Genomic DNA, 144,179 nt, shown 5'->3' with positions numbered 1-144,179 from the left:
CCAAGTGACAACAAACAGCAAATTCTGGTAAGGATGTGGCAAAAGGGGAGTTGGTGGGAGTGCAAACAAGTGAAGCCACCTTGGAAAAAAGTCTTTAGGTCCCCCTACCCTCCCCCCAAAAAACAAAACAAAACAATGGAAGTAAGACGGCTGTGTGACCCAGATATTCCATTCCTGAGCATTCACCAGAAGGACTTCATATCCTACTTCAGAGGTATTTGTATACCCATGTTCATTGTGCACTGTCTTCTGGGCGAAGACGCGGTCATCAAACTCATAAACTCACAGCAGCTCTAGTTACCTACACAAGACTTGCAGAAGATTAATCCAGCCAAAATTCCGACATAGGTCGGGAGTCGCTGTCAAGCCCCAGTCCTATAGAAGAGTGAGTGCCAGCTGACAGCTGCTGTGGGAGAGAGTATTATTCTGTTTTAAGGGTGTGGCCACTGGTAAGTTTTCCACGCTCCAGTGGTGGCCACACATCCATGCACATATGGGCAGCACTCATGGAACTTAGTGGATTATCAAAAGGGAAAAGAAGAGGGAGAGGGGACAGAAAGTTGGGAAGGGGGCATACGGGGAGAGAAGTGCATGGTGGGTATGATCACACTTCATTGTATACATGGATGAAATTCTCAAAGAATAAAGGCAGAGAGAGAGAAGAAAAGCAGACCTGAGACAGTGGTAACAGGGCTGTGCTGTCATTGTGGACCCCTGGGGTGCTCCAAGGCCTGTAAGCAGCATGGCCACGTGCTCAAAGACTTCAAATGAAACATGGGTAATGTAGTGTTCATATTCATGTACGCTTTCACTTTGGCCTAATTTTTAGGCTGTGGATGCTTTCATTTACAGCACTTCAAACACATTTGCACCAAGGTGTTAATGGTTCTCAAGTGTCCTCTTGGTGCTAAGTAAGTTTGCAATCCCTAACATCACATCTTGGTGGGGAAGGAGGAAAAGGAAGAGCAGAGACAGAGGGAGAGAGAGAGAGAGGGAGGGAGGGAGACAGAGACAGAGACAGAGGCAGAGATTGTATACTCATGCTCGTAGTAATATCATTCTCAATTACTGAAATGCCAACGCAAACCAGTATAAGCAGTGGATGGAAAGCCATTCACACAATACGGGTTCTATATACACAATGGATTTTTGATCAGTTCATTCATAAATTTAGACTATACACAACCTGAAACCATCAACGGAAGGATACATTTCAAATCATTTGTGAGGCCATCTCTATAAAAGTTATATTCCCAGAATGGCATATCAGATGCCATCCAATGATATCCTCTTTAGCCTGACAGAGATTCAACAGGCTGGAGAGCAGTCAAATATTACTCAGCCTTAAAAAGCTGGGCATTCTGATCCATGCTACAACATTGGTGACTCCTGTGGCCACTAAATGAAGGAAACAAACCAGCCTCAGAAAGACAAATATGTCATTGACTGCACTTACAGAGGAACCCAGACAGAGATGGAAAGAGTGATGCTTGCCAGTGGGGGTGGGTGGTGAGGGAGGAACCTGCGGTTCCCAGTGCCACTGTCTGAATTGGAAACATTCCCCCAAGGCTCATGAATTTGAGCACTTGGTCCCTAAAAATTGGTGGCATTGTTTTTGAAGTTTGTGGAAGTTCAGGAACACGCAGCCTGGTGGGCAGACGCGGCCTCTGCTTCAGCTCCTGTTTTCGGGTTCCCAGCTTGAGCTCCTGTCCTGCTTTTCCTAAACAAGCCCTTTCCTCCTTCAGGATGCTTTCAGTCGTGGTGTTTCTCACAACAACAGAGAAGTCAACTACAATGAGGTGCCAAGGATTCTGCCCAAAGAGCACACTGACCCAAGTTCTCTCTGGGCATGGTGGTCGGTGAGAACACTTCTGGAAGCTACATTGTTCTTCTCTGCACGAGAGTCCCTCTTAACAGATTACCATCTCAGAGCAGTTACCTGACACAGCCAGTTGAATTCTAGTAGCCCTGTGTCTACACAGGGACACGAAGGAGAGCACCACACACAGAGGCCTGACAGGCTGTGTGTGCAATCAGACGCACTTCTGTTTGGTGAAAATGTTCAGACAGGAATGTTTGTTCGATTTTATGAACTTTTCCAACCGTCCACCTCCTAATAAATCATTAATAGGCCACACATGAGATGCAGTATCTTAGCTACATTCACATCACTGTGGCTACAATACCAGCAGGAATGATATAGACAAAGAAGGACGGATTTGGGCTCTGTTCTTTGGGGGTTCATGGAGGCAGGAGGGTGTGGCAGAGGCTGTTCACATCACAGCTGACCAGGAGGCAGAGCAACCAGCAGGAATGGGCTAGAACCTCCAAAGGCTTGCTTTCTAATGACCCACTGCTACCAGCGAGACCCCCTCTTAAAGGGTCCACAGCCCCCCTCTAAATAGTGGCAGCAGTTGGGGTGCAGCAGTTCAAAGCATGAGCCTGCTGAGGACAATTTAGATTCTAATCCTAATAGTAACCCTTCCTTTAATCTCTCAGATGCCTTAAACCCTCAGTGTGGAGACAAGATTTGGAAGACAAGATGGCTTTGGACTTGACCTGGCTGGGGCCATGAGGAAGAGATATGAAGAGATAACAGACACACATACAGAAAAGCTGGGGCACGGTTGGCTGTGCACTTGGATGGAGCCATAGAATGTGACTGGAAACAAATTAATATGAACAGCATGGATGCGGAGGTGGGCAAGCTGATCTTGGTTCAGGTCTCTGTGGAGGAGCAGTCCCAGGCTGCAGTCATCAAGAAGGAGGGAGCTTTTGTGGTTGATGCTTTCTGCACATGCTCTCAACATCCGTACTTGGACCAGGGGAATACACATTCACTCTGGACTTCATCAGCTTCCCACAGCGAAAACAGCAGTCAGGGAAAAGTGAGTCATCATTATCAGCAGATGTTCGCTTCATGTGGATATGTAATCTAGCTTGCCTTGTGATCATCCAGCCTCAGTGCCCTGCCCCAGTGCTGGATTACAGGTGGACATTACCGTGCCTGGTTGAGACTTTTCTTAACACCCCTTCTGCCTTAGGGTCTCTATTGTGATAAAACATCATGATGGAAAGCAACTTGGGAAGGAAGGAGTTTATTTCATCTTACAACTCCGAGGTCATACTCTGTCACTGAGGGAAGTCAGGGCAGGAACCCAAGGTAGGAACTGGAACAGAGGCCATGGAGGAACACTGCTCACTGGCTTGCTCCTTGTGGCCCACTTAGCCTGTGTTTTAAATAATTTAGGTATGCTGGGCAGCAGTGGTGCACACGCCTTTAATCCCAGCACTTAGGAGGCAGAGCCAGGTGGATCTCTACAGAGCCTAGTCTACAGAGCGAGCTCCAGGAGAGGCACCAACACTACACGGAGAAACCCTGTCTCGACGAAACAAACTAACTAAAAACCTTAGGTCCACCTGCCCAGGTGTGGCACCACCCACAGTGGGATGGGCCCTTCCACATCCCAATCATTAATCAGTAAAATGTCAGAGAGACTTGACTACAGGCCAGTCTTGTGGAGGCTTTTCTCAGTTGAGGTTACCTCTTCCCAAATGACTCTAGCTCATGTCAAGTTGACAACAAACTAACCAGGACACACACTCTCTCTCCTCTACTTTTTCTCCCTCCCTTCCTCTCTTCTTTCTTCTCTTCCCTCTCCTTTGAATAACCCACAAATTGCTCGTGTAGACCCAAATCTTTCCCTCTATTTTCCTCCTACTGTAAAATCCTGTTTTTCTTGTCTGAAACACCCTCTCCGACATCCTCAGGGGGATATTCAAGCAAATGTCTGGACTTCCTGTGGTGCATCAAGAGACACAGACATCAGCCATCATGGGAGCTGGGAGCCCTTCCACCTTACTCTGGCTGAGTGATGCATTTTTCAGATCCTCGATGCTGTCCATGGTGTTTGTTCATTCTGCATGAGCTAGTTGCTGCCCTGACTTGGCCAGTCCCGTGCATCTGCCTTGAGTTCTGGGCACTTGCCACCTCCTTCTAGTGGTTTCTGCTGCAGCCTCCTGGGAAGATGCTGCCCTGTCTAGGGGGCTGCTTCCAGTATCTCCCAAATTACAAACACTCTGGGATCCCAAATAGACCTGGGTTAACCCTCCAGCTCTGTGAGGTTTCCACCCATGGATTAAGAATGTTTATATCTTCCTATATTTTATCTCAGTCCTTGGAGGTGCATTAGTTCCAGACTCTGTGTTGGCTTAGGAATTCAACTCTTACACCGTGTGCCCCAGTGATCAATCCTTCCAACTTCTGGAAGGTTTCTCTTTGGAAAGTGCTCAGGCTCAACCTTCAGAAGGAAGAAATGCAGATGATCTCTGGTCTCTTAGGCAAATAGTTCCAGCTTCAAATATGTGGGTGTGTGTAAATATATCTAACTGTATTTGAAAGAGCTCCTTCCATATATGTGAACTTAACACACACACACACACACACACACGTTCCCAAATAACCATAAGGGCACCTAGATAATAATTTTTACCATTTGTTCCTTTTAGAATTTTAGTTTCGCTATGGTCCAATATACATGTACGAGCATATATATAAACTATAGTTTATAATGAATTCTGGGTGTGATATAGTCTTTTAATGTATTTAATGGGCAAAATTTCCTTATATCTTTAACATGACCATTTTGAAGAAACTGTTCAGTGATCATGTTGGAGTGAAAAGATGTCCAAATCCCATGTGATTTTGTGAGGTACATAGTAGGGTTACATTGAGAACGATAAGGAAGGATGCTTCAGAATTAAAAAAACTAGCAATCGTTGACAGAAAGATGTAGGAGGGGGTGCTCAGCTTAAATATTTTCACATGTCCTGCACCAATTACATATTTTTAAAACTGATACTAGGGCCAGAGAGGTGGCTCAGCGGAGCAAGCCACTTGATGTCAAATGACTACCTGCGTTTGACCCCCAGAACTCAGATGGCAGAAGGAGAGGACCCACTCCCTTGAGTTTTCCTCTGACCTCCATGTGCGTGTGGTGGTGTGTACATTACATTCAACAAATGCATGAACGTTTCAAATAATACAGATGAAAATGAAACTCTTGCTTATGTTACCATTTACACAGTAATTTCTTTGCCCTTTGATGTGATATGTGGAGTTATGCCTTCTTGTGAGCAAGTGGAAGGCGAGATGAAATTGCTGCAAACAAAGGGATTCGTGTGGCTTCATAGAAAGCTCACTAGATTAATCTCGGTTCTTGGGGTGATGACCTTTGGAAAGTCAACCGCAATAACCTGTCACGTAGAAGAATCTGAAATTCAAGGCTGAAGAATAAAAGCATCGCACACATTACTCATTTGGATAAAATGTGAGGAGTTTTTCAGGTGTGTGGTGGTGGAGACGTTTGAGTGAATGTACCCACACCTTCAGTTAGCACTGACTTGGTTTGTTTAATAATCCTCACTCTTGGCAGTGAGAGAGAGGATGCTTAATTACTTTAAAGACCTGGGGAATAGCAGTAAGATCTTTATTAACACAGGCATTTCTGGCTTCCTGTGCTCCTTCCTTTGATAAGCTCATTATTGCCTTATTGGTCGAGCATCCTTTTCAGAACCGTGGACAGCTCCGCCTCGTCCTCACTCTTCCACTGGCAGAATTTTAGAGGAAAACAGACCTGAAAGGTTAACTCTTTCCACCCCCGCTTGCCAGAACCGTTGGCGCGCACAAGCCACATGCTGACAGGGGAAACACACAGCCTCTGTGGTGATGTAGTGTAGTCTCAGGAAAGGATTATTTAAAACAATCGGGTTTAAATTTGCTCTATCTTAATATCTGTGTGGATTAGCTTTACCTTCTTTGTTCTGTAAAATGGGTATAAAGGCATCTTCTAGGCACAATTTTGAGGTCATATATAAGACAGGTGAAGTGTGTAGTTCAACTTGAAGATAAACAATTCATAAGGGCTGGAGAGATGGCTATGAGGTTAAGAGCACTGGCTGCTCTTGCAGAGGACCTGGGTTCAGTTCCCGGACCCATATGGTGGCTCACAGTCATTCATAGCTGTAGTTCCATGGGATCTGATGTCCTCTTTTGGCTCCATAGACACTGGGCACACACACGGTACACACACATACATGCAGACAAAACACTCAAACACATAAAACAAAAATAAATAAATCTTTTTATAAGTTAACAAAATAAGAGTTCCATAGATGATAGTGTCTGGGCTAATGTTTGATCTGCATGCACCTTGCAGAGAGGCAGCCACGTACAAACTGAGGGTGATCTGTGGGAGACCAGCTCCAACCTTTTTACCCCCAGGGTACTCTTGAGGAAAGAGGAATAAGAAATTTAGATAGAAGGAAAGAGGGGAGAGAAAAAGACAGAAACACAGGACAGCTCAGAATGACCTGGACCCCTATCCACCAGCCCCTTCTGTCTCTTCTAAAGGGCTTTTTATAGGAATGCCAATGGGTGGAGAAAAAGAACCTCCCCCTAACTCAGCCAAGTGCAGACCCTTCCAAACACCTGGTGACCATGCACGTGGTCAAACCATCCTCTAATGTAGCCCTGCTGAGTGAAGCAAGCTCAGATCTCACTAGGAACCTTTGCTGCTTCACAATGATCCCAACGCAAGTGAGTGGTGAATTCCATGAGGTCAAGTCCTAACAACAAAGATATGTCACACGATTACCCTTTGAACAAGAGTAACAAAAACAGTGGTTCCCCCCCCCCGCCCCCAGATCATACTATTTAAATATTAACAAAACTGTTTTTACATAGCTGGGCTATTTGAACCAAGACCAGGCCACCTTGGCAAGCTAAAGGCTGTATTCCATCTTTTCTAGACTATACCAGTTTCTCCCTTTCTATGTCCATCTCCCACCCACAGACAGTATTAACATCACAGGTGTCCATTTTCCTCCACTTTGTGTAGGATGCTGTGTGCCCAGCTCTGCATGAGAAGGCAGGCACATACCTGGCTTTCTGAAAGAGACGATAGGCATGAAATAAACAATTGCCATGAAGTGGGTGTGTTAGTTATAACAACTCTTCTGTTTAGAGAAGTGAAAATTGACACTCACAAGACCATAAGGACTTATACAAAGTGGAAAGAAGTGACATCAGAGATCTTGAGCCAGGCATGGTGGCACACATTCTTAACCATAGGTGGGTGAATCTCTGTGAGTTCAAGGCAAGCTTGGTCTGTATAGCAAGTTCCAAGCCAGTTATGGCTACATAATGAGACCCTGTCTAAAAACAAAACAAAACAAAAACAAAAAACTATTGCCATCATAATAGCCAGTGGTTACCCCTACACTGTATGCAGAATGGTGTGGCAGCATCCCTGCTGAGCTCCTGGCTTGGCTCCAGAGAGCAGCACCTAGCCCTAATCCTTCCTTTGGTTAACCACACCTTTTGTTTCTCTTACCTTTTGTTTCTCTTATCACCCTATGTGAATCTTGTTTGAGAGTCTAGGATCAGAGAGTCCCCCAAGGATCAAAGGCCTATGCAAAACTTGGTCCAGGAAACCTGGAAAACCATGGTACCTGATGAATCAAGTAATTTGCACCTGGCATTTGGTCTCTGGGATCTCCTTTTGATTTGCTTTGTAGGTACAGAAAATAACCATGTAAACTGTAAAAAAGAGGAAATAAAACTGCCCTAGGCGAAGGGTTAGGGCTTCAGTCCTTCGAGGCTGGACCCCCCTGCAGCCATGATAGGCTAAATTCATTCTTAAGATGCCTCCGTGTCTTCATTCCACGGACCCGCGTGAACCCACACACTCATGTAAGCGACCACACAGCTACACAATGGCCAAACCATCCCTTCATAAAATGAATTGCTAGAATTTTCTTAGTGCTTAGTTATTCATGTTTGGTCTGTGTATTAGTGTTCTCTAGAATAACAGAAGTTATAGAATGAATCTCTCTCTCTCTTTCTCTCTCTCTCCATATATATGTATACACATATAGACAGACAGACAGACACACATGCATGCACACATACACACATGGGGGGTGTATTAGAATGACTTGCAGGCTATGGTCCAGTTAGTCCAATGATGGCTGTTTATGAATGGAAGTCCAAGAATCCAGACGTTGTTCCATTCATGAGGCTGGATGTCTCAGTGGGTCTTCAGTACACACTGGAATCCTGAAGAGGTAGACTCTAATGCAAGTAAAGGAATGGACTTGCTAGTGAGGCAAGAGCAAGCAGGCAAAGAGCAAAAGCTTCCTTCTTCCATGCCCTTGTATAGGCTTCCAGCAGAAGGCATGGCCCAGATTAAAAGTGAGACTTCACACCTCAAAAGATCTGGATTAAAGGTGTGTCATCCCTCCTCAAAGATCCAGATTAGAAGTGGATTTTCCCACTTCAAAATTAAGCAAATAAATAAATAAATAAATAAAAATCTATCACAGGTGTGTGTTGTGGGATATTTTTACACTGTGTGAAGATATATTGCTGTGATTAGTTTAATAAAGAGTTGAACGTCCAGCCAGGCAGTGGTGGCACACACCTTTAATCCCAGCACTCAGGAGGCAGAGGCAGGCAGATCTCTGTGAGTTCCAGGACAGCCTGGGCTACAGAATAAGTTCCAGGACAGCCAGGACTGTTTCACAGAGAAACCCTGTCACGAAAACCAAAAAAAAAAAAAAAAAAAGAATTGAACGTCCAACAGCTAGGCAGGAGGTATAGGCAGGACTTCCGGACAGAGAGAGGAAGAAGAGGAGGGAGGAATCTAGGCACTCAGAGGAAGTGAAACACATGGAGGAAGCAGGATGGGCAGTACGGAGGTAAGGTAAAAAGCCATGAGGCAAAACGTATGTTAATATAAATGGGTTAAGTTATGAGAGCTAGTAGGACAAGCCTAAGCTAAGACTGAGCTTTCATAATTAATATAAGTCTCCATGTCATTATTTGGGAGCTGGCTGGTGGGACAGAAAGACTCGTTACAGTTGTGCCCCCACATTTTGAAGTTTTAATTAATTCCAGAAGTAGTCAAGTTGGCAACCAAGAATAGTTACCACACTCCACCAGAGATGGACATATCAGAATTTTCCTTAACTAACATATGTTATTTCTATGTTATTAACTAACATAGAAAGAGGAAATCTTCTAGGAGAAGATAAAATAGACATCATAAAACCCTACTCAGTCATGCTGGAATGCACAAAATGTTCAAAATGCATAGTATTTTGGTTTGGTTTTGATATTTGAACTGTAAAGGGTGAACAAAGCTTGTTGAGTAGCAGGTTGGCAAATAAAAATGCATGTGCTTGTCCCCCTGATGTGGACTGTGGCTGTGATGCTTTCATGCCCCAGGATAATGAACTGTCACCTAAAACTTCAAGCCAAGAAAACCTTTCTTTTTGTCAAGATATTTTATCAAATCAACAAAAATTATACTAGAACACAAAGCTACCATATATTAACAGAGGGAAGAATTCATCAAGAAGATATAATGATTGTACATTGGGGCTTCAAGTTTCATAAAAGCAAACACTAACGGACACAGTTGGTTAGATAGGTCCATGCACAATAATGATGGGTGATTTCCATACCCAAACCTCATCTCCAGATAGGTCTTTCAAACAAAACATTAACAAAGAAAACACAGAGGTGAACAGAGTGTCCAACAAATACAGGAATACACCTTCTCAGCAAACCAAGGAACCTTCTCTAAAATAGATTACACTATAGGCCACAAATGAAGTCTTACCCAATGCAAAATAATCAAAGCAATTCCATATAGCCTATCAGACCTTAGTGAAATGAAACTAGAAATGACAGAATAAACTACAAAAAAATATATATAGAGAGAGAGAAGTTTACTTGGAGACTGAACAATACACTCATGACTGACCAGTAGATGGCCATTGAGAAAATGAGGAAGGACATTTAAATGTTCCTAGAATCAAATAAAAATAAACTACAACTTAACAGAACCTCTAGGATAGAATTAAATCAGTTCTAAGCAAACCAGCTTATAAATTTGAGTGCTTGCTTTAAAAAATACTGGAACTAACAGATAAACAGCCTCATGATGTACCTCAAGTCTGAGAAAAATAAGAACAATCCAAGCCCTCGACAACTGATGCAAGAAATTTTAACAATCATGACAGAAATTAATAAAATTGAGACTACAGCAAAAATACATAGAATAAATCAAATAATTGGACATGAAAAATATAACCAAGCTTGACAAACATGTCTCTAATTAGCTAACAGAAAAAGAAAGAAGACCTAAATTAATAAAATTAAAGATGAAAATGAAGATTTATTACAGGTTCCACTGAAACCCAGTCACTGGGGGGAGTACTTTGAAAACATACTTTAAAAACCTAGAAGACTCTGGGAAAACTTTCTGAATTCATGGACGTACATGATCTACTAAAAGTAAACAAAGAGAATGTAAACAGCATAAACAAATCCGCAGTCATCAATGTGCTTGAAGCTGTAATAAAAAGTCTCTCAAAGAAAAGCCCAGGAACAGAGAGATTCCCCAGTGATTTCGGCCAAACTTTTAAAGAAGGGTTTAACAATGTTCCTCAAAATGTCCCATAAAATTGAAAGACTCTCTAAGCTCACTTTATGAATGTAGCATTATTCTGATATGGATAGAGACACGGCTAAAAAGGAAAACTATAGATTACATTTCCTGGTGAAGGCAGAAACAAAAATCCCCAGCAAAACTCAGATAAATAACACATTAAGAAAATCATAGAGGCTGGGTGGTGCTGGCGCACACCTTTAGTCCCAACACTCAGGAGGCAAAGCCAGGCAGATCTCTGTGAGTTTGAGGCCAGTCTGGTCTACAAAGCGAGTTCCAGGACATCTAGGGCTGTACAGAGAAACCCTGTCTTGAAAAACTAAAAAAACAAAACAACAACAACAAAAAGTCATACAGCATGACCAATTTTATTTTCATTTCAAGGATGCAGATTTGGTTCAATCTATGCAAATCAAGAAGGGTACCACAGCCCATGAGTAGAAGTCACATCGTCACATCGATCGACGTAAAAACAAGACTTTGACATAATTCTGCATCCCTTCATGATAAAAGGATCCAAGGGAATTAGGAAAGAACATAGTTCAACATAATAAAAGCTGCACAGGACAACGCTGTAGTCAACACCATGCTGCACAGGGAAAACTAAACACATGGCCTCTGAAAGAGAGAAGGATGAGCCTCTTCTCCATTCTTCCTCAAGATAGTACTTGAAGTCAGCTAGGGGAACAAGACAAGAGAAAGGAAGTAGAGGAATGCGAACAGAACAAGGAAGAAGTCAAACTTGCCCTTTTCGCTGACAACATGACCCTGTACTTACAAGACCACAAATACTCTCAAGACGCCATCAGAACACCCACAGATCTGATAAAAACATTCAGCAAATGATCAATTCCAAGTATTCAAAAACAAACAACAAATTTTCTGAAAAAGAAATCAGGGGAAACTACACTCACAGTAGCTCAAGAACAAAACACACCACACACACACACACCCCCACACACACATAAAACAAAACCCACCTAGGAATAAATAACCAATGTTAAAGATCTTTAAAATGAAATTCTTTAACACACTCAAAGAAATTACCAAAACAAAAAACAAAAAAAAAAGAAAGAAATTTTAAAAAGATGCTAGGCAATGAAAATATTCCCCATGTTCCTGGATTGACAGGATTAATATTGTGAGAACGGCATAGTACCCAAAGCAACCTACAGATTCAATGCAATCATTGTCAAAATTCCGATAAAAAGATAACCATGAAAATGTCACTGTGAGGAAGCCCACCTGTACACTACCTCCTTCAGTGCCTGGGGTGTTCGCCTAAGAACCGCAAGACAAACTGCCATTCATCGCCCCAAAAGAATTTCAGGACCAGCAGGTAAAGTGAAGGTTGGAAATTATGCCTCAGCAAGGCATTATGATAAAGAGAGGAACATACCCAAGTGGAGGTATGTGCTCACCAAAAGAAACAAGAAAGTAAGAGGTCCCCAAATGTGAATACAGGCTCCTCATGTGACAGCAAGAAATGAATTGTCTTAGCATTAGCCACAGACACCCAGCTGGTGACTGTCAGATTACATCTCAAAATGTTGCTAAGACCTTTCTTTCTTCTTCTCTCTTTTGACAAGAGAGGTCTGTGAGATGGCTCCAGAGATGCCTTTGGTGGAATTATAATCTGATGGGATAAAAACCAGAAGCCACTAGGGTTGTGCATGGACTTTCCCTGGAAATGGGGTTTGATGAGATTCCTAGAAAACTGCAGGTTTATGGATGGAACAGGAGAAAGACTCCAACAGTTGTTAATTATACTGAAATTCTTGCTCTACTGTTGACAAGGGCTTCAGGTAGATTCACGAGTGGAGGGCTTCTCTCTGAGTCTCTTCCCTTGCCCCCCAACTTGGCCTGCCTTTCTGTGCTTCCCCAGGAGCACAAAGGACCCTGGATCTCCAAGGCTGTCATTATGAGAACGAGCAACGCGGAAGCTATCATAACACCCGATCTCAAATTATACTGCAGAGCTATCGAGACAAAAGCAGCATGGCACTGCGCAGAGACAGATACATAGACCAATGCAGCAGGAAGGACAACTCAGCAATAAACTCACACAGTGATGTCTTTCGACAAAGGTGCCCAAAGACGTATGTTGGAGAAAGAAACCAGCCTCTCCAACAAATGGTTCTGAGAAAGTTGGGTTTCTGTGTGGGGAAGAATGAAACTCGACCCATATCTTTTACTCTGTATGAAAGTCAATTTAAAATAAAAACAAATCAACAAAAGAACCTTTAATCTGAGATACGTAATTGGACAGGACCGTGAATCAATTCCAAGGACTGAGACTAATATGAGGTAATTTGCTCTGACTCTGTAGTCTTCCAACTCCCCACAGCCATGAAGTTTTAACCCACCAGTCAATCCTGTAGAGTCTTTGACACTGGTGGGCTTTGTTGGTTTCTGGAAAGTTCAGTTCACACGTCTTTAATTGGCATATTGGGAATTAGTAGTCCTAGCCTACAGGGCTGCCCAATAGCCACCTTTTGCTCTAAAAGCTTGGGTGTCACCTCTCTAAGGTTCATACATTCCTGACACAGGAACATGTCATTATGTCATAACAGAAAAAAAAATTACATGTTTTCTTCTGAAATGGCATTTCATGGTGAGATAGCAGGACTTTGATCACTGGTCAAGGGTCACTCAACTCTAGCACATCATCCCTCTGCCCTAAGCCCCTGACTCAATGAAGAGACAATTTTTTTTCCTCCAAGGAAAAACCTGGACCAGTTTGGGGCGACCCTGGATGGCAATGAGCATAGTCTTTCCTACCAGATTTCAAGTAAATACAACAGAAATCCTGTCTGTTGATGTTGACCTTGGTGTTGACCTTTGGCAGCCTCGGGCCCAGCATTTTAATGGATCTACTAGTCCCTCTTTTCTTTGTTCTCATTTCCTGTTTGGGTCTTCCAAAGACAAGGTGTCATGCTGGAGCCCAGGCCAGTCTCGACTTCACCATGACATCCAGGTAATCCTCCTGCCGCAGCCTCACCAGTGCTGGGATTACAGGTTTGAGCCACCATGCCCACTTTCTCTTTCCTTGAAAAAACCCTTTTCTGCCAATAGTGAGATTTGATTGAACAGCTCTGGGATTTGCAGAAAGAAGTGATCAGCTGAGGTATATCCAGTCACTTTAATATGCATCTGCTCTACACTGGTGCTGCCCAAGAATAGAGAAGGAAGGAGTCCTGAGAACAGTCACAGGGGTGATAATTGCTCCTTTGCTGTGTTCACAGGGGCCTGAGGCTGCTGAAGGCAGCTCTGGATGGTGATCAGGACTCAACACCAAGGTCAACATCAACAGACAGGATTTCTGTTGTATTTACTTGAAATCTGGTAGGAACGACTATGCTCATTACCATCCAGTGTCGCCCCAAACTGGTCCAGATTTTTCCTGGGAGGGAAAAAATTTGTCTCTTCATTGAGTCAGGGGCTTAGGGCAGAGGGGATGATGTGCTAGAGTGAGTGACCCTTGGCCAGGGACTAAGGATCTGAAAAACAGAAAGGTCAAGTCAACCGCATTCTAATTCTACTGCATGAAAGTAACTAATTCTACTGCAGAAAACAGATTGCAGAGTTTGTGCCTCAAGAACTGGTTAAAGCTGCATGCTTACTGACCCTGGCAGACAGTCCAGATGGAACTAGAGGCAAGTGTCCAGATTCCCAGCATCAGAGACTCCAAGGGCCATGTCTCCTCCGGGGCCTTATCACGGCGTTTACAGTGATGACAATTAGTATCATTACTATTGTTCCGTCAACTCATTGGCCTCCTGGTACCCATCGCCTCACTCCCAGGTAGGTGGCCATGCCTATTTTGGAGAGGAAAAAAAAAAGCCAAAGCATTTCTGATGCTCTCAAAACAGTAAAGCTGGGGTTCAAATCATTTGAAATATAAAATTCCATATCCTGCGTTCTTTCCTAGCCTAAGTTTTCATACTAAAGCAAACTAAGAAAAATCAATATGAGGAAAAGGAAGTGGCCTTTAACAACTGTCTAGGCATAATGTGGAACCGTGTACTTAGTCTGTCAAGAGCAGAATTTTCAAAGTAAGCCCGGGCATTTCACAATCTTTGTTTATACTTGATTATTTGACAAGCTCAAGGTTGCCTGGAAACAACTAGCAGGGAAAAAATGAAAAACGAATATCACATCTTTTTAAAAATACAGAACCTTAGTTGAATTTATTACTTGGATAGGAATTCTAGTGTCAAAATTCTAGTTTTATGTGACCCTCGGAAAGTTAGCTTATTTTTGTACTGACCTCTTGTATTTGAAATGACTTTGTAGGAAGCTAGAGAGATGGCTCAGCAGTTAAGGGCACTGGCTGTTCTTCTTCCTGAATATCTGGGTTCAATTCCCAACACCCACACGGTGGTTCACAACCATCTGTAACTCCAGTTCCAGGAAGTTCAATGCTGTCTTCCAGCCTCCGTGGATATTAAGGACGCAAGTGGTACACAGACACACGTGTAGGCAAAAACACACACATACATACAAAACAAAATAAAGTTTTTGAAATGGCACTGCAATGCACAAAGTATTGAGACCCCACGGGTCTCAATAATGCTTACTAATCTTCCTACTAGGTAGCACAGGCATGGTGCAGGACATCAACTCTTACCTTAATGTGCTTGCTACCTGGTTGGCTAATGGTGCACACACTGCTTGATTTAGGGTTGTCATCCCAACAGACCCATCACGAATTAGAAGTACTTTAAATCAAAAATGGAGCTAAGGCCCCTAGTATATGGAAAGTTTGAATACAGCAACACTGTAGGCTTGTTTGTGTGACTTGCTTCTCCTCTGATCATATGGCTAACTGGGATCCTCATAGCATCAAGGGAGAGGGCCAGCACGCACCCTTCTAGCCAATCGCTTGGCCCTGTTGTTTGGGCCTGTGGTAGCATGGCTGAAGCTCAAAATGAAGTTGTGTGCTGCATAAGGTCAGAAAGAGAAAGGGGAGGAGTGGTGTCCCAGGATTCCCCCAATGACCTATCTTACCTCCACTAGGTCTCACCTCCTAAAGGTTCCAGCCACTCCCAGTTGCACCAAAAGCTGATGACCAAGCCTTTCATACAGGTCCTTTGAAGGAATGCTTAAAATCCAAACCATGCTGGGCCGTGATGGTGCATGCCTTTAATCCCAGCACTCGGGAAGCAGAGGCAGGTGGATTTCTGTGAGTTCGAGGCTAGCCTAGGCTACAGAGTGAGTTCCAGGACAGGCTCCAAAACTACACAGAGAAACCCTTGTCTCGAAAAACTAAAATCCAGACCACAGCAATAGCCAATATGTACTGCTCTTACAGATTTATACATTATACATTTATACATTATTATAAAATAAAATCCAAAAGTCACACCACAAAAAGCAGAGGCCAGCTGTATAATAGTCTAAAGAGAAGGTTAGTGGATTAATTGAATCCACAGAGGAAATGAGTATGTAAGGAGAAAGCTTAAAGCATTTCAAGGCTAGTAGGAAACTTAAGGTGGAAGAATAGACCAGGAACATGGCCCACAAAGGAAGTGCTCAGCCCCGGGTGAGCTGGGGACGTTTGAGGGTTTAGGACAGGGCATGACAATGGGCTGAAGTGTTTCTGGAGGAGAAGAGAGGACATGCCTGGAAGGTTATGCTAGGGCAAATCATGGGATACCAGACAGGGCATCTGAGATCCTGACTCCTACCCAAGACAACCCTGGAGAGATTTGGCAACAGGGGTGCTGGTGAGCCTTGTGATGCTATGGGACGACACGCAGGAAGACTCATGAGGAAGCTGTTGTGTCATGGGGCTGAGAACGCAGCTTGATTAAGGCAGAGGCAACACAAACACCAAAAGAAAGAGAGGTTGGACGAGACACAATGACCACTGGAATCATGTGTAAGGGCTCCTGTGTGGGGCCAGTGAAGACATGGCTGGGCCTTACTTGCATTTGGAGATTCCTGAGGCAGACAGTCAAGGAGGTGAGGAATTAAAAGTTAACCAGTGGGGGGCTGGGAAGATGACTCAAGGGATGTCACAGTGAGCTTCAGTTGTAGACTTGACATACCTGGGAACCTTCACTGGGGATTTGCCTCTATCTGATTGGACTGTAGGCACATCTGTGGGGTATTTTCTTGAGGGCCAGTTGTTGTAGGAGGGCTCAGCCCACTGAGCAATGAAACAAACTATAAGCAGTGTTTCTCTACAGTCTCTGCTTCAGTTCCTGCCTCCAGGTTCCTGCCTTGAGTTCCTGCCAAGGCTTCCCTGGATGATGGACTGTAACCTGTGAGCCATATAAACCCCATTCTTTTCCAAGTTGATTTCAGTCAGTGTTGCAGCAGAGCAACAGAAAGCAGACTAGAACAGTGGGGCAAACATTTGTCATGCCCTCATGAGCACCTGAGTTTGGATCCCTGAACCTGCATAAAGATGAAGTAGCAGCATACATGTGAATCCCAGCACTCCCACAGTGAGCTGGTGGTGGAGACAGACACACTCACCTGAGCTCTCCCAATACCCAAAGGTAAATTGTCCCAGGAAGAAAGCATTTTACTTTTGAAAGAAACATTACATCTGTGTGTCCTCTGAAAAAATATTGAAATTGGTGTTGTCACGTGCTGGCCTGGGGAGAACCGAAGGTGCCATTCTTGCCACAACCTGGGGGATAATGTAACACAGAAAGTAATTTGGAGATAATCAATTTTCAAGTAGCACTCTGGTGTCTTTCTTTCACACTCCAAAGCTAACACCTCCCACTTGATTGTGGTAGTGAAGGAAGTAATTTCCTGAGAGCAGACAGCTGCCACCAAACAGTACAGGCTGATTCAGATGAGCGTGGGTCCACAGAAACTCATGTTCATGACATATCAGTCTAGCATAGAGGTAAGCGGGACAGGGACACCCCCAGCCTGTCCCTATGGACAAGCGCTCAGCATCTCACTCGTCTCAACTTCCTTGCCTCTAAAATGAAGTGAATACAGTACTGGCCCAATAGTTTCAGTAAGAGTACCAAATAAATCAATCCAGGTCAATTATGTTAACTCCTCCTGGACCACTAGAGTAGAAGCATCCAGAAGGCAAAGATGTTGTTTTGCATGCTAACCTGGTGGAGCAGATTCTCTGTCACCGGGCTGGATAGAAAACTGTTCTACCCCATGCGTGCTGACAACAGATGGTGACTGAGAAGTCACGTTTTCCTTAGTGCTTCCTAGTATGCAGGTGCTGTTAGAGTGAGTTCATAGACTGATCCTGAGTCACTCATGAATAGCTACACTAAGCCCATGAACCCGCCCTGTCAGGAGGCTTCCTCCCATCGACCTTATTGCATCTGTGGAATTATTTTACAGTTGTGTGTGTATTTTCCACTATAAAAACATAACGAGGCTTCTGGGTAGGAGGGTAGATAGGTGTGTCTTCTCTGAGATCCTTGAACATATCTATAACAGATATCTTGAGTTCATTTTCTTGGATGTCATCTCACTTGTCTTCCTAGGGAATGGTATTACTCAAGGAATACTAATGTTTGGAGGAGACACACTGTCTTGGGTTGTGTGTGTGTGTGTGTGTGTGTGTGTGTGTGTGTGTGTGTGTGTGTGTGACTTGTGTTTTTTGCTATGGGACTTGGGTGTCTAGAGCTGGGGTGTTGCTTGGTGTTAGGTCCAAAGGAAACTCCAATCCCTCCAACTCTAAAAGGCAGTCCATGCATCCAGAAATGAGCTCAACCTGGATTGTAGGAGAATTTCTGGGGGTTAGGTAAAAGCCAGTATCCCTCAGGAACTTGTGACACCAGTTCCTGTCTGCTAAAAGGCGTAATTTCCCTCACCTCTGGCCGGAGGGACAAGTGGCCCCATTGACATACACCTGTAGCTGCATACCAAAGCCCATGGGGCCTCCAGGCTCCCTCAGTCCCTACTCAGAAGTACTTGTTACATGTTTGAAAGCCTAGTAACCTGGCCCTCCTCACTTCCCCGACTTCCCTTCTCTGAGGTACCCATTTGTAGCTAGAGTTTTCCTGCCTGGCCCACAGTCAGGACAAATCTCTCTCACCCGCCAGTCCCACAGCCCTTCAGACCCAACCAAGTAAACACACAGAGACTTATATTGCTTACAAACTGTATGGACATGGCAGGCTTCTTGCTAACTGTTCTTACATCTTAAATTAACCCATTTCTATTAATCTATAAGTTGCCACGTGGCTCGTGGCTTACTGGTATCTTAACATGTTGTTTCTCATCACAGTGGCTGGCAGCATCTCTCTGCCTCAGCCTTCCACTTCCCAGAATTCTCTTCTCTGCTTGTCCCGCCTATACTTCCTGCCTGGCTACTGGCCAATCAGCATTTTATTTATACAGAGCGATATCCACAGCACCCATTTGTTCTCTCTACAGCAGCTAGGCTTTCCCCTAACCCAGCTATTCTCGTTATTGACTCTTTTACCTTAACTTACTTATTCTCTCTCTTATTCTCTTACTCCATCCTGATGAGCCAGGGCCCTCTAGAGAAAAAGAACTTATAGGGGATTTATCAGAATGACTTACAGGCTGTGGTCCAGCTAATCCCATGACAGCTGCCTATAAATGGGAGGTCCAAGAACCCAGTAGTTTTTCAGTTCATGAGACTGGATGTCTCATCTGATCTTCAGTGTACACTGAAATCTGGAAGAAGTAGATTCTAATGCCAGTGAAGGATAGGACTTGCTAGCAAGAGTGAAAGCAAGCAGGCAAAGAGCAAAAGCTTCCTTCTTCCATGTCCTTACATAGTCTTCCAGCAGAACATGTGGTAAAGATTAAAGGTGGATCTTTCCACCTCGAAGATTGAGATTAGAAACGGGTTTTCCCACTCCAAATGATTTAATTAAGAAAAAAAATCCCACACAGGTATGTCCAATCATTTGGGGCTTAGTTAATTCCAGATGTAGTCAAGGTGACAACCAAGAACAGCCATCACAAGTTGATTCCTTGTCAACTTGACATACAATCAAATCTCCTTATGTCATGATTAATTTCCAAATGAAGCCAGGTGGTGGTGGTGCACACCTTTAATCCCAGCACTCAGGAGACCAAGGCAGAAGGATCTCTGTGAGTTCGAGGCCAGCCTGGCCTATAGAACAAGTTCCAAGACCCTGTATCAAAAAACAAACAAACAAAAATCTAAATGAAAACAATAGCCATGTCATAATTTCACCTCACATGATATAACTATTCCATGTACAATCATACCTGCTATGCTCTATTCTCTGTCTCTTGCTATCTCCACTATCCTCTCCCACTTTCCTGGTTCCCTAGCCCTGGCCATGTCCAGTCTATTTCTGCTTCTTTCTGCTCTGGACCCTTCCAGATGCCTCTGGCTGCTTTCTTGCTCATATCTACAATAAAAACTTTAACCATATCATGGAGTGGTCATGTTGGTAGTTTTTTTAGTTTTTTTTTTTTTTTTTTTTTTTACTGTGCCCCCTCACATACAGTTGGATGTAGCTAGAGTTTTTCTGCCTGGCCCACAGTCAGGGCAAATCTCTCTCACCCGCCAGTCCCAAGCCGCTCAAACCCGATCAAGTAAACACAGAGACTTATTTTGGTTACAAACTGTATGGCCGTGGCAGGCTTCTTGCTAACTGTTCTTACAGCTTAAATTAATCCATTTCTATTAATCTATACCTTGCCACGTGGCTTGTGGCTTACCGGTACTTTACATCTTCCTTGTCCTGATGGCGGCTGGCAGTGTCTCCCCTCCAGCTTCCTGTTCTCTCAATTTTCCTCTGTTAGTCCCGCCTATACTTCCTGCCTGGCCACGGGCCAATCAGTGATTTATTCATTGACCAATCAGCAACACATTTGACATACAGACCATCCCACAGCACCTCCCCTTTTCTTTTCTTAAAAAGGAAGGTTTTAACCTTTATACATCTCCAAAGTCAGCTTGGTATATTTGGGAATTTGGGCGTAGTTTCTCTTACTACTTCCTGCTGGAGGGGGGCGCTGTATCTTCTGGGGAAACAAAGAAAATTTTAGGATCATGGAGTAGTCCGTGAGGCTGTATCATCTGAGCCAGTTGTCTTGAAACGGTTCTGGATGTTGGATCATCTGGGCCATGGTGTCATCGGAGACCTTTCAGGGGGTCTTGGCTGGTCAAACCTGATGTATCTTACTCTGGAACAAATCCATAGCCTCTGGCTTTCTGTGGAAACAAAAGCAGAATCTCCTTTCCAAAGCAACATATCCTTATATCCAAATTTTGAAGTCAAGGTACCTTTAAAATACGCATATTGGTTTAACTCAGCTTCCTTTACAATCAAATATCTCTCTGTAGTTAAGAATCCCAAAGACAACACAATCCAGATTCTCTGTGTAATATTCATCTTTCCGTGGCTTATTTTTTATATTAATTTTACTGTCTCTTTAAAGACTTTATTTTTTAAAACTATGTATTTGTTTTTATACTGTATATATCACCTTTTTTTGTCTCTTTTAAGCCTACATATATTTTACACACATTTTAAACTATTACATCTGAATCTGTCTTATTGTGAATCTGTTGCTTTAAGCTGCAGCAGCTGTGGCTGCTGGCTCCACCCACCTCAGCTTCCCAACATGGCGGCGGTATGCTTACCGCCAGCTCTGGGAGCCATTGTGTGTCTATGCTTTTATCCAAGCAGCGTGTAGCCCAGAAACCTTTTTTTTTTTTGTTTTGTACTAGTAAAGGCTAAATCCACAATGCAGCTTAATGTGCCACTTGCAGAGGCCTCATTCCCGCCATATGGTGGGTCGAGCATGCACGCACGCTAGGAACCCGCCAGTAGCTCAAACCGGCAGCTGCCGCTCATTTGAGAGAGACAATTAGGAACTGTTTTTAGCTCCATTTTAGAATCTTTTTTTGTCAGGTTTTAGGTGGAAACTCTTGCCACCACGTTGGATGCCATTTGTAGCTAGAGTTTTTCTGCCTGGCCCACAGTCAGGGCAAATCTCTCTCACCCGCCAGTCCCAAGCCGCTCAAACCCGATCAAGTAAACACAGAGACTTATTTTGGTTACAAACTGTATGGCCGTGGCAGGCTTCTTGCTAACTGTTCTTACAGCTTAAATTAATCCATTTCTATTAATCTATACCTTGCCACGTGGCTTGTGGCTTACCGGTACTTTACATCTTCCTTGTCCTGATGGCGGCTGGCAGTGTCTCCCCTCCAGCTTCCTGTTCTCTCAATTTTCCTCTGTTAGTCCCGCCTATACTTCCTGCCTGGCCACGGGCCAATCAGTGATTTATTCATTGACCAATCAGCAACACATTTGACATACAGACCATCCCACAGCAGTTGGATCTCTCCAACTCAACAGTTTAGGATCAATGGGATGGTGCTCAAGGCAGTCCTGGAGTGATTATGTGTTGATGTGTGATTTGGGTACCAAAAATGGTTCCACCTGAGCTAGAACTAGATGCAGCTTCTGAATACAGGAAGGAACCCTCCACAGAACTAGCAGGGTCTTGCTGTAGGACACTCACATGGCTCCAAGCTCAGACCTTTAGATAGTTGTGACATGGGTTTTGGGGACTGAGGGGTATGGAGTGTGGGGATCTAGGGGTGCTAGTTATGGAAGGTACACATAGTCCTGTACACATTCTTCAGATGGTAGTAGCTCAGGGTCACAACAACCACCTGATTTCTGACAGAGATGCTAAAAATCCATTGGAGAAAAGACAGAATCTTCAGCAAGTGCTGGGGAAAACGGACATCAGCACATGAGAGGATGAAACTGGATCCTTGTCTCTCATCGGCACAAAACTCAACTCCAAGTGGATCAAGTAGCCCAACACAGGCCCTGAATCTGTGGGAGGAAAAAGTAGAGCGTACACTTCAATTTACAAGCTCTGGAAAGGACTCCAGTAGGACAGGAAACAAGACCAGCAATCAACAAAAATGAGTCAGTATGAAACTAAAACGCTTCTATACAGCAAAGAGAACCATCACTCAGGTAAAGAGGCAGCCTACAGAATGGGGAAAAAAACTTTGCCATCTACTCATGTGTCTTAGTTAGGGTTTCTATTGCTGTGAAGAGACACCATGACCACGGCAACTCTTATAAAGGAAAACATTTCACGGAGGTGGTGGTTTACAGTTTCTGAGGTTTAGTCCGTTATCATCATGGCAGGGAGCATGGCAGCTGGGAGTATTGAGCAAAGAGACGTGTTGCTGCCGAAGGAGCTGAGGGTTCTACATCTACAAAGGCAACAGGAAGTAAACGGAGGTACTGGGCGTGACTTGAGCATATATGAGACTGCAAAGCCCACTTCCACAGTGACACACTTCCTCCCACAAGGCCACACCTCCTAATAGTGCTACTCCCTTTGGGGGCCATTTTCTTTCAAATCACCACAACATGTGACAAAAGGTTAGTGTCTGTAATATACAAAGAACAACACCAAAAAAAAAAAAAAAAGAAAGAAAGGCTGAAAAACTAAACACCAATTAAACATCCCAATTAAAGATTGGGGCATGCCAGGCGGTGGTGGTACACGTCTTTAATCCCAGCACTCGGGAGGCAGAGGCAGGCAGATCTCTGTGAGTTCGAGGCCAGCCTGGTCTACAAAGTGAGATCCAGGAAAGGCGCAAAGCTACACAGAGAAACCCTGTCTTCAAAAAACCAAACAAACAAATTGTTTGGGGTTGGGGATTTAACTCAGTGGTAGAGCACTTGCCTAGCAAGCACAAGGCCCTGGGTTCAGTCCTCAGCTCCAAAAAAAGAAAAAGATTGGGGCAGAGGACTGAATAGAGGTCTCAAAAGAAGATATATAAAAGGCTGATGATCATTTTTAAAGTGTTTGATATCCTTAGCTATCAGAGAAACACAAATTAAAACTACTTTGAGATTTCATCTTACCCCAGTCAGAATGACTAAGATGAAGGAAGCAAATGCTGGCGAGGCTGTGGGGAAAGAGGAGCCCGTAGTCACTGTGGGTGCCATGCAAACTGGTACAACTACTGTGCACATCAGTACGGGGTCCCCCAAAAGCTAGAAATAGATCTATCACGTGACTCAGCGATACCACTCTTGGGTGTATATCAAAGGATGTATTTCCTACTGTAAAGCTCCTCCATGTTTATTGCTGCTCACTTCAAACTAGCCAGAAATGGAAACAGCCTAGACATCCAGTCAACTGTTGAATGTGAAGAACCAAAGCACCTCCATTTTAAGCAAGCCCCTAACCCCAGTTTGAAACAGACCTGAGTTTTGAATTCTCAGAACTGCTGATAGCAAGTTAACCAACTGGTAGTGACATGTTAACCATGGAATGTCCCAACCCGCGGGTAGCCAATGAGAAATGCTGACAACCAACCACCCACCTAGCAGTAAGATGAAGATAAGGTTTCTGGAAAGTCCCTAGAAGCGAGCCAATCAGAATTGTACCCTTCTAGCACCCCTAACTGATGTAACCTTGTGGTCTTTGCCTTGAAAAACTGAGCTTGCAGAGGGTTGGGCACCTCCTCCAGCCTCCACTGTGTTGGATGGCTTGACAGGGGTCCCTGCCTAGGCTTGTATTAAAGTCTTGCTTTTGCATTCCAGTAAGCTCATCTTTGGTGGATCTGGGCACAACAGAATGCATAAGAAAAATATAGCGTATATACACAACAGAATTTTATTCAACTGAAAAAAATGATTCTGTGAAATTTGCAGGTAAGTGGATAGAACTGGTAAAAATAAACAAACAAAACAACAACAACAACAACAAACTCCACAATCATTCAGCGGGAGATAACACAGAAAGACAAATACTATGTGTTCTTTCTCATACTTGTATCTTAGCTTCGAACCTTTAGATTTCTGTGTTTATATTGAAGTACCTATAGAAACTAGAAAGAGGCTGAATTGGGGGAGGGTTTAAGGGAGGGAGAATAGTAAAACACAGGTATTATGAAGGGGGAATGTAATAATAGGGGAAGAGGGTAAGTGGGGGTGGGAACGGGAGACTAGGTCAGTCTTCTGGGGTGCAGGAGGCATAAACAAAACTAAAGATGTTCAAAATCATCCGTGGAAACCTACTGGAAGCTTCCGTTGTGGGGAGAGAGGTGGCACAGACACCCTGCAGCTGGAGTTGGAGGCTGCTGTGAGTCACCTGATCGTTGTGGAATATTACTTTATGTAAAAATGTTTTACAGTTGTTTGTGCTACATTTGTTTATGTAAAGATGTGTTGCCGTTTCACCTTGCCTGCCTAAGGCCCCTGATTGGTCTAATAAAGAGCTGAGTGGCCAATAGCTAGGCAGAAGAGGGATAGGCAGGGCTGGCGGAAGAGAGAGTAAGTAGGAGGAATCTAGGCTCAAGAGAAGAAGAAGAGAAAAAGGGAGGAAGAGAGGGACAGCCCAGGGCCAGAAGCCAGGCAGCTGCCAACCAGACATGGAGGAAACAGGACAGTAAGATACACAGAATGACAGAAAGGTAAAAAGCCCAAAGACAAAACGTAGATAAAGAGAAACAGATTTAACAAGAGCTAAGAAAAAGCTGAGCCTTCATAACTAATAAAAAGTCTCCATGTCATGATTTGGGAGCTGGTTGGTGGCCCAAAAGGAAGTATGCTATACCTGATGTGGGTGCTAAGAACAGAACTTGTGTCTTCTCGACAGTAGCAAGCAGTTTTAGTCGCTGAGTCACCTCTCCAGCCCATTTTAATGACTGTCATTGCCATGAACTGACCTACAGGCCAGCAGGGCACTGTGCCTCTCCTGTAGACATGCTAATGATCTGGTGATTTACTTTTATTGCCCTGTACAACAGGCTCAATCTCCCCGGGGGTCAAAGAGCAAGAGGCTTTTTCTGTCTCTCTGAGTGGAAAAGGCTGTGCTACCAAGAATCTCTTATGAGACATGCTTTGTCATCCTTAGAGGATTCCTTCTCTGTATGGTCAAGTAAATAAATGCCATGCTTTTTTGGCTGAGGCCCAGATTCAGCCACAAGTTTTTGGGGGTGTTTTGTTTTGTTTTTTGTCTTTTCCTGTAGGAATAGGAAACTCACACATACACTGCGTAGGGCCCTCAATACTGTTCCCCTTGTTAGGAATGGATCTGCGATCTCCTCCAAAAATGACCACACAGTACAGAATATCTCAGCAAAGTTTTACTTCTGCAGAAAGGCCCAAAGTTGCACAGAATCTGGCAAGCAGGGGCTGGAGAGGTGGCTCAGCAGCTCAGAGCACTAGCTGTAAGGATTATGTCCTTAATTACGTCACCAGCCTGCGATGGCGTCCCAGCCTAAAAAGCAGGTGTGCCCTCTGTGCCCTCTCTTTCTGCTCTCTCCTTCCGTATTCTCCCCACTCCACACGTATTCTCTCTCTCTCTCTCTCCCTTTTCCTCCCAATAAAGCTCTAGAAAGGTAACCATGGCTCATGACTCGTCTGTCATCGATACATCCAGCACTCTTCTCCACTGGCATGGCCGCCACAGGTGGTGGCCAGCCACAAGCGCCGCCACTTAACCAACACTGGCTGCTCTTGCAGAGGACCTGGGTTCGGTCCCAGTACCCACACAGCAGCTCATAACCTTCTGTAACTCCAGTTCTAGGGGATCTGATGCCTCTTCTGACCTCTGCTGGCCTTGAATGCATGTGATGCACAGACATACAATCAAGGGCACACACATACACATAAAATAAAGTAAATAAATAAATACTTAAATCAGTCAGCAAGCATATCCAGCAGGAGTCCCACTGGGCTCAAGAGGTCCCATACCTCATTCTGACAGCCTCACACTCTTCCAGGATTGACTAATTCAAAACAGTCCAGTTGCTAGGGAGACTGAAGTTTGAGTTTATATTTTTGACTTCAGGAAAATGCTGAGTCAGGAGGGATTCTTGACAAACGGTAACTCCACAAACTTCTTTAAAGACAGAATTCCCTGTTGTATTTACCTTGACAGAGAAGACAGTGCATTTCATTTAGACTTCCCACACCTTTGTGGGTTTTTGTGTTGGCGGAGGGCATTGGATGCGCTTCACAGTCTCCAGTGCTAACCCATGCTCAGAGGGCTCTCAGGCACCTGCAGACACCTGAGAACCCTGAGCTGTCCCTTGGCTGGTCTCAGAGACCCCTCACAGTGCAGTCTGGTGTGGGAAATCTCCCTGCCCTTCACGGTTCCTGTTTTTCGATTCAGGAAGAAAGGCAGGGAGGAGATCCATCCCTCCGTGACCCCTGTGTGCTGGTCTGGGCTCTTCCTGTCTCTCCTCTGACCCTCTTGTCTAGGAGGTCGTGATCACTGGTTCTAACGAGGCCTCAACTGGCTCTATCCAGGTGACTTTCTTGCTGGGGGTTCTTCCCCGTCCAGGTGAGCTGCCACTCTGTGTCACTACACATGTCTCTCTGTGTCTTCATTTAAGACGCTGAAAAAGCAGCCTGGGACTAGCACATGGCTTCCAACCTCAACTTCTGCCCCCAGTGACATACCTCCAGCAAGGCCACACCTCCTCAATCTACCCAAGAAGTACCACCAAGGGGGCCACGTATTCAAGTGCCTGAGGCTATGGGGGGACATCTCATCCAAAGTGCCACAGATGTCTTCCAGAAACAGGCACATGTCAGCAGTGTGATAGGGGATGAGGTGAGGCTCCACTGATCCCTGATCTTCAGGGGAGAAGTACCCACAATTACCTTCATATCACATTTACTAACCCATTTATCTGCAGCCACTTCTCTAGGTTCCTATCTTCAGCTGTGACAAGATGTCCTCAGGAGCTGTGAACATCCACTTCTCCTGAGCAGTTGGAATGAGTCCTAACACAGGAAACTGAGCAGAGATGAATCAAAGGACTTTTTGAGAGTTCTCAGTGTCTTGAAGAGACACATGAAGTCATGATCCAATTTGCTGTGTCTTCTGAATGTATACTGTGGACATAAATTGGAATAGGTTAATTTGAGAATGAAAGTGGAGGCGCTGTCATACTCAGTGTGAATTGAGTAGGTACTAAGCTGTGCACATGTTTACACACGTACACACACACGATAAGTCCCTACTCTGTGTCATGCACCTATCGTATTATTTCATTTGGTCTCACAGGTCCTTGGTCACAATGTGGCCATATCTGCTTTAAAGATGAGAATATAGTCAATGAAATAATGACCCAGTGTCCTGCAGTTGGCCAGTGATTAAACTGGGAATTGATAGGTTTTTAGCGGTGCTCTTACCCCCAAGAAAAGGTCACAAAACATGACAGAATCCACTAACAAGAGTTTTATCAAGACAAGGAGAAAGGGATAGACGTGATCAGGCCTGTGGAAGAACATGTGCGAGAAAGAGAGTGGGGATGGAGCCCGCCTTATAAAGGCCAGGATGCACCTGCGCACACAGGTCCATGTGGCTATTCCACGCATGTGCATAGATCACGTGGTCATGTCCGCTTGATTACATGACCACGTAGCCATGGGGCATGGGTTACAAAGGACATATGACCCGGAAATGACTAGGCGGAGATGACTAAGTGTCCTGCCACCAGGCATGCATGACCATGAGGGCGTGGTTGGAATTTCTATCAGGAATGCAGTCAAGTCTTTTGTACCCAAGGCCCAAGGACTGCTGATGGAGTACCAGTGTGATGCACAGAGATTTGAGAAGGTGTGGTCCTTACGGTAACAGGTTGGACTGGAAAATTGAGTCCCTTCTGTCACCTGTGCTAACCTACCCCACATGACTTGTGGCGAGTCCTCTAAGGTTTGGGGTGCTCTGTGAAGCATATTTCATGGGGTATCCTATGTATGTGATTTTGTGGCACTAATTGCTAATTACATGATGGACTGAGTTCTGGAGAAGATGTTCCATTCAATCCAACAGCTCAGACATTTGCCACAAAAAGAGCAGGCTCTGCCCCTGATAGTGAATCCCCTTTAACCACATTATAGCAGAAACTGTTGGCTTCTTGACCTGGGACTGGACTAGCACATCCCAGTGTACCTGAAGGACGGTGATGCTGTTATTCTGGAATGGGGCAAATATCCTTCCCAGGAGAACACACACACACACACACACACATACACACACACACACACACACACACACACACACACACACACACACACACAAAGCCATGTCATTTCATTTTGCTGTTCTTTGCAGCCCGAAGCCCCCTCTCTCTAGACTCCACGCTTTTAAGATTCTTTTGCATCCAACAGCCACTACAGAACCGTGTTAGAGAGGAGATACAAGGTGATTGCTGGTCATATTATAGAGCCCTGCTGGGCAGACAGATGGGCTCTCTCATCTCCTGAGAGCCTGAAGTCTGGCCCAGGTAGGGGTCTGAGCTAGCCAACCAGCCTCTTGTCAGCCTTGAGGTGGTTGAGTCTAGAACTTGCATCTGCCTCCCAGTTGAAGAAAGCAAATAACATTCTGCATTTCTGGATACATTTTTAAGTGTTTATAAAGAAAAAAATAATAATGTTCTGTGATGGATACAGGTATGGAAACATGTGCAGCTTTGGTTTCCAACATGGTTCCATCAAGACCATCTAGCTTCCCTCAGCTTTGGGCAGGCACCCAGAAGAAGGGTTCTGTCTCCATAGTTCAATAAATTCTGCCACTTGTTACGTTACTGCCATATTACAGGGCTTTGAAGAGTGGGTTGAAATACACAGTATCTTTATAGACTGACAACCATAGTTTCACAAGCTATTGGAATTCAATATTAGCAATGACTTCTTGGACACAGGAAGTGCCTGAAATTGCCCTAAGGAAAAAAAAATAATGGTCAGTAATTTTTTTATTTTTTTATTCTTTCTTCTTATTGTTTGAATTTTTCAGACATGTGTATACTGTGTTTTGACCAAGTCCACCCTCCATTCCCTCTCCTCCAATTCCTGTCCTATTCCCACCACTATTCCCTCCCAATTTATGAAGTTTTTTAACCCACCAAACCCGTTTAGTGCTGTGTTGTGTAACAGCTTCCTCAGAGATTGAAACATTCCATTCTACAGGGAGGCTCCTTAAGCAGGAAGGTAAACAACTCAAAATAGCTTCAGGAAGTCCCTGAAACTGACCAGATTCACTAGGCTCCTCCTTACCAGAGTAAGCAATCAAAGCTGAGAGACCCTGTTAGGGGAACAGAACTGCAAAGTAGATTCTCAGACAATCAGAGCTGCAAAGAAAACTCTGAGACCCTGCCAGCTGCCTGGAAGAAGCAGAAACCAGCTGCACTGCCTAGAAGAGGTTGGAACCTGCTGAGCTACCTGCAGGCTGTGCTGTGTGCTCTAGGTTCCCAGCTTCATGGGCTGTCACCAATGTTGGAGTGGGCTTTGGTGATACAACCATCACTGAGACATTTCTGCTCCTGTAAGTGGCCCTCACCCATTTCCTTAGTCAGTGTCCTACTGCTGTGAATAGACTCCATGACCACAGAAACTCAAAGCATTTAATTTAGGCTTACTTACAGTTTCAGAAGTTTAGTCCATTATCATGATGGGGCACATGGAAGCATGGAGACACATGGTGCTGGAGAATTAACTGAGAGTTCTAGATTCGTAGGCAGCAGGAAGAGAGAGCCACTGGACCTGGCTTGGGCATTTGAAACCTCAAAGCCCACCTCCAGTGGCACACTTCCTCCAATAAGGCCACATCTCCTAATCCTTTCAAATAGTGCCACAGTGGGGAATCCCTCCCAGACCCTGGGTTAGGCACAACCACACCCAAACACCTGTTTTCACAGAGAGATCCTTTATTAAGCAGGGAAGAAAAGTTACAAGTGGCTGCTTTCTGACACAGGCAGAAAAAGAGCAGCAAATGACCTTGCAGGTGTAATTTTTAAGAAGAGAAAAAGGGGAGGTCTTTGTAAGAATGGGCTATGATACAGTGGTATATTTTGATTGGGCGTGTTAATTAGGTGAACCAAAGGCGGCGTTTTGATTGCTGGACTTCAATACTTTGATAGCTGGACCTTGGTTTTCAGCCTCAGGAGGAGGAAGTGGCCAGACCTTGGTGGCTAGCTTTAGGAATGCAATCTAATGGTTTCTAGCAAGGCAGAGGGAATTGGGGAAAGGTAAGGCCTGTCTGAGCCATGTTTGCCACACTCGAGCTGTCCAGAGTCCCTTCACAAATATTCAAATCTATGAGCCTATGGGGGTCATTCTCATTCAAACCACCACACCCGTGTTCCTGTAAGTAACCCCAATAGTTGGACTTTGGTGGTATCTGTACTTTGGTCTGTCATGGGCTCCCTACCTGGGGTGAGTAGTCGCATGTATTGGGTCTGCCCAGGAAAAGTCTGGTCACACAACATGCTGCTAGGATGTGCATGGATGTAGGGCCATCTGCTTGATCATGGGGAGCCTCTCGGGGCAGGATTCTTGACAGAAGCTGACTGTCATCTCCTAGCAACCATCTGTCGCTCCTCAGCTAGGGGTGGAGCTTCGTGCCCACCTCCGTCCTCCACGTTGGAATTGTGTCTAGCTTGCGATTGCCCAGGTCTTACAGCTAGCTGTCCTAACAGCTATGAATTTATATGTGCACCTGTCCTGTTGCATCTCGAAAACAGTTTCACTATCGTTGTCCACCGCCTCTGGCTCTGCCTTTCTGCCCTCTCTTCTGAGATGATACCCAACGATCGCAAGGGGTTGTGTATAATACAGATGTCCCATTTATGGCTGAGCACTCCCCAGTCTCTTATTCCCTCCTTGCCGACCAGTTGTGGTCTCTGTGTTCATCGCCACCTACTGCAAAGAGAAGCTTCTCTGATGAGGGCTGAGACCTGCACAAACCTGGAGGTTTTTAGAAGGCAGTTTGATGCTGTGTCCATTTAGTAGAATAATAGTAATGGGCTCTTCTCTGGGGCCTGTCTACCAAGCCATGGATTCTTGGTTTTGTTAACGGTGCCAGGCATGAGCCCTGTCTTCTAGAGAGGGGCCTTAAATTCAATCAGAAAGTGGTTAACTATTCCCATAACACTCATGCAGTTACTGAACAGTGGGTACATCTTCCCGGACCAGTTATTGTACCTTGCAGGGCTCACAGGTAGATAAGATTATTTTTTCTCCCCTGGCAGGGTACATAGATCTTTCCAGCACTATGAAAGAAGCTAGCCAGTTGGGACAACACTCCTGGCCAGTAGCAGCTTGATTCCCCAGTATTCCATGACTCCAGTATGCAGTGTCTTCAGCAATAGGGCCTCACCGTCTAGTTCTGGAGGGTAACTAAGGGAAATAGCAATAACCTGTAATGTTTAGGGGTCTATGAGACTCCACCAAGCAACAAGTCCAAAAGAGGGAGCCCATCCCCAGCATCGGGCCTCTGACTTGATAGCCTGTGGTATAGCATGAATCTTAAAAGTTCTTATTAATAAAATCAAACCCGGGGCAGTTATTGGGGTGAAATGCTGGATGGTCAGAGAGACAGAACAAGCCACAGCTAACCTCACCTGGCCAACTTCTCAGCTGGTCTTGTTTCCTCAGACTGCAAGCCTCTGTGTCCTCATATCTGAGTGGCTCTCAGCTGAACTGTGCTGCTAGAAGCCTGAAAGCTTTAATCAGCCAAATGCTTCTAGTTTCTGGTCCTCACACCTTATATACCTTTCTGCCTTCTATCATCACTCCCTGGGATTAAAGGCGTGCGCCACCACTGCCCAGCATACAGAGGTCTCCATTCCTTACCACGCTCACTTCTCTGCCCTGCCCTCCCATCCCGCACCTCGCTTAATCTCTCTTGCTCCATTATTTCCTACTTCCCTTCATACCTCCTGTCCTATCTCCCCTTCCCCTGAAATACCCCCTCAGTGCTTTATTACTCTCCTGACTTATGGAGACACTCCAATTTAAATATACATATATAAAGATTCAAGGCTAGCTTCCTTATATGAGGAAGAACATGCAATATTTGTCTTTCTAGGTTGTTCACTTAGGATAACATTTCCCAGTTTCATCCATTTACCTGCAGATATCATAATTTGACTTTTTTTTACAACTGGATAATATTCCATTATGTAAATAAGTGCACCACATATTCATTATCCATTCATAAGTTGATGGACATCTAGGCTGTTTCCATTTCCTGGCTATTGTAGGTAGAGCAGCAATGAGCATGCCCAAGCAGGGATCTTTATAGTGGGGTTTAGAGTCCTTTGGGCATATAGCCAAGAGTGGTTTAGCTGGATGAGGTAGTAAATCTATTTTCAGCTTTTTGAGGGATCTCCACACCAGTTCCCATAGTGGCTGCACGCCCACTAACAGTGAATAATGGCTCCCTTTCCCCACATCTAGGCCACTTGTCTTTTAATTTTATTTTACTTTACCTTATTTTTTTTTTTTTTTTTTGGTTTTTCGAGACAGGGTTTCTCTGTGTAGCTTTGCGCCTTTCCTGGAACTCACTTGGTAGTCCAGGCTGGCCTCGAATACTTTATCTTATTTTTAATCTTAGCCATTCTGACTGGGGCAAGATGAAATCCCAAAGTAGTTTTAATTTGCATTTCTCTGATGGCTAAGGATGTTGAACATTAAAAAAACAATGTTTCTTAGCTGTTTGTCTTCTTTTGAGATTTATGTTTTATTCTGTGCTCCCATTTTTAATTGGATTGTTCATTTTCTTGATATTTAACTCTTGAGTTTCCTCTTTCAGATGTAGATGGTAAAGATTTTTTTTCCCATGTTGCAAACTGTTTCTTCACTCCAACGAGATGTCCTTGGTGGCACAGAGCTTTTTAGTTTCGGGAAGTCCCATTGTTGAGTTGTTGGTCTTAATGTCTGTGCTACTGCATTCCTTCTCAGAAAGTCCTTTCCTGTGCCTGGAAGTTGAGGCTCATTCCTTTCTTCTCTAACAGGTTCAGGGTATTGGTTTTTATATTGAGATCGTGGGCCGGCTGTCACCTTCTCATTCGTATTTATAGAGTTAACTATCTTCATTATGGGACTCGTAGAAAGAAGGAAAAAAAACATCAGCATGTGACTGTAGCCCTCTAAGAGCACTTTGTGGGAGGAATCCGAGTCAAGAGATGAAGGACCAAGTTCAAAGCTAGCAAGCTCAAGTTGTGCTTTACAAAGTTAAAGGATCTTCCTGCATGGACAGACTGTGTATTATTAGTGGGAACCTGAGAATCAAAGGGAAAGGCTTTGGACAGTTACCTGCTGGAGCAGGAGTGTGGATTCACGCATCCAGTCACAGATTCACTTACCCCTTACTGTGTTTACTGAGCATTCACTATGTGTCAGATGGTGGTTCTCACGGCAGGTCCAAGTTCACAGCCTGGTGCAGGTCATGTGAGCGTCCACTGTTTGTGTTCCGACAACAGCAGTGAATTGTCAGATGGGCCCTCTGTGTTAGAAGTGTTAGAAGACACAGTAAATGAAAGGTGGGAGCCATGTCATGTAGACTGGGCTCTGAGGTACAATCGTCACTGAGGAGAGTGATTGAGGCCCATTCAGAGCCTAAACTCAGCTGTCCTCTGCAGGCTTCTCTGGGCATTCCCGGCCCCACAGATGCAGTATGCTGGGCACATGCCAGCAATAGAAACATGAAGTAGACACGGTCTGCCCATCGAGGAGCACACAGCCGAGCAGCAAAGCCAACCACACATTTCAGTTATGTTTCAGACAGTGGTTAAATTCCCAACTCAACTTTCAGGAGAAAATCAAGTGTAACCAAAATCACCCTCGAGGGACAGGGGAATTCCTTGGGGAGGTGGGAAGTTAGCTGAAAAGCAGCACGCCTGTAAATTCCACACAGCCAGCTTCCCTTCAGATGAGAACAGATGGCAGTCTGTGGCAGAGCACCCACAGAAACACTCGACTTGGCTTGTGTTTTGAGGTCAGGTTCTACCAAAAAGACATATTGTGGCTCTAAACACTAGTGTGCAAGATGCTCCCAATATGGAGGCTGAGGCTGAGACTGTTGAAGGAGCCATGCTGCAAGCATATGCTTATTGTGGGGACTGCCTGGCACCCACTGTGTTTACATTGTTTTTATCTTGACTTTTCTTTGACTACTTAGCAGCTGAATTCATTGAAGTTGCTGAGCATCTATATGATAAGCCTTGACAGAAAAGTGGGCATTCGTGACACCAGCTGGAATTGGGATGCTCCTCAGAGGACAGAGCTGCCGCGGGAACTCTTCAAGGCTCCTAACTTGCCAGAGAATCCAGGAGAAGGATCCAGGCTTAGTCTGTGTCAATGATAAAGCAAAGGGGGGAGTCTCAATTTGTTTCTCCCTGGACCTCCTCGAAAGACCCTGCAAAACATGGACCTCCTTCCTGGCCTTGCAGAGAGAAGAAAGAATCCTAACCACAGAAGGCCACTGCATCCTCCGTTTCCTCCTCCCATAGGATCCTCTAGGAAGATTAAGCACTGGGATTCCTCCTTAAGCCAAGCCAGGAGCACTGAGCACTAGGCCCTGGCACAAGGGCTCCCCACTACTTGGCCAGTTCCATTGTAAACCCTGAGAAGGGTTGGGTCAGCCTCTGTCGTCCATTGCTCCTCCTGGAGCCTGGATGTGCTGGGTCATTCCCATTTTGGCCCCCACTGATCTGCCTCCCCTCCTCCTGGGCTCTCGATGACAAGCCCCGCCCCATTCCCCACCCACACTCCAGTCCCGTTCATCTACTGGCTGTTGTTTCAGGCTCTATGCTCTGCCAGGGAGCAGCAGACATGTCACTTTTCACGGCCAGTTTCAACAGACATAGCTGGGCAGCCTGTCTCAGCTTTACCAAAGAAGATAATTCAAGATTCCAGAGACCAATCAGCTCTCATGCTGATGAGTCTGACCACTAAGGTGACCGGGTTGCCTCTTGGTTGGACACCAGGGATCTGAAACCATTCTGTCACTGTTTCCCCGCTCAACAGACGTCAGTACCTTGCAAGATGAGCTGTGGTGGCCTGCATGGGAGGCTAGCTACAGGACAGACAAGGATGTCCACTATAGCACGAATCTTAGAGTCTTATTAATAAAACAAACCTTGGGCCAGGTAGTGGGGTGAACGCTGAAAGATCAGAGAAGCAGAACAAGCCACAGCTTCCTCACCTGGTCAATTCCTCAGGTGATCCTGTTTCCTCAGACTGGAAGCTTCTGTGTTCTCATCCCAATGATGAACTGCTGCTCAAAAGCCTGAAGCTTAACCAGCTAAAAGCTTCTTGTTTCCGGTCTTCACGCCTTAAATACCTTTCTGCCTTCTGCCCTCACTTCCTGGGATTAAAGACTCACTTCTTGGGATTAAAGGCATGAGTCACCATGCCTGGCTGTTTCCAGTGTGGCCTTGAACTCACAGAGATCTATGCCTCCAGAAGACTAGGATTAAAGGTGTGAGTGCCACCATTTTCTAGCCTCTGTATCTAGTGGCTGTTCTGCTCTCTGACCCCAGATAAGTTTATTAGGGTGTACAATATTTGGGGAACACAGTACCACCACATGTCCACTGCTCCAGGGAGTTTGCTGAACACTGGAGACACCGGTACTCACTCGGCCGACCATCCTACCGCTGCCCTAGAGAGGACTGGTCTCCTCATTCCTGCCGTAGGCCCTGAGTCTTTACACTGCTTCCTGCCCAGGCCGATTTCCCTTTCCCCATAGAGAAGCCAGTAGAGCATGCCTCTTGGCTCTCCCCCCAAAACAGGGGCAGCCTGAACAACCTGCCCAAGGCCCGCCCACTACAGGAGGCCAAGACCATTTGCTTGGTACTGTGTTCCCCAAGACTCTCTTGCTTTATCTGTATGTGACTTTGAATTGTCAATGTCTCGTGAGAAGATGTGGTTATTATTTAGGGGCACATCAACACCATTCTGGTAATTCTTTCTGAGTGGAAGTCTCCAATCATTTTCTTTCTGGAAATCCCAAGAGTCAAAAGAAAAACAAAACTCAGAACAAGACACACATATGTACACAAGACACGGGCATGTGCGCGTGCGCACGCACACACACACACACACACACACACAAACACACACACACACACACACACACACACACAGCCACACAAAAACACAGAGAGAAGAGAAAGAAAGAGACCCACACACATACATACACATACACACACAGATAGACACTTGCATGTACACACACACACACACACACACACACACACACACAGAAACATGCAGACACGAATGGAGGAGAATTAATGGTGCATCAGGGTATTCAAAGTTCTTGGGAAAGTTCTGGAGGCTCTGTGTCCCCAAATCTACCCACCTGACCAGAAGAGACTCAATCTTTTCTTAAGAAACAAGAGCGAGCCAGGGCTGGTACCTTCTAGTTAAGTTGCCAGCCTCCCTTTCTGCCTCGTTCAGTCCACACTTGCAGCCTTTGTTAAGCTTCCCCTGTGGTTTCTATGACCACCAGCAGCTTGCTTTTGTCTGCTGAACAGGTAGGCATCATGTCACCACAGCAGGTGACCCTGGAAGCAGATGGTATTAGGAAGTCCACAGTCCAGGAATTTTATCAATGTGCTGCTTGCCCTGGGAGTAGAGTGTGGATGTGAGTGTCCCCCAGAGGCCCTCCTGTTGAACACTTGGTTCCCGGGGACGTGTAAGGAGGTACTGGGCACTTTAAGCAGTGGGGCCCACGGGGAAGGCTTTAGGTGAGTGTGCCCTTAAAATGAGACAGTGTGGGCTCAGCCCATTCGTTCTGTCTTTGGCATCCTGGCCATAAAATGAGGATTTCCCCACAGAAGAGAGCATGGGCTGTAGAAAGCCGCATGGAGATGGACACCAAAGAAGCCAGGTGACATAAAATGACTAAAGTCGTTCTCTCCTGGAGCTACATAGAAAAGACCTCGATACACAAGGACACAGAGATCTGGAGACCTCAGCAGATGCCCCCAGGACTCAAAAGCAATGGAGCCAAATGGTCCTGGACTAGGAACTCCCCAACGGGGACCCCAGACAAACCTCTCTCTCTATGTCAGTAATCTCAGGCATTTCTAACAGTCGCAGAAGGATGATTGTATTAGTTATTTCTCTTGTTGCTGTGACGAAACACCAGATGAAAGCAGTTTTAGAAAAGAAAGCTTTATTTAGGCTCACCGTTTGGGGCCTAGAATCCACCATGGCAGGGAAGGCATGGCCGTGACAGTGACTGTGGCTGAAGCAGAAGGGAGAGATATTTCACTCCCAATCTACGAGATGAACGCTGGCATTCAGTGTCCTTCAGTCCTGAACCCCGGTCCCTGGGATGGTGCCATCCACACTGAGGGTGGGTCTCCCCACACCTGTTAAATCTCTGGAAATGGCCTCACAGATACACCTCACGGCTTGTTCCAAAACTGACTCTAAGTCCTCTCAAGCATACCACCGAGACAAACACGCTGAGCTCTCCTCTTGAGAAGGGATACCAACGCAGGCACAGGCGCTTCAGGCAGAGAGGGTGGAGATTGTCAACGCTGAAGGGCAGAAGCTGCTTCTCTAGGTGGTGGATGCAGCCCGAGATGGCGTTCCCTCCAGCACACCTCTTCCAGCTTGCACCAGCTCCACCGCTCCTTCCCTGCACACACACACACACCCAGCCATCATGCCCATCACATACTAGCCAGAGTTAGAAAATAAAGCAGGGCTTCCCAGAAAGGAAGACGTAAAGGAACAGCAATGAGGGGGAGGGAGGGAGAGAGGGAGATTAAGAATGAAGCTTAAAAACTGATTTGTTAGGATGAAAATGTACCAAGATAGGGAGTATTTTAGTGTGGGTGATAAAAGGGCACGAGCTTTGAGGAACTGAGGTAATTTATAGGTCACACTAAAAGGAATAAAACAGGATGAAAATAAAGATAAAAAATTGCAAGGAAGCCAGGGAGATGGCACTGGCCAATGCTTGCTGCACAAGCCTGATGACCGGAGCTTGGTCCCTGGAACGCACTTTAAAAGCTGGATGCGCTGGTCCACATCTGTAACGCCAGCACTACTGCAGGGGCATGCCAGACAGAAGAATGGGTCCAAAGCTTAAGGTCCAGCTGGCCTGGAGTATGATGCCAGACAGCAGGACAACAGAGATGCTGCTGCAGATGCAAGACGGAAGGCAAGACTCCTGGGAGTTGTCCTCGGACCACCACAGGTTCACACACACACACACACACACACACACACACACACACACACAGAGGCATGCACATACATTCACATAAACACATACATACACACACACACAGCCATGCACATACATTCACATAAAAACATACAGAAACACACAGACACACACACCCACAGACACATAAACACATGCATACACACACAGACATGCAGAGACATAAACACACAGACACACACATAGACACATAAACACACACACATACATATACACACACAGATACACACAAACACATATATACACACACAGACACATAAACACATACATATACACACACAGATATACACACCACACACATTCACATACACACACATAAACATACATTTACAAACACAAACATATACAGTAATTAATAATAAAATCTTTTTAAAAAATTGTGTGTGTGTGTGTGTGTGTGTGTGTGTGTGTGTTCATATTCATGGGCATGTCCCCATGAGTACAGTGCTCAAGGAGGCCAGAGAGGGTGTGGGATCCCATGCAGCTGAATTCCAGAGAGTTGTGAGCTACCAGACCTAGCTCTGGGAACTGAACCGGGTCCTCTGGAAGAGCAGTACACACTCTTAACTGCTGAGCCACCCCCTCTACCCCCCACATAATTTTTAATTTAATCTTTTTCAATAAAGAGGATTTCAATCTTTCAACGGCTGCAGGAGGGAAGTTAAAGCGGTTCAAATGAATGCAGTTGTGAATGAGCAGAAGCTTTACAGAACTGGGAAACTGGGAAGAATCTAAGACGATCAGCAAAACAAGCAACAGTTCATATATAAACTGATGAAATAGTTCAGACAGTACAGTAAGATGAAGCTTCTCAGGCTAAAGTGATTGAACATAAAGAGGCCAATCAATTAAAAGCCAGGGGGTGGGAGTTCCTGCAAAGGGTAACTGAGGTCACCCCATGCTGAAGGGTCCCTGGCAAGCATCAATGTGGACCTTGGCCTTAGGCAGCTTGCCCAGCTTCTCTTGTTTTTTGAGGCACTGGTGCTGATGGGATCTGGGGGAGGGGAAAGCCAGTGCTCATCTAGTGTCAGCTCCCCTCATTCTGGTTCAAGCCACAGAGCTGGAGAGAGCCCGTGCTGGGAGAGAGAGTCTCCGTGTAATGCCTGTGGCCCCCAATATACTTGGAAGACCCTTCTTAGCTCAAGGAAGGAAAGGTTAGGCGCTGTGGTAACTGACTGTCCTGTGTGCCATCCACACAGGCTGGTTCTCGCCGAGACACTACCCTTGCCTTGCTGGGTGTGGAGTTGGAATGTGTCCCTGCACACATGGGGACCTGAGGCCTGTGAGTTGTTTCTATCTCCTTTCAGGTTCTACCACACAGATGCATCTGGCTGGCCTCAGAGTGGCCACCTCTGATGCTCAGCTCTCCTGTTTCCATGGAAACCACATTGGGTCTCTCCTGATTTCTGGCCTATCAGTTCTGAACGGCACCCAGCTTTCCCCGGTGCATCGTATGTACCCTGTATCTCAAATAAAGAAAAGATGAAATCATGGGCATTTGGGTTTTGAATGATACACCTAGGCGGCCTCCTGAGCAAGAGCCCTCTGTGGCATCCGTGCAGGTGAAGACTTCTGTGGGGAGCAAACACAATGACTCCCCCATTCTCTAATGGGGGATGTACAACCCAACTAAAAGAGAAGATGCTGCATCAACCACAGAGGATGGATGGTTCTAGGCCTCCTAGAAAGTGCCTCTGCCTGGTGGAGTCTGTCAGAGAGTTAGGTAAATGTACCAAGCAGCCAACTAGGAGAGATGTTCTTAAGATGTAGAGCTAGGACACTTTGGGCTAATGGTGGCTCAGGACTGCCTGTCGCCTTGCCATGGGATTCTGAAGTCCATGTTCCTCATTCATATATCAGAGCCGTGACTAAACCACTCATGTTTGCTGTGTGTTTCTCTCTCAAATAGTACTAACATACGAGGTCACTCAGTGAAGGGCAGCTGTGGGGGTCTGAAGGATACAAGCCCCCATAGGCTCATATATTTGAACACTTGGTCCCCAGTTGGTGGAACTGTGTGAGAAGGATTGGGAGGTGTGGCCTTGTTGGAGGAGGTATGTCACCAGAGATGGGCTTTAGGGTTTCAGAAGAGCACTCTCTGTCTCGGGTTTGTGGATCAGATGTAAGCTCCTACCTACTGTCTCAGCACCATGTCTGCCTCTCAGCTGCCATGCTCCCCACCAGGACGGCCATGGGCTCCCTGTAAGTAAGCACCCATAAATGTTTACTTCTGTAAGTTGTCTTGGTCATGGTGTTTTGTTGTGGCAATAAAAAAAGGTGACTAAGACAGCAGTTTTTGACCCAAGTGAGTTGAAAGGGGACTGGACAGTGTAGACCAGCTGGAGGGACTGAGGGAGGGTGTTGGACCCAGAAGAAAGAAGCGAGACTAGAATCATGGCTATCCTGGAGGACAGCCCAGTAACCAATTTTATCAGCTCATGAGTCCCCAGTCAGGGAGGAGGGAGATTCTGGCCCCCGGGGGATAGCTGGTACTGTCTGGAGACATCTTTCTTATTGTCACAGAGGAAAGAAGTATGTTGCTGGAATTTAATGGGGCCTTCCAGAAAACGGAAGACTCTTGACATCCCATACTTCACAGGGCAGCCCCTTTCCAAGGGAACCCAAGTATCAGCAGTACTGAGATTGAAGATCCCGCACTACATGAAGCACATGGCTTAGCTGGTGGATATTTTACAGGCATGTTTTCCAGGGTGAAAACATTTGAATCCAGGACTGAAAATGACTTCCCTAGGACCTTGAACCCACAAAGAGAATGACCTGTTCTGATATGAATGGATAATAAGCAATGGTAATAAACAGCACAAGGTTAACTATTTCCAGTGTGTGTTTTTTTTTAATTAGACTTAAATAGTAAAGATCTAGGTTTACATAAACAGTCGCCCTGAGCTCAAAGATTTCACAGAAGTGCTTTAGACGATTGCCCTCTGGTGGACAGAGGGAGAAATGCAAACACTATCAGGGAAACGGGTGATGGGAGGCAGAAAGTCTTTAACAATCATTCCCCACTCAGAAAACAAGAAAGCCACCATTTTGAGAAGGTTTGCTTTCCTTCTGAGGTGTACATGTTGAAGTCCTAGCCCCCTGAACTCTGTTATATAACCTTTAAGAAGGGATGAAGGTAGATGGGACCCTAATGCAATCTGACTGTGATGTCTTTCTAAAAAGAGATCTGGACACTAGGAAATACACCAAGGGTGTGCCTACAGAGGATGCAGGAAAAAGGGGGCCCCCTGTAGTGGATGAGGCCCACCAGAGAGCATTTCATTAAAAATTTGCATTTTAATCCAGCCCCTGTGAATCTGTGTTACTTGCTCAAATTTTTATAATGTGTTCCCTTAACAGACAAGTGGAGACAGAACATGATAGGTTATTATTCTGAATAATAGAGTATTATTCAGTCCTAACGATGAAGAGAATTCTCATATATGCTGTGCTTGCATGGAAGTCCAGGGGCATTATCCTAAGTGAAAAAAGCAAGATGCACAGTAATAACATTGACTTCACTCACGGGCTGGTTCACAGGAACAGAGCATGGCAGTCTGTGTACTGAGTACAGGGCTTCTGTTTAGAAAAGTGAGAATAGACAGACAGTGGTGTCTTGTGCCTTTAATCCCAGCACTCAGAAGGCAGAGGCAGAAGAATCTCTGTGAGTTTGAGGCCAGCCTGGTCTGCAGAGAGAGTTCCAGGACAGCCAGGGCTACACAGAGAAACCCTGTCTTGAAAAGTCAAAAAGAAGGAGATGGAGGAAGAAGGAGAAGAAGAAAAGAGAAAATGTGGTGATATTTTATTTGTATGTTAATAAAGTTTGCCCGGAAATCAGAGGTCATAGGGAGCCATAAACAGAAGTCAGGTGGTGGTAGCCCATGCCCTTAATCTGATCACATGGCAGGCAGAGTCTCTGTGTGGTCAAGGACACAGCCAAGCGTGGTGACACACGCCTTTAATCCCAGTACCAACCATAGAGACCTGGAGGTCTGTATAGATAGGCAGTGACAAGGAAGTGATGTGGCTGGGCTTAGAGCCAATGAGAAGGCAGAACAGGAAGGCAATAAAAACACAGGTTAGGCCGGGCGGTGGTGGCGCATGCCTTTAATCCCAGGACTCGGGAGGCAGAGCCAGGAGGATCTCTGTGAGTTTGAGGCCAGCCTGGGCTACCAAGCAAGTTCCAGGAAAGGCGCAAAGCTACACAGGGAAACCCTGTCTCGAAAAAACCAAAAAAAAAAAAAAAAAACCAAAAAACAAAAAAACAAAAACCACAGGTTAGACAGGAAGAAGCTCTCTCTCTGGGGAAGCTACGGTGTGGTGGAAAGCTAAGGCTAGTCATGGCTATTCGCTATTTCTCTGATCTCTTCAGCTTTACCCCTGTATTTGGCTCTGTGCTTCTTATTTAATAAGACAGTTTAGAAATTTGTCTACAAGAAAGTGTTTCGTGATGGATGGGGAGATGGTTGCAGAATAGAATTGATACCATTGAATCATCATTTGATTTCACAGTGAATTTTATGCTCTGTGCACCTCGCCACAGCAAGTACAACACAGTGTGCTTGTGAGTCCCTCCAGCAGACCCTGACAATCTGAGCTTCTGAAGGGGTTTTTGTGTGAGGCTGATGCAGGTGGCCCCTAAGTCCAGCTCCATCACCTCCTCACCTGCGACATCTGGACCCACTGTCCAGCCACAGCCGTGTGCTGTGTTGGCAGCTCCCCAAGGACAAACCTCTCAGCTGGTTCTGTTTGGACAACAAACACCTCTGTAGCCCTCTGTGTTTGAGGAATGACCTCTCTTCTTTAAAGGCCCTGTCATCAGCCCTGCCTCCACCACCTCATTCACTCTAAAGCAGCATGAGGAATACTCCCTGGGTTCAGGTTAATGTCAGAGCTTTTCATAGACAGGAAGTTTAAACACTTCACTATATAATAAGAAACACCCTAGTGGGAAAACGTCCCAGAACAGTAACAAAAAATCAGTTAATAAAATAAGAAATATAGGGGCTGGAGAGATGCCTCAGCAGTTAAGAGCACTGGCTGCTCTTGGAGAGGACCAGGGTTTGATTCCCAGAAGCCACACAATAGCTCACAACCACCTGCTACTCCAGTTCCAGGGGATCTCATGCCTTCTTCTGGCTTCCTCAGGCACCAGGCACACATGTGGTGCACAGACGCACATACAGGCAAAACATCCACCCAAATAAATCTTAATAAAGAAGTAAATCTTAATTTTTAAAAAAAACCATACATTTAGAAAATTTAAAAAGACACTGCCCAAGTTAGTGTTGACTTGAGCATAAAGAGAACGCTCCCCTTTTCTTCAGGTTAGAAGGATTATAAATTAATAGTGTTTTGAAGACATGGGCAATGTGCCCCAGAAGTCTTACAGAGATACATACCATTCATGAATTCCCACCAGCAGGTCATTCTCAGGAAACACTGAGTAAGTTTACAAGGTACTCCTGCCACAATGCTACGGAACTCCTAAGCATATCATGTGCATGAGCTCTAGAGAGCCACTGTGCATAATGCTGTGGATCAGAACTCTATTTGTACTTATTCAGATAGATGTTTGTCATGAATGAACCACAAAAGCAGTTTAATAGGAAGCAACTGTTTCAAATGCACAGGTGTGCATATACACGTGCATATACATGAGGGGACGTCTGGATGCGTTGCTTTTGGGGTTATACCTGGGTGGAAAGATTTGGAGTTTTTTAAAATTATAATTTCTGCTTATTGCTTATCTACATTATTTTCTGCAGTGCTTGTGTATTCCTAGAGCATTTATTTTTAGATTTCTGTGTTAGCTCCTAAAGAAGAGTGCTTGAAAGAAACCATAGTGATAACGATTGCTGTGTTTGCCAGGCTGATCGCTGGTGCAGTATGGGATTGCTGGTGGGGGGTGGGGTGAGGAGTGAGCTTCAAAGGCAGAAAATGGGTTCAATGTCAAGGAATTAAACCCTTCAGAGGAGGAGAGATTCACGGAGAAGAAATGGGAGACTCATGTTTACCAGGTTTCCAGGCACTAAATTCACAAGTGGCGTGATGCTATCAGCAGAAACGGTTTCCCTTATGTTTCTCATTGTCTGCCATTTAATGGGCAGCAGTGGTGTGCGAGGCCCCGTACCTGACTGTATGTATCTGCTCATCTCTATGAGATGGGGTCATGTGACAAGATGATGACCAGAAGGTGCAGGAGCCAGAATTTCTTGGTTTTTTAAAATTGTATTTTCATAATTGCAAAATTATATATATATATATATGTATATATATATTGTTTTAAATACATATCTGCATGAAATGGCTAAATTGACCTAGTTTTTTTGATCTCATTTTTTTTATGATTGAAATTCTTTATAAACCTGTTCCTATTAATTTCAAGAAAACATTAGATTGTTATTAATTCCAGTCACTGTGTTACATGATAATTTCTTGAATTTATTGATCCTAGCTGAGATGTCACATGATTACTGATCTGCATCTTCCTTCCTTCCTCCCCAGGCCCTGGTAACCCCCATTCTCCTCTCTGCTTCTGAGTGTAAACGTTCTGGTTTCCATGTGTCAAGGCGAGCATGCAACATCTGTCTTCCAGGTGTGGCTCTTGTGTGCCCTGTGCACTGCCCTCCAGGTTCATCTATGTTGTCTCGAATGATAGGATGCCCTCGGTTTCAAAGACAAAGGCAGGGAGGGTCACAAAACGCTGGCAAGAGCAAAGGTTCTGAACACCCGATGGTCAAAACTGAATTCAAGGGGCTGAGGAGATGTGCAGTGGTTAAGAGCCCTGGCTGCTCTTGCCGAGAACCCAGGCTTCATTCCCAACACCGAAATGTGAGCTCACAGCCTTCTAAAACTCCAGGGACCCAACACCCTCTTCTGGCTTCTTCAGGTACCAGGCACACACGTGGTGCACAAAAATACACGTAGGCACAACACTCATACCCATAAAAATAAAATAAACCTAAAAGGAAAAGAATTCAAAATCAAACCACACAGTAAATCTGAGATGCTTCTCACAGCATTCTTTCCTGTGGCATGGTGAGACTTTACGGCAGCCTTGTTTCTGAACGTGCAGTACTGCGCAGCCCTGGTTCCGTGCATCAGCAACAAACATGGCCTGGAGCCCTTGGGTTTGGTTTGAAACTATTGCGTGTCATGAATTGAAGTGTTTTCTGCTCTTATAGACACTTGGGACTTAATGATGGAAACAAAGACTTCCAATATTTTCTTACCATCACTCCAGAGCAGCTATTGTGGGGGGCCCAAAACAGCTTGCCCACACAGCTGCCATGACAGGTCTAGAGGCCCAGACACAACTTCTGGCAGGCAACACCTGAACCCAGGAAAAGCCATAAGATGGTCCACCCAGGAAGGGTCTGCATCTAAGGGGAAATACTTGACATTCCAAACATTCCCTATACCCCTAGACAGATGTCAGTTAATCAGGGTCCTGAGCCCTGGAAATCCCCTCACCCCAACCTCTGCTATGATTAAAAACCCCACCCTATCCGGGCTTGGGGCTCTCTGCTCTGACCACTATGTCGTTGGACAGACAGAGAGACCAAGCCCTGAAGCTTTTACATATGGAATCTGGTCTCCATGACGGTCTTTTGGGGGTCCCGAGATCTGGGCATAATAGTATAATATATCTTTAGGTTGTATCACATTAGAATGTTTGGTTTTTAAATTGCTGACATCAAGGGATGTGGGAGATGGCCCAGCACTTAAAGCTGAGCCTGAGTTTGATCCTCAGACCCCATCAAGTGTTGAGTGGCTGTGGTCATTTGCCTGAAATTCCAGCACTCAGAGGTAGAAATGGAATTCTCTGAATAATGTGGCCAACAAGAACAGCGATTGAACAAGGTCTAGGTTCAACTGAGAGACCCTGCCTCAGTGAATAACCAGAGGCTGGAGAGACGGCTCAGTGGTTAAAAGCACACACTGCTCTTCTAAAGGAGTCAAGTTCACTTCCCAGAGCCTATATCAGGTTGTTCACAACCATCTGTAACTCCAGCTCCAGAGTATCCGGACACCCTCTTTCAACCTCTACAGGCAAATGCAATCATGTACACATACCCCCTCACACACTCTGGATCCCTCACACTCAGAGGGCTTTTATCTGCTGTTAGAAATAAACCAGGGCAAGGTGAGTAAACATTTCTCTGTTGCTGTTTTCAGCCTGGTCTGACAGATGAAATCTCTTTGGTTTAGGAATATTACAAACAGGCTTCCTATGTTCATGAGGGGTAGGCCAGTATCCCCAATTTTGCCTGTATATCAGCTTGTTTCCATGCAGATTTCAGGGTCCACTTCTGACAATTCAGAGTGGAAGGTAGGGATCTGAACTCTTAGGAAGATGACAAGCTGTCCAGGATCTGACCCCTGAGAGGTACTGGTTAGATTACTTTGTCTGCCAAGGGAAAACTATACATGCTTTTCATAATGGAGATTCTGAGAGACCATGGAGCTTTTTCAAAGCGTTGTTGAGTTTATAAGGACAAGCTTTGGAACTCCTCATTCTTCACTCCAAAGCCAAGACAGCACTGTTCCTTTGATTTGAGGATGCTCTTGTCTCTGGGGGTTACTTCCTGTTCCTGAAGCAGCTGGAAGGTCAAATGTACCAGCCAGGCTTTTCAAAGGCCACATTCTTGGCATGTTTTGGGATGAACTCCCTGGGACAGGAACGTGGCTTTGCCTTGTGAGCATAACCTTGGTCTGGCCTGTCTCTGCAGACGCCTGGAAACAGCTGTGAACATCTGCTTGCCTCGATGACCTGGGGAAACCTAAGATGAATCCACAGGCCAGAAGCCAGCACATGACTCAACGACTATTGTGTCTGTGCAAGAGATCTCCTTCGGGAGGTCAGGCTGTCCTCATCTGTCTCGGTGTCTGGCGTCCACTTCCTTCTTAGAGAAAACAATTTGAACTTTTATGGCTGAGCAATCAATGAAAGCATTGTTCTACATTTACACATGTAATACACAAACATGTTACATATATAAAATTAATCAGTGTAAGCATTGCTCTACATTTACACATATAAAACACAAACATGTTACATATATACAATTATACACAATCTATATTGTGTGTCTGTTTCTCTCTTTCCTCTGTAATGCCTGGCATTTATCCATGATTTCTAGTTTCCATCACGATCATGGCCCTCTTTTTCAGTATACCACCTTGACATGACTGAAATACTTCCCACATTCAAATAGACAAACAGAGGCCCACAACCATCAGCATTAGAAGTCACAGTAAGGTAATTTCACTTAGCGTAAATTTCATCTTATGACATATTCATGAGATACAGAGTAATATATTTGATCAATCAAAATGCATCCCATTAACATGGAGTTCAAAGAGACAGCCTTTTACTGGCTGAGCCCAGGACAGCTGAAGCCATGTTTGTGACAACCTAGCTGTTGGAACAGAAAAAAGGCAGAAGAGCTTAAATGTCCTTGGAGCCCTTCATGGGAACCAATGTGTAGTCAGAATTCAGAAATCCCTCAACAGCTGCTTGGGGCTATCACTGCCCCCAGAAGTCCACTCCCCCGTAAAACTGAACCCTTGCTGAGTTTCATGCGTGAATTTGGAAGGAAAACAAGGATTTCCTAGTGTAAGTGCAGCACACAGATGGAGCCAGCGACTCTCTGGTGCTTTTGAAAGAGTAAAACCCACACAAGGGCCTGTGAGAATGTGGGTCCCAAGGAACACAGAGCTCTGTGGGGCCTTGCAGGGCCTCACTGTCAGTACACAGTATCGACACCACCTTAGCTTCTGAAAAACTGTGGCAAAGTCAAGAGAGAGAGCATTATGGCATTCCATCAAAGGTGTCTCTGATCAGAAGAGGGACATCACCATCCCAGCTCGTCTCAGGCTCCTGATGTGGAGGACGGCCTCTCCCTTAGCCAGGGCACTGCTCAGCCTGGGAAGCATGTCACCGTGGGAGAACCAGGCACATAGGTGATGCCAGTTTCATCGGTCCTACCCATGAGTCATGTTGTGCATCAGATAGTTATTGGTGGTTGCAAATTAAGTGTGGAGTGTTGGTGTGTGTGTGTGTGTGTGTGTGTGTGTGTGTGTGTGTGTGTGTGTAAGATAGAGACTATGACATCTGTGACCACATGGTGGTTTCTCCAGTTCCAGGGGATCCAATGCTCTCTTCTAGCCTCTGGATACCTGGCACATGTGTGATGCACATATATACACATGGGTAAAACATTCATACACATAAAATTAAAATAAATCTTTAAGGAAAAAAAAAGCATAAGAAAGACCTACACATACCTATGTGTATGGAATTCACAAGTTCCCCATGCTTTCTATACAAAACTGTGTTTGAGCAACTCATTAGGGGTGTGTGTGTGTGTTTGTGTGTGTGTGTGTGTGTGTGTTATGCCCAGATTGGCGAATCATACAGGTCAGTGGCTTAGGCCACCCACATCAGATGTCTCCTCCTTAAATAACTTTTTCTCAATGGGACACAATAGTACCTGAGTTCCCTCCACTATGGTCAACTTTTTTTTTTCAATTAATTCACTCCATACATCTACTGTTCACCTGCAAGTCACAAAGGACGAGCACAGTAAAGCTATGGGCGGTCTGGAAGTCCTGGTGACTGTGTTAGATTTACTAGGTGTCTCTAGTGCAAGCCCTGCAGCATGGCTTGCAGGGAAGCCTATGAAGAGTGAAAGCCCCATAGAGCTTGCTGGGGGCAGGGTGGAGATGGAGAAAGGGGGACACATCAAGTGGGCTGCAACCTCCGCAATGAACACTTTCCACAGCAGGTGCTGCTGCCGTGATCTCCACAAGTGTCGAGCTATTCAAACAGTGAATGCAAATGCAATTGGTCTAAAAAGCAGCTCAAACCTGTCCTGGAACACAATTTGGTTTTGCCACCACAAATCATTTGTTGATTTTCTATGTTTAAGATCTAGGCAAAAGAAGGGTATACATTCAATCTCTGCTCACCCCAAAGCTTTCCAAGAGATGCAGAAGTAGGACATAGAGAGCAGGAAAAAACAGAGAAATACAAATCAGTGAGATATTTATAGTATAGTTGGGGGTCAACAATGGCCTATTAGTCCCTCACTCTAGCATACTCCAATTGTCAGCTGTGTGGGAGTTTCAAGGAGTCTCAAGATGAGAAATGAGTTCCTTACTCCCAAGGAGACCACCACCCCACCCAGAGGGAGTTAAGGCATAATGAGACAGACTGCCATCAGAATTCAGTTTGACAGGGCCACTCTGAGATGCTGTTCCCTCTTCTGTATCAAGGAGTGATCTCATTCACCATTCAGAGAAACACTTAAGACTAATTAAGTCCCGAGATTACCACGAGGCAAAGGAGACAACGATGTGTCATGGGAAAATGTTCTGAGTTTAAGATTCATAAAAGAATTTGTGGGAGAGATGGGCTCCGAACATAGTTTTGGAGATGAGCTGACTAAAACAGGTAGAAAGGAGGAGACAAGGGAACTACCCAAGCCAAGTAACAAGGCACATTAATGGTGGGAGTGACAGGCAAAGCTGGAAGTGATGAGAGTCAAGTCATTGAGAGCCTTGAGCTTGACAAAGGTGAACTTCAGTTTTAATCAAAGGTGAGATGGGTCAAACTACCATCCACACATAGGAACCTCCTAGCTGGGTTTCTTATTGAATGGAGCAGATTCTGAGCAATTCTGGAGGCCGGAAGGTATGACAGTGGCTAATGATACTCCAAATTATGGGAAGGTGGTGAAAACAGAATAAAAGGAAGCTGGGAGTTGTAGTCCAGTAGAATGTGTGGACCCTGAGCTCAGGGAAGCCATGTCCATGTTACTGGTGGTAGCTCCTATAACAATATAGGAAAGAAAAAGGTGAATGAGAGAAGGCAAGAGCAGCACTGGTGGGGTCTCTACTGTGTCTTCACGTCTGCTGCGGTGACGGAAAAGAACACCGAAGACAAATAACCTATAACAAAGATGCATTTGGCTCCCACTTCTAGGAGCCAGTAAGTCCAAGGTTGCAGGACGCATGTGGTGCACATACAAGATACAGGTCCAACACCTGATCACATAAAAAATAAACTCTAAGCTAGGCATGGTGGCACTTGCCTTTAATCCCAGCACTCAAGAGGCAGAGGCAGGCAGATCTGTGTATTCAGGGCCAGCCTGGTCTATGTAATGAGTTACAGACCAGCTGGTGCTACATAGTGAGGTCCTTTCCCAAAATAAACCAAAATCATAAAAATAAGATTTGGCTTTCCATCTGTCTCAGTTAGGGTTTCTATTGCTGTGAAGACACACCATGACCATGGCAATTCTTCTAAAGGAAAACATTTAACTGGGGTGGCTTACAGTTCAGAGGTTTAGTGTGTTATCATCATGGTGGGACATGGTGGCCTTGCAGGCAGACATGATGCTGGAGAAGGAGCTGAGAGTGGAGAAGGAACTACATATTGATCTGCAGGCAACAGGAAGTGAACTGTCTCACTGGGTATAGCTTGAGCATAGGAGACCTGAAAGCTCACCCCGACAGTGACACACTTCCTCCAACAAGGCCATATATTCTAATAGTGCCACTCCCTTTGTGGGGCCATTTTCTTTCAAATCACCACACCATCCTAGGTTTTTGTTGTTGTTGTTGTTGTTGTTTTTTCAGTCTTTGTCCAGTTTTATCTAGTCTAGTGATAACCATCTTTCTGGGTAAACACCCATACACAGTTGTCCCACTAACCTTTCTCTGCAGAACCCAGTCAATGCAGATGACACATTTCTTCCTGTAAAGCTAGGCTGTTCTGTCCATCCACTGCCTTGTAGTGTCTTGGACAACCTGAACCTCATCACGCTTTCAGATGAGCATTGACCCAACACTCTGCATCTGTCTCAGTTCTTTGGAAAGAAGGGAAGACAAGACCCTCCTCCAGGTTTGAGAATGTGGCTGAAACACCTATGATAGTTCCTGCTTCCTACTGGTTGGGGGCACAGAGCCCTTTATCATGTATCCGCTGGCACCTTCTTCATAGAATGGTCTTTCTGATCCTTTGCTAGATCTGGATGTCTGTTTTGCAGTTTTAATTCCTGGTTCACTGTGTGCAGTCATCCCTCATCAGCTATTGCAGAAAGTATTCCCGCCATCCCAAAAGTTGCCTTCTAATTTTGTTAGGTTCTTTCTCTTACCAAGCAGAAGCCTTTCAGTTTGGACATAACCTCAGTTGTCTGTGGCCCAAAATACAACATGATGTCTTTTCTTACATAGGAGAAAATGAATAATCCAGCTAGTCATGGTCACAATCATCAGATATGAAACTTGGTTCAAGGGAGACTATGACCCTAAAACCACATTTGATTTTTCTTTTCTCAAAGATGTTCAAGATATGCTCTTTCCTTCTCCCGATACAGTCCCTGCCTTTCAAGATGATGATTTAATATTAGAAGCATCCACAACAAAACCACAAGAACAACAAACCATCATTACCATCATTACCATTATTAGGGTGTCCTGCGTAGGTTCACAGACACACAAGAAAGTACAAAGAAGGCTGACAAAGGACGAGGGGGCGGGCAGACTGACAGACGACTAGAAAGGAGGATGGTTAACCAATTCCAGGGCCAAGAGTTCAATTGAAGAGCATCCCATAATGACCTTCTCATATCTCTAAGGGGACATGGGCTGTTGAAAACAAAGGGAATTTCAAAGGATTTGGGGATGACAGGAGCAGAAAGCCACCAGCTAATTGGTCCTAGACCTAAAACTTAAATCTCGAAGGCGCCTTTGCAAATGTCATCAATGTAAAATCTACTGCCAGACAGATACGTCAGCAAAGATATTCAAAGGGCAGCTGGTGATGATTGGTCTTGCCTCTGTGCATCAGTAGGGCTGACTAACATACTTGGACCTCTGTTGCTGAGATTCCTGGGGGTGGGGTGGGGGATTCTTTGCAACTTTTCTGGATACATCATCTGCAAAGCCCACATTAAAAACCCATTTTCCTTTTTTTGAGCATGGCATCATCAGTGGTTATAATGGTCCCCAAAGGCAGACAGAAAGCAGTATCTCAGACTCAAAGGTCAAGGAAGGGTCATTCTGTTGGACTAAAGACTTACATGAGGGCCATTTTCACTGCCATAGATCAGTGTAAGTTAGCATGAGACCATGACAGACTACAAAAATGCTAAGAAGGTATTTCAAATAAGTCACATGAGAATCTAAAAACTGTGATGTGAATAATGAAAATTTCTCAGTATGTCCCTCGTCCCCAAGGAGGAGGCAGGGGAGGTGGGAAGGTATCTGGTGGCCCTGGCTATCTTGTTGTGAACTATTAATTTGGTGTTCTTGTTTCTAAAGCTATGTGATGTGAAGAGATCTAGGCTGTAAGAGAGCCTCTGGATCTATTAGGAGAAAAATAGCAATAAATGTGATGGTTAAGAAGATATGCTGAGGTGTTACTGTGTGCCAGGCATTGCACAAAGAACCTTGGAGATCCACTCGCATTATTCATTGAACAAAACTTTAAACAACCATCTCTACCACCTCCATTTTATATAGACACTGAGCTTGAAGCTTACAGAAGTAGCCCAGGCTGGTGAGGTGCCTAAGTGGGTAAAGGTACTTGTTGCCAGGCCTGACAATCTGAGTTTGATCCCCAGGACCTCCTGAAACTCCTGAAAGTTGTCCCTTCTTTGTTCAAGGTTCCTGTTAAGGACCATCAAAGTGATTGCAAATGTCCACTTGTAAAATCTTCAGGACCCTATGAAAGCAGGCAGTGGTTGGGCGTGGTCCCAGGAGCAGCTCCCAATCCCTTGAACCAGGTACTCAGTCACAAACTATTGAGTGGGTGAACTGAAATCCAACCGCAGCCTGCTCTCACACACTAGATCCTCTTGGATCCTTGGTGACAAGGCCAGTCCGCTCAGACACAAATCTCTCAGCAGGACCTGGACTGCCTTTTGTAGTCTCAGCTGGCTGGCTCTTGGGGGGTGCTTTGCTTAATGTCCCCTTAGTCCAGATAACTTCCTGTCCCTGGTGACCAGGAGGGCAGCTCAGCACTCCATCAGGGTCATCTCCCTTCTTGGTAGAGACCCAGACTTTCTTTAAAACACCTGCTGTTTTCACCTTATTTATTGGCTGTTCTTGACCCACAAATGAGTCAAAGCCATTCACTCCAGAAAGCAATCTTTTGTGGACTCTGGAGGCCTGGTCTCTCTGCCTCTGAGAACCAGGGATATAAATGCTTGCACTTGCTAGAGTGCCTCCTCTTCAGATCCCATGAACACACCATGAACACTGCATTCCCCCATTTCCCAGGAAAGCTGAGCAGGGAAAAAGTTGGCTCGACATCAAATCTTTTGAGCAGTTAAAACCGCTTTGCTCTCAAGCCACTGCTCAATGAAGGTCACCTGGCTGTGTAATTAGCCTTTCGACTCTGCTTCCTCCTGTCCCTGGGGCTGGGGACTCAGTCAAGTGCTTCCAGGTGGACACACAGTGGGTTCTGTTTCAGAATAAGAGTGATATTGAGACTTAGGGACGCAGAAGAGCCTCTGGCCAGGACTGAAACAAAACATCTCTAAATGGGTCTGTGCCAAGTGAACATGGTAGGCTTTTTTCCCAACAGAAGAACAAGGCTGGGATTGTGCGGCTCCTAAATAAATAAATGAGCTGAGAAATGAGCACTGAGAGGGTTCTGCAACCGGAGAGTATGTCTGGAACGCATCAGCAGGAAATAAATGTCACCTCTGTTTCCATGTTGAGTGAGACTTTCATAAACTCCCAGAGGCACGGATAAACACAGAAGCTCAAAGAGGAAGCGAAGCCCATGAAAACTAAGGCACCACGACACATTTTTAAGCATCAGAAAGTCAGTTTAAGGACATGGCTTAATTTTCAACTGGTATATAATACTTACCAACTAAATCTTCATTAAAGGAGGAACAAAACACACTTCTAGGGAGTGAGCTCAAGAGGTACCCAGAGTAAAACCCGTTACTGGCAGCCCAGTCTGCCTGCTTTCTGTTGAAAATGGCAGAAGTCAGTTAAAACACCTCCACAGTTTTTTTTACTTGCTTGTGTAACTTGAAAATCCAGAGGTGGATTGGTTTCTAGGACGTGGGTACAAATCGATGTGCCTGGGAATTTAGGGTTTGTCTGCTCAACAGCCATCCCCCCTCCAATGTTAGCTTTATTTATCCCAAGATAAGCAAGAGAGACAGCAGGAGGAAGACACCAGCCTCCAGCATTGCTCAAAGTTTGTAGGATTTTTAATATAAAATATCAATTTGGTCTTCAGCTTAGTTTGCATTTGAAGCAAGTACTATAGATGTATAGAGAACTATCCTATCTACAGACGTGCGCAGCTATGGGAAGGAACAGGCACAGGGGGAGTCATCTTCCTGCCTACTTCTTTTTGGGTGCCCTTAAGACAGACAGCTCAAGGTGCTTACTAGAAAATGCTCAATGTTTTGCATTGAGGTCAAATCAAAATGGCCACAGGATTTCCTCTGGGGAGAGAAAAGCAATGAAAATGTATTTAAAATCACCACAAAGTTCAGACATTCTCCTTCCTTCCCCTTCAGTTCAGTTCACTCTTTTGGGAAAACACCTCTTGAATATTGTTAGCTTTTTGCATCATCTTCCTAGATTAATTGACTGAACTGGCTTGCTTTAATGATCGAGCTACCCTTTCCTGTGGCCCATGCCTGGTGCTAGTGGAGATGTGCGTAAAGCTGAGGCGAGTCCCAGAGTGGGAGGGGGATGCTGTGGGTGCCACCTCAGGCCCTCTTCAAAGGTCTGTCCACTCAAGCAGGTAAATCCAGGGCTCTGTAGAGACACTGGCCGCCCCTCCCCCTTTGCAAGAGCAGCCCGGCCCCTGTCCTTGCACTCTCCACCCTCGCTGCTTCTAGTTCCCATCAGTGCGGGGCCATCTGGCCTTGGCAGAGAGGCCCCACTGGAGAGGAAAGCAGGGGTGTGCTTCAGGGAGGGGAATGCGATGGAGGAAATTTCTCTCAAGCCAGGGTATCTATGAAGCTGCAGGCGCTCACCGCCGCATCGGCTTCAAGAGCCAAGAGTCCCATGTTCCTTGTAACCGGCGAAGTCAGCAGTCTAGAAAAGCAGCTGTTTTTCTGTCAAATAAAAATTTTATGGGCTGGAGAGATGGCTCAGTGGTGAAGAGCACATGCTGCTCTTGCAGAGGACCCGGGTTTGGTTCCCAGCACCCACGTGGGGAGGGAGGCTCACCACCACCACCTGTAACTCCCCCTCCAGGGGATTGGATACCCTCTGCTGGTCTACACACACACACACACACACACACACACACACACACACACACACTACAACAAAAAAAATATTTAAAAAATGTAAATGTAGAAAAGAAACCCCAATAATTAAAGGATCTTTGGGCCCGTCTGGGCAGATGAAAGCACCAACTAAGTCACCTAGTCACACTCTCATGCTTCCCGGGAGGTTTTCTCAAATCACTTCCAAGTTTATCACACGACATCCACTCTACTCCTTAGGGGTAGAAGAACCCATTTTGTGACCCACGGGAAATTATTCAGGCTGAGTGTAATCTGATTTTAACTGAGGGTTCCTCCTTTGGGCCACTGAGGAGCTGAACACTTTTTTTTTTTTTTGGTAGATTCTAAAATGGGACCTGAAGTGGCAACTGGTTATTTTTCCCCAATTTAATAGGATGACAGAAGAAGACAAGTGCGCAACTATCTGGCACATCACCAGGGTTCACCGGAGAAGAGGAATCAGTCTTCTTCTTCAGTGACGCAGAGGAGGAGAATGAGAGCCCGTGGACACTGCTGACCAAGAACAGAAGGAGAAACGCCATGGAGAAATTCAATCCTAGAGACTTAGCTGTGTCTTTTTTCCCTCCAAAGACAGCAAATTAAAGAGGACACAATTTCCCAGATGCTGTAAATTACCATTCATCCTAGGAAACACTTGGAATCTATCTAGTAGTGAAACGAATAACACTTGCACACTCACATGTACATGAACACACTGAAAAGAGAGAGGTCACTATTTAATGAATACTTTTATTGCTAACTTATTATAAGTAGATATTTAATCAGTCTGCTTTCATCCCTTAAAGGACACACAAAATATGAACACAGAGTTCTCTTTTAATCTTATATATAGGTATGTATTTTTTGAATCTGTTTTTAATGGAGAATCATACTATCTATCAGATAGCCTTATGTTTCTAGGTATGCCCAGAAATGTTTGCTGGCTGTAACCATTAGGAACACAGTATACATAAACACACAGACTGTCTGACCAGGATCCAACTCAGGACACCTCCGTGCACACAACCTTTATGGCAGCTTCAACTCTTACCCAACATCCTGTCAGAGGCATGGCGCCTGCTTCCAGTCTAGAGGGAACAACAGAATGTACAGAAGAAGACTGAGTGCTGAAAATCCTTGACTCACTCCTGCTTAAAGCGAAACTTGCAGTTTTTATCTGTGGAGAACGGTGTTCACAACAGCTTTTCACGAATACCTTTGTATGTTCAGACATTTCCCTTTGGTCCTAGCTCTCCGGGGTTTTTTCCTGTTTATTTAAATCATGAAAGGGCTTGGGATTTGTCAAATGGCCTGTTTTCAACAATTGAGATGAGCAGACGTTTTCTTTTTTCCTTTGTTCTATTAATCTGATGCAATAATAACATTGATTGGTTTTTTAAACTGAACCACTTTTAATGGGTTAGAAAGGGTGAATAGGCAGAACACAGGATACTTCAGGGTCTGTTACTCAATGCATACATATGAATAACTTAGATACTCTTGCTATATTGAATCTTTTATTAAAATACTGTTTATAATGCCTTGCATTTAAAGTCTGTTTTGTCTGAGTTAGTGTATGGCTGTTCTTTGGAACCCACAGGGGATTTGTTCCTAACCCCCAAATCCATGGATACTCAAGTTCCTTATCTGAAAGGCTGTGGTCTGCACAGATCCTGTGTGGTCCCACCACACCATCTCCGCTGACTTTAAATACCAAATACAATGTAAATATTATGTAACTAGTTATATTGCGCAGGAAATAATGACAAGAAAAGTCTGTACACATTCAGTCCAGACACAATAAACAGAGGCCTGGCCCAGCAAGGCACTTGTCAAGCTGAGTTCAATTCCCAAGACCCATATAAAGAAAGGTTGAAGGAGAAAGCAGATTCCCACAAATTGCCCTGATGAACCCCCCCCCCCCAAAAAAAAAAAGAAAATTAAAAGAATTTTCATTTGGAATTTTTCTTTTAGGACTTATAATTTTTCAATCTACTGACTTTCTAGCTCCCAGTTTCCCGAGAAACAGCTGGTAACCTTATTGATGACCCTTGTATATGACAGGTAACTTCTCGACCTATGTATTTTATGTAGATATTGAACTGTTTGGAAGTTGGCTTCTTGGATGCTTATATTCACCTCTCTTATGAAATTTGGTGAGTTTTGAGCTAGTATTTTTTTAAAAAAAATCTTTGTCCCTTCATCTCTCTTCTCCTGGGATGCCCATAATGCATATTGTGCACATCTGCACATCGCAGGTCCCTTAGGCTTTGTTCACTTTTGTCTTTATTATTTCTGTTTCTCACCCTCTAAAAATGTCAGTGGTTTGATCTTAAAACTCACTTAATTCTTTCTTCTGCTTGTTCAACTCTACTTTAAAAAATTATGTGCCGGGTGGTGGTGGTGGCGGCGGCGGCGGCGGCGGCGGCGGCGGCGGCGGCGGCAGCGGCGGCGCACGCCTTTAGTCTCAGCACTCAGGAGGCAGAGGCAGGTGGATCTCTCTGAGTTTGAGGACAGCCTGGTCTACAGAGCAAGTTCCAGGACAGCCAGAGCTACACAGAGAAACGTCTCGAAAAACAAAACAAAAAAATGTGTTGGGTATTTTACTTAATGTACGACTGTGTTTGGTGCTAGCTGGAGGCCAGAAAAGACTCGAAAAAATTATTATGGTTCAGCCTTATTAATATTCTTCCCAGCAGCTCAAAAGAGGAGCTACAAACAGTGCAAATTATTTTTGGGGAAAAGAATCTAAGTACACTGAGCTCTTAGTCCGTCTACTTTATTCCTCTGGGATAAAATCCTATCTACACAGCTTCAGTTCTGTTCTCATGCCTAGTTCCTTTCTTGCCTGATTTCTCTCTACATTTATCTGCTGCCCCCTCTGTGTTCTATCTCAATTCTTTCATCTTGGTCTTTCTCATCTCATTTTTCCCCGTCTGGCTCTTTCTCATCTTCAATCTCATTCTTCTAGTTCTCCATCTAGTTCTCCAGTCAAAATCTCCCTAAGTCTCTGAGGTTTACAGTTATATATCCATGCAATAACAGTGCTCTAGCTAAAGCAAGGTCACCAGGCTTGAATTCTTACCGGGTCATAAAGGCAGAGAACAGTTTTCTCAGGCAGTGACCGTCAGTCAGGCTTTCTTTCACAACCCAAAAGGGGAGTGAGGAGGTCAACTAAGAGCTAAAATCGGTTAATATGTCAGAAAAAGGGAGTTTATGTGCTCAAACTACATTCCTAGAGGCAGTTAGATAAATGGTGGTTAGGCGTCTATAATGTTAGTATAAACACCACTAAAGCTGTATGAGAAAGGAGTCTGAGCTTAATTTACCTTAATTCAGGAGATTGTTTGGCCTTGGATGCTCGATAGGTATTTCAGATAAAATACACTGTTAGTAGTTCTTGGAAGCAGACATAGCATACAAGGAAATCATTGCAGGGATTGGCTAATATATACACAAAAGCTAAAATATCACCAAGACTTCCTAAGCCATGGCTTGACCTTCGGAAAGGTCTTTGACCTTTCCAAGTAGTAGCTTTTGTGATAGTAGCTGAATTCCATTACATTTTCCTGTGGCTTGCAGTAGAAGAGGACATTGGATCCCCTGGAACTGGAGTTATAGATGATTGTGAGCTGCCACATGAGTACTGGGAATTGAACCCAGGTCCTCTGGAAGAGCAGCCAGTTATTATTTTATTTAAATCTTTTTTCATTTTACATACCAATCCCTATTCTGCCTCCCTCCTTCTCCACTCCTCCCTACTCCCCCACATCCCACCCCCATCCCCTCCTCACAGTGGGTAAGGCCTCCCTTGGGTAGTCAACACAGGCTGGCATACCAAGTTGGGTCCCGACCACGCACCTCCCTGCTGCATCACAGCTGAGGAAGGCATCGCACCACAGGGAACAGTCTCCAAAAAGCCAGTTTGTGTACCTGGGATAACTCCTTGTCCCATTGCCAGGGGACCCACTAACACATCAAGCCTTGCAACTGTCACCCACATTCAGAGGGCCCAGTGCAGTCCCATGCAGGCTCCTCAGCTGCCAGTCCAGAGTCCATGAGCTCCCACTAGCTTGGGTCAGCTATCTCTGTAGTTTTTTCCATCATAATCCTGACTCCCTCTCTTCAGCTGAATTCCAGGAGCTTGGCCAAGTGCTTGGCTGTGGGTCTCTACATCTAGCGTAGACACCAATCTGAGTGCAGGGGAAGGCTAGTTCAAGCAACTTCTCCACCGCTGCTATGAGTCTTAGCTGGGGACATCCTTGTGAGTTTCTGGGGACTTCCCTAGCTGCAGATTTCTCCCTAACCCCTAATGGTTCATTGTCAAGATATCTCTTTCATTGTTCTCCCTATCCGTCCCTCCCCCAACTCGACTATCTGGAGCCCTCATGTTCCCACCTCCCATCACCTCCCCTCTACTCCTCTCTCCCAGTTTATCCAGGAGATCTTGAACCTTTCCCCTTCCTGGGGAGATCCATGTATGTCCCTTTTAGGTCCTCCTCTTTACCTAGCTTCTCTGGGGTTGTGGATTGTAGCCTAGTTATCCTTTGCTTTGCATCTAATATTCACTTATGAGTGAGTACATACCGTGTTTGTCTTCCTGGGTCTGGGTTACCTCACTCATGGTGATTTTTTTCTAGTTCCAACCATTTGCCTACAAATTTCATGATGACATTGTTTTTTACTGCTGCATTAATACTCCATCGTGTAAATGTACCACATTTTCTTTATCCATTCTTCGGTTGAGGGGCAACTAGGTTGTTTCCAGGTTCTGGCTATTATGAATAATGCTGCTATGAACATAGTGAGCAAGTGTCCTTGTGGTATGGTTGAGCATCTTTTGGGTATATGCCCAAGAGTGGTATTGCTGGGTCTTGAGGTAGATTCCCAAATTTCTGAGAGACCGTCATACTGATTTCAAGAGTGCAGCCAGTTCTCTTAGCCACTGAAGTCATTTCTCCAGCCCCTCAAATTTACTTTCAAACCCTTCTAGTGTTTTTATTATTGTACCTGTGAATTCAAGAATTTTTGGCTCCTTCTCATAATTTTTATCTTTACTGACAGTATGTTCACACATCATCTTCCTATGTTGTAAAAGAAGTTTTAATTATTATCATTGCGTCTGTATGGTGTATGTAGTGCAGGTTTTATGCCACCTTATGTGTGTGGAGACCTAACAACTTTTCAGAGTTGGTTCTTCTTCCAGGAATCACATTTCAGGTCCGTAGGTCTGAACCACATGCACCTTGACCCACTGAGCCCTGTGTCTTCTGAGTCCTCTGGACATCCTTAGCCATTTGCTTATGAGTCTGTTCAGTAAGGCTAACATGTGAGCCTCATGTGTATTTTATGTCAATTTATTATTTTTTTCCGTAAGAGGGCCATAATTTCCTGTTTTTTTGTATGACTTGTTACATTTGGTAAAACAAACAAATGGACACTAGAGTCTCATAATGTAAACATTCTGAAAATCAGATTTCCCTCCTTGTCCACGGTTTACTACTTGATTGCTGTGAGGCACCTTTGTGTAAGAAATCAACCAGAAGTGAAAGCCTCCTGCTGTCTCACGGTTGTTTTTGAGCCCATGTCTTTCTCTGTACATGTTCATTTTTCACTGTCAATAACACAAACAAAAACTGGAAACCGGAGCTGGAGAGATGGCTCAGAGGTTAAGAGCACTGGCTGTTCTTCCAGAGGTCCTGAATTCAATTCCCAGCAACCACATGGTGGCTCACAACTATCTAGAATGAGATCTGGTGCCCTCTTCTGGCCTATAGTCATATGTGCAGGCAGAATACTGTATACATAATAAATAAATAAATCTTTAAAAAACAAAAACAAAAACTGAAAACCAACCAAAAGAAACCATGTTCGAGGTAGGCACCAAGACAATGGCATGCACACCTTTTGCCCAGCACTCAGTGATCTGAATGACGAGCTAATCAGAACACAGATCCTCCTCTCAAAGGTCCCGATCCCCACTGTGGCTGCAGCAAGCTGTCAGGAGTATTGATTGCCATCTCCCAGCTTACCACCACATCAATACCTGAAACCTGCTGCGACACAGCAGACAAACCGTTTGGGGGGTGGGGGTGGGGCTCTGACGATCTAAAGTAGCCACTTTAGACTTTCTGCCAGTATAACTGTTACACAGCTAGAGAGATGGATTTCCAGAAGTTTCCAACTCTGCCATCTTCCTTGACATCACTCCCAGGCAGACCAAACTGTAACGAGGAGGAGGGCCAGTACTGCCCTTCCTGTGCAAGCGTGAATGTTTCTGACTTTATTGATGGGGACTGAGGAGAATATACACAGTGCTAGAGCTGCACTGATGTTAGTGAATACAACACACCCAGCAGAGCAACTGTAACTGGGGCTACCAGTGGTTTCGTTTATGAGAAGTTGCTATTAGTGCATCATTCACCCACCCTGCCCCTCTGAGAATCACATCATAATGGGTTGGTAGTTGGCTGGCCAGAGCATACGTTTTAATTTTTCTGAGTCTTCCAAAGCAACTAACATGGATCAATTCTACCATCTTCGTCTCCTGTTCTGCTCGAGGGCCCCAGGACCTACATAATGCAGCCATTCACCCCCACATTTGTCTTCTCCCAAACCCACAGAGAGAATCCCAGGAGCAAAGATGCCATCTCCTGTCAGCGATGAGCTCTTTACCATCAGCTCTGTCAAAGGTCTCAGGAAAGACAACTTTTCTCAGCCTGGACTCTGCCTTCTTCCAAAGGCTGGAGGAAGGATCCTAGGAAGGGACTGACTCCTGACCACTGTTCATCAGCACTGCAAGGCAAACCAGGAGGGGAGGAAAGCCAGTACATGGGGGTACCACTCTACCCTAGGGCTTCTTAAACCTTTCCACTCACCATCGCTTTTCACTGGAAGAAAATTTACATGACCCTGGGCCCATGGGGATATAAAATAGGTATATAAATTCAATATTTAGGCAGGAGAGATGGCTCAGAGGTTGAGCACTGGCTGCTCTTTCACAGGTCCTGAGTTCAATTCCCAGCAACCACATGGTAGCTCACAACCATCTAAATGAGGTCTGGTGACCTCTTCTGGCCTGCAGACAGAATACTGTATACATAATAATTAATAAAATATTTAAAAAATCCAACATTTACTGATCATGAAAATCAAATAAACTGACTTTAAAATAATTCTCTGGTGTATATAATTTTGCCATCTATTATGAACAAAATCAGAATGCACAAAAATGAGATGGATTGTGTATTCTGCATAAAGAGACGAATCTGGCTGAACACCTGACACTGCTACAGAGGCGTTTTTAGGGTTAATCAATATTTTTATTCAAGCCAAAGATAAACTAATTTGACACTTACATATCAAGAAATGACGGTAGATAAATATTTGAGGTCTTTACTTTCTGTTATTAAACCATTATGTTTCTGTAAAGGCAGAAAACTCTGTATGTACAGCAAAAACACTGAAGCTCACAGGATATACCACAGTCTCAAATCTGGGCTGAAGTATCTCAGACACTGTTGGTATTGCGCGGCCTGACGGCATGCACAGTGCAAAGTGCACATGTTGGATGTTCAGAACTGACTGCCACAAAGTCATGTGACACATGGGTGAGCACTGACAGGCATGCCTCGGGTTCATTACACATTTGATTTTTAAATCAATTTTTGCTGTGTATTCAAAAACTGTTTACTGCTGTCAAGAGCTTTGTGATCGTGTCTCACATTCAGTTTTCCCCTTATGGGGTTGTGACTCTCTAGTTTGCAAAGCTGGTCTCTATAGGGTCATGATCTTTTGCAAAGCCTTATGGAACACATCCCCAAACTGGCCTGCTCCGAGAAGCAGAACAAGGCTCTTTTCACTTTCAGAACAAGAGCAACCCTACAGTCATTAGCTTCACCTAGATCCTCTCACACATTCCTGAGTTCAGCATAGATCTCTGGGGACACTCTACACTGAAGCATCCAAGAGGCTCTAGGGTGAGAAAAGACATCTATATTGGGCATGAGCTTAAGGCAAAGTATGCGTCAGACACTGGTCAACACCTAGCTGGAACTAGTGACTACAGAAGTGGCTGGAAGAGATGAGCATTTGAAAACGATGAATAAGAGGAATATGGTATACTTGTCACAAAACTACAGTAGAAATTACACGCTCCAAACTCATGCTGACTCCACCCACAATAGTGTTGAGAGGTGGTTGGGTCTATTAACAGGTAACTGGCTCATGAGGCTCCATCTCCACGAAGAAATTGGTGTTTGTTTAGCGAGCACCTGACACTTCTGCGCACTCCTGCACGGTGCTTTTCCTGCACACTATTCCTCCTGCCTCCTACGTGAGCCGAAGCTGACGTATACGTGCCCCAGATGGCCAACCCCCAAACTCCAGAAGTGCAAACTGCTTTCTGTCCCAGATGCCTACTGTCAGGTGACCTGTCAGAGCCAGAGAAGATGAGCAAAGGGAAAGCCTACATTACTAGAAACCAGAGAAAAGAGCTCATTGTCTATTTTTAGCACATTCTGTGTCAATGAAGAAACTGGGTTGGGAGGACTATCGGACATTAATCAAGCTGGTTTTAGGGCCTATTCAGCTAGCACATTTTTAAATCCAGAGCTAAGTCTGTTTTGAACAGGTATAATTAGTAACCAGTAAAACGCAAATTCATTTTGTACTGACAATAACAGGTCAACATTCCAAACACTTTGTAAATAAGACAATCCTCATTGGCCCCCATGCTCACCAAAATTTAATCTATGGCTATTGGTGTCCAGGCTACATTTTGTTCTCATACTGAGTGGTCACTTGCTCAGGTATGACCACCCAGGTGTATTACTTCCTCTGGGGCTGGGCAGCTGAAGATCAGGTCAAACCTGAGCCAAATTCATATTTATGTATGGCACAACTTCTCTGAAGATCATATTTCTCATCTACAAAGTGGAAAAAATGCTTTCATCATATTGGTCTTGAGAGAATCATGTGTGCACTGCTTGCTTAGCACAGTACCTCATTCCTGATTACTTTAGGGTATAGCTGAAAGAGCTGCTTTATGAAACTGTGTGTAGTGATAAATTTTTGTGACCCTGAACACGAGTTATCAGGATTCTCTACAGATACTTAGGAAAGTTATACAACTCAGCCAGGGCCTTATTTAGTCACTGGCAGGGCCAGTGCTGCTGGTACTGCTGAACTCAAGGCCTACAGCAATTTTAACCTGCCCTGAGAAATATTCTGGACATGCTTAGGAGGGAAAGCCCCTATCAAGGAGGTGACAGCGCAAAAGGAAGTGAACAGAAAGTCAGAGAGAATTAGGGAACTCCAGGAAGGCTGTACAAATGAGTGCCAGGAGACAGGAAGGTGCTAACATTTTCTAGGAGGCCAAAGTAGTTGGACTGGAGAAAGGAAACAAACTGGGCTGCTCTAGGAAGCATTGGGTAATGCTGACCTTATTTTCAGTGTGGTGAAAGACCACTGAATAACTAAAAACATAAGGGAAGCATTCTTACTGCTTTTGTTAGTGTCTGTTTAGAGTCAGGGTCTTGCTACAGTCCTGGCTAGGCTGGAACTTTCTCTGCTAACTTGGTGTGCTACTCGTGTTTCTAATGCTGGGATGACTGGTGTGCATCATACCAGCTCTTATTTACTTTCTGAGGAATCATCACTAGGTGGATGGTATGGCGAGGGTAAGAGGCAGAGAGCCAAGTCAGAGAGCTCTGTGATAGAGATGTCAGTGGCCAGGGAAGACACATTTTTTGTTGTTTTGGTGACAAGGTTTCTTTATATAATAGTCCTGGCTGTCCTGGAACTTGCTCTGTAGACCAGACTAGCCCTGAACTCATGGATCTGCCTGCCTCTGCCTCCTGTGTTGGGATTAAAGACGTGGGCCATCATTCCTGGCTTGGGAAGGCAGATTTTAAAAAGTTATTTTACTTGGGAGTTTTGGGGACAGCTGGTGAAGAAAGTTTCATAGCTGAAGATGTTCATTCTCTGGCTCCGACCACCTTGCCACCTACACCTGAGAGAGTCACATGTCCTGCGTCACTGGTGTGGCCACCTCCCCAACCTGCCGGCATATATTCTTAATGATGCTTTTTCCTCCAAGATAGTCAGGACATACACACGTAGGGTACCGCTCATTCTGCTTTCCCTCGGCTCTCACCCACAACCACAGATCCATTCTCTTCTGGCACAAAAGCTACCATTCTTCTGCCAGTACATCCAAGCTGTTTCTAGACACCCGCACTACCTCTGCTCACACATCAGACTTCAGGCACTTCTTACACTATTCACATTTTTTTCAAGTCTCCAACATCACTTTCTTGGCATCTTCTGACAATTCTTAAGACTGACTTCTGATATTCTCCTTGGGCTTTTGACAGTGCAGCACTGTTACTTGTACCACGCTGCTTCATGTCATTTGTCTCCTGCAGATTCTACAGGAATCTGCTGCAGTCCAATGCACAGGGCTGTGCTCATATTGCATATATGTAAGAAGTGGAATGAACAACTTAAGTCTTTTCTACAAATATGGAACTTCCCTAGTCTGCTGGTCATGGTGCTTATACCCTGAAATATTAATTTCTGATGCTTCAGACATACACAGAACTCTCATCTCCACTCCAGGGGTACCATTTGGATTCTCACAGATCTACTCTCCTTGTCCTGATGGACTAACCTAATTTGTGTGGTGACTCAACAAAGTGAGCCAGGACGAGCACACTTGTGTTCGGGAAGCTGTGCCTCGAGGCACGAAGTGATTGTTCCCATGTTCCCCCTGCCTCAGTTGATGCTCATCATCCAAATCTCCTGTCCCTTACCGGTGCTGAGATTGGTCACATTTTCATTTATCCTTTCACGTGGGCTCACAGCATGCCTTTCGTTTTAAATTTCCTATTCTTTTTGCTCATGGTAAGTGAAATCGTTTTATCTATATTCTTTTAATGGCACTTCCACATTACACAAGACTTAGTCCTTTTTAGAAAACGGAAAACGAGGGAGTCCATGTGCCGCAATTTTAAAGGAGTAACTACGTTTTGTAAACAACAGCCTCACTTTCCTGTCGCCAAGTCCGAACATTCAGTACTTCAGTCCCTAATGCACAATCGATCACCTTTATGCTTCCCACAGTGAGAATGAAGGATTTCATTTTGAAGTAATAAATTTGGTTAAACGCCATGTTGTTCAAGAACTCCACTTGTGGAGTTCGAGGAGGCAGAGACACTGAATTTAGGCCCTATAGTTGAACAGTTTAAGTTGACATAAAAAACAATATGAAGTACAGAGACATAAAAGTGGTAGTTGTAATGAGTGTCTCAGGAAATGGGGACACAACTTACTTCTGTATTTGAGAAAGTATTCTATCCTGTGCAGAGTTTTCCCCCTTTTATGAAGACAAACTAAAACTTACATGGTCAATGCAGTTCTTTTGAATAGCTCCAGGTTGAAATGCCATTGGACACCCAAAGCACATTATTAAAATGACTTGTCTTGCTCCTGTAACAGAGAATATGGCAGAAACAACCTGGAAAGGGAAGGCTTTGCTAGGTTCACTGCTTAAGGATATAATCTATCAGAGGGGAGGTGTGGTGGTAGAAGTTCCTGGCTGTGTCCTCAGAAGTGTGAGTTGGTCGATTACATTCTGGAGGCAGCTGAGAGCTTAGGTCTGAAGCAGAACCAACTACCCTCACTCCTTGCCTCCCAGTGACCCATGCCCTCCATGTGGGCCCCACATCCTAAAGGTTCCACACACACCACCACCAATGCAGTCCCACCTCCTAGAAATCAAGTGGGACTCCAACACTTGGGGCATTTCATTTAGGCTCTAGCATCTTCTTTTAGTTGCTAGGATTAAGACTGTCCTCCAAAATGTCTCTTCTGTTGGAGAGGAAAAATAACTACAGTGTGCCTGTTATTGCTATGAAATAGTCTATGGGAAAGTAGGGCAGGCACAGGGAAGAGAATGCTGGTGTGCAGAGGCAGGGCACAGGTGCCCATCTGATCAAAACAGCAAGGAAGGACGGGACAGTGTAAAAAGAAGGAACAAAGAATGCCTGACAGCCCTAAGATCTGCAAGGTGCAGTGGGGATGGGGTATCAAAAGACAGACTGCACAGGAAGGCACCAGGATATGGAAGGACTTGTGGGGTACAGCAAGGTCTTTGCTCTTACCAACATGTGTTGGAGGGCTATGAGCAGAGGACAGGCATGATCTCAGCATTAAAATGCTCATGCGGTCTGTTGTGTTGAGAAGACTGGGAGATGGGGGAGGTAATGTGCAGGTTAATGGAGGGATTTTCAATTAGCCACATGGTCACAAGAGACACAAAGCCCTCAGTGTAGTGTCCTCACTAAGCCAGGCTGGTCAGTGAGTACAGTGTATTCAACATAATTTCCATGTATGGATTACTCGGGATAGCTTTATCAGGATGAAACTCAATCTGAGGCATCTTTGTTCACAGTTCTATCTTTATCACTTTTACTGCGCCAAGCTACAATCACTGCTTTTCTAGATTATTCCCACTGTGCTGCCCAGTGCCCAGGGAGAGGGATGTACTGCAAATAGTTAGCCTTGGAGAAGATCCAAACTTGAAATTCAGAATTTTATTGAATGTTATCATAAAGCTAAACTACAGACCATATTTATATTTTAAGGACAGCCAACAAGACTTATATCTGAAATAGACATACGAGCATGTGAGAAAAGATAGTGCTGGATTTTGTCTGGCCCTCTGGCGGGGTAGACAGCTATCCTGGGACACGGTTCAGTCTGGAGGACCAGAGAGTAGACACTGGTCTGGGATAGTTGCACTCACCATAACCAATAGCAAGAGGTCACTTAGGACAGGTGGGTCTGGACTGGAAATGTTGGGATCACCAGCCTAACAAAGTCACACACCTGCACGACATTATCCACGAGCAATGTGACAGGTCCACTCTCAAGAGCTTCCATTCTATAGGACAGACTTGGTCAGTCAGGTGATAAACGCTACACAGCAAAACAAAGCTGAGGTACGGGACAGAGAAAGCTGGCAAGTACAATCACATGGATGTCATCTGTAACAGATGCAATCACATAAAGGAAATGGAAGCCCAGGAAGCAAGCAAGCCAGGTATGCCAACCTGGCAGCCACCACCACGTTTTCACACAAGACTGGAGAGGCTCACTTGGGGAGCGGGTGATGATGGTGAAATTCGGGAAATGTGAGAACATAGCCCCTGGTTCTGGCATCAGTGTGGAATGTGTTATAATCGGTTTTGGTTCTGGAACTCCAAGGAGGAAAAGGAGATAGGCTGTCAGTACAGCAAGCCCCTCCCTCAAGTTACTTAAGTGATGCTGTGGCTCAGTCTCTTCCTCACTGCGGAGCTGAGTGGCCATGGAGTAGTCTTTTCTAAGGTTTGTTTTTGTTGTTTTTTAAGAGTGTTTTGCCCGAGTGTACATAACATGTATACCACGTGTGTGCAGTACCCATGGAGGCCAGAAGGGGGCATCTGGGACTGTAGTTACAAATGGCTGTGCTCTGACATGAGTGCCAGGCATTGAATCTGGGTCCAGAGCTCTGAACTGCTCTGTCATCTCTTCAGGCCCACAGAATGGTCTTCTTAACACATTTCTGACTGATGTCTCAGAACTAGGGGAGTGTGCTGAAAAGGAGCCCCATTTCCAATCTCTCCAAGTCCTACTGAATCATCTCTGGAACTAGATTCTGAGGGGGAGGTACAGACGGCCTCATATACACTGAGCTTCTAGGCCACTTCTAGGCAAAGGAGAGAGAACTACTAGAGGACCAAGTGGAAGGGACCTAAGAAGCATAGTGACAAGTCAGGTTGACAGAACCACACCACAGCCACAGGTGGCTTCAACTCCATGTGCATTCACGCACGGCACCGCAGGGGTGGGGTGGGGTGGGGTGTTAAAAAGGGGAGCTAAGTGACCCAAGGCATGCAGTGTAGGTGTGAACTGGGGTGAGAAAACTCAAACTGCCACTCCCAAAAATTACCCTTACTGTTATGGTCAGGCCTATCAGTGAAGTGATTCCTCAGTTCCTGAAATGTTCTAGAATGTTTTTACAAGAATGGGCTCAGATTCTGAGAAAAGATGTTAGCTCTAAAAACTCTTTGTCTCTCATCTTGAGGCGGGAACACAGGCTAAGGGAGTGGAACAGGGTCTCCCTGCACTAGAGGCCTAAGCAGCCACCTAGAGTGCACACCTCAGCCTCAGCTATCCTCCACAGCACAATCAGAAGACAGACATCACCAAGAGATGACAGGGAAGAGCTACGCAGAGGCACATTTTAAAATGACAACAAAAGACCTTCTGTTGTAATTTTGCCCTTTGTGAGTGCAAAAAATATAGCTGACTCCATACGTTGATTTATGAAAAATAAATTTATTACATAACACCTTGTTTTTAACAATGTTCAATTTTTTTTATTCAGAATACTTGTGTCATTCATGTAAAATAGTTTGATACAGTACGTTGTATGTTATAGCTTTTTATTTTTCCCTCAAAAATTCTAAGGCTCTCCTACTCCTTCTCCTTTGCTGAAGTAAGGGCACCCTAAAAAAAATGTGCGAACAACTTTTTAAAAAGAAAGTCAACTGAACAAAATTTAATAGCACTACACTAACCAGCTTTAAAATCAGGACAGAAGAATGTGAACTGGATGCCGTGCCTTTTTAAGGAGGTTACCACTCATGCTTTTTTCATCTGAAAGCATGCTCACAAATCAGCAACACCAACGAGAAAAATAAAACACTGTCTGTGACAATCATTTTAGTTTGCTGAACCAAACAGGTTTATATCAATGACAACATATTTAATTACTATCAAATAGCAGCTTTAAGACCAGTCAAGTCATAGATTGAAAATAAAAACAAACCTCTAAGTTGGAAATGAATCTTTGGGAGTTCTGGAACCTGTCAGTAGGAACTATGTGGTTCTTCTGTACTTTCTAAACAATCCAAGCAATATCCTTGGTCGTAAAACACTGATTTCTGTAGAGGATGAATCAACCCACTGATAAGACACTAAAAAGAAAGGTGTACCAAAATAATCTTTTAAGTCTCAGTTATTTTGTTAACATAATCTGTGTTTCAAGTACCAGTTAAACCTTGCGTCTGTGTGTACTATTGGTCAGATAACGCTGTTACACGGAAAGTCACCACACACGAGGACAAATGCTTGCCCTAGCACATTTCACAGCTTCAACTGCTACAGACTGTCACTGAAAACTATGCTTGGTCAGTCTGAACCCTGTCAAGTAAACTATGGAAGTAGCAAACCCACGACACAACTGTGCTAGCACTTTCTTTTCAAGTCTAACTCCAAACTTAGGGACAACCTGGACGCTACCACCCCAATCTGTGACAACTGGTGGGACTTGGCTCCTGGACATGTGAAGATGTGGTTGTACAGTACATTCTCACGGCCCACACCAGGTTCCCGCAGAGTGCTGCAGCCAGCCCTACAGCATGAGCAACAGTGCACTGACAGACTCCAGCACAGCTCAGTACCGATGTGTTTGATGTGAGTACTGTGGAGGCTGCTGGGAGGTAGCTGAGTATCCCATGCTGCTCTGGGGCTGTGATGTGCTTGGTCCAGGGTTGGGATAAGCAGCATGTGGATTGGAACGCTGGAAAGAAGACGAGGGAAAAACGTGATTCAGGAACTTCTCGAAGTAGCTTGGCCCCACGCCAGCATGGCCGACAGGGGATTGAAGTGTTGTTCCAAGGAAGCAAAGATGTAAAAGTTTCTGCAAGGTACTAGCTTTAAAATTAAAATAATAAAAACAAATAAACAACAAAAGCCTCACAACTGGCCCATACAAAACAAAACAGAACTAAAGCAAATAAAACCCCAAGTCTTCCACCATTTGCTTCTCTTTAGGAAGGTCAAATATAGGACATAAAAGACACCTATTTATATGCTAGGGAGATTTCATCATATCTTGCGACATGAGTGTGAGGACCTTAGTTTGGATATCCAGAATCCACGTGAAAGCCAGTAGGCATGGTGGCTATCTGTAATCTCAGCACTTGGGAGGCAGAGACAGGATCTCCAGGGGTAGCTGGCTAGCTAGACTAGCCCACATTTGCAAGTCCATGTTCAGTGTGAGACACTGCCTAAGTAAATAAAGAAATAATTCAAGGAAGACACCTGATGTCAATTGAGGGTCTCCACACAACCACATCCATGCATGTGTGCCCAAGTACACACACATACAAACACATACAAGCACAAAAGCCAGAACACAGTTAAGTCCTTAGTGAGCTGCACCCAACCATGTAAGGGCACTTACTGTTCTGTGAATGACTCTAAGAGTGTTAGTGAAGATGACAACAACGAAATAAAAATAGCCAGCACTATCCATGCAGTGCTTCTATAGGAAGGCCCCATGTTCAGCACACACAGCCATTTCCGTCTTCCCAAACATCACACTCTGATCACTGTTCCTACTCTGCAAATGAGGACACTATCTAGAGGGAATTTTTACATTACCTTCCTTCTCATATTTAAGACATGGAGAACATCTAGATCTCTTATTCAAGGCTCAACAGCAGTAAGTGCTAGGCTAGGGCCGAAAGCCTGTGCTCGATCACTATTCTATGCCATTCAGAAACAAAAGCAGCCACTTACCAAGTTCAGATGACTGGCTAAATGCTAGACACACCATGTCTAAGAGGACTTTCCAGTTTCACTTTACAGGTGAAAAACACTGAAGTGTTTTCGATGAGTGTGTGTGTGTGTGTGTGTGTGTGTGTGTGTGTGTGTGTGTGTGTGTTATATGTATGTGTCTCTGTGTGTGTGTGTGGTGTGCCTGTGTGTGGTGTATGTGTCTGTGTGTGTGTGGTGTGTGTGTCTGTGTGTGTGTGGTGTGTCTGTGTGTATATGTGTGGTGTGTGTGTGTATGTCTGTGTGGTATGTCTGTGTGTGGTGTGTGTCTGTGTGATATGTCTGTGTGTGTGTGTGTGTATGTGTATGTCTGTGTGGTATGTGTGTGTGTGTGTGTGTGTGTGTGTGTGTGTGTGTGTGCGTGTGTGTGTAGGCCAGAGGTTGATGCTGATTACTTTCCACTTTATACTGAAGCAAGGTCTCTAATGTGAACTGAGTTCCTGACCGACTAGATTCCTGTCTCTGCCTTTGCAATGACTGCAGCAATGGGGTAGAGGTGGACTCCCAGGCCCCAGCACTGACATGGTGCTGGGTCTGAATGCTCACATGGAGTGTTTGACTTGCTGCACTGTCTCCAGCCTCTCTAGAGGTCTCAAGTTATGGGACTGCCAAGCATGGACTTTCCACTCCACGTCTGCTGCTCCCTTTCTACTTTGGAGTCTGTAGTCTTCCATACTTGGAACATGCCATGCTCACACGCTTTCCAGGTGCACCAAGGCTACTTTAGAGCACACTTTGCAACAGACCCTTTAGAAACCCCAGAACAGCAGGTCAGCACGAGACACTTGGAGTACCTGATAGTCGGAGGTCATGATGAGTCCACCTGAGGTAGTGGTAGGAGGGACAACTCTCACTTTCTTCAAGGGGGGCCCCTGGGTGTGGCCACTGTCCTGGTTCCCTGGATGGCCAGTTCCATTAGTGTGGTTATTGCCCTGCTGCTGCTGCTGGTTCTTCTCAATTGGTTAAACAGAAGACACAGTTCAACTCAGAGGGAGAACGAAAGGTGGCCCCATCCCAAAGGTCCCAGAGGCGCATAAGGCAGGCAGGAAGGCAGGAAGGCAGGAAAGCAGGAAGGCAGGAAGGCAGGAAAGCAGGAAGGCAGGCAGGCAGGCAGGCAGGCAGGCAGGAAGGCAGGAAGGCAGGAAGGCAGGAAGGCAGGCAGGCAGGCAGGCAGGCAGGAAGGCAAGAAGGCAGGCAGGCAGGCAGGAAGGCAGGCAGGCAGGAAGGCAGGAAGGCAGGAAGGCAGGCAGGCAGGAAGGCAGGCAGGCAGGAAGGCAGGAAGGCAGGAAGGCAGGCAGGAAGGCAGGAAGGCAGGAAGGCAGGCAGGAAGGAAGGCAGGCAGGCACCGCTGACCGTCATTTGATACTTACTTTGTCTCCTTTGTCATCAGGCTCCTCTTCTGTTAAAAATTCTCGTTTGGGGTAAGGAATCTGACAACCAGCAAAAACACTATTCACAAGAGAAAAGAAAAGAGCTGTCTCATATGCTGCCTGGTATTGACTCACTGTCACTTTCTAAGAAGACAGGACTCTGTCTCCATAGTTACAGATATAAGCATCTTTCATGCAATCTGAGGCACAGAACCCTTTAACCAATGGTGCTGCAGCAGGTGGGTGGGAGGCTCTTCACTGTGTAACCACAATCACCCAACAGGACAGCTCTCCTTAGTGCAAACCAAGTATCTCCTACTGCTCAGTGTTTTATCTGCCCTTCTTTAGCTGAAACAAAGACGGGAAGGAGGCCTTCCCTGAGTGCAGCCAGCCCTACACAGTGCAGTGAGCAGAGGAGCCACAGCAGAGCACACCCATCACTAGTAAATGGATGACTGTGGAAAAGAATCCATTTCAGCATTGCCTCTGAACCACAAAGACCCAAAACGACACATGAAATGAGTAAAGCTCAGTTTCTTCAGGTCCCTCAGAGGCAAGGGAACTTAGTGTGACAACTAGGAGGAAGAGCGTTTACAGACACCAACAGTCAGGAAGTCAGCAAATCCACCACTTACTCTGACGTGGGAAGTGGGTCTTCTAGGAAGTAGGGGTCCTGCATGGCCTGCTCTGAGGTAATTCGCTTTATTGGGTCCATAGTGAGCAACTTCTGAAGCTGAAATCACAAGTCACAGAATTATCAGTGCGTGCTCCCACAAAAACATTAGTGTACTGTCCCTAAAGTTCTATGTCAGTACCTAGGGGGATGACATACTTCTAAAAACTAACACTATATATGAATTGTATTTTCTCTCCCAAATGACCAGGAATGAAACACGATTATTAATGCCACAGCGCATACAATCAGCTCATGTGACTACACTTACACTGCCTGACCCTCCCCAGTGCTCTTCCCTTCATTATCCACACAATTCAGAACAACTAAACTTGCATTTCCTACTCCTTTTAAGAAAAAGTGTTGGAATATAAACAATGCACAAGCCACATGCAGTCAGTAGATTTGTATCCAAATTCAGCATAGCTGCATTATAATTTAAAAAGTAATTCTTGCAGCCATACCAGGTAATCAAGTGCTCAAGAGGCGCATGGAGCTAGTGACTGCCCTACTCAACTGCTCAGTCCAAAGCCTGACTCAGAATTGATTGACTGAGGGTACCTGGCAGGTCAGTTCACCTCTTTGTAACCATATCTGTCCAGATGGAGAATAAAAATAGTACCAATTACCATAGCTTGTTTCCAGTAATCCTGGAGTCTGACAGACAGAGCTGAGCCCTGTTCCTGGAGCCCGACAGACAGAGCTGAGCCCTGTTCCCGGAGCCTGACAGACAGAGCTGAGCCCTGTGCCCAGAGCCTGACAGATAGAGCTGAGCCCTGTGCCCAGAGCCTGATAATAGAGCTGAGCCCTGTTCCTGGAGCCTGACAGATAGAGCTGAGCCCTGTTCCCGGGGCCTGACAGACAGAGCTGAGCCCTGTGCCCAGAGCCTGATAATAGAGCTGAGCCCTGTTCCTGGAGCCTGACAGATAGAAAGCTGAGCCCTGTTCCCGGAGCCTGACAGACAGAGCTGAGCCCTGTGCCCAGAGCCAGACAGATAGAGCTGAGCCCTGTGCCCAGAGCCAGACAGACATGAACAGGAACCCAATGACTTTCATTTCCAGCAAGTTCCCAGCTGTTCCAGCTGGACTTGGGTTGAGAAGTAATAAACCAATAGATAAACTGAGATTTAGTGTGATAACTCATAAAGGAGAAAAGGCCATAAAAATATCTTTAAAATACAGAGAAAGTTAAGAGTCATTTAATTTAATGATCTTTAATCATGTCTGTGGAAGTACCTTAGAAAGGAAAAAAAACTTTTGGGTATGTTCTTTAAGATACCAACACTTGGCCAGGCAGTGGTGGTGCACACCTTTATTCCCAACACTCACAGGCAGAGACAGGCAGATCTCTGTGAGTTTGAGGTCAGCCTGGTCTCCATAGAAGAGCTCCAGGACAGACAGGGTTACACAGAGAAACCCTATCTTGAAAGACCAAACAAACAAACAAACAAAAAACCCAATACTTTCAGTGGGATTAAATCAGAGCTTTTGGATGAGACTGAGATTATCAATAATTAAGACACTTGCCCCAATAAAATCAGACAGAGCTGGGGTACAGCCTGCAAGTAAAGCACACAGAGGCACACATGAGGTCCTGGGGTTATTTAAAAAAAAAAAAAATCAACACATAAGCTACAAGGACAGCCTCTCAGGGTCCACCAGTCTTAGACTATAAGGAAGGCACGGGACTTGGGGATGGGCATGGCAGTCCCAATAATGCCTTTTCATCTGCCCATATTTTGTTAGGATCCATAAGTCTTGAATCTCGAAGGATTTGACTTAATTTCCCAATTTGGGTCTTGTTACAAATACATTTGAATAAATCGTCACCATACATTTTGGATGTGGTAACGTGGCAAGGTAAGCACTGCCTTGCAAACCAAACCCCGATCTAATAGCCAGAGGATGACAGAGAAGCAGACATCGAGGAAGAAGACAGCATAAGCAGAGGAGGAAGAGCTGCTGTGAAGGAAAGACCAAGAATACCCTTCTAAGAGTACACTAGAAGACATTTTATAAGAAATCTTAGGCCAAGTGACATACATGTGTCCTGAAACCTCTCATAGGTTAATAAACCTTCCGTGGGAACACCAAACTGAAAAGCATTTCCAGTTATAGTGTCACACTGTTATAAACATGAGAGCAACAGCTGGATCCGACCACCCTGCTGGTGCACTGGCTCTTTTAGAGTCCAGCCTGTGTCCATTTTCACAACAAGCATGCCATCTCTCCAGAAAACGGAGTAAGACTGTCATCAAAGGGCTTTCAGGACTCGCTTGGATGAGGTAACTTAGGAGTTGAGATTTTGTAAGTCATCTTTAAGTAGCTGACAATACACAGCTCTAGGTGTTGTTCAAGGTTGACTAGCTAATGAGGACAAGGACTGGACTCCACTCCCAGCAATGCACGAGAAGAAGAACTGAAGTGCAAAGCAGTGAGCAGATGGGGTCTCTGAAGGGCAGGAGGGCTTTCTCTTGTAGTTTTTGTAACTTTTGGAAAATCGCTCTGATTTGTGCTGCTGTCTCAGGCTTACCAAGTGGAATGCTTTACTATCAGGTTTAACTTTATGCTTTTCCATATACTTGATAAGGCTGCAGTTGGTGTACCTGAAAGAGAAACACCACGAAACATCCACATTAGATCAGAGCTGAATTTTACATCAGCTAATAGCTTCCCACACACAACTGTTTTCATCAAAACCAATATGGAACACACATCGAAGATGCTCTGAGCAGGATAAAATAGCAGCCTTAAGCCAACTTTATGCTTCATTCAATCTCCACACTAGTCTTTGGATGTTTTTGTTTTTTAAGATAGAGTTCCATGTAGCTCACGCTGGCCTCTAACTCTATGTAGCATGACCCTGAAGTTCTGACCTTCCTGCCTCTACTTTAAGTGCTGAGATTAGAGGTGTGCACTACCATACCAGCTATAATAACGACTTGGTGATTTTTTTTCTTTTTCTTTCTCTTGAGACAGGGTGTCAAGTATCGCTGGTCTCAAACTCACTACAAAACTGAGCATGACCTTGAACATCTGATGCTACTGTTGGGGTTGCAGGCATGAGCCACCAAGCCCAGTGCTGGGGATCAAAGCCAGGGTTTTATGCATGCAAAGCAAGCACTCTACCAACTGAGCCACTCTAGTCACTCCAAGAGTGGGAACTGATGACGGAATTCAAGACAATTTCATGACTACATCATGGATAGTATTTTCCCCACATGGATTATTATTTCTTAATAATTATTTTAAATAACATTTGTGCCAGTATAAGGTTAAAATTCATTTGTTATATGTATAAGTACTGGACTTTGCCTACCCCTGGTCCTGTAGCTAAGTAAAGTGAAACATTCACTTCCCCCTAATTAATACTTGCTTTCAATTCTATACACTTTAAATGGGTAGGCAAGTGACCATCAGCAAGGCTTGTATATTTGTACTTTTCTTGGCTGTGGTACTTCCCACTAATGTCTGGCTTCCAGAAAGTACTAAAAATGGAAAGAAATGAGTTGATTTTCCCTCGTCTCCAAATCAGCTGCTGCTGAGAGCCACCTCTCTGTCAATTTATCTTCAAAATGACAACTAACAACATAACAGCATTTATGAGTAAGTAAAATTCTTCAATAAGCTTAAGTGAGTGCTGTGGCATGCCAAACATCTAATTTTATTATGACTATTCTGGAAAAGTTAAAAATCAACAAAGTGTCCATTTTCTTCCCAACTTACGTATTTCTTCTGAAATCTTTCATTAATGTTGAATGTTCGGGCATCTTTTTTATATCTTCCCAATCTTTATCTGTGAAATACATTGATAAATGTTTATGTCGCCTAGGCTCTAAGTCTCAAGAATGCTAACAAAGGTTACCTTACTCTGAGTGCTTTCTAAGAGCCTGGCTCTCGCAGGAAGTGCTCAGCTGTAGCTACATCCTGAGCTGTAAGGACAAGCCAGGGCCTTCCAGCTCTACATCTACTCAAGTGTCAGCCTACACCTGTTGCTCTGTTCCACTATGACCTGCCAGTAGCATTCTATCACTAAAAGGAAGTGGATCACAAATAGATATTTGCTACTAAATAGTCCTATTTCTATAAGTAAAGCCACTTATTTTTCCTCATTCATCAAATTTCTTGGTTCCATCAGCAAGCAGTATCTTTACCTGAGAAATCTAAGATCTTTTCTCTGACTGGCTCATCACACTTTTCTAGATAACAGCCCTCCTTTCATACTCTTAAAGATCCTCCTCACATTATTAAGGCAAATGGTGGGACACAGCACAGATTCTGGTACCTTGGCTACTCCTAGTATTACTGTTCAATACAGTGTGAGCCACAGAGACAACAACGACGCTCCAGTTTGTCTGAGGCAGCAGAAGTGCTGTGGACATATGCTAATTAAGCTGCCCTTTCCGAAGTGGTCAGTGGCTGTTATCAAGGATCTGCTAGGTGCACAGACTGTACCAGGCAGCTGGGAATGCTGGTTATGTATCTTCTACAGACATCACCTGGTGTAAACTAAATATATACTTGAACTTTAAAAGGGAATTTTCTCCTCAACTACTTATTTGCTCCAATTTCTCTGCTTTGCCAACTTCTCACCATTTAGTTTTCCCTCAACTATATACTTTTTAAAGAAAGTTATATTTTGACCTTACTATATCGTTACAGCTGTGGTACTGTTACATGCGGCTGATTTCCTGACTTCAGTTAGCCACTCTCCTGAAATTTTTAATGTTCCACAGCCACACTAACCTTTCTGGAGCAGAGTACAAACTCTGCCTATGATTCAAGTGTCTATGACGGATCCGAGTTTGCTGCTTGCTTTTTCTGCCTTCTTGTTACCCAAGCCATCTTAACTGTTAAACCCATGCCAAGCATCACCCCTGACTGTGGTCCTCATTACTCCCAATCAGTCCCATATCTCCTTCCCACGGGCCTCAGAAATAGTAACTAACTTGGACACAAGAAGGAAGAAGTAATTCCTCTCTAGCCACTCAAGCCATATCTACTCTTACAACATCCTAACAATGTAAATGCTTAAGAGGGCAAGAATCGATGTCTATCGTCTGTCTGTCTATCGTCTGTCTGTCTGTCTAATTTGGTTTTTTTGAGACAGAGACCCTCCATTATGTTGCTCTGTCCTGAAACTCGCTATGTATATTAGGCTGGCTTAAACTCGCAGAGATTCACCTGCTGCTGCCTCTGAAGTGCTGGGATTAAAGGTGTGTGCCACCATGTCAATACATTTCACTCAAGATAGAAACTGGATCATATTAGTACCCCAATGTATAATGAGTAAATGGAATTCTAATCCCAATGAGGTCTTCCCCAAACTATTGGGTGATTCTGGAGAAGGGAAGTCTGTGTGCTTGTTCTGCATTTGCTGATAATTAACAATCCTACCAGGAACCATGGAATGAAAGCTTCCAGCTAGCTCTATCAGTCTTAAGCTGTAGCGACCTAAAGAGCACCCCCAACAGAGCATGATTTCAGTCACATGCTCGACTAGCCAACATCATTTAGGTGCTTTCCACGCATTTTTATTATTCTGGACCCCTGGGCAGTTTTTGGTGGCTGGTGAATTACTGTTTTGTAGTATAACTAGGATCCAGGATGTACCCAGAGAGATGTTAACTCCAGAGAGGGGAACACCCATACATTTTCTCTCTGCTATAAAATCCACGCCTCTTGACTTTCACTCACATCCTGGCTGTTTTACAAAACATTAAAATAATAGTAATAATGACAGAGTGAGGGAGCAGAAGAGCTGTTATTCTACAGGATGTAGTTCTGCACAGCACTCTCCGGAACCATAACCTTCAGCCTTTGTACTCAAGCAGCAGCTCTGAGATGTAGTGCCAGAAAAAACCTTCTACTGTTTATTTTAGTTTACACTGGCAGGAATAAAAGGTATCAAGTTAACCGCTAACCCAGCCTTTGTAAATATCTCATCATTTCAAATATCAAACAACAAAACAAAACAGCAAACCAAAATGAAACAAACAAACAAAAACCTCACTGAATTCAAAAAACTCCTAAGTATTTTAATGCTAATATTTGAAATATATGCATTTTGCTATTTCTGTGATTCTTTGAAAAATGAAAGTTATAAAAAACTAAGAATCATGTAATACAAGCTTTCATAAGCCAAAAACACAGCCTTTTTCCAGAGACACCAAACAACAGTGATTGAGAACAAACGACAAAAGCAAGCTGTACCTGCAGGGAATCCCATTACATTGAATATTCTGTCCAGCTGGTCATGGTGATAAGGGTTACTAGTTTTGATGTCCTCTTGTCGACAGTGAAATATTGGTTCTGACGTTAGTAGTTCTGCAAATATACACCCTATAGCCCAAATATCTTTAAAAGAAAAAGAAAAGAAAAACAAAAAACAAAAACAGGAAAGAGAAAATAAAAAGGAAAAAGGAAAGGAAAAAAGAAAAAGGAGGAAAATAAAGTGCTTCTTTCCAAAAGAAAATGCATTTTTAATTTAATGGGGAGTGTTCTTTTTTCTCTGTTTCTTGCACATTAATAGTAATCCCTGGGCAAATATAACCACTAAATACCACAGGACCCTGTAAATACCCCCCACCCACCAAGCTTTCATTCCTATGATATCTCATCCACCCAGTGACTTTGTAGAAGCCTCTGTTTATTTGCTGGATCTAGGTGAGTTCTAAATGCTTCAACATTATCATAGCTATACAGTCTGCATATGGAACATGGGGACCACAAACAAATGAAATTAAAACAAAACGAACAGAAAATCCACATGACCCTTGAAACTGGGCACTTGCCAGAATACAGGAATGTTTTTTCATGATAAAATAATTTTATCTTGTTTATTTACCTGCTAAAGTCTAGTAAGTATCATCTGTGCTAACACTAACAAGAAAGACATGCATCCTATATCACTTCTTTATGCTACAGCAGCAGCATCACCTTTGCAAAGTTAATTAGAACACAAGAAGAAAAAAACCCCAAACCTATCTTCAAAATGGGTATGCAGGCTAAAAATTAGCAACAATTATTTATAGGAGACAAACCGCAAAGTAAATTTCTTTCATTCACAAGACATAAGTTCACTCTCATCCATACCAAGTTTGTTTGTACTCAAAAGAGCTATTAACAGAGACAAGAGCTATATGCCTTCTTAGAGCAGGAAGCTGCAAGCATCCTTGGCACATAGCTCCTTTGAGGGTGCTGTCTGTCTCACTTATATTTAGTATAGCGTTGTGCACACTGCAGATGCTCAACAGGTGAGTTGTGAATGACCTACACAAAACCTGGGGCAAACGTGAATAACCACAGGGACAAATTACAAAACTCATTCTTATATTGAAGCTGACAACTCAGGCACTTGAGAAACTATTACTTAAGCAGGAAATGAGGAAAAAAGTGTTAATTATGAGAATTTCTAAACTTCAACACTGGAACTTATTTATTACAATTATGATTTTTTTATATTTTCATAACAAAATTCTTGTATTATATATAAATTATCACATTTACATTTTGGAGTGACAAATTAATCTACTTGCATAAGGATGCATAATTTGACAATGATTTTTTAATCACATAATTTTTTCATATCAGAAAACAAAGAGGGTCAATATTATCATATGAAGAAAAAGTTGTATCAAGAAACAGATTGAGCTATTTTGTTTGAGTATCAGAGGGTACACAGGAAAGCTAATAATTCGGTGTTTAATATATATATATATATTAAATATATATATATATATATATATACCTCATATAAACTTAACCTCTGATCATCTTAACCACTTCATGGATAGGTAAGCTTAAGAGGATTAAAAAAATGGGAAATGAGTCATTTTGCACATTTAAAATTCAACTCATAATATATCCCCAAAACAGTAAGGATTCATCTGGTTGGTTACTAAGGATCATGAAGACGAATGGAGTAGTTTCTCCGTAATAGGTGTTCTCTCTCTTGAAGGAAAAGCATGGTGGGTAGAACAACAGCTAATGAATCTTGACTGACTGACCTGACCCTGGCCACGTCTAACTTTACTGCTTGCGTCTGCCTCTTGTCCACCAATTGTCTGTCTTTCACTTTCAGTCTTGATTTAATCACCAACCACAACTCTAGTCAGATGATTGGGTCTTTATTCCCTAAAACTTCCAAGTCTTCCCAGAAGGTCTCTCTTTTCTTTGCTCATATGCTTCAAAATAAGCCAGATCCACGGAGGCTCTCTCAGACCTGTTTAGCTGCCTGCCTAACTCCTTCCCCGAGAAAAACCCAGCCACTTCTCCAGCAGCTGCGTGTAGCTAATCCGATGCTGTACCTGTCCCCCCACACAAACGGGGGTGGAAGGGTCCGTCGAACACTTCAGTCAACACTGTGACTCTGACAGAAGGAAAATGAGTATCCATCCCTTCTTTCCCCATTTTACCTCACGCAATGAGTGCACACTCAGCCACTGGAGGAGGAGCACTTGGGCTCAACTGTACACTTCAGTAAAACTTTCAAGACAGTTTTGGTGACAGATCATTGGGGACTGATCATACCTCTCCTTCAGTTTTCTCCCTAACACCAAACAAACAAAACTAAAAACCCAGACACTCAAGTCTTTGTCTCCTAGATAACATGCTCACTAGCCCATTCTTCTCTCTCTGGTTTAATGATTCAGCTTCCAGTGCTGTCCACATGGACGAATGTGCACAGCACTGAAATCTGTTTGTAGTGGATTTTGGGAATTTGGCAGTTTACCATCATCAAGCAGGTATTTCCTCTGCGCATCTGCCGAATCCCAGCACGGACCCCCCCCCCCCCTTCTGAATGACACTGTGAAGATGGACAGGAGCACATGCTCTAAGTGTTGTGAGTTTAACTCCAAGGGCACTGCAGCTGCTTACTCTTTAGCTACCAGACAGCGAAGTCCAAATGCTAGATAGCGTTCCCAGCAGGAATCTTTAAATGGTGTGGAGAATTTGAGTACCTCACTGAACAAGCCTTAAGTTACCAATAGAGGTAAGGGGTAGGAATGAAACTGTGAAGCAGAAACTAGAACTCAGTTTCCTCTTAAGACTACCTCACTTTTATTTAAAAATACTGAAAATGGCAAGTGTGTGATCTGTCAGATACAAACAACAGCTAAGAACGACACCTATGTTATAGCTCGTTGAGGGAATGTGTTTATAGAAATTGAAGCGCTCTCCAAAAGGCACTGTGGCTAAATCAGGTATGCACAGCCAGGGATCACCACTGCTGAAGAAATAGCATTGGCCTTGACTCCAGTCGTCTGTAACCAAGTCAGTTCCCTATGTGACTCCTACTGCAGAAGGCAAACGTTTCTATAGAAAGCCATACAACTCTGAGAGCTAATGGTGATGTCAGCTTTGACTCCAGCACTTTCATAGGCACCGAAGGACTAGATGGCGTGTCTGACTGAACATGCTCTCCGGGTGTCAGCAGTGAAGCCACCATTCCTATGGGGAGTCACTTGCCACAAAACTGACAAAATCCCTCTGTGTATATACTTCTACTTTCCTCTCGTGGAGGCTGAAAACTCTTAGGGACAAGGTCCAGAACTTGCATTCATATTCAAGTTTATACACTAGCTCCCTATTTTTGTGTAGAGGAGGAGGGAGAAGAGAGAGATAAATACAATTAAAGCTGTACTCTCCCAAGTTGGATAGGCAATTAAAACTACTGGACTATAGAATGGGAGAAACAGAGGAAGTCTCAGGTGCTCAGTACACTGGGGGCTAAACTTTGATAATCACACCACTATGTGTACAATCTAAGATCCTACCAAAAGCAACAATGCTTTGAAATATTCAATTCTTTGGTAAGGAAAAAATAACTATCATATTAACTGAGAAAGCCATCTTCAATGTGTTTTAAGAGTATTTTCACAAGATTCAAATGTGTTTAGATAACAGCACATATTCAAAAACAGTTAATAGTTTAAATATTTTTTTCTATTTTTTCCCCTGGTTTTTAAAAAGTAAGTATTTTGGAATAATTTTAGATTTATACAAAGCTGCAGGTAGAGAGATTTTTCACATCTGACTTATCTTTATAAATGTTTTTCTATAAAATAAAATGTGACCTCAAAGCAGCTAAGAACATTAGCGAACATAAAGCTTTTGCTAAGAAGCTAGCCATGATGGATTCAAGATTAACTCAGAGGATGATGGCAGTATCCCTCCCATTTCCATCTGGAGACTACACAGAAATATGAACAAAATCTTAACAAATATAAATCCATAGTTTTAGACAAGATAGGTTCACCTGTCAACAGAGACGAGGCGCTAGCAGGCTGTGGCAGACAACAGTAAGGTGAGGTCTGTTTGGTGGATTCTAGATACTGTTTGGTGCAAAGCTGACAAGAAGGTGAGATGTGGCCAGGTGGTAGTGGTGCACGCCTTTAATCCCAGCACTCAGAAGGCAGAGGCAGATGAATCTCTGTGAGTTTGAGGCCACCCTGATCTACAGAGAGAGTTCCAGGACAACCAGAGTTGCAAGGGGTAACTCTATTATGAAAAAACAACAAACAAACAAAAACAAAACAACAAAACAAACAAAAAAGTTGAGAATGTAATGAGGGTGAGGGAGCAAGGTTATCTCAGATGGCATGATCTAGGAAGCTCTCTGGAGAAGACAGTATTTTGACTGAAGGTACACAGATGCAGCATGTTTCTGGACCATAGAAGGCAGACGAAAGAGCTCGAAAAAGACCTCGGTCTACGGCATGGTGCCTGAGCAGCACACAAAACTGAGCAGTCCTACAAAACTCTATGGACATGTCAAACTGGGAAGGATTATTGTTTCAACACCTACCTGCCCCTTCTCTCCACTGTCTACCAATGCCTTCAGCTGTTGGATATACAGCAACTGGGCCAAAAGCCAGGAGATTCTTAAATCTGACTGGCCTCAGAAGAGATTCTCCCATTCTGGCATCTGGTCTCCCTGGGGATGACAGCTGACTGTTAAAGAACCGGCAAAGCATAATCACCAACCTATGTATCCCATGATCTAACAGAGTACCCAGGGGTTACCTAAGTAATCAAGGGACACTTACAACAGAAAAGAAATGAAATGCAAATGGAAAACAGAGCCCGGGAAGAAAACACAGGTTCTTTCCTCAGGTTGCTGGGGAGACAGCTGACATTCAGACTGAGTGTGTTTACTAACAGCAGCCCACAGACTTTTAAAGCAAGAAGAGGGGAGTGCTGCAAGAAACTGGCAGGAAGCAACTTCCTCACTACTACAAGAACATGGGTCTAGGCTTCAAAACACCCAAAGAAAACACAGAGGGCATCTACAGACAAGAAATGTCCTTCACTGATGTGGTGACCAAGATGAACATCTGCAAGTAAAATTGCTTCAAGAAGTGCCACAAGAAAATGTCTGTGAACCTGTAGCCTGTCCCTCAGCCTGTCCATGCTCCAGCCCCCGCAAATGAACATGCAGACAGGCAAGACAAGTACATGGCCCTGAGTAAAACAGTGAGCTTTAGTGTGCTCAAGGCTTCAGGGTTAGTGGCACTAAGAAGCAGGTCCCGAAGCTTTGAAAGGACCACGGCACAATTCTCTTCCAACTCAACACAAAAGACCCGACAGGTAATAACTCAGGGCACACTGCAAACCACAAACAACACAAAAGACCCGACAGGTAATAACCAGGGCACACTGCAAACCACAAACAAATGCTGTAATCTCTGTCTTCAAAGATACTAGCACAGCTTTTCTTTCCAGAAACTAACAAGATGCCACGCAAGAGTCACAGTCGGACAAGGAGCGCCTAAGAAAGGCAGAAAAGCACACTGGAAAACACCAAGAGGCTCAGCATCTCCTAACAGTACATTCAGGAAGAGAGAAACAAGAAAGTCTGAGGGGAAATCAAAGGACCATACACATTAAGAATTGCCCAGAGATACCCGATATGAGCTGAATGACTGTGTCCAGAAAATCACTGTCAAATGTGGAAATGAGAAATGGCATTTGTCTTCAGAAAGGGACAAGCCTAGGTGATCCACAGTAATCTGAGAAGTCTGGCTTGAGACTGGATTAGACACACTGCTACCTAAAGGCAAAAGAAGTACCAGAGCACAACTTGATACCGATGACTCTAAACCACCAAGTAAATAAAGGTCTTTTCCAGAAATACTACCAATTAGACAATTTACCTCTAAGATAATCTTCCAAAGAAAGCCACAGGCGGAGGAAATAAAAGATACAATCACAGGATGCAGAAAGCACAACAGTCTAGAGGAATAAAAAGGAAACTGTCTCAGGGAGGTGGTAGAGGCGGCCTAGGTTACATGTCACAGGGGAAGTGGCTACAAGCCACCCTATACAACAGAGCAAGCCAAAGGCCATCGCCATGAGGGAGAGGGCAGGCACACTACGAAACAGTATTTCACAGTGACACTCACTCAGCAAGATGAAGCAGACAGAGGGCTGTGGCGGAGTGGTCCACCCACCGTACCATGTAAGCTAGCTATCGACAACTGGCAATGGAAGATAGCAGAGGACCTGAGAGAGAGCCGTTGTGCCGGGACACCACTAACACAGCTGACAACAGGGACACGGAAAGCAAGAGAACCACGCTCCTAACTTTGAGAAAGTCCTAACTCCCCACGTTTGCGTATCTTCCTTCTTTAATTTTGGAGGTATCTTTTAGATGTTAGCATTTCTTTTGGTGGCAGAAAGAACATTTGTATGAAATTCCAGAACTTAAAATTTTTATTTTCTCTTTTCAAATAAAATTAAAATTTTTACTCAAAACATTCTGAACCTTTTTTGTAAAGAGACGTGTGCAATTCCATGCTCCTGGGTACTAATGCATATATATGGGTGGTGGAATTCTGGGGTTTTGTTTTTAGAATTTGATCTATTACTTGATTTAAACATGTACAAAAATGTCTCTTTCACAGAAAAAAAAATAAAGTACTGTAACTTTAATTAGCCCTACTCACCAATTGCTTTGGTATAATGTCGTGCTCCAAGGAGTAATTCTGGAGCTCGGTACCAGAATGTTACAACCACTGGATCCAAATCTGCTAAAGGCTTCAAAGGTGAATTAAATAATCGGGCAAAGCCCATGTCAGCTGTAACAACAAGAAAACCACGTAAGTAAACAGGTCTACTTTACTTACACAGTCCCATTTGCCAGTGTTATTTATCAAGAGGTGCTCAGACCTGGAACAATGGATAAAGCACCTTACTGCTTTTACCAACTGAAATGTGAAAAAGCTTGAGATCACAGTCTTTTTGAATAAACTGTCCCTCAGCTCTTGAACTGGCTTATGACAAGCTCTGTTGCCAGACCTTGGGGTAAAGCTACTCCTCTGGCAGACTTCTTTTAGAGGGTCATACCTCTGAGGTTGGGACAGGTTGGGACATTAAGCTGTCAGGCACAGCAAAGTGGGGCTTTCCATTGTTTGCGTCAACAAGCCTACTCACTGCCGTCTCAGAGTTGACAATTGTATTTTAATACTATTTTCTCATCTATTTGGCCAGAGTTTCACTAACTTAAAACTCATGGCACTTTTTAAGTTGGAAAACGCTTTATTTCAGTGTTATGCTTCTTCACATGAGATGGAAGTTCAAAAGATCACAAACCCGAGCCCCCAAGTTGGGGTTTTGTTTTTAGAATTTAGTAGTTTCTGTTGCAGTGTTTGATGCAAGGTAGAGATTCTCATCTTTCCTTATGCAGTGACCCTATAATACAGTTTTCTTGTTTACGTGATCCCCAACCATAAAATTATTTTCGTTATTCATAACTAATTTGCTACTATTGTGAATTGTAATGTAAATATCTGTTCCTAAAGAGAGTTCCTGACACAAGCACCATGCCATCAAGCTACTTAGGTGCAGACTCTGCCCCGCTAACCCACACTCCGAGGCTTTGCCTCTGTACGACATCACATGCAGGGTCACTCCACACAAAGACAGGATGAGCCCTGTTTACTGCCCACCGGGAGATGTCAAGATTCACAACCATCTGGGTAAGTTTAGTTCTGCTCTAATGGAGTTTTAATGAAGCAGATTCTCCTTTAACTGACAGCTGTGGATGGGAAAAGCCCAAATTTGGCAAAGAATAAAAACCTTGAATCAGATTATCAAATGTTTCCTTTGAAATGTGAATGCCTGAAGACACAGTATCACCCAAACCTTCCAACAGCACGCATAATTATATAGAAGTGTAATTCTAAAGGAGATTGTAAAGGTGCCATCTTTCTAAATCAGATGATAAAAATCTTTCTAAACCAGATGATAAAAGACACATTTTAAAATTGCTCTTTGGCTGGGACTAGTCTATTCTGCATACCCTGAACTGGCATTTGAATTAGACACCATGACATCAGATTAAAGAGATCCCTTCAGAAGCTCATCTAAGGCCAAAAGCATTTGGTGGCCCCAAGATGAGCACTGACAGGGTCAGACATCAATGACATCTCAGAGTACACCAAAGTGCATCATCACATGTTCTCACAACTAAGAATCTGCAAAGTCTGTGTCATAAAAAAGTTTATTTGAAAGTGGAAAGTGAGCTTTGAGAGGCTCAGAAAGGAGGATGGGGAGAGGTGAAGAAGAGCCGACCGAGTTTTACTGGTGAGGACAAGGCATACAGCTATAGGTGCCTCTACTTCAGTGGTTCTCAACCTGTGGGTTGTGACCCCTTTGTGGGTTGAATCCTTTCACAGGGGTCACTTAAAACCACTGGAAAACACAGATATTTATATTACAATTCACAACAGTAGCAAATTAGTTATGAATAACGAAAATAATTTTATGGTTGGGGATCACGTAAACAAGAGAACTGTATTATAGGGTCACTGCATAAGGAAAGATGAGAATCTCTACCTTGCATCAAACACTGCAACAGAAACTACTATTGTGTTCTGTGTTCTTATAATTCTCTATCATAATTACATTAATGTATAACTTACTTGTCTTCTACCCCCCCAAAAACCAAATAAACCAAATATAAGTGACAAACACTGCTTAGCAAAATGACAATGAAAGAAGCAAACAGGACAGATTCAGCTGTCCTTACAGACTGTCACCCTGGAGAGGTCTGATGCAGAGGACAGAATAGCACATCAAGATGCAGAATGCCATGAATGCTTTTGCTCTTCGACAAGGCCTGGTCCAATCCTGCAGGTCGAGAGCTGTGCCTTGATTAGCTCCTTGGCTGGAGGGCTGGTACAAGTGCTTGTTCCCATTAACCTGGCTAAAGGGACTGATGGAGGAATCAAAGTGGCTGGGGACAGAGGCTGTTTAACTAGGGCGGGGTCTGGAGAAAGCCTATGTGGCTTATTTTACAACTACAGCTGTTCATGCTCTAAGGATCGTCTGACACCTGGGGGAAGGTTTTCCCTTTCATGTACACTCCTTGGAAATGTTTTTGACATCTGGAACTATGAATATGTACATATCAATATAGAAAACAGTTGCCTACAACAATTTCAAAAGTGTACTGAACTGTGACATATCAAAGATGTAACATACCAATTTTTACTCTTCCTCGCTCAGGACCTTCACCCATAACTAAAATATTAGCAGGTTTCTGTGGAAACAAAAAAACAAATTTTTTCAATAGACAGCAGTAGTTCTCTTTTAAATAGACAAATGTTAGTATAACATAAATCTACTTAAATAAAAACTTGTACTAACAAATTAAAGTGAAATGTAGGAAGCCACATAAGAAACTGTATGTGTACCCAGCAAAGCTGCACACAGGCCCCAGTGCAGCAGCAGACAGCTGAGGCCCTAATCAAGAGGTCTTCACTGTGGAGCACTGAAAACTCACAATGCTGAGGCTCTCTCTCTTTTTTCTTTTTTGAGACAGGGTCTCATAATGTAGCCCTGACTAGTCTGGAACTCACTATGTAGACCACGGCAGCCTTGAATTCCCAGTGATCTCCTGGTCTCCACCTCCCACTTTTTGTTTTTGAGAGTCTTACTCTGCAGTACTGGCTGGCCTAGAACTTTCGATGTACACAGCATGGCTTTGAACTTGTGGTGACTGTCCATGTCCTCCTGAGTCCTAGGATTCTAGCAAGAGTCACCAGGTCTGATGCATGGTTTCAATTACTTAAAAAGTTCTAAGAGTTTAAGGAAAATTAATCCCCATAGATCATTTAATACAAAGTAGCAAACTAATTACAGGCAAAAATTCACCTGATACTCTGTTTTGGAAGCCACAAGACTCCCACCTATGTCTAATATAAAAAAATCTAATATGGTCTTTTTCTAAACAAGTTGGCACAGTAATTTTTCATTAACAACAGTTTTGAGGTTTTTGTTTTTAAATAAAAGAGAAGATAAAGTTTAACATGAGATTTTGCCAAAGGGGAACTTTAGTTTTAAACTCTAAAAAACACAGCAGACTGTCACAACCTGTTCAAAGTGGCACACGATCCTCTGGCATTTGAGAGGAAGAGAGGAAGGAAGCAGCATTTGGCTTCTCCCTCAAACCTTACCTTGCTGCCCTTCCTACGGACACAGCTTCAGTTTACCAATCCGACAAAGTGAAGTGAGACTGGATTGGGATGCCTCTCCAATATTAATCTAAACAACTTGAAAAATCCAATTAGAGGGGCTGGAGAGGTGGGTCAGTGGTTAAGGGCACTGGCTGCACTTCCAAAGGACCTGGGTTCAATTCCCAGCACCAACATGGCAGCTCACAACTGTCTAACTCCAGTTCCAGGGAATCCAACACCCTCATACAGGCAAAACTCCAATGCACATGAAATATAAATAAATAAACCAATAAAAAAATCAAAATAAGAGATTTTTATGAAAGCTGTTTAAAGTGGCAACCACTTCACAGGCTTCTACAGCCATCACTGGAGATGGCTGCAAGGCAGTTACAACAGTATACTGTCCTACTAACTCCCAAAGGTCAAAATTAGTTCTTTTTAAGAAGCTAAAAGGAAAACAGATGCTGCTGCTGAAATGGCAGGCTACGGCACCAGGGCTTACAAATTCCTATTCTAAGAGGATGCAACTCGGCCCCAAAACAAACGACTGAAGATCAGTGCAGGCTCCTGTCACCACTCTGGATCCCTCCTGACGGGATTCTCAACAGTCAAGGCAGAGAGTTCTTGGAACCGTGTGTTTTGCTATCATCATCGTCATATTTTATTCAACAAAGAAACTCTGAGATCTTTATCATCATCATCACAGTCTTCACCTGGGGCAGCTGGGGGAGTGCCAAAAGTGAGTGCACTGCTAAACTAACAATGAACTAACACTGAAGTTTCTAGTGGGCTCGGTGCACTCCTGCTGCCCGAGGGTGGGACTGCTTTCCTACACTGCAGTGACCAGTCAGCGATGGGGCAGCCTTGTGGAGTTGGGCAGTGATGCCAGTCAGTGAGGGAAATTCTGGCCCTCACCTCACACCACAGGTTCATGACCATGAGTGGAATTCTCTTCTTGTGGTTCTAAGCCTCCTGATGCATGTCTTCTCCTCAACCTTACTTTGAGTTCTTCCCATCAAACCCATCTTCTGTATCATTGCTAGGGTTGTCTTTCTAAAAGACAAATGTGATTATGTCACCTCTGTCCCTGAGATCTTCTCCAGCAGCATGGAAAATACTACATGAAGACTAGGAGAAACAGAACACAAAATGATGCAGACTGGGATTAGAATCAGGTGTTATTTATTGGTTTTGGTTATGTAGCCTAGGTTTATGTGGTGGTGGGCACGGAACCCAGGACTTTGTGCATACTGGGCAAGCACTCTATCAACTGAGTTATAGCCCAACACCAGAACTAGTTTTGCTTGTTTGTTTTTTTTAAGTTTCTGTGAATAAAAATTAGGAGAACAAAAATGTTAGAGTAACAGAGAACATGGATCGTTTTCTAAAAAAAACTCTTAGATAATTATGTGTTATTGCTATTAAAACATTTCTGAAGCCAGGTGGTGGTGGCGGCGCATGCGTTTAGTCCTAGCACTAGGGAGGCAGAGGCAGCCTGGTCTACAGAGCGAGATCCAGGACAGGCACCAAAACTACAAAGAGAAAACCTGTCTCGAAAAACAAAAAACAAACAACAACAACAAAAAATCTGCATGGCTAGAGAGATGGCTCCTGAGTGCCCGGCCAGTTTATTTTTATTCTAAACTTATTGGACTGACAAAGTTTTGAACATGAGTTTAAGAACAGCTATGGAATAGTTCCTTTTGTCAAGGTCTGGCCTGGCATTTGTGTTAGTGGCCACATTTCTAGAAATAATTTTTAAAATTATTTATTTTATGTGTATGAGGTTTTTTCCCCCCCTGCATGTATATATATATATGTACATGTCTGGTGCCCACAGAGGTCAGAAGAGGATCTTGGATCCCCTGGAACTAGAGTTATAGATGGTTGTAAGTCACCATGAGGGCACTGGGACTCAAATTCTGGTTCTTTCAAAGAGCAACAAGTGCTCTAAATCAATGAACCATCTCTCCAGCCCTTAGTATTACAATTTTCTTTGCTAGATTCTCTCTATCTGGTTATAATCTGAAACCAGTCTTGGGGCTAAAAGCCCACTCAGCAGGTGTTTTAATTTTTCTCACAATATTTTTTTTTTTAACTTTTACCCAGGCTGACCTTGAACTCCTGGGTTCATAGGATCCTCAGGCTTAACCTCTCAAGTAATGGGACTATGGTATGCAGCTTGTAGAGTGACTTATTTTTAAAGTGGTTTAGACTTATTTGGACATGTTATTATCTGCTCTGTGTGTGTGTGTGTGTGTGTGTGTGTGTGTGTGTGTGTGTGTGTGTGTGTGTAGAGGGGGAGGGAGGGAGAGAAGGAAGGAAGGAGAGAGGGACAGAGGGTATGGGGGGAGGGGAAGAGATGGGAGAGGAGGGGGGAGGGGGGAGGGAGAGAGGGAGAGAGGGAGAGAGAACAGCTGTGTTGCAAGACTAGTTTTGGCAAACCCTTGACATTAGTGTTTAGTCAGTACCGAGGAAGCCTCCGAAAGACTGGATCGGTAATTTTACTTCGTTACTCAATGCCTTATTAAGGTAATAACTAGTCTCCAATAAAACTAGTTTCGTCCTTCCTGTGTCAATAGTAGAATGTGGGAGGAGTTTAGCTCCAAAGCCAGGACCTCCCTCCAAGCAGTCCTAGATTGAAATGTATCTCTGATAAATACTTTTCATGAGGTGTCCTGGTCACCCTGAAAGAAGAGGTAGAACACTGTTAGTGACATTCTGAGGGACACTCCATGCGACTGAAGAGACTCTCCCATCACAGGAACAGAACAAGTACCCCTGCCCAGTGGGTAACGACAAAGGCTGAGGCTGCACTACTATTTGAAGCTACAGCTCCTTTGTTCCTGAAAGCACTAACAACTGTTTTTAATGGAAAGAACATGGTCTTGTTTTACAACTGGATGATTTTTCTGTTCTCTACCCTGTACCTCACCTCCCAAACTCTGACCAGTATTTCCCAAGGCAGATGCTTGCACTGCAGACATTACCATTCTTGTTCCTGTACCTATCGCACATACATCTCCAGGGCAATGTGATGATGGAAATGAAACACACATACCGAACATTATGGATCATTCCTAATGCTTCCTACTAATCTTTACCACAGTGTCTACACACGTGCGCGTGTACACATGCCTGGCTCGTTTTACAGATGACAAGAACCTAGCTCATTTGGGTGGGGAGTGGAGTTCAGTGGTGAAACATGTCTATCAAGTGCAATGTCACAGGCTTGACTCAGCACCACAGCACATGAAAGCAAACACTAACGCCATGGGTGGCGAACCTTTCCCATGGCTACAGTTAAGAGGTGGAACCAAGCCGGGCGGTGGTGGCGCACGCCTTTAATCCCAGCACTCGGGAGGCAGAGCCAGGCAGATCTCTGTGAGTTCGAGGCCAGCCTGGGCTACCAAGTGAGTTCCAGGAAAGGCGCAAAGCTACACAGAGAAACCCTGTCTCAAAAAACCAAAAAAAAAAAAAAAAAAAAAAAAAAAAGAGGTGGAACCAAGATTCAAACAAACCTCAAGCTCATCAGAAGCACAAAAGGGCTACACATCCTCCCTGATATCTGCGGAGGAAGTTCCCATGAGTTCCTCTTCACAGTCAAAGACACGTGGGAGGTCTCAAGCCATACTCCTGCTATAGATAGCCAGGACACAGAGAAACATGGAAGTAACTTACCCCACCGACTTCAGCTAGAGCCTCGGGAATTTGTTTGGATAAGAAGATTAACATTTCAGCTAGTTTGGGCCACGGTGCTCAGGTGTTTGAGTCAAACATTATTCTAGATATTTCTGTGAACTGACTTGGAACCTCTGCTGGGAGGTGGTAGAACCTTCAGGAGGTGAGGCCTAGTGGGAACCCTTGTCATGGCTCCCTAGAAGCTCACTCCTCATAGTTTGGGAGCTCAGCCTCACCGCTTCCTCTTTCGCTTCCTGGCAAAAGTTCTACTCCATCTCTTATTCCTCATCATTGCCACCTAACATCAACCAGAGGCCAAAGCAATGAGGTCCATCTACTATGAACCAGGAGCTCCAAAACCATGAGCCAAAAATACATCTTTTCTCTTTGTAAGTAATCATGTCAAGTATTTCATTACAGCCGTGCAAAGCCAATGCCCTCCTTCCTGTGAGAAGGTATCCAATCAAATGAAGGCTCTAATAGAAAAAAGACTGACTGTGATCAACAAAGGATGCACCAGCAGATGGGATTCAGTATCCAACTGTTATTCTGTCTTCCTGGATCTCCGGCTTGCAACCTATCCTGCAGATTCTGAATAAATAGGCCTCTAAAACGCATGAACCAACTCCCTAAAATAAACTGCTTTCTATATATCCCTATGCTATATATATATATATATATCCCTATATATCCCTATGTGTGTTCTGCTGCTCTGGAAGAGCCTAATATGGACAGGAGCAGCAGAGGCAGGATTATAATTGCTACAAACATTCTTACTGCCAAGAAGCAGGGAGTAGAAAAGAGGTTGGAACGACCAGGGTAGGAGAAGCGGGGCACAAGCACATGCACCTGTGCTTTAATTTCTCTCTACTTTATGGTGACTGGGGACTTTAATGTTCGAATATGAAAAGATTTGGTTTAGACCAATAAGTTACTTCACAAAATAAATACTATCTGTGCTTCCTTATCTATCAGACCATTTCCCTTCAATTTCCAACACTATGTCAAGAAACTAACAAAACACACCCATACAAATGCCCTTATCTCACCCTAAGCCCGCACAGGGCTCTACATGAATGACTCTACACTTCCTACCAAAAACAACTCTGAGAGCTATTTAGCCTCCACTGTGTGATGATTAATGGTGACAATATAAATCTTCACTTATCAAACAGGGGTATTAGTTGTAAAAGCACCCAATATTCATCTCTATCATCTTAACAAAAGAATGCTTCCAGGTTTATTTTTGGGAGCAAATGTAGCCAGAATGACCTCAATATTGTGATTTTCCTGCTTTTGCCTCCTGGGTGCTGGGATCACAGGCATGCTCAAGCCAGTATTTGTATTAATAATGAACCTGATTTAATAAAACAGAAAGTTCAATAAATCCTTGGCTATTGTGAGTTCAAGGCCAGCCTGGTCTCCAAAGCGAGTTCCAGGAAAGGCGCAAATCTACACCAAGAAATCCTGTCTCGAAAAACCAAAAAAAAAAAAAAAAAAAAAAAAAAATCCTTGGCTAATATCAAAAGGGTATTTTCAAGGTGTATGTATCAGTTATCCACCTTACCACATAGTTTCTTGTGGTAAGGCAGAACATTCCACCAACTAACTGGTCAAAGTCGTAACATTAGAAATCTACATAACATGTGTTTCATACATCACTGTCCCCATTTATCAACCTTACTTCAAAGGCACAGAAACTATAATGGACTATGAATTGCGTTTGTTCTGATAAGTGTTTCATCTGTATGTAATGCTAAAAGCTGTGTGGCTTCTGAACAGAGTCTGAGAGTAAACATCTTATTACCACATATTACCATATATATCAGCATCATATGTAGCTACACTGAAAAATTGTAGACCTCAAATTAAACTCAAAATTTAAGTTTTAGCTGACAGGAAGTACTAACACTTTTAAAAATGTAGTCTTTCACCCCGAAAGCAAGGTTTGAGAGGTTGGCACCTGAACAGCGACCAGCTTTAAGGGGGCCTGCTGTGCTAAGTGTCCAGATAATAGCTCTAAGACCTGTGTACCTGGGAGACACAAGACAGCTAGATGCTTAAAAAGAGCAAGGACATCACAAGAAAACCCAGAGAACCAACTAATCTGGGTTCATAGGGGCTCACAGAGACTGAACTGACAACCAGGGAGCCTGCATGGGACTGACCTAGGCCCTCTGCATATATGTTACAGATGTGTAACATGGTCTTGTGGGACTCTGAACAATGGGAGCAAGGATGTCTCTGACTCTTCTGTTGGCTTTTGGAACCTACTACTGATCCTGGGTCGTCTTGTCCAGCCTGAATACAAGGGGAGGTGCTTAGTCTTTACTGCAGCTTGACATGCCGTGTTTGGTTGACATCCATGGGAATGGGAGGGAAGGCCTGCCATTTTCTGAAGAGAAATGGAGAAGTGGATTGGATGGGGGGCGGGGTACAGAAGAAAGGTGGTGGAGAGGAACTGGGAGGAGAGGAGGAAGAGGAAACTGCACTTGGGATGTAAAAGAAATAAATATTTAAAAAAAAAAAAAAAAAAAAAGAACATTAGGGACATCTCACTCCAAGGAAAGAAGCTACAAGAGGAGGTGCTGCCATGTGAAGAACATTCCGGATGCATGACTAGCCAGGCAGTGTGATGTATGTAGGATAATGGAGTGGAGCACAGGTCCTCATTGTAGGGGCTACATTAATACTGTTCAGCATTGCTGCACGCAATGGTATTTGTCATTATTATTTGGACAATATCTACAGACAAGAGATTTTTGTTGCCTTTTGTTAAGGTGCTCTGGTCTTCCAAACTCTTTCTCCTCCTCCTCCTCCTCCTTTTTTTTTTTTTTTTTTTGGTTTTTCTAGACAGGGTTTCTCTGTGTTGTTTTGTTGCCTGTCCTGGACCTCGTCCTGTAGACCAGGCTGGCCTCGAACTCACAGAGATCCGCCTGTCTCTGCCTCTCCAGTGCTGGGATTAAAGGCTTGTGCCACCGCCGCCCGGCCCCTTTCTTTTTGAGATGGCTTTACCAGAGCCTTCTGAAAGAACCCACTCTTCACTAGCCCAAGTCACAAAGAATATTTCTACAGTACATAAGAGCTAGGCAGTGAGGACAAGACTACTGCATGCTCACACACCACCTATGGCAAGATTTTTCTACAGACAATGGGGAAAGTGCCCACTATAAATATATTTCCTGGTTGAACCCAGCTGTTGATCAACTCACCAAATCCCTGTGCAACACCCAGTTGGCATGAAGATAGTGAATCCCATCCAGGATCTGGTACAACAGTGACTTCACCATTCCCCGAGGTAACTGAACTGGCTTCTTGTTGGCTTTTGAAGCTCTGTGAAACTTAATTATATGCTGAAAGAAAGAAAACAGCACAAGAAGCTTTACAAACAAAAAAAGGCAGTGTCGCGCTCACCTGAGGACTGAGAACCCTACAGCACAACAGAACTAGCACACACACAGGAAGCACATCCTAACAACCGAGGTCAGCTCCATGTTTAAGATGGAATGGCATCTCAGGAAATGAAAGAAGACAGAGAGACAGGACCTAGGGTGCTCTTCATTTTAAAATATAATTAATGTTAATTACATAAGGATTCAGATGAGGAAAGAGCCTGCCTGGTAACCTGCAGAGCTTTTCCTGTACAAGTGACTAGACAACTAGAGAGAAATAAAGTACAACTTTATCAATTAAAACACTTCGCTAATTAGTGTACAGAAAAAGGTTTCTTCTTTTCCATGTTTCAAGCTCTCAATGATCTTCTTTTTTTTGTTTGTTTGTTTTTGAGACAGGGTTTCTCTGTGTAGCCGTGGCTGTCCTGGATCTCGCTCTCACAGGCTGGCCTCGAACTCACAGAGATCCGCCTGGCTCTGCCTCCTGAGTGCTGGGCTTAAAGACGTGCGCCACCACCGCCCGGCCGATGATCTTTATTGTCTGTATAACACCCGTAAATTTCAGGACCATCTCAGGTCAGCTCTGCCTCCTACACCACTGTACACTCATTTCTAGCACATACTACACAGGGGCTCTTCATCATTAAGTAGATTCTTGTGGTTAAAAAGAAAAAGAGAGTAGAAATGTGATGCTTAACATGCAGGCTAACATCTGCTTTTCTACCTGATGTTTGTTATACAGAGTAGCGAACAGAAGGAATAACTAGTAAGCTGTGAACCAAGAGGAAAATGTAGCAAAGCATCTGAAGTGAAAAGACAAACGTATTCATTGGTGCATACCTGTCTGCATTTGAACAACAGCACCAGGCTACATTAAGATTCTTCTCAGTTTTATACCTCAGATATTACTTAATAATTTAGAATATGTATCACCTACCCTAAAATGTGATTATCAAGTCTGTGTCAGTAAGAAGAAAATCCACCGACTCTCCAAATGTAATAAAGATAGGTTTAAATAGAGAGCACATTAAAGAACTAAAAGCTTCAAGCTTCCGAGAACAAAAACCAAGCAGAGGAGTTAGGATAACTGAAGGTGTATTTCTTCAGGTCACACTTCAAATAGGACAGTGATTTTTCTAAAAATGAAATATTTTAAAAACTATAAATCAATAAAATCACATAGCATGGGAATTTCTTGCCTGTATATTCTTCATATTCCAAGGCTAAAAAATCAAATGCACAGTACACAGGCTATAAATCTAAATGATTTTCAAACAACTCTTAAGTGTAACTTTTGCTGCCTTATGTCTGTCAATCCACATATAATATTCCAATTAAAGTAGAAAAAAAAGTAAAGTTGTAAGTTTTAGGGAAATGAGCTGTCCTGTTTTTATTAAAGTAATGTTAAAAATATTCATTTGCCTTCAGTAAGTACTAGTAAAATAATGAAAAAGGCAATGATGAATTACTTACACACATCAAACTGTATGCAATGTAGCTTATATGTAAAATGCTTGTTATGTCACACTGAATACGATATATAAGTACTGTCTATGTCCTTAGACATCCGCCCCTCCTGCTTTCATGTCCTATACTGTGTGACTCACTGAGTCTAATTAAGGTTGGCTGCATGAACATGGGTGATAGTAAGGCAAAGGTTTTTATTTTGTCTATTTAAGATAAGATGCATTTACAGTCTTATCAATATAGTATGAGTCTGTCCTGGTACTGGCTAAACCAGTAAACTATAATCACTCATTCAAGAAATCTTCAATACACAATTGGGTCTAAATATGTAAAAATGCCATAGGCTAAACAAACCTAGGAAACAAACCCACAAGAGACACTGCAGTCTGTTTTTGCACTAATCTTGTTTTGCAGTGCGGCTCTCACAGCAATGATTTTTCTCTATGCAAGAGTACACCAATTCAAACAGTAGAACATATTAGTGCCAGTGAAAACGGAATACATTATATTAAATATCAATTGTGAGTAACTAAGAAATCACTAATAAGTTTCGACATTTAGCTCATACAGCTTGTAACAGCTTCAGGACTATTAGGAGACTTTCCTAGCATCAAAGGACAGGGGCAGGGACAGTAGTTAGACCTGTCTATCCTTTTATAGCATGCTTACCCAACAAGTACTATTTCATTTTAAATTCCTTCACACTACAGAATAAAGGAAAATATGTTCTTTCAAAACTTAGAGCAAACAAGGTCACCTTTTAAAATCAACTCTGTAGTTAGGAAACAATGTTTTGAGTTGTTCACACTCCTTATTTCTTTACCGTCTGTTACAAAGGACAATGCGCCAGAATCAAAAAGAAATACTGGCAATCTCCCTAGTCTGAAGACCCAAAATGCTTTGACATTCAGAACTTTCTGAGAGCTAACATGATTTCACACCATGAAACATTTTTTTCATATTCAAAATTATTATAACATTGTATGAAATTTCTTTCAGGCTATATGTATAAGGTAAAAATAAAATTAAAACACAAGTGACTTTCAAGTTTAGACATGAGTTCAGCCTCTAAGATGTCTCATTCAATATATGTAAATAAGTACCCCCCACATCTGAAACACTTCTGCTTCCTAGCATTTTGGTAAGGTGATTTCTAGTCTAGTGCAGTGGAAGCTAACTGTTCAGTCGCTTTCAAGCTGACTGAAAACAACAGCCCTGTCTACCAGCAGTCCACCTTACCCAGAGGTCATGTTCAGCATAGTCAAAGAGAAGCCATACTTTCCGATCAGCATGAGACAGAAACACCTTCTGAAGAGAGATGACGTTGGGGTGCTTAAGCTCTCGAAGTAACTACAAAACAAAGGAGATTCATTCAAAATTTAACACAAAGTTAATACTAAAAAAAAAAAAAAAAAGAATCATACCAAATTAGGTGTGGTAGCACATAGCACATACATGGATACAAGGATTATGAGCATGCCCTGCTACCACCATGGCAGGCATTTCTACCTGGCTGCAAGGAACTGAACAGAGGTCTTCAATGATGAATGCTGAAGTAGAAAGACCACCTGAAGCCCAGGAGTCCACAGCCAGCTTGGGCAACAAAACAGGGCTCCATCTCAGACCCCACCCACCCAGCCCAGCAGCAATTTAAAGGCCACAAAGCCAGCGCTTACTGATGTTAAGCATTCGATAAACATTTGAAAAAGTGTGATTGCTACACAGGTGCTGTGTGACAGAAAAACCTACAGGGAACAAGATACTGAAAAGAGGATAACAGTAAATCTGTCATTTGTTGCTTGACTGGTGATTTTAATTTTTTATCAAAATTACAATCTTAGCCATTTTTAAATCCACAAATTGGTGGCATTAAATATATTCAATGCTGTAGAACCATCACTACTATAAATTTTCACCATTCCAAGCAGAAATGCTTTATCTATCAATGACCCAGCTCTAGGTAAACTTTACTACCTGTCCCTAAGGGTTTCTATGGTAGACACCTAGTGTTGGTGGATTCTCATAACACCTGTCTTTCTCATTTGTGCTGACAGGCATGTACCTGTATTCCCGGTACTGAGGAGATGGCAGGAGGAAGGACAACTTTGGGTATCACTTTTGAGGTGCCATCCATATGACTGATTCGTTTTTATGTGTATTCATGTGTATCTGTGTGTCTGCTACATGTGCAGTTGCCCATGTAGGTGAGAAGTGGGAGCCAGATCCCCAGGAGCTGGAGTTATAAGCAGTTGTGAACCACCTGATGTGGGTGCTGGTGATCAAACTCACTTCCTCTAGAAGAGCAAGTGGCACGTGCTTAGTCACTGAGCCGTCTTCCCCAACTCTTTTACTTAGTCATCCACCCATCCACCCACCTACCTGCTTACCTATCTCTCTATTTTGAGACATGTTCTCTCACTGGCCTGGAATCTGCCACATAGGCTAGGCTGGCTGGTGAGCCCCAGGGATCCATCCATCTCCACCTCCTCTGCACTGGGACTATAAGCACTGGCATGTACTACCATGCCTAGCTTTTTTTTGTAGATTCTAGGGATCAAACTCAGGGCTTTGAAAGCACCCGGCCTCATACTTAGCCTTTTGTGTCTGGCTCATTCACTCAGGATTATCTTCAAGGTTCATCCTTGTTGCAGCATGTAGCAGGGTTTTTTTTTTTTCTTCCTTTTTATAGGTGAAAACATTCTGTTGTATATAGAGACATTCCTCAGCTTATAACAGATTTACATTCTAATAAAGCCACCCGAAGTTAAAAATATCATCATCAAAAATAAATACATTTATTAAGCCAGACATGGCAGTGCATGCCTATATTCCCAGAGCTGTTCAGTGGAGACAGGTGGATCCCAAGGATTAAATTGGCCTTTAGTAGAATTTCTTTTTTTCATTTGTGAAGAACTGGTTAGTCTTTACAAAATAAAATGTTTAAATGCATCCATACTAGCTTTATTCACAGAAACCACTTGTTTCTCCAATTTTACCAATGGAGGAAAGTTTTAAATTTTTCTGAGTATATGTCTACTTTGAATATATCATTCACTATAAATTTGATTTATCCCAGTTATCATATATCATATTTAATTTAAACTTGTAAAGTACAAAAAATAGTAATATTTAAAAACATACCATGTCAATATATGTGAGAGTGAAGAGGAAGAAATTAGGTAAGAAAACTCCTAATATTTTCAAAATGACAGTGTATTCTTTTCTTTAAAAATTATGAATTTGTACGTGGGTGAGCATGTGCATGTCTGTGTACATGGGGTGTCTATGTGTGTACAGGCCAGAGGACAACCTCTGGTGTCATCCTCAGACATGCTGCCCACCTCCTGAGACATAGTCTTTCATTGGCTTGGAGCTCTCCAATTACAGTAGACTGGACAGTCAACAAGCCCCAGGGAGCCTCCTGTCTTTACTTCCTGGGCACTGAGATTACAAGCATGCCCTGCTATGACCATGGCAGGCATTTCTACTTGGATGCTAAGAACTAAGTAAAGGTATTTGTGAGCCAGGCGGTGGTGGCCCACACCTTTAATCCCAGCACTCAGGAGGCAGAGCCAGGTGGATCTCTGTGAGTTCAAGGCCAGCCAGTTCCAGGACAGGCTCCAAAGTTACACAGAGAAACCCTGTCTCGAAACACACACACACACACACACACACACACACACACACACACACACACACACACACACACACACAGTCTTTGTGATTACAAGGTAAGTACTTTACCATCTAAATCATCTCCCCAACCCTGACACTCTATTCTAACATTAACAGTTCCTAAAAGCAAAACCAAGTTCTAAATGTATACCTTAATCATGGTTAATAGTTAAACTGAACCTTACTTATGCCAAATTATTTCAAAAAAATTTAAATTGAAGAATCTTTCTTCAACCAAATTCTTAGAAACTGATAAAAACAGAGATTCTGAGTGAGGTTGGAGTGGGAAGTGCATTGTGAAAGCAGTCTAACTATGGCCCCAGCCCATCCATCAGAGGCCACTGACATCTGATGCACAGCTGGCCAGCACATGAAGCTACATGGATTCCAGTCCACAGGAATTATGGAAATGAGTGTGACAAAAAGCTCACAAGAAAATGAGAGCTTTACAATGTCCTGACTTTGGAAGACCCGCTCAAAAATTCTCTCCTGCTTCCTGAGGACTAGCTGCACGAGATCTAGGCCATGCTAATGATATGTGTCACAGTCTAGTCTGGGTAAGGGTGGCAACAAACCAAAGTAAACAACAGGAATCCTCCTAAGATTTTTATTTGTGGGGTTGGGTATTTAGCTCAGTGGTAGAGCACTTGCCTAGCAAGCGCAAGGCCCTGGGTTCGATCCTCAGCTCCAAAAAATATATATATATAGAAAAAAAATATTTTTATTTGTAATAAATATTATTAAAGAACCAGAATGAGCCGAAAGGTGGGAGTTCATGTCTTTAATTCCAGCACTTGAGAGGCAGAGGCAGGCTGATCTCTGTGGGTTCGAGGCCAGTCTGGTCTACAGAGTGAGTTCCAGGACAGCCAGGGCTGTTACACAGAGAAACTCTGTCTAAAAACAAAACAAAACAACAAACCAAAAAACCCAAACAAACAAAACACAACAACAAAAGAACCAAACCAAGTGTGTGCAGGTTAGTAACAGGAGTCAGAGAGGGTTTATAGAAGGCAGAAAGCAGGTAAAACAAAGATGAAATTCCTCTCCTTTACCTTTTGTTACACAAGGTCCCTAAGTGAAGCCTGCCGCTCAGTTCTTTTTATCTACATTCAAGTTCATTCTTCTCTTCCTCTTGACTTATTTGAACTACATTTACCAATCAGTATTTCAGTATGTATCTCTGAAAGTCTTTTTCTCTCAACACAAAGAAAATAAACAGCAGCAAACAATGATAATGTATCCAGAAAAGCCTCATGACGTATAAATTAAGTAACAGACTTCTAAATAATGGATAAAAGAGAACTGAAAATATCTTGTACTAAATAATAAAAAAATAAACACAACACAATTTGTGTCATGAAAATAAAACATAGTTTGTAGGGATTTATATTTTTAAATACTTATAGTAGGAAAGAATAGCTAAAAAGCCAATGGAGCAAGGTTCTAGTCAGCAAAGTGAAGAAACACAGGCCCAAGGAGAAGAGATAAGAGGAGAGCAGATGAAGCAAACGCTCATGAAGAGGTGACAGGGTGGCTGGAGAAGCGGCACTTGTAAGGAGCAGCAGGAAGCGTGCGAACAACTCCACACTAGTAACTCACACTCAATGACAGAAGTGTAAAATCTCAAGAACTCTATCAAGGAAATAAACTGGTGGGTAAATTCTATTAAATGCTTAAGAAGAAATACCAATTAAATGCTAATATCAGAAAACAGAGGATGAAAAATAACACCCTACTTCATAAGCAAAGTTGTAACAATCTCAGTATCACAACCTGACAGAAACACTGTATAAGAAAGGACAGGATAAGCCAGCATCCCACAAAGTCAGATTAAAAGTCCTTAATGATGTATATGCCACTTAAATCCATCAACGTAAAATATAACATGGGCTGCCTCAGGAATGAATCAATAAATTCAAGGAAATGAGTATAATTTATCAATTTAACATAAGGGAGACAATATGGTCACTTAAGTATACGTGGAAGAAAGCATGTGATGAAACAGTATGATAATGGAAAATTCCTCCAGAAACCTGTATGAAAAGGATTTTTTCTAGGCTCAACTGATGGCAGCTATGGAAAGTCCAGAGCTAACATCACACAAAATGGTGAAACTGAAAACACTCCCCTCAAGATGGCCTGAGAGTGAAAGCTGCCGACTCCTATCAGCACTGAGTATTCTGTGAGCGCCTAGCCTGCACGAAAGCATGATGGGAAAAGGAAAAGGGAAAAGCGCAGAGATGGAGGAAAGTGTAGCCATCCTACTAGAAGGCCCAAAGGAACCACCAAAAACATCCTAGGGAATTTAGAAAGGGTTATACAATATAAGAGATAACAAAGAAAAGTAATTCTACTTTAGAATACAGCAGGAAAAAAACCCTGAAAATCACAATTTAAAATAATTCCATTTCAGTATGAAGGATGAAATTAACAGAGGTATATAAAGTCTTTAAGGTCTGTAAAAAATAAAATATTAAAAGACATCTTATAAAATGCAAAGTATGCCTTTCCATTAACTTTAAAGTTACAATATTAAGGTATCAATTCTCTCAATCAAAGTATGATTTATTGATCTAAATCATAATTCCAGAAGGCAGTCTTTAGAAATTGAATGGGCCGGGCGGTGGTGGCGCACGCCTTTAATCCCAGTACTCGGGAGACAGAGCCAGGTGGATCTCTGTGAGTTCGAGGCCAGCCTGGGCTACCAAGTGAGTTCCAGGACAGGCGCAAAGCTACACAGAGAAACCCTGTCTCGAAAAACCAAAAAAAAAAAAAAGAAAAGAAAAGAAAAGAAAAGAAAAGAAAAAAAAAGAAATTGAATGGACTAGCCAACTAACTAACTAAATATACATACACACACACACACACACACACACATATGGCTGGATGGATGATGTATCAACAAAGGACCTTAAATAGCCCAAATAACCCCAACAAAAGATAACGCTAACGGCTTTGCCCTGCCGATGGTCTCTAATCTGGTAGTACCGGCGGCAGACTAGACGACGACAGTGGTATAGACGGTACAGAAACAGACCGTACTTAGACAGTCCTTGAATCTTCTGATCCAGGAAGATTTCTTTATCCAAAATAGAGAAAAGTCACAAAAGGGAAGTTATAAATGGACTGCATTAAAAATTCCTCCCCAAGTTAAAATGTAGAATAACTTGATTTCTTTCTTTTTTTCGAGACAGGGTTTCTCTGTGTAGTTTTGGTGCCTGTCCTGGATCTCTCTGTGTAGATCAGGCTGGCCTCAAACTCACAGACATCGGCCTGGCTCTGCCTCCCAGGGCTGGGATTAAAGGCGTGTGCCAACGCCGCCTGGCCTTAACTTGATTTCTTTATGTGTAAATGCATTTACATTTATTGAGATATAGGTAAGCATGAGCACATTAGATCCAAAATTCAATTGAGTTTATCTACAAAAACATTTTGTAGCTGGGCATGTTGGTACAATCCTTTAGTACCAGCACTTAGGAGGCAGAGTTTTGAGGTCAGCCTGGTCTAAATAGCAAGTTTCAAGATAACCATGGCTGCATAGTGACCCTGTCTTTAAAAAACAAACAAAAAAACCATTTTGTCATTTGTTTGGTGGTAGATAAATATGTAAAATACATTTGTTAGTGAGTATAAAATATAATGTGAAGCTTCACAATTTCTTTTTTAAATGCCAATTCCAACTATATATAAGTTAATTAAGTTGTATAGACTTTGGATGTGATTAATTTTAATGTGATGTTTTTATTTAATTGCCAGTAAACTTTTAAAAAGTAATAAAAAATAAATAAATGCATGGTCACGAGATGGCTCAGAAGGTGATTCCTGGGTCCTACACAGTAGAGAGAACCTACTCTTGCAGGCTGTCCTTTGACTGACTATACACATACCATGGAACAAATAAATACACAAACCACAAATGTCAAAATCAGTGAATTCTCACATATTAAACTCTTGGGACCAAACCCAGATCAAAAAAGACCCCAAACATTATCAGCACTAAAAACTCCCCTTGTCCCTTCCAGTCACTTTATTTTCACCATTAGTCCTAATTAGCCTAACTTCTTTAATGAATTTTAGTTTGTTAAGACTGACCTGTGTAAGTAGAATAGAGCTTAATGAACTATCACTGATATATAAATATCTTATCTTAAGAGTCAAGAGTGGGAAAAATTGGGCTGGAGAGATGGCTACTCACTCTACCAGAGGACCCAGGTTCAATTCCCAGCACCCACATGGCAGCTCACAACTTTCTGTAATCCAACTCAATGTGACTGGACACCCTCGTACAGACATAAATGCAGGCAAAACACCATGGCACATAAAATTAAAAAAAAAATCATTAAAGAAAGAGTGGGGAAAAAACAGTTAACTGAAATTCACCGAACATGGAAAAATACCTTAGAAGTCACACTGGAACGAGTGGCTGGACACAATTAGGGAAACAAAAGGATCTAGATGGTTTACCGCTCGCTGTCAGCTGCTTCTCCAAAGTCCACATGATCCACTTGCTAACTGCCCCAATGAACTAGCTGGAGATTGGTTTTGGTTTCCGCTGCGTACTCCTCCACTGTTCCATGTTGATTCCACCGTAAAATTCTCTTAAGGTTCTCAGAGCCACATCTGTAGGAAATTCACTGATGGAGACACTTGCCTCCACCCTGGGAGCCGAGCATAGCTGAAAGTGCCTCGGTCCTTCCACAGCTGCTGTGGACAAGTAGCCACTGCTGCCCACTAGCTAGGCTTGTTTGGTGTCTGGAGCACTGCTTGGAGTTTGTATATTTCTAGGTCTCTTGTTGGCATGCTGAGGGCTGTCCCAAAGGTTTGTGACCACTGGGGGGCCCTCTGTGCTCCTTATAGTGATGTAGCATCTGTATATTTTTAGAAAAAAATTGGGGATGGTCTGAGCCAGCATCTACTGCCAGCCACAGTGGCAGGACATAGAGGGAAGGATTAACCAAAACTAAGGTTGCATAAAAAAAGCCATATAGAAACCTTTGTTTTAGTTTTATTAAAGAATATAATTAAAACAGTTATAGCCATTTGCCTATGCCCTTTGGACTCTGGATAAGCAATTAAAGGTCAAATTAAATAGTCCAAAACTAATCTTCTAAGTTGATCAATGTAAATTTCAGTCTCACATTTGAAATGTTATGTTCATGATGCTCAGATGTATGGTTAAAATACATAAATGTGTACAAATTATTTGTTAGCTGTAATAAAATACTATCCATGAAAATATAATTTTAAAAACCCTATTTAATGGAGTGACTCTACTTGAGTAGATTAAGCTCCTCCCAGTGCTCGGGGTGTGTGTGTGTGTGTGTGTGTGTGTGTGTGTGTGTGTGTGTGTGTGTGTGTGTGTCTCCAAAATGATATAGGCTATTGCCTGTTTTGGAATATTACTTTAACTATGTAAAGGTGTGTTACATTTGTTTATGCTGCCTTTGTTAATGATATAAAGATGTGTTGCATTGACTGGCTAAGGAACCTGATTGGTCTAAAAAAAAAAAAAAAAAGCTGAACAGCTAATAGCTAGGCAGTAGAGAGATAGGAGGAGCTGGAGAGGGGAGGGAAGAGGAGGGAGGGGAGAGAGGGGAGAGGAAGAAGGAAGGGAGGGAGGGAGGGAGGGAGGGAGGGAGGGAGGGAACCGCCTGGGGCCAGCTAGGCAGCCAGACACAAAGTAGGACATATAGAATGAAAGAAAGGTAAAAAGCACCAAGGCAAAACTCCGATGAAGAGAAACAGGTTAAAATAAGAGCTAGTGGGACAAGCCTAAACTAAGACTGAGCACTGATAACTAATAATAAGTCTCTGTGTCTTTATTTGGGTGCTGTTTCATGGCCCCAGAAGAAGGCCTGCTACAATTGCCATGCTCTGGGTTGCTCAAGAGAAATGGCTAGGTCCTGAAGACACCATGAAGATAAATCCCTTGCCAACTGTCTACTCAACAAGCATTCTTTCCTTTTCCCATATATTTCTATCACAACACCAGGCTCACTAATTTATACTGTTAAGTTTTATGAGTCTCTTTTCCCAGTAGTGTAAAAATACTCAGACTCAGAGACTCAAATTTATGTTTCTTCATTTTTCCTACTTTAATGTCTTGTCAAATGACCATCCTTTGAAGAAACATTAGCATGAATCTATGAACTGTGTGATTATTTAAATGAGTATTTCTAGATTATAGTAGTCACATTTATGTACGGACAGGAAAACTAAAGCAATAACACAGGCAGAGGCTGGGATACATACCCATGAAGGTCTGACTATAGAGTCAGGAAACATACATTTGGAACCACAGTTTTTTAAAAATTTATTATCAGCCAGGCTGTGGTGGTGCGAGCCTTTAATCCCAGCACTCAGGAGGCAGAGCCAGGCGGATCTCTGTGAGTTCGAGGCCAGCCTGATCTACAGAGCGAGTTCCAGGACAGGTACCAAAGCTACACAGAGAAACCCTGTCTCAAAAAAAAAACCCAACACATAAAAGAAATAATAAAAGTAATAATAATAATAAATTTGTTGTCATTGTGCATGTGTTTGCATCACAGCATTTTTATGAAGGTCAGAAGGAAATCAGTGGAACTGGTCCTCTTACTCTACCACGCAGGTTTGGGGACTGAATGAACTCAGGTCACATAGCTTGGCAGTAAGCACCGTTACCTACAGAGCCATCTCAATAGCTCAGAGCCACAGCTTTATAAGAGTAAAAACGCAATCTCAGAGATGCAATGTTTAGTTTAAGTGTATGCATAACTACTAACTGTATTAACATGAGAATGCTTCCTCTGGAGTAAGGAGATTCTAATTACCACACGGAAAGCTGTGTTTCCAAAAGAAAAATGGACACAGCGATAAGAAAACAACAGAACCTCAATTTTAACTGGTGTACGTGAAGACATCAATCCCACTCCTGCCATGGCTTTATATAAAAACTGTCATTGACCAGAATTAAGTAACAACAGGAACTTTAAAAATTAGTGATATTTATTGGAGGAGGGTGTTCATATAAACAACTGAAATTAATTTTACCCCAAATAAATAAATGTGCACATTGCAAGAACTTCATGACATCTTTACTTCTCCTTAAAATTTTTTTTCTGTGAACACTTGTTTAGAAAAATATTTATCAGCTTTCAATTCATATGATGGAAAATACAGCAGAGACCTGCATACTCTTATGTCAGCTGATATGGTAATAACAAGAACTTCACTTACTGCTATTTCTCTGCATGCTGACATAGAGATTCCAGTTCCTTCTATTTGTTTTAAAGCGTAGTCTTTATCGTCCTTCCTGTAAAAACAAAATTATTTTAATATACAGGTAGCTCTATGTTTACATGCACTTTAATATTAAGTACTACATAAAAATAAAAACATGTGCTTAACACCAACATCAGTCAGGAAAATCATCTTAGATATGTAGGTCAAGGCAATTACTTGTGGAGGGGTGTTAACACCAGAATGCAAAGCCTTGTCTGGGACTCCAGTTACTTGTGAGGACAGAGTCAGACATCGCTCTCCGGATTCCTAGAGACAAGTTTCCTTCTAATTATGAAATAAAGCTTGATTTCTAAAACCAGTTTCCATGTCAAAGGATTAGAAAAGTCAAGATATACCACTAATTCACAAAATGGTTGTAACTTTAAAGACAAAACCCATTATAATCATATTCTTATGGTGTATAACTTAGGTCACACCCAAGCACCTTTAAGAGACATTCTCTTAGCACCTATTTCTAAGTATTATGTACCAAGAACTGTTCTAAAGCCTGGGAACACACCAGGGTTCAACCTATTACAGTTGTGTTATCTACTGTCTTGGTAACTAATCTGCTATCACACAATGCCAGTGCTACAACAGGCCAAGTGTAAATCCAAAGGTTTTCTGACTTAATCCAGGGGTGACTCTGACAAAGACCCAAGCAAAGACTTCTCAGAAGTATCATCTACCTGGGGGGATGGCTCAGGCTTTGGGGACTCTGATGCCCTTTATTTTCCTGAGGACCCTGAAGAAGACCAAGAAACAGAAAAGTTGAAGAATATCCCACTTTGATGACTTTTATTAAACTGAACATAAAGTCATACCTTAACAGGAAATGCAGCGGGGTGGGGAGCGTACAGTGAGGGACTGATTGAATCAACCCCTTGTTAAAAAAAAAAGTTAAGGTCACTTAATGTTTTATTCTTTTAAGTTATTTTTAAAACTTACATTTTTCTTTTACAACATATTTCTACCAAATCCTCAGGTACACAAATCTCAATTATTCAATTATGACAGTATTTACCATGGGAATTGTTTTATGATAATAGATTTTACAACATACTTCATAGTAAAAGCTCCATAGGCCTCATAATATAAGAAAGATATTCTGTACTTTAATACTCACTAATTCTAAATGGTTTTTCAAAGTCCAAAATAAGACATAAAAATAAACACACTGGGACCAAGGTAAGTCTGCTAGACACATTTATATGCAGGGTAGTAACTGATTAAATATTATACAATATATTCTGCATTTTCAAGGTAGAAGATGAGTTGGAGGCCAGCCTGGTCTACAGTTAATTCTAGGATAGCCAGAGCTACACAGAGAAACTGTCAAAAAAAAAAAAAAAGAACAAAAACAAAAACAAATTTTATATAAGCTTAAACAAACAGACTTTTTTTTAACATGGTAATACTTGAAGCTGGGAAAAATGTAAATGACTGAATATATAGGATAAGCCTCCAAGTACATAAAATTACCTTACAGGGCACTATTATAATATTGGACAGCCATCTCTTACTATTGCTGGGAGTCAAAAGTTATACTTGGCCTGGTGGTGGCACATGCCTTTAATCCCAGCACTGAGAGGCAGAGGTAGGTGGATCTCGAGGCCAGCCTGGACTACTCAGTGAGTTCCAGGAAAGGTGCAAAGCTACACAGAGAAACCCTGTCAAGTACAGAAGAAGGCGCTATACTCAGCCCTTGTGTTGTCCAAAGATTAACTGCATGCAACATCTAACACTTAGGAACTTCTTAAGTGCCTAGTGGGGACCAGCAATGAACATTTTCGAAACAAACATGAATTTGGAGAACTTGGTTCTCAATGCCAGTTGTGGAGCAAGTCTTGGACTAATTCCAAACTGTGAGAGATTATAAAAAACTGAGGGAGGACTCTAGGCAGGCAGTGGTGGTGCACACCTTTAATCCCAGCACTTTGAGGCAGAGGCAGTTGGATCTCTGTGAGTTCAAGGCCAGCCTGGACTACAGAGTGAGTTCCAGGCTACATGGAGAAACCCTGTCTTGAAAAACCAAACAAACAACAATAAAAAACCCGAGGGCTCTCCTCCTCAGATGTGGTATGGAACTGAAGTTCTGTGTACAAATAAAGAATGATCAACTATAATGACATACAACAGAATATTCCTTACACTTACACACACACACACACACACACACACACCAGCACAACTCCACAATTTTGTTTGTTCTCAATTTCCTTATCTGTTCCCCTCCAAAATAATTAAAGTGTTAGAAATATATAATCTATAGCTGCCACATCTTTATTAATTAGTTCATGTATAGAAAATTCAAATACAAGAAATTAGTTAAAAAATAGGAAAAACCCACAGGTTACCTGAAAAATCTTGATTTTTCTAGGCAATCAAAGAGGTTTAGAAAAGCTATAGATTTTGTGTGTAGCTTTTGGAAGGCCAAGACCCACTCCCCTCTCTGTGAACTGCAATACTCTAATTCAGTGCTGCAGTTTATTGAGGATCTCAGGGCAGTGCTGACAACACTCTTGGACAGTACGCAGGAGCTCCTGAAGCAGATGAAGCAAAGCTTTCTTGTTACTTTCTGTGAAGTAATTAAAGCTAAAAATACAGCATTCCACATGCAAGGGAAATCCAGATTGGAAACTGGCTTCCCACTGGCTGCCAACAGAGCCTCCTCACTGAACAAAATCTGAGCAAGCCACTGACGGCCTTACTAGTCTAACAGTTAGATACCCACGCCATACCGAGGCAAACAATACTTAGCATTAGCTAAAAAGCTATAGAGGAAAATGTAGGTGATGGAGAAAGGTGACTCGATGACCTCAATGCTCCTTTAATTCTAGATCACATAAGAAATGTCTAAAAAAAAAGAAGCACTAAGGAACAACTTTGTAAATACTGGCTGACAACACTAGGAAATTACCACTGATGGTCAACAAACTACTTAGTGGCCTGCTAATAACCCCAAGACATTCCTCACTTCACCATCCTCAAGGACTTAACAGAGTAACAGTCTTCCATACTTTGTGATGTTATAAATTGGGTAACTTGATTGTGGAAGGGGGATCTACAGTGCAAAACAAATCACCACCGTAAATGTTCTTCTAGTGTTTCTCTCCTTAAAATCTCCAAGGTCACATAAGTAGGCCATACCTAATTTGGACATTGTTTATGGATGTCTTTATCTAAATAAAATCAGACTTTTTGTAAACAAAGGGGGCATGGAGGTAAAAACACAACTCTCACCTCAAAGAGAGTAAGAGACAGTTTATTCTAGAACCAAACATGAGTGACTGTGTCCTGGAAACACGGACTCATGTTACCCTGAGTGTCAGTCCAACTCCAAATCAGTTCCATGAAGTTTTATATAAGAGAACAAATCAAATCATAAACCAAGGTAGTTTTAAAATACACTGGTGGAAACATCAGAGAGCTGGGTCACTGCAAAGCTGGGGAATCTCTGCTCTAGAGACACCTGATGCTGTCTGAAAACACTCTTAGGTTTGTAGAAGCCAAGTGCCTGTGAGGTCACACACTGAGGTAGGCAATAAATGGCTCCGGGTAGAAGGCTAAAGGTAGCCTAAGATAACTTTGGCTTTGGACTTGCAATATTCCAACCTCTTCACATCACTGAAGTTCTAATCAAGTCAATATTTGTAGTTGCAGCTTCTTTTCTGCAACTTTGTCCTGAAGGAAAAAGATCTACTGATAATTGTACATTTGTTAAGACAATCCAAACACCTGCCGGCTTTAGGCCACACCCCCTGGCAGTAGACGCTAACAGGAACACTGCACAGACAATGGAAAGGGCTCAGGAGGACTCAGGATCTCAGAGTTGTAAACAGACTGTATCTCTGCCTCTGTATCCCTGCTGACCTGTAGACCCCAAACCCAATGTTTTTGTTTGTGGAGACAGACCTCACGGTTGTTCATACTGTCCTAAACTCACTATGGAGCTTGGACTGGCCTCAATCTCTGAGCAATCCTCCTGTTCCAATCTCTTAAGTACGGAGATTACAAGTTATAAGCACGATGCCTGACCCTCATACATTCTATCTATACCATCTCCTGAACGCTGAAGGTTGCATGTATTTTCCGATTATCTTCTTTAATGAGATCTCCCTTAGGGGAGTGAGCAGTTCCTCAGGACAGCCCTGCTCTGAGATTTTCCATAAGCACCCTTCATGTTTTCGGCAAGTCCTGGAGCAGAATCATAATCTGCGGCATCTACTCCAGTGGACCATCAGATGATGTTGTCTGAAAACAGGAATAGGCAGACCCTCACACTCGAGTACTTTCCTACCTTAGCTCAGAGAAGACATGAGGCAATTTGAGACGGTATATGCCCAGTACACATAACTAAGAGATAATAACAAAGATTCACTGACCATCAGAGGCAGAAGGTTGCCATCATCCCATAATGGGTATTAGAGGGCTTAACCAAGTTCTTGATATCCAAGTCTGTTTGCTGGGTCCAATTTAAAATGAGAATTCAGCAGCTTCCTTCTCTGAACTTTGTAGTGGGTAGCCATTCCAGCTTTGATCTGGAAGTTCCAACCCCCATTGAGGCTTCGGTAACTATCACGCCTACAAGGCGGGGCCAAGAGAGGGCCCTGAAGACCCGAGATCCGGATGTGCCGCCCTCTCTTAGTTCCTGGACCCTGGACACTAGAGGTAGACCTAGCAGAGTTCTCCAGAGAACACCGCTGGACTGCGTTACATCTTCCCCAGACCCTGCGACCTACCTATCCCTTCATTTGTAAGTTATGCCACTAATAAACCTCCCTTTTAACTACATGGAGTGGCCTTAATGATTTCACCAATAGAACTTATCTAGTTATCTTAAGAATTTCCAGCTACTCATACGTTTTGGCATTGCTTCATGGAAACCAGAGATCAAAAGCTTCATGACACGGGGTCCAATAACCACTACCCATTTCTTCTGAGAAAGTCAGAGTACACCCAACTAATGAGGCTTCTATTGACTTGGTTTCAAGGTCTTTTTTAAAATTATATTTTATTTTTAGTTATGTGTATGTACACATATATGCCACATGGCTGCAGGTGCCCAACCAGAAAAAGGCATCAGATCCTCTGGAAGTGGGGTTGCAGGTAGATGTAAGATGCCTGATGTAGGTTCTGGAAACTGAATTCAGGTCCTCTGGAAGAACAGTAAACATTCTTAACCACTGAGGCATCTCTTGAAGTCTGGTTTACAGGTTTTTAAACTTCAAGGTCATTCATATTGTACAATATTTTGTTGCTCACTGAAGAAAACACTCAGCAAGGAAGCTTCCCTCATATAATATACCATGGTTTTTATCTCTCTTGTATTTCCATTCATGCTATAATAATGTGTCATGGGGCAGCAAATGTGATGGTTGATCTTTTTTTGCTTTGTTTTGTTTTGGTTTTTCAAGACACAGTTTCTCTGTGTAGTTCTGGTGCCTGTCCTGGATCTCACTCTGTAGACCAGGCTGGCCTCGAACCCACAGAGATCCGCCTGGCTCTGATGGCTGATCTTAAAATTGACTTGCCACAAGTCAGCATCCTCTGAGTAGGAGCCTCAACTGAAGAACTGTCCTGTTTGCCTTTACTGATATGGAAAGACCCACCCCAAGTGTGGGCTTCTTACAGTAGCCCTCATAAAGAAGGACCATGGAAGAAGGAAGATCATTTGACTTTCATTTTTCAAGCATGGCCCTCCCTGTCAGAGTGTTGATTTACACTGCAGCGGCTGCTGCTACTGTCTCTGATTTCAGAACCAGTATTTCTATTGTTGACTTAAGACCTGGGGTTCTCCAGGATCCTTCTGAGGCCGGATTGGGACTGCTGAGGCACCCTAGCCTTGTGGAATGAGCCAACTACTGGGTTCTCAGCCTTCCCAGTGAGACAGCCACTGTGCGACGACTCTAACCACTGAGACACCAAGCCCCAAGGACCAAAAAACTACTGGGTTCTCAATCGCAGGTGTGAAACTGCTATCGTAATACTTTAACTTCAGCTGCCTTAATAAATTCTGTTTTTTTTCATCCTATCAGTTTTGTTCCTCTAGAGATGCTAATACATCGAGGTAGTGTTCAAGAACCAAATTCAGTCCACGGCCCATTAATATACTGTCCACAAGCTATGTAGATTTTTATATTTTTAAACAAATGGCTTAAAATATACCCACCTATTCACCCTACATACCACAAAAACTGAGACTACATGTGACCCATCATATCTAAACGTTTCTTCTCTGGCTTTCTTCATGGAAAGTTTGTTGATCCATGCTACTCTTCTACTTCCTAAAAAGGAAGAAACTAGTGCTGATAATCTATGCCCTAAATAAACACCAGAAACACTAGAAAATTCACACCGGGTTGGTTGTTGATGGGTCCTAATTTAAAAACCAAGTAAGGTTTTTAGAGGGCTAAGTCTATAGTCTAGTAGCAAAGCACTTGTCTAGGAAGCCCAGAGTCTGGTCCCTAGCATTACAAAAAAACAGCATCTGGTGATCTCAGGGAGGGTCCTTTTATGGCACCAGTGGTTTAGAAGTTGAATCTGAAAAAAAAAAAATGTGTTAAAATTATATACTCTGAGCCGGGCAGTGGTGGCACACCCCTTTGATCCCAGCACTCAGGAGGCAGAGGCAGGCAGATCTCTGAGTTTGAGGTCATCCTGGTCTACAAGAGCGAGTTCCAGGACAGGCTCCAAAGCTACACAGAGAAACCCTGTCTCAAAAAGCTTTAGGAAAAAAAAAAAAAAAAAAAAAAAAGAAAGAAAAATGTATATACTCTGGTAGAGAGATTCATAGATGACTTCATCCATCAATATTACAAGGAAAACTTTTTAATAAAACTACTCCAGGCCGGGCAGTGGTGGTGCACACCTTTAATCCCCGCACTCAGGAGGCAGAGGTAGGCAGATCTCTGTGAGTTCAAGGTCAGCCTGGTCTACAAAGGCACCAAAACTACACGGAGAAACCCTGTCTCGAGAAAAAACAACAACAACAACAACAACAACAAAGAAACAACCTGTTCCAGGTCTCATCTCTCTTAAGCATAATCCATGATTAAGATAATGAAGGTCTGTGGGCATTGGTGGCACATGACGTTAGTCCCAGCACTTGGGAGGCAGAGGCAGGTGAGTTCAAGGCCAGCCTGGTCTACAGAGTGAGTTCTAGGACAGCCAGAGCAAAACAAAGAAACCCTGTTTCAAAAAGCAAAATAATAAAGGCCACTCTGACAAGAGCCCAAATGTCAAGGTTTTTCCCAAGACAACTTAATGCTTTCATGTAACTACTCCCCCGCCCCCCCCATGTGTTTTTAGTGTGTCCTGGTTACTATTTTCTTTATTCTTCTGTTAAACTTAAGTATTTTGTTGCTGGACAACAACAACAAAAAATCTACAGCTCAAACAGGAAATTGTAAAAAACAAAACAAAAAAACCACTGACCTACTGGCTGGGGATGTGGGATGCAAGGCCTAAACTAAAGAGGTTGGGCAGGAAAATTCAGAGTTTTGAGACTGGCCTATGTGGCACAGTGAGACCTTGTCTAAACAGAAATGGGAAGGGGGGAAAGAGGAGCGCTTAACCAATTTTGTGTTCCTAGCCTGAAAGGTGATCCTACCTTTTGCAAAGCACCTCCAATATTCAAGAAAAGTGGAAAGAGCCGGGCGGTGGTGGCGCACGCCTTTAATCCCAGCACTCGGGAGGCAGAGCCAGGCGGATCTCTGTGAGTTCGAGGCCAGCCTGGACTACCAAGTGAGTTCCAGGAAAGGCGCAAAGCTACACAGAGAAACCCTGTCTCGAAAAAACCAAAAAAAAAAAAAAAAAAAAAAAAAAAAAGTGGGAAGAACTGGGAGAATTCTGAGACTACTATTTGTCAAGTATATAAAGGGCCTTGAACCCCTGTAGTCTAAAGATCAAGACTTTCTGAGGTTCAGTCACACTCCAATTAAGAGGTAGTACAGGCTAACAATATTAGGAGTTTTATCTTCAATTACGGACTCCACACAAGTCAAGAAGGCCTGGCCAAATACTGTCTACCAAGGATACAAGACTGTTAGTCTAACGTCTGTATCACCAGTATTACTGGGTTCTGGTTCTGTGTTATACAGTAAGACACTGGAGCCTGGAGAACTTGATGAAGATCAAAGTCTAGCTTAGCACACAGTTCCAGGGGATGGTGGTTTATTTAGTTCACACTTCTGTGCTCCCAGTTACAGCTGGTCATGGCTTCTGGCTAGCAGTCTTTGAGACAATACAGAGCACTGTAGGAAAAGGAGGAGAAGTTGTCTTTGTGTTCTAATCTCTTTCCCTTGTATTCTGTGGTGGTGACTTATCTCCTAGGTCCCAGTTCTTAAACATACTCAGGTGAGTTTCCACCTTTTTACAGCCTCACAATAAAATTCACCAACAGAACCTTGGAGATGATTTCAAAGAGATCATCGTGCATACATTTTCCTTTGTGAGCTACCCAGCTGCTTTTGTAATGAACCTGTTTTCCAGGGAGCCAAACTCAACTGCAAAGTGGTTTTCATAAACGGCAAATTTCTGTTGGTCATAGAAAGGTGATTCCCATCTTCATCAAGGCAGGATTTATGGATCCTTCGTGGAAGCTCGTTTTGTAACACACAAAAACAGATCTTAGCTGAGGACAAGAGAATGGGTATATATATATCTAGAGGTGATTTATTACTCTTATTGATACTAAAGAGACACTATCAGGAGCTCCTGCTCCTCTACACTTCCTTGACATGATGATCTGTAACCTCAAATTAAACAAACCCTTCCCCCTTCTTCTCTTAAGATGCTTTTACCATCTATTTTATTAAGGCAACAGGAAAGTAACTAATACAATACAATGTATATGTGTTACCCACATGTACTTACCTTTTTATATTATGTGATACCAAAGTGGATTATAAATGCTCATATAAATTAAAACTGCTAAAGTAGCCCAAATTCCTTTTAGATCATAGTGGAACTGAGTTTTAAGGGGAAAGCCCCCAGCTCCAGCAGCTCTACAGGCTAAGGTTTGCCACCTGTCCCAACACACTAATTAAAAAGACAAGTAATGGAGAGAAACAAAGAGATTGAATGGATGCAGCCATGCTGAGGGAGCAGGAAGACAGATCAAATAACCCTGAGTCCATCTTTAGGATAAAAAGGCAGTCTTTGGACTTAACTTAAAACTGGGACAAAAGGCGAGAGACATACACTATTAAGTGGCTTAGCCAAGACGTAGTCTCTTTTTATCTTTTCTCAGTTTGGTTCCACAACATGGTCCAAACAAGTCCTCCATTGCTCGAGGGGACAGACTAGCTCCCAGGAGATGACTGTTCCCGCAAAGGGCAATCTGCCCTCATGGATAAACACAAGTAGACATATAAACAAATAAAGGAATAAATGTAAAATAGAGTACATCACAGGTCTGGGCTCATCAGTGTTCAAAGGCAAAACTCCTACCAACAGGCTTGGCAGAACTTCTTGTGCTTATTCTGTATTTATAACTCATTAAGGTCAAATGGTTCTAGGTATAATGATGGTTCCTGACATTTTATTATAAAACTGAGTGGGTAGGACCACACAAGTTACTCTCACACACACAACACACAGAAGAAAATGTAATTTAAAAAATTTTAATCCATACTTCAAGATTTGAAGGACTGATGGAAGTATTTCCTGCATCCTCCTGGCTACAAAAGTATTTATCCTGCAGTTACTTAGATGATTGAGCAGTGGTTGGTTGGAGAGAAATCAGGTGAATATGGTAGAGAGGCTTTTCTTCATAGCTCAATTCTTTTACCTTCTGAAATATTGGTTATGGAAGGTGCAGTCTCCTGGGCATTATCACGGAAAAGACTCAACCCTTTCTGTGGACAATGCAGATTACACGGTGCCGTTTTCAGTGCATCTCACTGATCTGCTGAGCATTCTCGTCAGATGTAATGATAATGCTGGGATGATCAGATCAGCAGCAGACCACCAAACCATAACCAGACCCTCTTTGGGTGTAAATGTGGCTCTGGGACATGCTTTGCAGTTTCTTCTCAGTCCAATCACTGAGCAGTCACTAGTGGTTGTATATAATCCACTTTTTGTCATACATCACAATCAAGAGAACAGGTTCATTGTTGTGTAGAGTAAGAAAGGACAGTAGTTTAAAATGATAATGGTTTTGATTTTCACTTAGCCCATGAGGCAACTATTTATCAAGCTTTTCCACTTTCCCAATTTGCTTCAAATGCCGACTGACTGTTGAGTGGCAGGCACAAGGCGAGTTCTTTGGCTCCTTTGGTAGCTGTAAGAGCATCGGCTCTAGTGGCTGCTCTCACTTGGTTATTGTCAGCTTCTGACAGCTGCCACGGTGTTCTTCATCTTCAGGGCACTCCTCTTCCCCGTGAAGTTTCTTCACCCAGCACTGCACTGTGTGTTCCTTAGCAGTTCCTGGACCAGATGAGTTGCTGATGTTGCCAGTTGTCTCTGCTGATGTATGACCCATTTTAAACTCAAATAAGAAAATCAGTTGAGCCAGGTGATAGTGGCACGCACCTTTAATCCCAGCACTCAGGAGGCAGAGGCAGGAGGATCTCTGTGAGTTTGAGACCAAGCCTGGTCTACAGATCGAGTTCCAGGGCAGTCAAGGCTAAACAGAGACCTTGTCTCAAAAAAACAAAAAACAAAAAAAGGGGGGGGGGGGGAATCAGTTGAATTTTTTTTTTTTGGTCTAATATCAGGTCCATAGTATAAAAGAAATATAACACTGAATAATGTCATTAGCAAAAGAACAAAGTGACAAATGTACATTCAAGTGACACATAAGATAATCACATTTATTAAGAATGTATTCCAGGCCAGGCAGTGGCAGCACACACCCTTAATCCCAGCACTTGGAAGGCAGAGGCAGGTGGATCTCTGTGAGTTTGAGGCCAGCCTGGTCTACAGAGCGAGATCCAGGACAGGCACCAAAACTACACAGAGAAACCCTGTCTCAACACCCCCCAAAAAAATAAACCCCCAAAAAGGAATATATTCCAGAATCAAACAAGAAATTTAACACTACAAAATCTGCAATTAGTTTTGCACAAGCCAAATGGGTAAGCATCCTATTTGGGACTGATGTCAGGAAAAGCAAAGGAGGAGAAACTGAACTATTCATGAATGAGTCAAAGAGTGAACAAATGTAGCACACACTTCTTACAGAGGGCCTCATAAGCATTACACAGGCAAGAAGTCTTCAGCCATGACACCACACCATGTACTGTTGATATGAAGTTGTCGAGAATAAACAATTCCAAAAACAGAAAAGTAGACTGAGGGTCACCTAGCTCTAGGATTGGAGGAAATAGGAGTAACTCAGCCCAGGGTTTCCTCTTTGGAGCAGAGGAGAGAGAAAGGTGCAAAACACTCTAAAATTAGATCACAGTGATAGCTGCAGCTTTATGACTATATGAAAAGGCATCAAACTGCATACTCCAGGGTATTACTGAATTAAATCTCAATAAAGCTCTAGAGAAGCTTCATGAGCAATATATCTATATATAGCTTCTTTGCAGCATTTCTTCTACAGGTGATATTTTCTCCATAAAAATAACTAAGATTTAGCTTCCTGCTTAGTACAATGTGACAAAAGCAAAACTACGTTTTAAATACTTTAAAGTAAACTAGTAGCCAGCATTACATTACATTCCAAAAGGTGCACCCATAATTAAGGAACTGCAAGTAGTTGTACATTCTACTGGGAGACTAGCAAGCACACCGACCTCAGTGAGTAGTCACCAGTGTAACACAAGCAAACGCCACTGGCACTGTGCTTGTTTAGGATGTGGCAGCGCTGAAACCTCAAGCTCTTAAGAGCACTAAGCTGAGCCTTTACAACTGAAAATCCCATCCAAAGGGCAGTATCAAGGTGAGGCTTAGGTGTTTATCAACAGCTAAATGGGTAAAGAAAATCCACAACAGAATTCATTCATTTGTAGAAAAATGAACTTACTGTATCTGCACTAAAACAGATGAAACTAGAGATTGTTATACTAAGTGAATAAGCCAGACTCAGAAAGACATATATTCAAACAGCTCACGTTTTCTCCTATGTGGAAAGTAAACAAGGGATGGGGAGATGGAAGTAAAAGAGATGTGTGAGACGGAAGAGATCTAAAGGAAGAGGCGGCGGGGGGGGGGGGGGGGGTGCTGTGGATATCGCTCTATATAAAACACTGATTGGCCAGTGACCAGGCAGGAAGTACAGGCGGGACAAGGAGAGAGGAGAATTGAGGAAGGAGGAAGAAAAGGGAGACTGGCTGGAGCCGCCGCCAGGACAAGGAAGATGTAAAGTACCGGTAAGCCACGAGCCATGTGGCAAAATAAAGATTAATAGAAATGGGCTAAATATAAGAGTAAGAGCTAGACAATGATAGGCCTGAGCTAATGGCCAAGCAGTTTAAATAATGTAAGAGTCTGTGTGTTTATTTTATAAGTGGGCTCTGAGACTGGCGGGACTTGGCGGCGGGAGCTGGAGAAAAACTCTCCAGCTACGGGGAGGGGGAGGTGGGGGTGGGGGAGAAATGGAAAATATGTCATGAAAGTAGGTGGGCCTCTTTGAGGAGAAGTAAGGTACCAACAAGGAGGGAGGCATGAAAGAGCTCGGTAGTAGGGCTAAATAATTATATGTGTATCAAAATGTCATAACAAAACCCACTTTTGTTCATTAACCAAGAGTTTAATTATAAAAACCATCGGAAGCACCTTAAAAACAGTAAACTTTCTGCTTATCAAGCAGCTGAGCTACTACACCAGCATCAGAAGGGGCTTGAGTTCCCATTCTATGGAGGCAAGAAAGGCCAGCACTAAATGCGACTAGGAAAGGAGGTAAGAACAAGGTCAAGTCGAAAGCAGAGAAAGGGGGAACTGAGTAGGGAAGTCATCACTGGGCACATACAATGAGGGCAGAACCAAAGCCAAGCAAGAGGAGAAAGAGATGACCCAAGAGTCAGGAAACTAAGAGTCAGCAGTGAATACAAATGGATGGAGGTGAACCACTTGGGTATCCATCATTTATGACAGAAATGAAGTATATGTAGCAACAGTATGACGTCAGAATCAGATGTGATGAAAGCAAATACAAACTAAGATGTGAAAATAATGAAATGATAGTAAGTTTAGATACCAACATGGCTCTTTATCCCAAATAGTAATCTAAAATACACAGATGGACACTGGTGTGGGAAAGCAAAGCCCAGTACAAAATCTCCACAAGAACCATCTCAACACGTCTGACTTCACAACTGATGTGGTCATGACACAAACAGTATTCTGTACACACCCACTTTTGAGGGGCTTATTCTTGGGGTTTTGATGTGACCAAAACTGTGCCAAGTTGGAGTGCTTGCCCAGCATGCACTAAATACTGGTTTCATTCCCAGTGATGAAGAACTTGTCATGGTGGTATAATCCTGTAATTCTGACAGGGGTCAGAATACGTAGGGACTAGAAGTTCAAGGTCACCAGACTCTGGAAGTGTTGACGAAAGGTAAAGTAAGTCTAACTTTGTGGATACAACCGAGGGAGGTTTCTTCATTGATGGATGGAATCTCTGCAGCCTGCCAAAAATATCACCCACACCAACACCTTCTGGGGTGTTGTGAACACCTGTGGAATTCCACCTCTACATCAAAGTGTGCTATATGCAGAGACAGGTGAGGAGATAAATTCAGTACAGTTCTGGTAGCTATATAATGAAAACCCAAATGCATTTTGATCAGGCCAGTACATTAATATTTTATCTGTGAAATAGAATGAGCTGATGAAACATGTGTTCCACATACTCACACAGACAGCTAAGCCTACCAAGAGGACAAGTCCAAACATGCAATACTATTAAACAAATGTATGCATTAATCTGTTTAAAAAGAAGAAAATATTAAAGTGTAGCATGAATTGTTAGAAGGTCTTATTAATAAAAACAAAACCAGAGCCAGGTATTGGGGTGAACGCTGAAAGATCAGAGAAACAGAACAAGCCACAGCTAACCTCACCTTGGTAACTTCTCAGCTGATCCTATTTCCTCAAACTGGAAGCCTCTGAGTCCTCATCCAAATGGATCTCAGTTGAACTGCTGCTGAAAGCTTAAAAGCTTAACAAACTTAGTTCCTGGTCCTCATGCCTTATATACCTTTCCGCTTCCTGCCATCACTTCCTGAGATTAAAGGTGTGTGTCACCATGCCTGGCAATTTCCAGTGTTGCTTTGAACTCACAGCAGTATGGATGGATCAGTGTCTCCAGAAGGCTAGGATTAAAGGCGTGTGCTACCACTGCCCTAACCTCTATGTTTAATACAGTGGCTGTTCTGTTCTCTGACCCCCAGATAAGTTTATTGGGGTGCATAATATATCAACCACATTAAAGTTTCAAGTCTACCACTGCATATATATACTTCTACACACAAACACACAAGGAGCCATAGGCAACAGTAGAGTGAAATTAAACCCAAAGTAGAAGAGGGGAAGGGGTAAGATTTCCCTGGGTATCTTACTGGACTGTTTGAATATTTTATTAAAAGAATAAATTAATTTTTAAAATCCAATTGCATTCAATAATAAAAATATACTGTTCAAAGCCTTTGATCTAAATTCCTACCTAGACAATATGACATTACACTGAAGAACTACATGGGTATTAATTGACATCAACTGCCAACTGAAAGAGCTAAATTCTGAGGGCCACTTAAATGTCTATCATCAGAGAAACAATTAAGTACATACTTATATGCATACATAGCAATATTCTGCAATAATAAAAATGATTGGGAACTACATGCTTATGAAAATGGATACTTTTTAAGGATTTACCATTTTATTATTTCTTACATTATGTGTGAATTTGTGTTGTGTGTTATCAGTGCACATGCATGTCCTAGAATGTGCATAGGGGTCAGAGGACAATTAGGAATCTCTCTACCACCTAAGCCATCTCACCAGCCCAAGGAAGTATTTTAATGAAAAAGACATAAGGCACTATATAGATTTTACTAATACACACCGGGGAGAAGGGGTGGGGCAGGTGATGGTGAGTGTTAATTTGGAAGACAACCAAAATTAACTGTCCAACAGCAGAATTAGGGATTTAGTTTCTTTATTTCTGGACATTATTCTTCTTATAAATTAGAAGGGAGAACAAAAGCTATTCTGTTTGAAAAGTGAGGTGGGTTTTAAATAATATGTAATAAATATACATAAATAAAAGGAATCTACAGGTTTAGCTTCAGTAACAGAACCAAAACTGGAAGTAATTACTCTTTTCATTGCTTGGCTCTGAATTCAGAGCTAACCATGTATTGCATGACTTTTCCTGTAAAGTTTTTATTCACCAAAGGTAACATAGAAAGGGCAACAACAGATAAAAGGAATAATTCCACCCAAGTCCCAACGAAGCAAACCAACAAGTTTAACTGGGGTTACTCACAGGAGCATGGGTAACTTACATGCAATTACACCACCAACACAAGTACCTCCCCACAGCATTGTTCTGTTTTGTTTTGGTTAGTTTGCTTTTTTTGAGACAGGGTCTCTCTATGTAGCCATGGTCATCCTGAACTCACTATGTAGACTATGCTGGCCTCTGCCTACTGAATAGGTGGGATTAAAGGCATGTACCACTGTAGTGGCTCCCACAGCAATTCTAAGTAATTTACAGCTCCTCAGGGAGGGGAGAGTCTCATGAGTAACCTGACCCCTTCCATGAAGGAAAGGTCTTGTGCAGGTGTGTACTGTTCAGTCAGCGGAGTTATTGGTCCCCTACTAATGTACTGCAATGGCAGATCTCATGCCTGGAAGACATAGTTCTATATTAGTATCTCTTCCTTCAGTTCCTGTTTTTTTTGTTTGTTTGTTTGTTTTTTGTTTTTGTTTTTGTTTTTTCTGTCCTCCTACACAATGTCCCCTGGGCCTTGGAGAGGTGATATTACCTTATCCTATTTAGGGCTACATATTGGGCCGCTATGCCACACTGACAGTCACTTAATCTTGGCACTCTGACCTCTGGCCACTGTATCGCTCTCCATACTGGATGGGCTCATAAGGCTGGCTCATGCTACATGGCCTGGCCCAGAACCAAAGAGGAAATGGGATCATGCTCTCTTCTGCTGTACCTGCCATTAAAGTCGGCTCCCTGGGTCTGATAAGCCACAAACTGGCATAATACCAAACACCCTAACACCTCTCCATGACCACACCTGGCTGCTGATCTGGGGGAACAATTTCTACTCCTAATAACTACTTCCAGGCAGGAACTGTACACAGCAAACTCCACCCTGTCCATCCTTGAGACAGGTGCAATCATTTTCACCTGAATACTGCTCTAGCTCCATATCCATCTATAGTATACATAATGCTCCTGGGACCGCCTGAAACCAAGGTGCACCCACTCCTGTATCCACCCACCCCTAAATGGTCTGTACATTAGTAGGGGACCAATAACTCCCCTGACTGAACAGTGCACACCTGCACAAACCTTGGCCACTCCATTGGGTGAGTGGGTAGGACAGTTCCTGACCCAGCAGATCTTCCTCCTCAGAAGCACAGCATTGGACTTTCTGTTACAATCATTCTGTTCCAGCTACTCACAAATCTTTCCATATCTGCTTTGAGTGACCCAAGCAGGTCCTTTTATCTTTCTTTTTCTCCTCTCTGCTTGACATTTTTAGCATTTTACTAACTCAATTCACATGCAAAGCTAAGTCACACAGATCCTCTCAGAACCTTTCCTTCTTTGTAAAATCATGACCCACCAGGGGCCTCACCAAAGCCCCCAAAGCCCCTTTACGTGTACCAAGGTTCCTGCTTGGTTAGCTTCCTTCTTAATTCTCAGGTGAAGTCTTCTTACTGGGTCCAGGGTACTGGGCACACATACAGCCTCTGTCATGCTCACTTCCTCACCACCATTTTTACCTCATTTTCTTTCTCTTCACTGTTAAATATTCCCACTGAGGCAAGAAAGAAACACTGAGAAATTAATAGGGACATGAGAGGAAAGGACCCTGTCATCCCAGAGTCTGATTAATGGCTCTTGCCATCAGGGAAGCCAAGTATTCCTGCACAATTTGAGATTTCTTTCATATACAGATATTTTATGTTAAAACACCAGTGAGCCAAGGCTAAGTCCATGTGACCTCGGGTAAGGTCTCATCCCTTTCCCCAGACACTGCTGTTAACAGTAAAAATATGCCTCCTCCCAGTATCCCTGGAGGCTAGACTTTTACGTTGTTGACTGCAATTATATCAGGTGTCCCTCAGGAACCATTCAGTAATAAATAAGACAGTGCCTTTAGGCCTCTCCAGAATCCTATATGTAAGCACTGTAAAAACAATGAGCTGCAACTCTCCCTTGAAGAGCCCCTATCCACTTTTGACTTTCTTCTGAACACCTTTTTCTCCCAGTCCTCTTACTTAAACTTCTACTAAACTATTTTGAAACAGTCTCCAACTTTGCTTCATGCTGGCTAATCCTAAAATTATTTTCAGCATCATAGCCATGAATACTAGTTTGGTCTAAGCTAAGGGACCTAAAGCTCTACGCAAACTCCTTGTTCTGCTGAGAGTGACAGTGGGGAGCTGTGCCTCCTTTACCTCTACCCCAAAATGCTGACACTGTGTATTCCAAGTTTTTGGATCCCAGGAGGAGCTCTTCAGCATATCTAATGTGTAAATTCTTTCTTATTCACGCCTAGCTTAAGAAACAGTTTATTTCAACTTCATCCAATGTACCACAAGATCAACCTGTGTTCCTGCTGATTCCCCCTTTCAGGAGCAAGCGCTTTCCGGCAGACAGCTGAGCCTCAGTTTCACACCTTGTCACCATCATCCATAGCCAAAGCAATGCAACTGGTGCCATCACCTCCTTAGAATCCCATCCCACATGTGCTAAGCACTTTCATTATCTCTGCTCCACCAGCCATCTGAGCCATCCCCATGTTTGACGTCAAGAGGCCTGACACAGAGGCAAAGGACCCATCTGGATTTCCCACCTTTATCTGCATGTCTGAATCACTCCCAGCAGGGGCTATTATTGTAGCAAGAAGGGACACTACTGTGTACCATGTGGAGAAGGGACACCACTCTATACCCCCTCAGATGCTCAATCCTCAAACATCTTAGGCCCCATTGCATGCTTCATCCCTCAAAGCAGAAAAGCAGTGCTCGTCCCAAACTGACCTTGGTTTATATCCAGCTCCTTTAAGCACGAAGTGTTGCACGACTTCTCCTAAGAAGTCTAATTCTGTTCACTCCAGACAGAGAAGGCAACAACAAATCAGAAATTATCCTACCCAAGTCTAGTTTCGTAAACTAATTGGTTTAAGTGGGGTTACTTACAGGCACATAAAGCAATTTACCTGTAGCTGTACTGCTCAAGAGTCTACCCCCAGGGAGGGGAGAGGCTCCAAGGCCTTCAGAGTCCTTCTCCCCTTCCAGGAGGATCTCCAGAGCCCTGTGTCATCAGAGCGGTCCTGATTTCAAGCAAGTCTGAATATTCAGAGGACAACACCATGAAAGCATCAAAACATCCTTGACAAAACCTAAGATCAAAGTTATTATTTAAACTTCATAGCCATTGTCTTCTCAAGGATTCATACCGGGTACTTTTCTTGCTCTACTCTCTAAGCAACCCCACTGTCATGTAAGGGTGCTGCTGCCTTAAGTATTCGTTAATTCCAAAGTCTATGTCCAGATTCCTCTCTGGGGCACTGAGTGCATCTGTTAACAGGTATTTCTTCCTGGATGTTTGACAGACACCTAAAATTCAACACATTAAAACTCCACTCATCACCTTTCCCCACAAGCTTAATCCTCTTCCTATTTTGGCTATCCATACTCACAGCCTTATCCTTGATTCACCTCAATTTTTCTACCATATCTAATAAATCAATTAGTACAACTGGTTCTTTTCTTCACTCCCTACCCAAGCCACCATCACCCCACATCTGGATTATTACAGTTTCCTAAGCAGTTCCCTACAGTCATTTTGATTGGGTTACCAAACCATCTCTTTAAACTGGTTATCACTCTCTGCTTAAAAGCCCACAAATGGTCCCCACTGCCTGAGAAGTACAAAGTCCAAAACACAATTTTCTTTTTAAATTATTCGTCTCTCATATATTGCATCCCAACCATAGTTCCCCCCTTCTCTCCTCCTAGCCTCCCTCCCCCGTCCCCAACCTCTCCTCCAGATCCAACTCCTCCTCCATTTCCCTTCAGAAAAGGGCAGGCCTCCCAGTTATAATAAGTTTAGGCACATCTCCTCATATTGAGGCTGGATGAGGCAACCCAGTAGGAGGAAAAGGATCCCAAAAGCTGGCAAAGGAGCCAGAGACAGCCCTGGCTCCCACTGTTAGGAGTTCCACAAGAACACCAAGCTACACAACCATGACATATATGCAGAAGACCTAGCTCACACCCATACAGGGTCCCCAATTGTCGGTTCAGTCTCTGTGAGGCCCTATGAACCCAAGTTAGCTGATTCTGTGGGCCAATTTCTTATGGTGCCCTTGACACCCTCTGGTTCCTACAATCCTTCCTCCTCCTCTTTGGCAAGATTCCTTGAGCTCCGCCTAATGTTTAGCTGTGGGTTTCTGTATTTGCTCCCATCAGTTGTTGGAGGAAGCCTCTCTGATAATTCTGGTAGGCTCTGGTCTACGAATACAGCAGAGGATCATTAGAAAAATCATTTCATTGACTTTCTTTTTTTTTTTTTCTGATCATGTTTGGTTCTATGCTAGCTCTCTGGCAGAACATAATTTTCAAAAACACACTTAGGTCTCCAAACAACAACAACAAAAACAAACAAACAAACAAACAAAAACCCCAATTGATTTATTTTTATTTTATGTGCATTGATATTCGGCCTGTCATATGTCTATGGGGGGGAACTGGAGTTACAGACAGTTGTGAGTTGCCATGTGGGTGCTGGGAATTGAAACAGGGTTCTCTGGAAGAGCTGCCACCTCCCCAGCCTCTCCAACTTTTTTTTTTTAATGCCTATCTTCCCACCTCTCACTCCTCTGTAGGATTGGCATTGGGAGTCTATCCATTGTTTCACCTTACCAAGCTTTTCCTTCACATTTCCGCACAGGCTACTTGGTGGCTCCAAAGGTGGGAGCTTTATCTTTCTCCTTCTTAACTCACAAGATCTCAAAATTACCTCCCCCCCCAAAAAAAAAAAATCATGTAACAACTTGACTAGTACATATTACTGTGCTCCCTTTCAACCAGACTAATTCCTCCCATGTGAAGAACTTCTAGTGAGGTATTGCAGCACACTCCCATAATGCCAGCACTTGGGACATTGAGGCTGGATGACTGGGAGACTCTGGAGAACTAAGAGAATAAGGCCAGCCTGGGTCCTGTAGCAAGACTTTGTCAAAAAGCAAAGAGGAGGCTGGTGGTGACGCACGCCTTTAATCCCAGCACTCAGGAGGCAGAGGCAGGCAGACCTCTGGGAGTTTGAGGACAGCCTCTTCATACATAATGAGTTCTAGGACAGCCAGGGCTGGTACACAGAGAAACACTGTCTCTAACCCTCCAGCCCCAAAAGAAGCAAAGAGAAAACAAGAGAGGAGAGGGTTAGCTAGAAAGAGAGAAACATGAAGAAGAAAGGAGGGAATGAGGGAAAGAAATACTTCTGGGGCTACAACTGATGCCACCTGTCTAGCTGCTCTGTCACTTTCCAATCCCTATTCCCAAACAGTCACTACCCACAATTGATACCACCTGTGTACTCTCCACTGGCCACTGCCCACACTCCAGCATAACTTCCTACCTTCCTAGTCACACCTGAAATGTCACCCTGAGCCCCTGAGCCCCTAAGAGTAGACTGGGTATTATTATGGCAACCTGTAAGTTTACTCTTTTGCAGTTTTACCCTAATGTCATTGCCTGCACTCCTCAAAAGTCTCTAAGTTTCCTAAAGAGTTAAGTCACCAGCTGTTCAGCAATGAATCACCAATATCTGACACACAAATAGAACCCAGCGAATGATTGATTGCCTTTGAGCACCTACCAAATACATTATAGGAACCAATTTACAGAAAGAACTATAGCCAAAGAGAAACCAAAATGAAATGCCAAATAATCAACTGATGTAATTTTACACTTAAAACAACTGTCAGTGAGCAAAGTGTACCTACCTGGCTCTGTGTTTGACATCTTCCTTGGAATCAGGTAGAATTCAGGTAGAGTCATCTGTTAAAGCACTAGGTGAAGCCACCACAGTGATAACAAGCATTAGCAAGTGTATCCATCCTGTGACCTGCCTGAAACCTCCATGAGTCACTGACTTTCTTTAGAACAGAAGCCTTCAAATCATAAAAATGCTTCACTACTAACTACTCCCTATCTTCCTCAAATACAACTTCTTTAATAGAAACCACAGCACTGACAAGTTATCTATTAAACTTCTTTAGTGCTCTAGAAAGCCTATAAATTCAGGTATATGCAACATGGGGTGGAGGCCCCACAGAGTTCCTCTTTATAGGAGTAGTTGTTAATTCCAGGGCTATAATGATGTTATGGATTTTAGAGAAATAGGTAACTGAGTAGTAGTTAACCTAAATAATCATTCACATAAGGAAAGTAAACCACAAATTCCATGCCAACGTGGATTCTGAGATCAGTTATATCTCCTTTAATTCCAGAAACATGGGTTCAATCCTCATTTAAGCAGACTCATTTGTAAAGTGCATTTTAAAAGCCCTAACGTTCTCAATGGCTCTGTTTTCAAAGAACCTGAACAACCAGCTTGGATTCCAGTCTGCCTCTGCCTTTGTTTCTTCCAGCTCTGTTCAGGGTATTGATCCAGCCAGCCCAGCAACCTTTGCTTCTCATACTATTTTTAGAAGGCACCGAATTTCTACTCTCCTATAATATGCCTCAAGTTCTTAATTGCAGCAACATTTAACGATTTGCAAGTATGAATTTCAGGTGTACACACACGCACCTGTCACCATTTGGCAATGTGCCAGCAGCTGAGAGCAACTGCTGCCCTAGAAGAAATCTATACCCTCTCTCCCATAAATACTCACCGGAAAAACCCAATGGATATACAAACATTGACTACAGGTACACTGACGGAGTTACATAATAAACCAACGCAGAACAAACTATATTTTGTGGGGTAATGAGTGAAGAGATGTTGGACTTTCACATTAAGACAAAATTGAATTTCTGAGGCTACACTTTAGAGCCATTTCAGCCAATGGGTGTGTGTGTGTGGGGGGGGGAGTTCCAGCCTGAGACATCAGATGGTCTGAACTGACAGAAGCACTTGTATGGACTTAATATTTCAGAATCACTGTGATAGACCATGGTGTGAGCACTGCTCTAGACTAAGCCAACCTAATACAGCCTTGCATACAAAAACACAGACACTGGTCCTAAACAAGTTACTATAGATACTTAAAACCAGTGCTCAGCTGCTTTAGATGACTCAGAAATTCTAATCCCAGGTTTATACCTAAGAGAACTGAAAACACACCCACAGTAACCCATACATGAAAGTTTATAATAGCATCATCCATAACAGCCCAAGTGGAAGCAATTCAAATGTCCAACTGATGAATGTGGTATATTCACACAATGCAATATAACTTAACCCCAAGAAAGGGAAATAGGAGCTGTAAGAGAAGATGTGGAATAACTGGTAACAGGCACTTAGCTTCTTTATGGATAAAATGTTCTAGAATGGACAGTGTTAATGGCTACACAGCCTGTGAATACAGTGAGAAGGTTGAATTTTATAGATTACATCATGGCATCTTATGACAGCAGGGGCTCATTTGGAGACCTTAAGTTTTTTAGTGTGTGTGTGTGTGTGTGTGTGTGTGCGCGCGCGCACGCGCGCGCATTCATGCCTCATGTGGAGGTGAAAGGACTTCAAAGAGCCAGTTATTTCCTCCCACTATGGGTCTAAGGGTTCTGGAGATGGAACTTAGGTCATCAGGCTTGCACAGCAAGCATTCTTATCTGCTCAACCATCTCTCTGGCCCAGTTTGGGACTTCTGACTGCCGTTTTGAACAATACTGAAAAATCATTGACACCAAAAAGTCTTCAAGTATTAAGGTCAAAATAGCAGGTGATCGGGGCTGGAGAGATGAGAAGGTTTAGCAGCTAAGAGCCGAGTACGGCTCCTGCAGAAGACTCAGGTTCATTCCCAGCACCATATGGTGGCTCACAACCACCTGTAACTCCAGATGCCCTCTTCTGATCTCTGAGGGCACCAATACTCATGTTTACATACTCATCTACACACATACACATAATATAAAAAACTAAAAATAAATTACAACAATAAGTGAATGCTATCAATTAGACATATCAGACACTTCTTGGGGTGACAAAGAGTATTGTAGTAACTTCTAAGTAATGAGGAGATGGCCAACATCTATCTCAACTAGTATGAAGATCAATAGTGTATTTCATTTCTAGCAGGAGCTAAGGACAGGAAAAAAGTAAAGCAACTAGAACTGGATTTAATAATAAAACGGCACTGCAAAGAAAAGGTATCAACAACCACAGGGAATAAAATGTCATCAATTTGGCATATATCATTCCCACTAACAAATATGTCACATTTCAAATGTATAAATCAGAATTCACAACTAAAAATAATTATTGAATCGTCTATAACAGTTTATTTTTCTTTACTATTTCTTTTTTCCTAGCTGAAATCCAGTATAGGAGAAATCCCGACCCTACCTCTTGTATCTCCACACATCAGAGTGCCAACCAGAGAAATTCCACTAGTTCCAAACCTTTAACTAGAGAAAGAATCTCACCCATCTCAATCTGTAGTCACTGCTGGCTTCTACAGAATGCTAGCTCCAGCTCCCTGTGAGGCCAAGCCAAAGTGGAATAGTCCGCTAGCCAGAGCTATAGGCAAAGCTGAGTTAGTTCTATGTGGCAGCTCCATATGCAGAGAAATCCTAAATCAGACCCCTGCATCTGAGAGGCTACCTTAACTGCATGGTCAACAGTGCTCTGATGGAAAGCTGCTACAAACACACAAATAAGCTGTTTGGTACATGTAGATGAATATAGCCCCACTGACAAAATAACAAAGACCTTACCACAGGCAGTGGGGCTTAAACTACTACACACAGCAAGGCACAAAAGAAACTAGAAAAGAAAATAAGGCAGAAAAGCATGACATAGAAAAGCCTATACCAACAGGGCTTTGCAGGGAACAATAAAAAAACATGCTTTTGGGGGCTGGAGAGATGGCTCAGTGGTTAAGAGCACTGTCTGCTCTTCCAGAGGACCCAGGTTCAATTCCCAGCATCCACATGGCAGCTCACAACTGTCTGTAACTCTAGCTCTAGGGTACTTGATACCCTCACACAGACATACATATTGGCAAAATATCAATGAACATAGAGTGAAAATAAATAAATCATTAAAAAAGCATACTTTTCCTATTCCTCTCAGAATGACCTGACGAGCTCTTCTCATCTTCCAAGAGTCAATCAAATACTGCCATCTCAAAGAGTTTTTCCATAAAATCCCAAAGAAATTCAGAGCTTCCTTCCCTGTATTACAATAACACTATTATAGTGCTTATTAAAATTGCTATAATTTTTGACAAGTCTGTTTTTCCAGAAGATACTTCCTCAAATTGTGCAATGTTTCATCCACCTTTGCCTTCCCAATGCTTCAGACAGTGGCACACAGAAGGCCCAATAGATAGCTCAATGAGTGAGTTTTTCAAATCTTGGAAGATTCAGTCAGAGTAATAGCTCACATGAACAAGTTCCAAATGAATTAATTTGCCAACCCTACAACTAAGAAGCAAACAAACAGAAAATAAAAGAACATGGATTCTAAGCATCAAACCTGAAAATGACTTAAACAAGAGCTAAAAATGCACTACTCAATGCCACATAGGTAAGACATGCACCATAAATATTATGCTTGTCTCTTCCAATCCACACCCCCCTCCCCAGGGTTTCTCGGTGTAGCTTTGGAGCCTGTCTTGGAACTCGCTCTGTAGACCAGGTTAGCCTCAAAGTCACAGAGGTCTGCCTGCCCCTGCGTGCACCACCACCACCTGGCTCCCATCACATTTTTAAAAGGTTGTAAAGAACACTCATTAATACACATCCAAAGAATCAAAACTACAATAAACATTGAATCAAGAGTCCCTTGTGCTGGTTCCCAACAACAGACCACCATGGGAGCAGGAACTAACCCAAGGCCAAGGTGGCAAAACCAATGGTGAATAGCTGTTTCATCTTTGGGAATTGACTTTTTTTTTTTTAATGAATGGATGAGAACCAATGTTAAATGTGAGTAGGATGGAGAGAAAGCTTAGTGGTTAAGGGTACTTGTTGGTCATGCAGAGGACCTGGGTTTGATTCCCAGCACCCACATTATGGCTCACAATCATCCACAGCTTTAAGCAATCATGTATGTGGTGCACATTCATACACACAAAATAAAAGTAAAAAAGCACAACAGGCTAAAGTAGAAGGATTGCTTAAGTTCAAGACCAACCTGAACTACGGAGTGAGTTCCAGGTCATCTTGGGTCATATAAACCAGTAGATCCAATGGTATTTGAGGTGTCAGTGGCAGACAGGGATGCTGTCTGGAGTCTTATTAATTATATGAAGCAAAGTGGTTAAGGGCATGGGCTCCATTGTAGCCAGGTGTGGTAGCACACTCTAATTCCAGCACTCAGGAGGCAGAGGCAGGCAGATCTCTGTGAGCTGCAAGCCAGCCTAGTCTACAAAGCAAGTTCCACAACAGCCAGAGCTGTTACACAGAGAAATCCTGGGGGGTGGGGGGAACATGGGTTCCAGAGTACACATACTGCAAGGACATTCTCAGGTCCTAACTGACATAGCTACTCACAGGACAAATCTGCTTACCTTTCAGTTTCTTCATATTTGAACTGAGCATAATAGAATTGATTGATCTTATGAAATTAAATAGATAAATGTAGAGTGCTTCAGCCAGGACCTAGGGCTTAATTATTCAAAATTTAGCTGCTATCATTATCTCTATCAACTAATTTCTGAATTTTCTACAAACATGGCCCAAAGTTTCCTGTCTCTCCCTCCCTCCCCTATATTCTTTGGCCTACTGAACATAACTATAACAGATTAAGAACACTTTTGTGAGACCAAGTCCCATGGCGTCTCAAGTCCCAGCACAAAAAGCAGAGGCAAGTGGATCTCTAAGTTCAAGGTTAACCTGGCTGTGGTCTACAGACAAAGCTATATAATGAGACTCTTGTTCCCCCCAAAAATAAAAATAAAACTAAAACAAAACTTCCATTTCCCCCCCCCCCCAGAAAACTTGCTCCAAGTTGATTTTTCTAATTTACATACACACACACACACACACACACACACACACACACACCCTACTTCAGGGTGCTGCTCTGTAGTCTGGACTAGCCTAAAACTCAATTTTCCTGCCCTAGCCTTCTAAAAGCTGGGATTATAGGCAAGCAGTACCACTTCTGGAGAAATTAAATTTTTTAATTCTATAAATATCCAATGACTATAATGAGAATATAAAACCTTAAAAACGAATTTTGTGTCTTGAAAAATTTCCATTTTTTTCCAAACTCATATTTGGTTGTCTCGATTCTACAAAAGGAAATACAATCAACTTAGAAAATGACCCCCCACTTGTCCCTGCCTTCCCACCCTCCCACGACCTCTGCCCCTAAGGAGTACTTCTTTTGGTGTTAAGGAATGAAGGACACTATCTCATTTATAGCACATTTACGAATGAATTAATTCGGGGTTGGGGATTTAGCTCAGTGGTAGAGCGCTTGCCTAGCAAGCGCAAGGCCCTGGGTTTGCTCCTCAACTCTGGAAAATAAAAAAAAATAAAATTAAATTAAAAAAAAGGAATGAATTAATTCAAGATGCACTTCTCACACATATTTTAACTCTATTAAAATCTGAAATCAGCATGATTATAAAAGGCCCTTTATCTTTGTATATAGTCATGCTTGAAATAAAGTACTTCCCCATACCCTGCATTCCTCACAATGTTGATTTTTATCTGGCATATGGTATACAAGAAGGGTAGTTTTTACTAACTCATTATGCCAAAATTATCAAGCTATTTCCTAAATTTTAATAAATTAACAAACTAATTCCTCTAGTCTAAATTATTTTACTAATTGCTCATATTCTGTTTACTGGACAGCTGAAAAAAATGTTTTTATGTATTCATTTTAACAGCCAAATATGTCCAAGCAAAGGTATCTCCATTATTTAATTTTATTGGAGGGCTCTAGATTCTCTTCAAAGTGTTATTGCCTGTCCAAGTTCTTTGAGGACTATGACATCTCAGTGGCAGAATATATCACTAATTTGAAAGTAAATCAATACCAAAAGCAAATGACTTGGTCATCTTATTATAAAAGATTAAAATAGGGCTGGTGAGATGGCTCAGGGGTTAAGAGCAACCACATGGTGGCTCACAACCATCTATAATGAGATCTGGTGCCCTCTTCTGGAGGGCAGGCGTGCAAGCAGACAGAGTACTCATACATTAAAAAAAAAATACAAAAAAAAAAAAGATTAAAATAGTCACAAGTTTTATTATACCAAATCTAAAAATACATAAACTTATGCTTCACGGACATAAGATCAAAGAATCTCATAAATAGAATATAGCACTTTACTAGTCTGGCCTTATGAACAAGCCAAACTGAAAAATATTCCCCGTGGAAAACAAAAACTGTTCTAATTCTAAAACTCTCTTGACATTTGATACACTACAAAAAATACAAAAGTTCATCACAATAAGCAGAATCATTAAAGGTTGCTGGAAAATCAACCCAAAAGATTACAGCTTAAAAAAAAATTCCCCCAAATGCAAATATTCATTTGTAATTGCCATAAATAATTAAGAAACACACACTAACACCAGCTATTTTTAAGATATGCAACTTCTTCTGAAATTATTCTTTTTTTTTTTTTTTTTTTTTTTTTGGTTTTTCGAGACAGGGTTTCTCTGTGTAGCTTTGCGCCTTTCCTGGAACTCGCTTTGGAGACCAGGCTGGCCTCGAACTCACAGAGATCCGCCTGGCTCTGCCTCCCGAGTGCTGGGATTAAAGGCGTGCGCCACCACCGCCCGGCCTGAAATTATTCTTAACAGCCTAGATGAAAACCTACCATCAAGATGTAAAAAGTATTTAAAGTACCTCCCTCTGTATACATTATATACTTAAAAAACCCACAATCAAACACATTTGGATATTTTATTAGCATAATTTGGCAATTTATGAAAACAGAATTGGTTCCTTCACAGGGATAAAATATAAAAATCACTAGCATTCTTAAAAACAGGACAGATTGGTCAAACGTAATACCAAATGTCTTGGGAGTGGAGATTTTATGACCATGTCCCAAACTATGTGATACTGAGGGATGGAAGATGCTTTAATCCTTTGAAAAATATGCAGCAAATTCAGATGGTTCCTTTATAATTCACTAATAAAATATTGACAAAACAAATCTAGTTAGACAAGAACCAACAAGGGCTCTGGACATCATTGACTGCTTATCCATTCTGCTAAAAAGGACATTTAAAGGCACAGGGCACCCAGAACACCAAGTTTTCCACCCTACCTTCTGCCCACAGCTGCATGGCTTCATCACTGCACAAAAGCACTGAACACATCATAGGAAAGTTTAATAAAGAGAAGTGTTTAATAAACAGACACTTCCTTTTCCATTATCTAGACTAGTTACTAAAGTATTTATAAATAAGCTCCCTTGAAAAGAACTCACGGCAGCTTTAACAGTTTCACTTTGTAGTGCTAATGCAGTTCTGAATATGCACTCCTGAGAATATGAAAAAAAGTCTTTTTCTAAATAGCGAAATAGCAACTAGTCAAACAAGGGATGCTCAAGAAAAGCTGTTTCTAATATATCCAAAAAATTATATAATAAGCTATGACAATCTTTCCAATAATTTCCTAGTGTCAAAGGCAACAATACCTATTTGTACAAGAGGAAAACGGGAAATTAAAAAAATTTTCCTCTCCAGCTAAGAATGACTTTCCCTTTTGTTAATATTACAATGCAGTCATCTACTGACAAAGGAAAAATGAGCGCTTAAACCCGGCGGCGGTGGCGCACGCCTTTAATTCCAGCACTCGGGAGGCAGAGGGAGGTGGATCTCTGTGAGTTCGAGGTCAGCCTGGTCTACAGAGCGAGATCCAGGACAGTCACCAAAACTACAGAGAAACCCTTTCTCGAAAAACCAAAAGAGAGAGAGAGAGAGAGAGAGCTTGAATTTACTGTTAAGAAGCAAAACTGACAGCATTGCCAGTCATAGGTTTAATTCCTGTTTCTAGGGGAGAATTTTGAAGCAAAAAGACTTCACTGACAGCTGATAAATTCTAGTTAAAGAGCTTGCACAACACAGTCCCTATCTGTCACTTGCTTTTCCCCCCACACTATCCACTCTGCACCAAATCCCCATTGTTCTATATAAAAACTCGCAGCTAATGACACCTGAATAGTAACTGCTACATTTACGTTACATGGAACTCTCCAGACCCACATTCACTCGCTGCCTTCTTTCCCCCAATCAAATCCAAATTTGGTCATCAACTGCTCACAAATGATAAGGGAAAAAGATCCCAGCCTCTCTTCCAGACTGATGGATGTCACTCCAGAGACGGGTGAGTTAGTCACCAAAAGGTTAACGTAATAAATCGACCAGAGGAAAACATATATATTTAAACTGACATTTTATAACGATTTAAAAAAAACTGTACTGTACTGAAATCCGTAAAAAGAGGGTACACTGTCCACGAGACAGACGGTCCTTCTCCCGCTTGCACGCAGGGTTCCTTTGGGTTTGGATTCCTGGGACACCGCTTCCTCCCCACAGCAGGCTGGTCGGGGCAGAGGCAGAGGCAGTGGGGACCACGGCACCCGGGCCGGCCACCTGCCTCTCCAGTCAGCTTCGAGGACTCCCGCAGCGACACCCACACTCACCCATCTTTCCTCTTCGCCTTGTAGACGTGCCCGTAAGTGCCTCGACCAACTTTGCAGCCCTCGTATTCAAACAGGTCCTCGACCCGCTCCCGTTCGCTGCTCAGCTTCACTTTAAAGTCATAGTCCATTGTCACAGCCTCCGAGGCCGGGGTGCTGGGGTGGGGGGGGGGGGGTCGAGGGCCGCGGTGGAGACCCGGCCGCGCGGCAGCCGCAGCCCCCGAGCTACACCCGCCGGCCGCAGCACCAGCCCGCCTCACGCGGCGACGGCAGGAGGCCCCGCGCGGGCGCCGGGGACATCCAGGGGAGCGCCGGGCGGTCCCCGCGGGCGCGCGACAGCCGAGGGACGCGCTGGGGGCGGGGAGCAGCGTCCGCCCTTGTCCCCGCGCTCCCGGGGCGCCGGCTCGCGCGCGGTTGGCCGCGCGTGCTGCTGTGGGCGCGGGGCGGCCACGGCTGGCTCTGCTCCTCACCCACGCGCGTCCGCGCCTCACCTTCCCCCACACGCGCTCGGGCACACTCAGGCTGCCATCAGCCCCGACAGACCAGCGACGCCACACAACAGCCGGTAGCTCCTCCGAGAGAGGAGGAGGGCGGGCGGGCGGGCGCGGAACACGGCAGCCGCTGTCGTAAAAACGTCGCGAAGCCTCGCGCTGACCCCGCCCCTCCTGCGAGCGGCTCAGGACGGGGCAGCCACCCCTTCTGACGCCGGCAAACGAAAGGGCCTCGCTCAAGCCACGGTGCGGAGCTGCTGACAGACTCACCACGTGGACCAACCCGGTCGGCGAAGCGGCCAGAAAGTGCAAGGCTCAGAATGCACGGGTGGCGGTGTAGCCGCCTCTTCCACGACGTCGCGAATTCAGAGCGTGGCATGATGGGATTGGTAGTCCATCACGCAACGAGTTTCGGCTTCATGGAGATTTTTTCCCAAAGCTGTATCTCTGCAATCTGAATTAGCCCATATAAGCTTAGCAAAAGACACTCGTTAGTGAGTGTCTTTTGTATTGGCGTCACTTCTGAATTCCAGGATTTAAGTGGGATTATTGCTGCCACCCCCCCCACCCCCAAGCCTCCAGGTTTTTCCTAGTATAGCCTCTACCTGTCTCTAAATACTACAATAAACTACGTAATTGTATTTATAGCTTGTCTTCCTTCATCTGACTGTCCATTTCATGACGTTCTCGGGGCTTACGTGCTAGGCAAGCGTACCATTATACTTCCAGTCAGGTAAAGCTGTTTTCACTTAAGTGAAGATTAAACTCTAATTTTCATTTAAATCTCTTGACACAAAAACAGTTATCACCTCAAAGAGAGTGAGTTTTTTCTAGAGACAAATATGAGTGGCCATGCTTAGAGACATAGGTTTAAGTTACCACAAATTCCAACTTGGTAACAGTTTAATGATATTTTTATACCAAGAGAACAAACTTGATGAAGGGGGCTGGGCTGATGGATAGATTGATAAAACGCTTGCCACATGTTGTAGTTTGTGATAAACACCATGTCCACACACAACTCGGGGAGGAAAGGATTTGTATCAACTTAACAGGTTAGCCTGTCATCAAGAAGCCAAAGCACCACTTTTTAAGTCATCCATGTTTCTGTGTGCCGGTAATACTAATACTAGGGAGGCAGAAAAGGCAGGCTCTCTGTAGCAGAAGGGCCAGCTGGTCTTACTGAAATGGTGTGCTCAAGGTTCCATGACAGATATCGACCTCTGACCTCCAGACACAGGCATACACACATATGCTTACACCTGCATACATGTGTGCATACACAGACCACTTACACATTAGTGGAAACATCAAGTAGGTTGGTGATAGAAAAGCAAGAACGTGTCTGCTATGGGCCTTACATGTCCTCTAATGGCCAATTCTTAGCTTTTGGGTTGGTGGGAGTTAATCGTCTGTTTATGTATCCTTGAAAGATTTAACTAATATGAAGATGTTGGGTTACAGAGATGAGCCTTTTAGGTAGCTAAAAATAGCCCGAGATCATTTGTCTTCCAATCTGTGACATTCCAGCTCTCCCCAGTTGTGGAAGTTTTAATCAATGTCACCTGTAAAATATTTCGAGATGCAGATTTTTTTTTGGGGGGGGGGCTTCAGTTCACAGCTCCCCCCCTTGTTGGCCAAGCATCACACCTTTGGTATGTGGAGTCCTAATGTGTCATGTCCCACACTGTGAGGAAGATTTGTCTCTAGAATCTGATAAGAATGAGGATGAGTAGGCAAGAAAGGCAGGGTTCAGGAGAAAGAACTAGAAGCAAAGACATTAAGGAAACAACAACAATAACAACAACCACCTGGATAAATTCAAGTCACATCCATTAGTTATAATGATCCAAGTTTGATTTTCCCCTCCCCGCATCTGACATAACGTGAAACGTAATAGGGATATTATACTTACAATTGAAATAACCCAGAATGGGACTGGAGAGATTGCTCAGTGGTTAGGGGCGCTTAGTGCTCTTACAGAGAACCGAGGTTTAGTTCCCAGCTCCCAAATTGTGTATCACAACTGCTTGTACTCCAGTTCTAGGGTTCCAGCATCCCTTTCTGGAACTGGCAAACACGGAGCACTAACATACATGCAGGCAATACACTCATTTAAAAAATGAAAATAAGATATTTTTAAAACAATAGTCAAGAATGCAGTATGAGCCGGGCGGTGGTGGCACACACCTTTAATCCCAGCACTGGAGAGGCAGAGGCAGGTGCATCTCTGTGAGTTCGAAGCCAGCTGGTCTACAGTGTGAGTTCCAAGACAACTAGGGCTACTCAGAGCAACCCTGTCTCAAAAAACAAAACAAAAAAACAAAACACAACAAAACAATAAAAGAGAATGCAGTATGCCCCAAAGAAGTAAATGCAACAGAGAGACGGAGGAAATTAGTCTTTTTTTTTTTTTTAAACTAACCAACCAAAACCCATAATTTTTTTTTTTTTTGGTTTTTGTTTTGTTTTGTTTTTCGAGACAGGGTTTCTCTGTGTAGCTTTGCTCCTTTCCTGGAACTCGCTTTGGAGACCAGCCTGGCCTCGAACTCACAAAGATCCGCCTGGCTCTGCCTCCCGTGTGCTGGGATTAAAGGCGTGCGCCACCACCGCCCGGCTTAAACCCATAATTTTAAACTAGATGGACCACATATTTCCCTTGTGTCTGAGTGATTTTCACTCTATGAAATATCTCATTGGATGTTTAGAAACTTTTTAAATTTTTAATTTAAAAAAAATTTAATCTTAGTGGATTTTTAAAAGTCAATTTTATTTTATAAATATAACCTCATAAAGAGTGGTTAGTTTTCCAGACAGTGGTGGTTCACACCTTTGATCCCAGCACTCAGGAGACAGAGGCAAGCAGATCTCTGCCAGTTTGAAGCCAGCCTGGTCTGCAGAGCAAGTTCTATGACAGCCAGCACTACACGGAGGAAACTTGTCTCAAAACCCCAATAAATAAATAAGTGTAGAGAGAAAAAGGTTAGTTCTACTTTAGGAGAGATTGGTCTTATAATCTAAGTTACTCTTTTACTTGTGGGTAACAATTTGATTTGCCTAGTTAACTTGGTATTGGAGCAAACTTTAGTTTGGGGAAGTTAAGTGGAAAAATCACATTACAGATGAAATTGGACAATAATATAATAGTAATTCAAATTCCCACCTAACAAAATTGTATGGGAGTTGGGAGAGGCTGTTGCATGTACAAAAATATGAAATCAGACTTCTGAAAAATCAGGATTCCAC

At 43.3% G+C, this 144,179-nt stretch overlaps 1 protein-coding gene and 1 long non-coding RNA gene across 7 annotated transcripts; both read right to left on the bottom strand.

The window, feature by feature from the left end:
• Positions 1-19,977: 19,977 nt before the first annotated feature.
• On the bottom strand, positions 19,978-28,259 carry LOC128120648 (uncharacterized). Its single transcript, XR_008221919.1, has 3 exons — positions 27,149-28,259; positions 23,372-23,415; positions 19,978-22,318 (listed from the first exon to the last, which is right to left on the bottom strand). It is a non-coding gene; the product is annotated as an uncharacterized LOC128120648 (long non-coding RNA).
• A 41,892-nt stretch (positions 28,260-70,151) lies between these two features.
• On the bottom strand, positions 70,152-141,040 carry Cdk8 (cyclin dependent kinase 8). 6 transcript variants are annotated; one of them, XM_052754495.1, is made up of 14 exons: positions 140,446-140,527; positions 111,127-111,182; positions 110,393-110,468; positions 100,742-100,852; positions 97,856-97,996; positions 89,989-90,046; positions 87,450-87,581; positions 80,713-80,856; positions 78,226-78,295; positions 77,033-77,105; positions 74,463-74,560; positions 73,828-73,906; positions 73,252-73,410; positions 70,152-71,417 (listed from the first exon to the last, which is right to left on the bottom strand). In XM_052754495.1, the coding sequence occupies exons 3-14, from the start codon at positions 110,414-110,416 to the stop codon at positions 71,292-71,294; spliced, it is 1,215 nt and encodes a 404-aa protein (XP_052610455.1). In that variant the 5' UTR covers positions 110,417-110,468; positions 111,127-111,182; positions 140,446-140,527; the 3' UTR covers positions 70,152-71,291. The 6 variants fall into 6 exon arrangements, with proteins under 6 accessions (XP_052610455.1, XP_052610453.1, XP_052610451.1 ...); XM_052754493.1 differs by lacking the exon at positions 111,127-111,182 and having other exon boundaries at positions 100,781-100,852; positions 140,446-141,037; XM_052754491.1 differs by lacking the exon at positions 111,127-111,182 and having other exon boundaries at positions 73,252-73,407; positions 140,446-141,036.
• Between the last annotated feature and the right edge of the window lie 3,139 nt (positions 141,041-144,179).

This window comes from Peromyscus californicus, unplaced genomic scaffold, assembly GCF_007827085.1.
Source record: "Peromyscus californicus insignis strain IS unplaced genomic scaffold, ASM782708v3 Scaffold_2__1_contigs__length_46816999, whole genome shotgun sequence".
NCBI classification, from domain to species: domain Eukaryota; kingdom Metazoa; phylum Chordata; class Mammalia; order Rodentia; family Cricetidae; genus Peromyscus; species Peromyscus californicus.
Note: the sequence above shows the minus strand (reverse complement) of the source record. Positions and strands in the feature narration are given on the sequence as shown.

Coding starts and splice junctions, on each gene's coding strand:
- Cdk8 (XM_052754490.1), bottom strand. CDS start 140,573: ATGGACTATGACTTTAAAGTGAAGCTGAGCAGCGAACGGGAGCGGGTC. Junction 80,857..87,449: donor ACATTATACCAAAGCAATTG/GTGAGTAGGGCT, acceptor TTTCTTTTAAAG/ATATTTGGGCTATAGGGTGT. Junction 73,907..74,462: donor GACCCACTTCCCACGTCAGA/GTAAGTGGTGGA, acceptor TCTTGTGAATAG/TGTTTTTGCTGGTTGTCAGA.